The sequence below is a fragment of the Juglans regia genome, chromosome 6 (genome assembly GCF_001411555.2).
Source record: "Juglans regia cultivar Chandler chromosome 6, Walnut 2.0, whole genome shotgun sequence".
Taxonomy (NCBI): domain Eukaryota; kingdom Viridiplantae; phylum Streptophyta; class Magnoliopsida; order Fagales; family Juglandaceae; genus Juglans; species Juglans regia.
The window spans coordinates 33,728,728-33,855,066 of NC_049906.1; the positions used below are offsets into that span (position 1 = coordinate 33,728,728).

Here is a 126,339-nt window from a genome sequence, read left to right on the forward strand (position 1 = left end):
AGTATTAAAAATCTATCACAATCTAAATATGCATAATGACCCATAATCTAATTAATTAGGCTTTGCCTCTTAAAAAATATCATATAAATCTTGATCCCTTCAAAATATTTATCATTATATCCTGTTAAATAGATGGACTTTTTAAAATTATCAAGCTCTAATTACTTAGTAGTTTATAAACACACATGAAGTTAATAACATGTCATTAAAATTACTTTTATAATTATTATTCATAATCATATTAGATCTAGTGGTTAAATAGGAGGACCAATTAACTTCGTTTGGTTACTAAACCTCTCTCAACTCATTATTACAACTTTTTCAAATCCCAACACAAAATATAATAAACAATTCAACTTTTTTAAATCTCAAAATAATAATATTATTAAAAAATAATATTCTAACAATATTTTATCATCTCAACTCAACTCAATTCAATTCAGTTTAACGTCCAAACGCAACCTAAATATATATAATCAGGGCTTATCAAAAGAAAAAATATATTTTCTTCTCAAACATCATTCCAATACAAAATATTTTTTGATTTCAAATCTTAAAATTTTCGTCTAATTAGTATCAAATAATTACAACTTTTTCAAACTCATAAATAAAATATAAAAAATAATAAAACTTTTTCAAACTTTTAAAACAAAAATTATATTCAAACAACTTTTTAATTTTATAATATTTTTACTCAATTTTTTCTCACATTTTTGAAAGTCCAATCAAATATCTTAATTTAAACTATTTTCCTATTTTTCATAAATATTCTAAGGAGATATTTGAATACTAAGAGTATCTCAGATAATCAATAAATAGTTTATAAATAGTAATAAAATATTTATTAATAGTAATGAAATAATTTAAAAATATTTAAAAATTGTTATGTTTCCAAACAAAATATAAATAGTTAAGTGTCCAAAAGGGGGCATACCACTTCCCGCCCTAAGTTTTTAATGTTTTTAAACTATTAATAAATTAAATAGATAATGGTGAAATACGGTTAATATAATGATCATTTTAAAAGTTTAAACAGTAAAAATATTTTATCTTATCTTATTATTTTTTTTAAATTTTTTTATAAAATATAATAAATAATTTAATTTTTTAAAATTTTAAAATAATAATAATATTTTCCCATCTTCTGAATGACCAGAGAGTCAGAGACGTGGAGAGCATCCAATCCAACTTTAAGTTGCGATTTAGATAATGAGTCGAGATGACATGTTCAGAAGAATGCCTATTGGGTCCCATGCTTTTTATTGCTTCTTTTTCTACCGACTGCACTTTTCTAATTTACAAACGAGAAACGCTTCAGAACGGTCAGGCTGCTAATAGGGGAAGAGCAGCCATCTATTCAGACATCAACACGTAGAAAAAAATACAGTAAGCTCCATAGATTTCACCACACAGAATCACAATAGGCAAGATGTTGCACCACCAGTCACCGTCGCTTTGCACCGCCGTCCAAGATTAAGACGTTGCCCTCCTCTAGTCGCTGAATGCAGAAAATATGAAGAAAAATCGAAGCAAGCAAACTCCAACGATTTTCTGTGGTGGCGTCGATCATCTGCGACTCCACCTCCAATACGACTTCACTGCTCCCTGGCTCGAATCCATTTTCTCCCAATTCGTAAAGAAAAACTTAACTTTCCCGAATCACTGAACACCAGACCGGTATAATTCAAAGGCAGTAGAAAGGATTAATCAAGCCCATATTTTGTACAAAATTACTGAGAAAAACCCCAAAGCTTATCGGTCAATGGACCCAAACATGCAAGATTGATCGAATGTGAGAGAGCCCCGAATATGCACCGGTTTGATAAATTCCCTCTCTCTCTCTCACATTTTCTTCTTTTTCTTTCGATTTCAATTTCAATTCGATTTACAAATGTAATGCAATTTTGGACTTTTTTGTTAAGCTAATTGATTTTTCTGACCCAAATGAAAAAATTATTTACCCCAAATATGATAGAGCTCAAAATATTATTTTCAAAAAGACCATGCACATAACTAATTAACCAAATAAACAAATCTTAAAAAAATACACAAACAATTGTAAATACAACCACCAAATTAAAAAGTCCAACTCAAAAGTATATTTAAAAAAAGTTAAAAGAATAACTAATTACCAACTACCTAACTTAAAAAAAATTACAATTACATATTATATATATAATGTACTTTTATACTTATACCCTATTATATATATAAATATATAACTTAATATATAAAGATAAATAATCTGTTAATAACTTAATATTAATATTTAACAAGAAGTTTATATCAAGAAAGCATAAACAATAAGATTTAAATTTCATGTTATATTAATTATATAACATGTGTAATATATATAACAAAAAATAAAGAAATTATAATAAATAAAATAAAAAAGATTATATATATATATATATATATCAATTCAATTCGGTCCAATTCGATTTTCAAATCTTAAAACCGACCAAATCGATATTAAACCAGCCTGAACCAATTCGGTTCGATTTTTCTATTTTTTCTTACACGCCAACCAGCCTCTTAGAGAAATCTGCCTCATCAATTTTACCTCTAAAATTACAGATGAGGATTCTCAATAATTCCAGACATAACACCAAGAATATTTCTTATTCTGCTGAGCATTTATAAAATACAACAAGATGATAAACTGCAAAGCGTGGAATAGATAAAGATCAAAACCAGATTTGGGCAAGAAATTACTTACTCCAAAAAGGAAATAATAATAAGAGCAAAAAATAAATTTAGAGTTCATTTCTACTTTGGCACTTGCACAGCTTGGAGATGTACTGTTCTTTCCGTATGTTTACATGTATACAAACACTGGAGACTGGAGAGAACAAAAAAAAAACCATTACCACAAATGCAAGACTCCAGTTATATGTATCATGAACAGAATAAATTAACTTGGTAGACTTACACAATTTTCAGTTCCCAGCAGTTTCTAATGGCGTGACTCTAGTTTTCTCTTTTTAGCAGCTAGGCAAGATCTCAGCTATGCACAAATCAACATAATGTTTAGGCAAGGATAAACACAGGAGAGACGTTATCTGCTACATAAACAGAATAAAAAAATGCATACGTATCATTGTGTTTGTGTACACTACAGTTGGGAAAAAAAAAAATTATAAGCATGAACCAAAAAATGTGATTAAATCCACAGAATATATGCACTCATGCACTGTCACATACATAACATCAAAGTGGGGTCGTAAGGGAGGCTTGATTAGTGATTGGTTTCATTTATTTGAGGAAATTGAAGGATAAGCAGAGAACTTTCTTAATCAGCCATCTCCAAATTTTAAGAACTACCCTTTTTGTGCATTTAACCTTCACAAAACACATCTCAGAGTTGGACCAGACAAAAGCACGCATCCTGATGATTATATACGTATACATAATATTAATAATTCAAAGGAAAAATTATTGAAAGTAAATGCAAGAGATATCCAGACTACCCTCATGCATAACATTCCATTAGAAGGAAAATTAGGACCAACAAAACTGGGATTTCATACCTTCTCAATATACTTCAAATGCAGTAGAACCTGTTCTGTTTCTACCTCCTGGTAAGGAAAAATGGCTTTATCAAAATTTAATTAAAGGCCATATGTCGATACAGAGAGAGAGAGAGACTTTTCAATTAAAGAAATTTTATTTGCAGTCCCTAAATGGGGACTGCATGTGCAAGCTCTTTTGATAAAGATATTATTGTAATTTTAAAAAAAGTTTAAAGACAAAATTAACTAGACTTGCAATACAGCCCTCAAATGGGGACTGTATTTTAATTATATAAAGAAAAAATCTGTATAAGCTCTCTAGAACAACAAAGAACAGTATCCTAGCCTACCGAACGCATTGCTCAAATTATAAAGCAACATAAAACATTCAGCAATCGTTTAAGCTAAAATAGAAACAAACCAATGCTGGAAACCAAAGTAACTTGCAATTGGTTGTTTCAGTTACAAGCAAGTTTCAAGACCTTCTACGACTGCTACATTACCATGCAAAATGACACTAGGCAAGTATAATGGTCTGAATCACAAGAAACTCATTCAGGAGAGTTTTTGGTGATGAGCTAGAATACAAGACATGTTATACCTGCGGAACTGCACAGTCGGAATGGCTTGGGTCCCAACGAACAGCGCACGAACAATCCCAGTCAGTAGTTTGGACTTCAGAAAGTGGAGCCCTGTAACATAATATCTCGCTAAAAGTTTCTCTAACGTAAACTAGAGTACAAAATGCAGGCAGAGACTATTTAGCAGATCGTGTACAAGTACAACAAGGAAGATAAAGATCATGCACATGCCAGATTACATGAGATGAAAAGGCATCATGCATGTAAGAGAAAAATATATGCAGTAGACAAGACATAAATAAGGAGCAATAATGCGTGTGAAGTTTGTCTTAGGATAAGAAATAACATTGCCCACAACAACACCATATACCGTGTCTTATATGTTCCATAGGGACCTTAATTACTTCATGTTCTACTGTTCTGGGTCTAACTTTGTCAATCTCTTTGGTTTGTTTTTTTTTTTTTCTTTTTTTTTTTAAATTTTGCAAAGACAAATCTCTAGAACATCAATTCCTTTGATTATAATTGGTCCACTGAACATTAATGGTGCGCCCATAGACGAGTTGCTCTACCCCTATAGCCCTTGTGCCTTGCAAAGCTTTTTTTCACCACATTTTGAGATTGAATAAAATTTCATTTACTTATAAAAAAGTATATATAAGCTATTCTTAGGTATCATGATTTGTTATTCCCATCTCTCGAGACAAGACTATACATTCCCCAAAACCAAGAATAGCTATTTGCAATTTTGCATGAATATGCACAGCCAAAAGATATAATAACTATTCCAAATCTTAGATGTTGTATTCCCCATACCAAAAAATTAATTAGCAAAGACGCAAAAAGAATAGATTGTATGTGTGCTTTTACCTGCGCCACTTTCCGCATATAGTCCCTTTAGCGCATTCCCGTGAGTCATCAAATAGGACTTCACGACATTGAAGCCAATTACTCATAGATTTCGGCTCGGGAAACTTGACAGAAAGGCTCACCTAACAAAGATAATTTGAAAATTGAGGAGAATGACTCAAATTTTTTAAAAATGCTTCTTGTAAAAAGAGTTTTACAATTTTTGCCTGTTCTCTAGAATTTTTTTTTTCAAAAAGATAATTAATTTTATAGTAAAGTTAGAATACTCAAGTACAGAAAGTTTTTCCTAAGAGTTACATTCTAAAAAAATAAAAAATTCAAAAAATACAAAGAGGAGGAGGAGAAGAAGAAGAAATGACAGTGCCTTAGATACATCTGATTGACTGATTGTTCAGTAACCTCAAGAACAGACTACAGTGAGGTGAGTTTAGTACCATTGGGCAGGAGGCTATTCCTTTTGCTTCTGATTAAGCACATGAGCAACAGAGTAGCATTATAAGCTATATTGCTCTTATGATGACTGAACTTCCCCCTCCCTTTCCAACAGACATGCAACTCAACTTTTATGATCTACAGATGTGGATATGATGCACATCCCCTTATGTCATATCCATACCAGATATGTATTTAACAGCCAATTAAAGTATCTGTGCTTTCTGGGAAGCAACACACTCTAGTCCCAATCCTGGATTTCATACACAATCTTAAGTTCTAGTATTGAACTCCCCCCTCATTCCCCCGCTCTACCAAAATACGAAAGAGAAATTATAGATTTACTACTTTTACTACTATGTAATAAAATTTTAAATTTTATTTTGACTTTTATTTTTGATTTGATGTTTAAATTTAATAAAAAAATATTATTATATTTAAAATTGTCTATAAATTGTGAATAGGTTGTGAGCCTATCACTGCTCAATACAAAAGCACAAAAGCAACGCTGGACACAGCCAAGATACAATTTAGGAGGAGGAAAAAAAAAAACTCCAACCAATGTCCTCATACCACACATGAACCTAGCAATCAACACTAGGTTCCCCCAATTATAGAAGATAGCAGTAAAAGTCTACAAATTAAAAACAAAACAACATATATTGGCAAGTTTTCAAGACCTAAACATTTTTCAAAAAATCAGCTAATTTGAAAACTCTATTTCATAACAAAGAAAAAGAAAACTCTACTTCATAGGTTAAGGCAGAGCTTGCTTACAACATTGTCAATAGTTTCTGATATAGTTTCTGATGGATCCATTTCAGAAGGTTCGCCAATGCAATTGAAATCACTGCACAAAAAGTATCTAAGTTAAAATAAGAATACTGATAGGACACAAGTAAATAAAGCATACGTAATGTGAACATCAACAAGGCATATGTATAACAAATCCTAAATGGACAAGAAAGAACACCTGTAGACATGCACACACACACAAAGGGTAATCAGTAATCAATAACACTGTGAAGCCCCACCAGCACATTATGGAATATAGAACAATATTCTATAATACTTATAATCTAAAAACTAAAAAGTTACAGTACTAGCTGCAATTCCGAAATAACGAATGAAGTCATAAAATAAAATAGATGCAGTTGATGATAATCCTCGTAAAAACGTAACTGCAAAAATTATTATCACCTTCTTACTCCTGAAACGATCAAGCAAAGCAAAAGCAAAAATAAAAACAGTATACAAAGGACAATAGATAATTACTCAGCTCGTATAGATCTGAATAAACATAAAAATTGGAAATAAAATTTCAAAAATCAAACACAAATATCAACAGTAAGAATTTAACGATGAGCAGTAAGGGTAATAATATGACGTACTTGGTTTCATCCGACCAGTTAGGAACTTTTGCCTGAAAAGCTTCGCCAATTCGAACTTTAGATCTATGAAGCTCTGGGTATTTCAACATGAACGCTATCGGACCCAATCGAAATCTCGATGCACCCTCATTGCAGTTCGCTTTTGAACAAGAATAGCAAAACCACTCATCAATTGGCAACATCTTCATCTCAGGTTTGCAGCAACATATATGGAATGCTTCTTCACAACGATCACAAATTAACATATTCAATACATTATCTGAACGACCACACTGCTTGCAAGACTGAGTATAGCCACTATCACCACCAATTCCAAGAATTTCTGTGGAAGCACAACTTCTTTTAGGGCAAACACTTTCCAGCAATCCATGACTCCTTAGTGTAGAGATGCATAGATCATTGAGAAATGACTCTTCATTTGTAACCGTCGAACCCTGATTATAATCATTAAGGCAATCTGTAATGTTATTAACCTCATTAGTTTTGATAACAAAACCAATCCGAATATCCAGTTCCCATAAAGGAGTCAGGTATAAGAAGCTTACCAAAGCTAACAGACTTGGAGTCAAGATTCACATCTGGTTTGTTAGTGAATTTAATTTCTGAAGAAGGATGCTTGCAAAAATTTTCAAAATGGAGAACTGAAGCATTGGCAGCATGAAACTCTCCAGCCAAATTCTCTGCTGAGACGATAGGAGTTCCAGTTCCATCACCAATTGCATCCTCATCTTGAGTGCCTGAAGGACGATTCTTATCTTCAAATACAGGTATTTTATCAACTTCCGCCTTGAGAGGAAAAATTACTACAGAACTTTTCAGGAGCTTCCTTTGCTTGCAAATGAAATTTGACACAGGCACTGTGTTCACAGTCAACAGCTCCGAACCACCCTGAGAGAAATTATTACTATTTATACAACATTGCCTAGTTTCAGCATTCACCCACTCAAATGTTAAGTCTCGTTTCCCATGATTAGTGTTAAAAGATAAAGCTGCTTCAATTGAACTTGGGACAGAGCTCTGCAATAACATTTCCACACTTGTAGTCACGCAATGCTTTTTTATCTCTCTTTTTAGTGTTTTGAGATTAAAACACTATTTCGCCAATCATTCACCTTGTCTGACAAAGAAACCACAATAAGAGAAATTACATAGAACATCATTAGAACCCAGCCTTCTACTTTGATAGGGAAATCCTTGACCAATGGTAAGCAGCTAAAAGAGGATAAGATAAAACAAAAACCGAAAAGGAAAGGCACAGAAACGCACCCACGTAGTTACACAAAAACAAAGAAACAAAAGAGGGTTCAAAATTAAGCATATTGAATCAATGGAATTGATAAACATAGGGTTAATTGTAAGATCATTACACAAGTTTTCTCGTTTTTGTAATTTGAAGCCTCAATTTTTAAATTTTGCAAAATTGATATCTAAACTTCAAAAAACTAGCAATTAGATACCCCGTTAACTAAAGGCAGATACCTAAACTTCAAGAAACTCGCAATATGCCATGTGTCATAATCTTCCCAGTAGTTTTCAACCGAAAGTTGACCGAAGTATCTAATTATGAGTTTCTTGAAGTTGAGGTATCATTTTTGCAAAAATTGAAGATTGATGCCACGAATTGTAAAACGTGAAACTCATGTACTGATTTTGCAATTAACCCATAAACAAATCTAGCGACAGGAACGGGCCAATGTTCAGAAGAAAAGTTTGAAATTTTGCTCTTCTAAAGTGAAATTATACTCTGTTCAGCTGAGTTCGATTGGCCAGCCTTTTGGTTTAAAAACCGAGAAGGTATGATTGTACTTGCTTCTGGTTCATAAGTTTATCTGTTCAAATTATGATGAGGCTCTTTTTCTTTCCATGTGTGTAAAAGATGTGATTTCAAGTGGGTAAAGTACATCTTTTACAGTAGAGGTTGATAAATCAAACTCAATATAAACCACGAATGGGTAAAGTGCAGCTACCCTCGGAGATGTATGCATGCATGTGCATCAGAAGAATACAATATTGTCTTCAGATAAATATTTATTAACAAAATCTTCTCATGCTTTGGTCAATTTTAATTTTAAGATATTGTCTTCAATTTATAACTTGCTAGAAGTGTTGTGTGAAAGAAATAATGAGCCCTACGGGGTGTAAAAACAAAACTATCACATTAGCTGATTACTGAACTGTCAAGGTTCTCTAATTTCTACTGCTTAATTCTGCGATCCCAAGTTCTTATGGATTTCAATATCTCTAGACATCATAATATCTTTTGATTAAAGCTTCAGATTCAATATGATTTTTGCCGTGCCTCACACTACCCACTCATCAAATATTGGATTGAACTCTTTCCTGTAACGCAATTTCCCCTAAAACACGATTTCCGCCCCGCAAGCATACGTGTTTGTACTTTGTAGACTGGACAATAGTTCTTCGGTTTATTTCTCAAAATCAAACACTGAATTTTGCTGCCGAGAAAGCAAGAAAAAAAAGACTGAATCATGAAATATCACACCTCTTTCAGCAACTTACTAACACAACATAAATTTATCAGCCATGTCCAGATATAAATCAAACTAAGTATACATAATATTCGCATAAAGAGAACAAAAAATAACGAGCGACAATAAACACTTTCAGATAGCGAAAAAAACTAACGTTAAAAACCCAGAGATCAGGACTGAGACGAACCGGAAGTAATTGAAGTGTCTGGAAGACTGGAACTATGCGTGGCTCTCGGATAAATCTCTTCGTCTTGTGCTCTTTTGTGCGTGTGGAAGTGGGGAAGAGGGGGATTTTGGGCGGTTACGCTTTGCGCCTTTTGAACAAGGTGTGCTTTTCAAATAAAGCGGCCAAAACTTTGAAAAATTTGAAAAAAGTGAGCGAAGTTTTGAAATAAGAAATGAATGGCGCCCTCTGTTTTCTTTTGGACCAGCGAATGTTGCACCTTCCAACAGTATGAAATGAAATGCCAATTATTTAATATTTTATCGAATAATCCAAATTATATAAAAAGTATTATTAAATATAATTTTGGAGTGCATAAAATATCGTGTAATTTTTTTAAAAAATAGTAAAATTTATGATTAAAAAATTATTTTTTTATATATGTCTAGTATTTATTTACAATCTTAAAAGCGAAAAAATTAATTCTCGTTTAGTTAAATAGATGAGATGAAATAAGATAAAAATTATTTGAATTAAGATATTTTATGAATTTTTGGAAAATGAGAGAGAATGTTGAATAAAAATATTATAAAGTTAAAATATTTTTTTTTTAGATTTGAAAAGATTGGATTATTTTTTATGTTTTATTTAAAAGTTTAAAAAAGTTATAATGATTAGATAATGATTGGATGAAAAATTTAAAATTTAAAAATATTTGTCTTTAAATGGTATTTAAATATTAAAATGAGATAATATGGAATGAATTGAGACCATCTATTAAACCAAACGAAGCCTAGTGTGTGCAAATCTAGAATAATTATTATTTTTTTAAAAGTTGAGTCCACAATTAAAAGATATTTTTTTATATAAATTTTATATTTATCTATTTATTAAAATAGAATACACAGACTTACATACTCTGAAATTATATTAAACATTACTTATCATGACATAAGGCTTAATTCTCCAATTGAAGAAATTTCAAATAATACCTTTAGAATTTGTGAATTATTAAGTTCTTTCTTTTATTTATCATCTCGTGCCATCGCAACAAAAAGAATGAGTTATTTTTCCATCTTGCAAATCACACAGATATGTACAGTTTCCTTTTAAAAAAAATTATATTTTCAAATTAGTACGTAAAATGCACTGTTAAATTTTATAAATTAAATATTACCATTTAAATTATATGAATGGTGTATTCTACACACGATTTGAGTTTCAATCTCTACAACAATATTTTAAAAACATATTTTAAAAAGTTTAGAAATTAAAATTTATAATTTATTTTACAATTATACAATACAACCATATTATCTTAGATAAATTTTATTTACAGTCTTTATTTGAAGGCTGTATGTACAGATCATTTATTAAATGAGAAAAAATATCATTTTAAAATAAATATTTTTATAATTTTAAAAAATTTTAAAGATAAAATTATCTAAATTTATATTACAATCTCTATTTAAAGATTGTACATATAATTACTTATTATCTTAATAGAAAAATCTTGATTTTGTCAAGACTACTCTCTATTTATGTTAAAAAATAGTACTTTATGGTTCCAGCTAACAGCCAAAGTACATAGATTACTGGCAAAACCGACGGTTTCCTAATTATTTTTTAATTAGCAAGTGTGGGAGAATCTTTTCCAATGGACTCCAAATGTTTTGTATTTTCCAATGGACAAAATATACTATGGATATAAAATATATTTCATAGATATTTGAAATATACAAAACAAATAATTCATTTAACTTATCAATGAAACCTAATCATAAATAATATTTATAGTTATAGAATATATAAACATCGTGCATTCCTTTTTAAAAAATGGGTAAATATAAGATTTATATGAAAAATAATAATTTTTTAATAGTAAACTCCACATTTAAAAAAAAAAAGTGTACAATACTTGTTGAAAAAAATTATGCGGATACAATAATCTGAAAAAATAAATGTCCCCACTCGAAAGAGTTTGTTATTGGATTACAAGCAATTTCAATTCAATTGATTTTTGAATCATCTCACCCTATCAAAGTGTTGATTCAGTCCATATGCAACCACCCAAGTGTTGTGACTATTTGGCTCACCTGCAAGGCTTGACCAGCCCAAGTATTGTGTCTTTCCAAGTCTAACACTTTACTTATTCCACAAAATAAATCAAAGTGCACTTGTAGAGTTTTGAACTCCTACCCTTTTATTGGAAACAACACATCATTACCATTGAACCAATACATCTCTTTGAGGTATTGGTCCACAAAAATAAATAATAACTCACATTTAATAATATTTAATATCACACTTTATAATAAATATAACAATCTCTCACTTAAATTGTGATATTAGATTTTCAATCAAATACTGATATCCTCATATATGCAATAATGTATCTCTCGACTTAAACTTTCAATTAGCGTAAATATCTCAAATTCTTAACAAACTCAATGTGGCTTAGGCTTAAACTAAGATTCTATACGTTAAGAACGGAAATACCTCACACATGATTTCATCCAATTTTAGCAAGAGAACTCGCCAATTATTTGCACTAATTCACATACTCCATCCTGACATTCATGAACATTTATAAAAGTAAACTTTAAACTTTTGCTATAAGTTGTCATCACCTTTTGTATTCATATAGGTGAAATTCTTTTTCTGTCTCTATTAGTTCAGACACTTATATAATTATTGAATTTCATTAAGAGTACAATACTCATTCTATATTTAGCGTAACAGTCAGCACTGACCATCTTGGAAGGATTTCTCATATTAAATTAAATTTCAGTACTATCTCAACCACATAACTGTAACTTATTATTACTCATTAACCTTAAACTTATTAATAGCTTAAGGTTGAGTTCCTATTACAGGTAGGACCGAGACTTAGACCGGTCCGGTCCGGTCCATATTTTAGAGGACCGAAATCATTCGGTCCGGTCCACGGTCCACAGTTTTTTCGGACCGGACCGGACCGAATGAAAAATTAAAAAAAAAAAATATTTTTTATATATATTTTATATATAATAATTGTACAATTAACAATATAAATTTTTAAATATATTATTAATACTTGTTAATATTTTATAAATTAACAATATTTTATATATATCTTCATTTAACCTATCACTATTAACAATATAAAATTTTAAATATACTATTAACACTTGTTAATATTCTATGAATTAATAAATATATAATATCAATTAGTTAATTATATAGTAATTATATAAATTAATAATATAATTTTCATCTAATTTATTATCATTGACCATATAAAATATTTTTTTATTGAGTTTGTTACATAATCCACATTAATAAGTCACTTAATTTAATTTAGTATTTTAAATAAATTTTTTTATTAATTATTTAAAAAAATAAAAAAAAAAGAGGGCGGACCGACTGGACCACCGGTCCGGTCCGGTCCCTTTGGGTGTTCAGTCCGGTCCGGTCCGGAAAAATAATGGACCGAAAATTTTCGGTCCATCTCCGGACCGGACCGAACCGGCCCGTTTGCAGCCCTAATTACAGGTGACTTTTTTAAAAGATATGTTGCAAGTTGGCTCGGACATCCACGATTATCAAAGAAATGTTTCAAACTCATTCTACTATATGTACTACTGACCAAGTCTCTCGATAGTCACTTTGTGAAAAGATCCATCAAGTTTTTCCCTGACCGCACACATACAAAAGTGATAACAATATTACTTAATAGTTGTTTGACATATTCATGACTCAAACTAATATGCATAGATTTTCCATTATAGACTTTATTATAAGCCCTAAACATAGTAGATTCACTATCACAACGCAAAGAAATGGTTGACATCGGTTGTGGCCACAACATCTTGTTAAATAACAAATTCCTCAATTATTATGCCTCCTTGCTTACTACCATCAAGGCTGCAAATTCTGATTCTAGTGTAGAATGTGAAATACACATCTGCTTCTTAGAATCCCATGAAACAACTAAATTATCAAGTGTGAAAACTCAATCAGACGTAACCTTACTATTACTTGCACTAGTAATCCAACAAGCATCACAATGTCTTTCTAGTACAACGAAAATAAGTATAATATAGTCCTAAATAACTAGTTATTTTAAGATACCCAATGACTCTACCAATTGTTTTTCAATGCTCCGTACTAGGATTACTCATATATCTAAAAATTTTATATACTATAAGGAAATATCTGGTCTAGTGCAATGCATTTTATACATTAAACTACCAATTGCATTAACATATTCTAACTGAGCAGCCGCTCTACTAGTATTCTTAGTTTATTTAAACGAAGAGTTATATGGAGTATCTACTTCTTTAATTCATAAATATTGAAATTTAAGAAGCATTTTCTTAATGTAATGATATTGACATAAAGAATAACCCCACTATGCTTTTTTACTTTGACACTTAAAATAGTGTCAACTTCATTAAGATCATTCATTTTGAACTTTGAAGATAAATACTTCTTAGTTTTAGATATTACTTGCATATTTGTTCCAAAAATAAGCAAGTCATCCACATAAAAACATATTACAAGACAATAACAATCCATTAATTTAGAATAAATATATTTATTAGCATTATTGTGCCTAAATCTATGAGATAAAATTACTGAATCAAATTTTTCATGCCATTATTTTGGTACTTGTTGTTTTAATCCATACAATGACTTCATTAATTTGTATACTTTCTTTTCTTGCTCATGTATAACAAATCATTTTAGTTGTTTCATGTACACCTATTTATCTAGTTCACTGTTTAGGAAACAATTTTAATATCCATTTGGTATACAAATAAGTTATATATTGAAGCTAATGTCATAAGCACTCTAACGGATGCAAATCTAGCCACTAGGGCATACGTATCAAAATAGTCTATGCCCATTTTTTGTTTAAAACCTTTGGCTATTAATCTAACCTTAAAAATTTGAATAGATCCATTCGTATTGTATTTTCTTTTAAATACTCATTTACAACCAATATGTTTTGATCAAGGAGGCAAGTCTACTAAAACTCCAATATTGTTTGACAATATTGAGTCAATTTAATCATTTATCGTCTATTTCCAAAATGTAACATTTCTATAAGTCATAGTTTGTTTTTAAATATTTTTGGATCTTCTTCTATATTTAATAGAATGAGTATCTTATTTAAAACATCATCTCTATTTTCTTCCAAAAGGAAAATAATAGCCTGAGATGACATAAAATCTAGATCTAACATTTTCTATTTTCTAACTCTTTGACTTCTCTTCGGTCCAGTCAATGTGTGAGGAATTATACAATTCATTTTCCGATTCAAATCAGATTATGGTGTTTGAGTAGGATTTAATATTGCTTTAGAGTCATTATAGAATTTATCTTCAATAAACTCCACATCATTTGATTCTACCATAACATTAGAATCCAAATTCAAAAGTCTATATATTTTTTAATTCTCAGCATATCCTACAAAAACACTATTGATTGTCCTTTAACCTAATTTTTTTGTTTTTGAGTCTGGAACTCTATAAAAGTCATATTTGGTTTATTACGTTTCCACAATTCATATGGTGAAATTTTAGATTTCATATAAGGTATTCTATTATACAAATAATATGCCATGAGTAATGCTTATTCCCACGATTTAAAATACAATTTTGCATTTAAATCATAGCATTTACATATCAACTAGTGTCCTATTTTTTCTTTCTACTAAACCGTTTTGTTGTGGGTTATAGGGTACACTAGTTTGATGTATCATGTCATTATCCTCGTAGTACAAATAAAATTTAGTAGGAAAATATTTATCACCTTTGTTACTATGAAGTATATTAATTTTATTTTCGTTTTGATTTTCAACAACAAACTTATATGATTTGAAGATATTGAATGTTTCATCCTTACTTTTCATTAAGTATACATATGTATATCTTGAGAAATCATCAATAGAAGTAATAGAATATCTATTGCCTCATCTAGTTAAAATAACATTTAGTTCACAAATATCATATGCACAAGTTCTAATAATTATATATTTCTGGAAAATGTTTATTTGTCATTTTTGTTGTAATACAAATTTCACATTTAGCATAATGTCTATAATTATATGAAATTAAACTATATTTAAACATAAACTTTAAAGATTTAAAATTCGAATATGCTAAACGATTATGCCACAAAATAAAAGACTTAACAGTATAAGCATAATCATAACTTATTTTATTAATACTTAGTTTATATATATCATCACAAAAGTACAATTTTCCAACAAGCACTCCTCTTTTGAAAAGAATTATATTCTCATACTCGATTGCGATTTTGACATCCTTCTTACAAAACAAATTTGTAGATACAAGATTTTTTATTTATTTATAGGACATGAAGAACATTAACAAGAATAAATTTATTCCCAGGAGTGAACTGAAGTTCCACAGTACATTTTCTCACAACTTTTGCAAAGTTGTAATTTTCTATTAGTACTACATGTCAATTTGCTGCATCTTCATAATTTTTTAAATTTGCATATTTGATTGCAAATATGAATGGTGGAGCCTGAATCATATCACCAATCAAAAGACTCGGTTGTTGTAGTCATATTTAACTCTATAATCATGCCAATGTGCATTTCAAATACTATGTCCACAATTTTTGAAATCTCATTTTCAATTAGATTTGTACTATTGGGATTGCCACTTTCTTTCTTGTATTTCTTATTGTACCTCATTCGCGCTTAAAGTGGCAATTCTTTTCGCAATTATAACAATTATTTATTTTCTTGAACTTGTCACTGTTATTGGAAAAATCATTATATTTTCTGTTGTTTTCTCCAAAATTATCTTGAAACTTATTTTTCACATCAACATAATTCACTTTCGAGCCATTTTGAGAAAATAATTTCTTATCATGAATTCGAGTTTCCTTTTCAATTCGTAAATATTTTTGAATTTGCTTTTATAGTGAAATAGTCTGATGTGTGCATAAGTTTCTTTCTATAATTGTTTCAACTTGAAGGAATTTATGCAATAATAGCCCCAACCTGCAAAGATTCAGAAATTTCAACATTAAGATCTCGAAATTTATTCACCAAAACTTGCAATTCATGAACTTGATCCATCAATACTTGAATTCCAATGCCTCATAAATTTCTTATTTGATTGACATAAACAAGTCATAGAGACGATTAGAATGTGTATTTAGAATGTGTCCTCTACATACCACTTTAGCTTCTTCGCGCTTCTTGCATTCCGCCTTGATTTGATCATTATCGTCAGATTTGGTTTTTGGAAGTACATGCAAATTCGAATCCAAAACATATGAAATCTTGAATATCATAAGAATGAACATCAACTTGTCTTTTAGCGAATAAAATACGTTCCATCAAACCTATTTAGTTTGACAAAGTCTTGATTCATCATTTTGAAAGTCGTCATATCAAATTCTGATTCTATTGCGATTATCACATTCAAAATGTTGAATAAAATTGTGCGAATACAGTAATCTGAAGAAATAAATGTGACTTTGAAGCGTGTAGAACACTACCTTTAAGGTGATAATTGCCTTTACTCGAAATAGTTTACTACCGGATTACAAGCAACTCACATCTAGGATACAACAAAGTCACCAACTGTAGATAAGAATTTTAAAGATTTTCATTCAGAGTTTATTTATAAAATTGTGTAAATAACTGAAAATATAAGAGAATTGAATGTTAAAATTCTTGGGTCTCATCTTTTATTTATGAGGAATGAAATGGCATCATGTATTATTGGTTTAAAGGTCATGATATTTTACTTAAAAACCAAGGGATATGCCTAACCTAGTGGTTAGGTACGACATTGGTTCGAGTCTCGAAAGTGTATTTCAATCAAATTGATTTTTGAAGCATTGCACTTTATCAAAGTGTCTTTTCAGCCCATGTGTAACAACTTAAGTGTCGTGGCTGTTTGACCCACATGCAGGGCTTGGCTAACCCATTGACCCAAGCATTGTGTCTTTTCAAGTCTAACATTTCACTTATTCCACAAAATAAATCAAAGTACACTTGTGGAGTTTCAAACTCCTATCATTTCATCTCATAAGAGCATTAGCATTTGTTTCATCAAATTCATCTTTAAAATTTAATGAAAAGTACATATTTTTCATAAATTTAAATCTTTCTTATCCATAACTTTACATTAGATTAGCCATTAGATTTATCAAAATAATAATATAATATTATTTTTTAATAATAATATTTTTAATTTTTTTTTTATATTTTACAATTACACTAACCATATATATATTAATATGGCTAGAAAATAAAACCACCATGCAATAGTGTTAGTAAAAAAGGTACTAAAAAAAAAATGAAAGAATTACATTACACAAATTATAGGAAATGTAAAAAATATATTTTATAATAAAATAATAGAAATAGAAAATGAATAGTAGATCTTTAAATATAGAGATGAAGATGAAGGTACTGTAACTCAAAACTTGAGCTTTGATAATATACTGAATCTAATGCCAGTATTTTAACTCTCAAATCATCAAATTTTAATGAATTTTTTTTTTTAACAAGATCAATGCTAATGTTCTAATACCATGTCATCGTAATGCGTGCGATGAAAATCAAACGAACGCGTGGCATTTAAGATTTTCCTATTTTTTTTCTCTTCTATTTTTTGGAAGCATCTGCTCAGCGTGCGATGAAACTCGCAATGGTGGGAGAGCTTGCTCAGGAGAACCGAAAAGGGAGGAAATTCAAAACTGTAATCGAAATCTCGATGCGACCAATGTATGGGGATTTTTGGGAGCCTGAGAGAGCATCAATTACGAGACGAACAGTACCCTAATGAATAGCCCTAATTGAGGTAGAGTTGGGTGCGATTTGACATTCTTCGCGCCACACATTCAAAACTCAAAAATTTCCCTCACCCACCACTGTTTCCCCTTAAAACGCACAACTCCATAAAGAAATATATACTCTATTTTGATCGGAAAAACACTCTGTTCATTTTCTTCCTTTATTGTTTGCTGGGTCTGTGATGGCACGCGGAAGAAAGCCTGTGAGAAGGGAGTTGGAGGAAGAATATGATGCCGAGGGTAAAGGGAGAGTTGATGCAGTTGAGCCTGTGAAGGAGGAGGAGAAGAAGCGTGGTAAGATTGAAGAGATTAGGGAGAAGGGAGAGGAGGATGCTGGGGTTTCGGGGGAGGAGATCGAGAAAGGCGGTGATTCTGTCAATGGAGGTGGGTTTTCTATGGAAAGTAGGCAGAAAACTCGTCGGGTGAGAAATGTGAGTTATGCTGAAGTTTTGAGCGAAGAGGATAGTGACGTTTTAGTTAAGAAGCATCGGAGGATAAGGAAGTTATCTGCTAGAGGAAATTGTGGTGTTAAGAAGACTATGAAAGTTGGGGAAAAAAATGGGTTGGTATCAGAGCAACAAATTGTTGACGTTGCTAAGGAGAGGATACTGGAAAGTCCAGTGAAGAAGTGTGGTAGAAAGAAAAGGAATTTATCTACCGGAGCAAATAGTCGTGTTCAGAAGAATGAGAAAGTTGGGGAAAACAATGGCAGTACAGAGGAAGGAATTGCTCAGGATGCAAATAAGGAGATGATTCTGGGAAGGACTCAAAATAAGCGTGGGAGGAAAAGGAGGAATTTATCGTCTGAGAAAGGTGGTGGAGAAAGTTGTGGTGCTCAGTAGAAGGAGAAAGTTGAGCACGGCTTCGATCCAGAGCAAGGAATTGTTGGCGATGCAGATAAGGAGGGGATACCAGAAAGGCCAAAGAAGAAGCGTGGCAGAGTTGGAGTTGCGCAGAGGGATACGAAATGCGCTGTTATGGAAAACGAGGAGAACGATGGGGCAAAGAGGAAATATTCTTCTGGAAGGACCTCTAGGACAGGTTATTCATTGAGGGCTACAAACGTTCCAAACCGAGAGATTGCTAAAATAAATAAACATGATCCAAAGGTGATAATCTATTTCCCTTCTCTTTGCTTTGTTGTGTATTTCTTTTGGTTAGTTTCGTGGATTGTGTTTGACTGAGTTTGTATTCAACAGTGGATTGAAGAGGAGTCCTTAATGTGCCATCAATGTCAGAGGAATGATAAAGGCCGGGTTGTTCGGTGCACAAGTTGTAAGAGAAAACGATATTGTATCCCTTGCCTGGATAGATGGTAAAAGTTTTTTGTTTTTTGTTTTCTAGTTTGTCGATTATGTATTCAATTTAACGGACCAGGTCTAAGTTGAAACTCTCGTCTTTCTTTTAATGATTCTCATCTCTTATTCCATGGGTCAATTCTAGCTTGTTAATTAGGTATGGAGCTTTTGTGATCGAACTATTTCACAATCCGTGTGGTTAACTTATGTTGGATTTTGCTATTGAAATTGAAGTTTTGGATTATTCCTCATTAGAAAATAATTTGGCTTCAATCTCAAAATTAGCCATTCCATTGTAAATCACATATTTTCATTGGACATGGAACATACAAAGGATGCATTGGGAAGCTTCAAAATGTTGGGTATCTGTTAAATCTCTTATTCTTTTTAACAGGTGTCACTTCTAAACTTGTGTAATTTTAAGTTCTATGGTTTGAAACCTGGGGATATGAGGCTTGATAATAAGATCTAAGGAAATTCATAGAGTATTACAAGCTGGAAATTAATATATTTTGAATCCAAATACAAGCTCCTGCTTGTTTACTGCCCTTGTTTAATTACTATATTTGTTTGTGTTCTTTAGGTATCCAAATATGGACAAGAATGCTGTTGCCAAGGCTTGTCCAGTATGCCGTGAAAATTGCAATTGCAAAGCATGCTTACGTTTGGACGTACCTGTTAAAGTTAGTTTTTCCTTTCCTCACGTCTCATGAGATGGTGGTATTTTATGTTGACTTCCTTTTTTTGGTTATGAATTGAAAGTTTGACAGATTATATATGCCTTGGTGCAGAATTTGAAGAACCAAGAATTAATTGTGAGTGAAGATGAGAAATTTGAGCACTGTAAGTACTCCCTACAAATACTCGTTCCAATTTTGAAACGGCTTAATGAAGAACAGATGATTGAGAAGGAAATGGAGGCTAAAAGACAAGGTATTTTTTTTCAATTCTTGTCACATAAGTTTAGAAACACATCTATCATGCTATTTATTTATTTATTTATTTTTGTTTGGACTGAAAGATGTGTCATAAATGTAGAAATTGCTAGTTTTACTGGCAAAACAAATTTTTTTGGCTTGCATCCTTGCTGGATGCTAAAAGCTACCCCTTCCTTGACATGGTGATGGGTCAATCTTAATTTTGATTATTCTTTGCAGTTGCTTGTTAACACTCGTGATTTCTAATAGGATAGTGATAGGCATTACTTCCTACCACCCTTTCACTACTCCCTTTATTTTTTTTTTTGTTATTTTCTTTTACTTAACGGTTAAGTAAGTGACTATTAGTAAAGTTATATATTTTTTTAATTTTTTCTTAATGATTAAGGATGTTAAAAAAATACTTAAAAGAAAATAATAAAAAAAATGAAAATTTCAAATACAATATGGAGTAGTAAATTGGTGGTAGGAGGTAGTAAGCCTATCATTATCCTTTTTCTAATATATGGCTTCAATTTGATCCTTTGGTTTGGCCGATAAAAAGAAAGTAATCTTCTGATCTGATTATGGATTTGGTAGGTTTATCACTTCCACAGTTAGAGATAAAAAAAAGCAGATTGCCCTATTGATGAGCGTATGTACTGGTAAGTTCTTTTCTGGCAATGCTTTCTGTTTGTAATTGTTCCATAGTTTTATGAAGGTCTTGACGTTACCTATTATTTTGCAGCAACAATTGCAAAACTTCCATATATGATTTTCACAAAAGCTGTCCTAGATGTTTTTTTGATCTTTGCCTCATCTGTTGCCAAGAGATCCGTGATGGAAATATGCTGGGAGGTGAGAAAGAAGTGATTGTGCAGTATATTAACCGTGGGCTTGACTATTTGCATGGTGGAGAGGGAAAAACAGTGGAATTACTTTCTGAGAGTAGGCTGCCGGATCATATAAAGTCAAAATTTGAGTGGAAAGCAAAAGAAGATGGCAGCATCCCGTGCCCCCCAGAAGACATGGGTGGTTGTGGTCATGGCACTCTAGAATTGAGATGTATGTTCTCTGAAAATCCCATTGCAGAGTTGGTGAAAAATGCAGAAGAAATAGTGGAACTTACAAACTTATGGATGTGGCTGCAACTCCTTTACAACTGTGTTTGTGTTTCAATTCTGTGGGTGAAATTGACTTGAGCAATGATAGGCTGTGGAAAGTGGCTTCTTGAGAAGATTCTGATGACAACTATTTGTATTGCCCAAGGGCCCAAGATATACATGGGGATTTGAAGCATTTCCAGTGGCATTGGAGCAGAGCCGAACCTGTGATTGTGAGCAATGTGCTTGAATCTGCATCTGGTTTAAGTTGGGAACCTGATGTCATGTGGCGTGTAGTCTGTCAAATGAAACATGCTAAGCATGGTAGGGAGTTGGAAGTAAAGGCTATTGATTGCTTGGATTGGTGTGAGGTTAGTCCATTATGATCTTTTTAATAAAATCTTATTTTTGGGTGTTGAATTGCTCATTGTCATTGTAATGTTGCCTGTGCCTAAATTAATGCTCTTTATCTGTAAAGTCTTGAAACTGAATATTTGTTTTTTTGAAAATTTCAAACCAAATTTACTACGAGGGAGATTCTTGTTTCTGAAGATAGCAACTAATTTTGCAATTACAACTTGTCTATAGCTTTACTGTGTCATTTATAAACCCCACTTAGAATTAGCAGCTGGATATACTGCATCCTAAAATGGACTTTATGGGGAAGATCTTGATGACTGCTTTCTGGTACTTTCAATCTCTAATTGAATTTTCAAGTCCAATTTCTGGTGGTTCCTTGTTCACTCAGGTAATTGTTATTACCAAATTTTATTATTATTATTATTATTCATAGTTTCTTTAAACTTTTCCCTTCTTATATTTAGGAGGTTTTTGGTTTATTTGTTAATACTTCCTCATTTGTCTGCGTCAATTTAATATGATATGTAGAAATTGTTTCTTCCTGGAATTTTGCTTTATTGTACTAATTTGTGTGATGAATTGCAGAGCGATGTCAATATCCACCAGTTCTTTACTGGGTATAGGGTTGGTCGTTCTGATTGGCTTTGGTGGCCCCAAATACTTAAACTGAAAGATTGGCCTCCATCTAATTTATTTGAGGAACGATTGCCATGCCATGGTGCTAAGTTTCTCTGTCGCTTACCCTTTAAGGAATATACACACCCTCGTAAGGGCCTTTTAAATATCACAGCCAACTTGCCTGAGAAATCTCTGAAGCCGGATATGGGCCCGAAGACTTATATTGCTTATGGATTTCCTCAGGAGCTTGGTTGTGGGGACTCTGTCACTAAGCTTCATTGCGACATGTCTGATGCGATATGTTTGATATTTTTGGAACTTCTACCATTTAGTTTATTTTGTTTGGGGGTTGCATGGAACTGTCTTTTTTCTTCTTAATCTAGGTTAAAGGAAATCTATGTTAAGGGCCATTTGATTTTTGTAAGTTTTGGGTATTTTCTGAACACTGAATGGATGTCAGTTACTGACCATTCCAGGCTCTAGTTGACTAAATTCCCAGCCGTGATTTTCTTGCAATCTCTTGAATCAATCATGTTATATATTTCAATCTAGAGTTGGTTTTTAAGTTAGACACTTACATCTTGGCTTGATACTTTTTATGTCGGGAACCTCTCTAAGGCAAGGCCCTTCAGACCCACCCCTGCAGAGTACACCCCGGTTCCGTGCACCGCGCGCTTGGAAGTTTCCCTAGACAGAATTGGTTAATCGCTGGCTTTTTACCAGGGGGTGTTTGCACCCATGAGGTGTTGGATCTTGGACCTTGAAGGGAGTGATACCCCAAGACCAGAGCCTTTACCACTTGGGCCAACCTCTTGGGATTATCTTGGCTTGATATAATGGGCATCTGCTACTTGGAGTTCAAACCTAGTTTTGAATAAAATAGGTGGCTTTGATTTGTGTTTCTCCAATTGTCAGAGTAGCTACAATGCCCACATCTTCTTAGCAACACTGATGCAATATTCAAGTATTTAGGGTTTAGACTAAGCTTTTAGGCTTTAATCTACTTGGTGGCATAAATTTATCGTAATCTTTTTAACCCACTCGGTCACTGCCTTCCTTCTGCATCACATTGTATAAAATATCGGTGCATTTGTTATCTTTTTTAAGCTGCTCATTTGATTTAGAAATTCATGCTGACATATCAATAGAAGGGGAAACAGGAGGCATAGGTGCTGTTTTGCTTTAAACATGCGATTGACTAGATGTAATTAAAGTGCATGGAAAGCAAGGCAGATAGTATTTTGATGATATTCTTTGATAACATGTTTCTCTCCGTAGAGAAACCCCTCTGCTCTTTTCTAGAAAGTTTAAATTACTTGTATAAAAATTTGTCATTCTGTGTGATTGCTTTTGCATATTTTGGTTTAGCATTTTCTTGAAAAAGTTATTTTGTTGCCCATATGAGGGATAGAAATAAAAGATCGATATGAATTTTTTGGTTTTATTTTCTTATTTCATTTACTCTTAATACATTTTTTCAGGTAAATGTTTTGACACACACCTACAAAGTGCAATTTAAATCTGAGACTCTAAAGGCTGTAGAGAAGTTGAAAAGGAAGCACTTTGAGCAAGGCCAAAGGAAATCTTTGGGGATTTTCAGCCTATGGATGAAAAAGTTGAGAGTAACATTTCTGGTAGTTTGTCTTGTCCAGTTACTGCTAATGATAAAGAATTTAGTGGTGTACTTGGGAATGAAGACAAAGAGTTAACCATTAAAGAACCAGCTGATCCTATTATTCAACTTGCTGGTGATTCAAGTATGAATCGGACAGAATTTTCACGTGGACCAGAGATGGGAAAGACTGAAGAGGCCATCTTGGATCAAATTTACAATGCTGGGAATGGTCTTACAATTTCTGGAAATGATGTGGACAGGTTAGAGCATTCTCATTGGATTAGCTAAAAGCTAAATCCAATGAGAATTTAGCTATTAGGTCATAAAATCCCTCACATTGAATTAGCTATATTCCAAATATTTGGAATATAGCTACAGTAAAGTCTAAACTAATTTCTAAATTTGGAACACACTATTCATTCATCAAATCCATTTTATATTATTTCTTTCTCTCTCCTTTTAATATCAATTATTTCTCTCTCCATTTTAAATGACAATTGAAAAAATATAATTAGAATACAATTACTAATTAATATATAATATTATGAATAGTAAAATATGATAAAATAAAATAAATTTATAATTAAAAAAATTAAAAAATTTTCAAAATTATTAATTACTCATTACTATATAATGAATAAATAGATAATCTAATTTGGAGATTTGATGTGAATAGTCAAAGTTAAATTCATCTTATATTATTTTATTGTCATATAATGAAAAAATAGCTATTCCAATATAGAAACTTATGTGAATGTAATAGCTAAATGCTAAATTCATCTTGCATTCATCAAAAATATACTTTAATTTAGCTAATCCAATGAGAATGCTCTTAGAAGCTTCTGATGGTGGTGCCCTTGGGGACATTTTCCGGAGACAAGATGTCCCGAAACTGCAGGAATATCTTAAGAAGCATTTCAGGGAATTCAGGCACACCCATTGTTGTCCTGTGCCACTGGTAATTTGGCTTTGAATTTTTTTTTTTTATAAGGGCCGTAAATGTTATATCTTTATCCTAATTTTTCTTATCATTTTTATGTATAATTATTATCGTTATACATTCTTTAAATATTGGGAGAGCTAAATTATTATAAATAGTACCTTTGTATGGTCTATCATTGTGATGTTGCTTGGGTGCATTAATGAAAAGGAACTTATGTTACCTTGTTGCTTGTAATAGTTGAAATAATCCTACCAAATGGATTTACTGTAAGCTGTAAGCACGTGGCAAAGTTGTGTTAGGATATAAGAATTGGTGGTTTGAATACACACGGTTATTATTGTAAATGATGAGAAATGATATTACTTTTCAAAGTGTCTATCATTTAGTTTTTTGTAGAGAAAAATCTTGAATCTGTTAAAATTCCCATTGATTTGTATCAAGGAGAACTAATAAAAAACTGATTAACGAATTGGGATATGGGTCTGACCAACTCCGCAATAAATAAGTCCTTGAATAGAAATATTGCATCAAAGGCCTGGGCATGATAACTTGTGTGATTGCTTGTCTTTCAGTTAGTAAACTTAGTTATTCATTGGCAATAATTTGCATATATACATATGCATGCACAAAGAGACAAATGTACATTTCATGTGTATATATATGTATATATCTATGCACCCATATAAAATTGACACATATTGGTTCTACAGGTTGTTCACCCTATACATGATCAGACCTTTTATTTGACTGTGGATCACAAAAGAAAGCTCAAGGAGGAATATGGTCAGTTTGTTAGATCTTTGTGGAATTATTTGCACTGAACACTGCAATCATTTTTTGTTTTTTCATAATTTAGTCTAATTCTTGATAATAATTTTATTAGTTTATGTTATCATATAGGAATTGAACCATGGACATTTGTCCAAAATCTTGGAGATGCTGTCTTTATTCCTGCTGGCTGTCCTCATCAAGTAAGAAACTTAGAGGTAAAGTGAATTTCTCTTAAAGGATTTTTTCCCTCATGTTTTGGTTTATAAAGAATTAGATATAAATTTAAGTACCTATCGATTACTTTTACTAATTCATAATTATTTTGCTACATTTACCTCAAAATAAACCTTTGATCTCACTCACCTTGTAAGCTGACTACCAAAAAGGTGTTCGTTTAAATAAGATTTTGGAAGCACATCATTTGGGAGGGAAACAATAAGGAATATTCCTCCAATACTTATAAAAAAAACAAATATGAAATATTCCTCCAATATATGGTTGACATGTTTATTAAGTTGTATGCCTCAGGTTCTCAAATTTAAAGCTAGGAATTACTTCCTCAAATTAATATTTTCATGCTTATATGCCTCTCGTAGACTACAAAACTAATGATGTTTAATAGTTGATTATTTGCATGCGTATAAGCATAACATCATGTCCATTTGTACACCTAACATGTGCTTTTTGAAACCCATGTAGCGTAAGCATTGAATTGAAAGCGTTGTTACATGGGGTTTTGGATTTCGACTGCCGCATTTGTCTAGTGACATGTAGGGTGGTTGACACTTTTCTTTTTAATTTGAGTTTTTTGTTCAATTTTAGATTATGACTTGGTGTTTACCTAATAAATTAAAATTTTGTCCTGTGCAGCAGTTGTAAATTGACAAATAATTTTTATGCACTGAACCACTAACTGGATTAAAGACGTAGCTGATTAACCCTTGTCAGACTTAGCTTAACTGAAGTTTAGCGTAGTCATTAATTCATCCATTCATTAATAATATAAATTGAACATGTCATTCAAAAAAGACTTCCCAGATCATTTCCATTTCTTTAAACTGGAAAAATCCAAGGGGTTCAAAGGTATTTCAAGTTTGACATGTTGAAATATGAGGATTGTAGACAAAATTAGACATTAGTGGACCTCTGATCACTTCCAAGATACTCCAAATTTCATACTAGCCTGCATGTTTAAGGCACTGTAAAATGACTTACAATGGAATGAACATGTTTTTGGCAACGTGGTGCAAGAGAAGTGCTCTCTCTTGGAGGAATTGCAGGGCTGGAGGGTGATGAGGAGGCAAGAGTTCTACATTCATGACTCATTCCCAAAAAGCCTGAGGCAATGGATATGAAGGACTATTGCCCTATTAGTCTTGTGAATGGAGTGTTGAACTGATTGGGTATGGTGATGTTGAAGCTTGAAAACGCCTTTGTCAAAGTTAGATTCTAGACCCAATATTAATTGCTAATGAATGCTTGCATGATAGATTCAAGTCTAAAGAACTTCGTTTAATTTGCAAGTTGGACATGGAGAAAGCTTATGACCATATCAATTGGAATTTCTTGTTCTATTTGCTTGAGTTGGCTTTGGGGAGAAATGGCTTTCTTGGCAATGTATTGTATTTGTACACTTTGCTTTTCTATCTTCCTAAATGGATCCCTTGGTTTTTTTCAACAACTCTTGTGGCTTGAAATAGGGGGATTTGCGTTTCCCACTATTATTCATTATTGTCATGGAAACTTTCGACAAGATGATTTGAGGCCTGGTGGATTGTGGCTTTCTCTCAGGCTTCTCAGTGAGAAATGTCAATTCTCTTAAGATCTCCCATCTCTTATTTACTGATGATACTCTCATCTTTTACAAGGCAAACCAAAGTCAAATTCAATCTTTGAGGCCACTTCCTTTTATTTCGATTTGGACTTTGGTTTGAAAGTGAATTTATCTAGTCTAAAACAGTCCCAGTGGGAAATGTTCCTAATGTGGTGAGCTTGGCCAGTTTTTTGGGATGCAAGGTATCTTTATAACCTATGAAGTACCTTGGGCTACCTCTGGGTGCTTCTTTCAAGACTACAAGTGTTTGGGATGTTGTGATAAAAACAGTGGTGTAGATTGGTTGTCTGGAAGAGGTTATACCTGTCCAAAAGGGGTAGGCTTACTCTAATCAAAAGCATTCTCTCAAACTTGCCCACATACTTCTTGTCCTTGTTTCCATTTCCTTTAAAGGTTGCCAACCATATTGGGAAGCTTCAATAAGGTGTCTTTTGGTTAACGGTATGTGTGCTAATTTATTGGGGTCGTGTTTGGGCAGTCACAACTTGGTCATGTTCAACCAAGCTCTCTTTGGAAAGTGGTTGTGGCAATACCACCATGGGATGCTTTATCGAAGGTTGTTATAGACTTGAAGTTTGATGAAGAATGGGGTGGGTTGTGGAAGCACATAAGAAGAGGACGGTTAGCCTACTCTAGAAACACTCGTATTGAATTTGGTGATGGCGTTCAAATCAAATTTTGGCATTAAATATGGTGTGGTGACCAGTTAAATTTCCAGCATTAATTTATATCGCATGGGAGAAGGAAGTCTCAATAGCTAAGTTCTTGGAAGTCTGAAGAGGATGTCCTCAATGGAATGCTAATTTTATCAAAGTAGCACAAGATTGAGTATTGGATGGTGTCACTGCATTTGTACTCTATTGTATTCCACAAGAGTGATGATTGGAACTATTGACAAGATAACATGAAGCGCCTCCAAGAAAGGTAGATTCACTTCTAGTCTTTTTATAAGTCCTAAATAGGCAAGGCACAAATGTCTTTTGGTAGAGGAATATATGGAAGTCCTAAGCTCCCTTGAAAGCAAGTTTTTTTTTTTATGTGGAATATCTTCTTAGGAAAGATCCTTACTATAGACAACTTAAGGAAGCGACAGATCATGGATTGGTGTTGCATGTGCAAGAAAAACGGTGAATCAGTGGATTGTATGCTTCTACATTGTGAGGTGACCAAGACTTTGTGGGATGATTTTTTCAAGACTTGGAATATCAAAGGTCATGTCTAGAAGGTTGTTGGATTTCCTCGCATGTTGGTGGGCCTTCATGGCAACTCACAAGTGGTAACAACATCAAAGATGGCTCCTAGATGCTTGTGTTGGTGTATTCGGAGGAAGAGAAATTATAGAAGCTTTGAAGTTCGCCATTGCACAATGGATGTTAAAATCTTTCTTTTTTAAATCCTTCCTCTTGTGGGTGGTGGCAATAGATTTTAATGGGCTTAGTGTCCATGATTTTCTTATTTTGGCTGTAATTCCTAGCTAGGAATCTAGGTATTTCACTTGTACACGTCCTGTATAGGAAATAAAAATTCTTGATTTATTATTTCCTATAAAAAAATGTAATGGTAATTTTGGAATAAATATGTGCATCTAACCAGTACATAGAGATAAATAACATGCCAATTAAAGCCCAATGAATAAATCCATCTTGAAAATTCATGTTGAAGCACTAAAGTGTTGGCCTGATCTTGTATAGGTGTTTGTTTATGCTTTAGATGGAAAATTAATTAATTATGAAAGGGGATCTTACCCTAGTATGCATGACATATTCAAGAGATAGCAATCAAAAGCAAAGCATGATAGAATATCCCAAATTTTAGAAATAGAAAAAGCAACAGCACTGTAGGCTCTTAACGGTATGGTGTATCAAGAACAGAGTGGATTTGTTCATTAAATTTCTGATTAGAGCTTAAAAAATAGTGTGTAATGAATATATGATTTTTAGCTCAAACATAAATTTCTCATTCTTCAAAACTACATTAGTTTTTTTTTTTCCTTTCTATAGATGCCATAATTTGCACAATGTGATCATCTTCCACAAAGGTGCACACTGATGGTTGGCAAATTGCCCTTTCCAACATGTTAGCAGCTACACCACTCACCAAGGCATTACCCAACCAACCTCAAAGAGTTCATAGATCATGCAAAAGAAGGAGATCCAATGGTTCTCTACTTTTTCTACACATGCAACAAATAATAACTAAAATGTCCTGTTTCGTCACATGTCCACGATAAGATTCTCCCCCACGCTGCTGTACATGGGAAGAAAACCACTTTCGGTGGAGCCTTTGGAACATATGCTATCATTTTTCGGCTCCTATGATGTTAGCAAGTGTGTCTCTTCTCTCTATATCGTTTTCTCAATTGTTTCTTCTAAAGCTCGGTTTGGATTGAGAAGGACTGTCAACCCATATATATCATTATTACAACTTTCACAAATTTTCACATAATATAAAAAATAATTCAAAATTTTCAAATCTTAAAACAATAGTAATATTAAAAAACAATATTCTAATAATATTATATTCAATTTTCAACTTTAATTTCAACTCATCTCATCTCAACTCATTGTCCAAACTTAACCTAAGTTGTAAACAACTAGGTTTATTGTTTAAAGCTGGATGCTCTGTTTTTTAATTAGAATTTGCAAATAACTTATAAAAAAGAAAAAGTATACTACCGTTTACTTATCAAAAAAAAGAAAAAATTGCAATTCTTACCAGAAACTTACCGAAATCATAAGATTTTCCGTCTTTTGCGCTTGACCCTGTTACGTAATTGGTTAAATCTTTGGAGACAAATGGCAGCAATTATTGTCACGTATTTCTAGAACACTATAATTTTTCCAAATAATGGTAATAAACTTGATAAAACAAGGATAGCAGAAATTACAATTGTGGGGTATTATGTCTTCACTATGTAGCAAATTAATTTATTGAAAGTAGACTAGAAAAAAGGCTATGATGGAAGAAATTATATAGTTTATGCTGTGAATTGTGCCTTCTTTATGAAGTGTACCATTCTTTCTTTTTAAGTTGTATGAGTCTGCCAATGGATGCACATTATAATGGATTTGTTTACTATTCTTGTTCTTTTTGTGATATATGAAACTGGTTTCTATTGATGGATATGTTTCCAAATCTAAAAATTTATGATTTTGAATTTAACCATTTTACTTTTCTGTTTAGTCATGCATAAAGGTTGCACTAGACTTTGTCTCACATGAAAATGTTGCCGAGTGCATCCGTTTGACAGAGGAATTTCGTACATTACCCCATAACCATCGGGCTAAGGAGGACAAGTTGGAGGTATGTAATTGCATTTATCTTTATGATGTAATTGCATTTTAAACCCTAGAGGTTGGCTCAAGTGGTAAACACCTTGGGTTTGGAGGTATGCTCTCTCGAAGTTAAGGTTTAAATCCCACTAGGTGCAAATAATTTCTAGGGGTCATCGGACTGGGAGATTTTTCCTTTGAATTACTTGAGGTGCACTTGCGGGAAATTTCTTGCCAAAAGCTTGTGCACCCCCAAGATAAGTTGGGATGTTGTTCCTAGACACTCGGGGCCAATAAAAAAGAGAGAAAATATTTACATACCATTTGTAGTAGTAGTGACCTGTCTCATGTTTTGCTTTGTGCAATGCGTCAAATGACAAAGCTTTTCGTTTGTAGTGATATATATTATCAGAATGCCCAATCTTGTAGTTCTTATTTTATGGTCTTCTGACTTTTCTATAGCTGTAACAGTATAACTCGCCAATTGCTGGTGAATGTGAGCATTCTTTGTAGTGGTATCTTGGTGAAGCATGTTACATATTATTCTGATAATTAGAACTGCATTATCTTTGTTGCTGTCACAATTTTCCCATCCCATTACCTCGTCCCCACTTCCCTCATTGTGGTCAAACTTTGGATGGATTGCACTGGAAAACATCATTTTTTGCTCCAAGAAATCACTGCTGTTGATTCTACCTGCACAATTTACAGAAAAACACTTGAGTCCTCAGTGCAAGGTGTACCTATCTTATTGCTGTGAACTAGTGCTTGATAAATTGTAGCAGAATTGTAGCATTCCCATTAAGGGCAGATTTGGAGGGTGAGATGTGAATTTTGTGTTTTGTTTTAGTATTATTATTGTATTGGAATTTGAAAAAATTGAAATATTTATTATATTTTATATGAGGATTTGAAAAATGTGTAATGATGAGATGAGATGAGAATTTTGTGTCTCATCCCACCCCCCAAACCTGCCCTAAGATGCCTGTTCTGATAGATTTTGATTTGGTTCTGCGTTAACTTCAATTTAATGTGATGAGCAAGCACTGAGATTATTATTTTTTAAGTTACCAAAACAAAATCATGGTGCGTGCTCAGTAGCATAGTTGGGTTTGCGAAAAAACTTTGTGATATGCATATGATAATTGCATGATGTTAAATGGTTTTAAAAGCTGGCGTACACATCTTGTTTGTAAGGTTTTTGATTGTTGCTCTGCTTGAAACAGGTGAAGAAAATGGCTGTTCATGCTCTTAGCCAGATTGTCGAAAGTTTGGAGCAGAAATCGAGGTTAGTCATTTTTTGTATATTTATGTAAGTTTTGTTTGTGTGCCTACTACTGGTTATGCTTCAACCTGTAGGCATTTGTTTTAACTAAGTCTTACTCTTTATGCTTCAACCTGTAGGCATTTGTTTTAATTAAGTCTTAATGTCTGAGGACAAGGAGCGGTAATGAACATCACCCATAATAGAGAGCCCTAATGAACATCGCCCAAGAGGGGGAAATTAAAAACCTATCCAATAAACACCAAGCCCTATTGGGACAAAACATGCCTCTTAAAAGCAAAGCAAGTAACTATCCCGACCCCTTGTTTCCCACAAGACTAATACTCCACACGCAGAAAACCCCTTAAAATACAATATCAAAAGTTTAAAAAGCAAGATGGTCATATATATAGATATAAACTTATAAAAAAAAAATAGATATAAACTCAATTTATTAGGTATTATGCAATGTGACAATCAAGTACTAGACTAATTACGTAGAATTTAAACATAACAATTTATATAATTTTCTTGTGCTTTTCTAAATATATATTGTGATATTTGATAGGGATGATAAAATTAAAGTGTATGGTTAAAATAGAATCTACTGAAATGGTGATGGACAAAAAACTCAAGAATTGTAGGTGTTGAAGTTTATGCTAACATAAACAATTAAATTTCATTCCATCTATAAAGTCGACTTGGACTGTTATATTGGATTCAAAGCACACACATCACATATGATGCCATGGTAGGTAAGTGATCTTCAATATCAGGTATTGAGATGATATATATATATATATTTTTTTTTTTGTTGAAAATTACAAATGTGTGTTTTAAACTCACAAAGTGTCAAAAAAGCGTGCTTTTGGAAATGTGTTTTGTGGAAAATATTTTTTTTATAGTACAAATATTATATATATATATATATATATATATCAAAAGGAGGTTTTGTGGTAAAATATATTACTAATATATAATAATAGAGTAATGCTAGAGAGAAGCCACTATAGCAGTGTATACTTTGCACTCACTGCGTGGCTGTTTCTAGTTTATTGTTCTCAACACTCACTTGAGGAGATGTGTGGTCTACATGATGCCATATCATGTGTGCAAAATGGATGCTCTCAATAGTGATTTCTATCTATATTTATTCATAATAATATACTTCTTCTCACTAGTTTAAATTTTTGGGACAAGTGATGATTTTACATAGTATCAAAGCAAAGGTCTTGATTTCAAATTCAAACTCTTCACGTCACTCCAATGATTAAGGTCTTCAAACTCAAACTCTACGAGTTGGGCTTACTTATTGAGGGAAAGTGATCCACATGGGAGGAAGTTTTAAGATATATTATAAATATAATAATTTATCTCTTTTTATTAGTTTTAGTTTTTGGGATAAGTGGTAATTTTACATTTTGTTTAGTGAAGCACTTTGACCTTTAATGCAATTTTTTATTGGCGTTGGGTGTGTAGAACAAAGTTTCGAATAATCAAATAATCTTGGGGGTGCAAAAGCTTTCAACAAGGTGTTTCTTATCTTGGGTAAGTTAAGGGAAATTGCCTTAATCTGATTACCCTTAAAATTGTTTGCACGAGTGTTCAAACTTTTTAGGATCTGGAGGAAGTATACCACCACACTCTTACCACTTAAGCTAACTTGTATGCAGTTTGTTTAATGTCTTGTTTTCATCTATTGTCCAAGCAAAAGAATCATTCATGCCCAGCCCTCAAAAGTTATACCGAAGATGGTTTAACCATTATGATAAATGGATCATTGTCATTAAATGAATTTTAGGATGGGCAGGGAAATGTTTCTAAAGGGTTTGCAGGTAGTTTTGTGGTGAATGGACATGTCATGGTTCATTCTTTATTCTTGTGCTCACTATCATATCAAAAAAATTCTTGTACTCACTATCATATCACTAAGTATGCACTGTCTTATTGTATTTTACAACAGTTTACATTTTCTCTATTGGTGCTCAAATTTTCAGTTAGTTTGTGAACTCTCTACATCATTTCAAATAAACAAAAACAAAGTTCAAATATTGTCATGGGTAATTTTACTATGAACAACTTAACAAGTAGAATGTTTTTCTTTTTCCTTGAGGTCCTTCCTGACCCGTTTATTCTATTTACAATTGCAGATACATGCTGAAATAATTAGTTATGTTTTGAATATATGATTTTCAGGTGACTAGAGTTTCTGCCTCAGAAGATTCATAGAAGGTCTTCAGCAGTGAAGATTTTTGTATGTTGAAAATGAAGTCTTGATGCTTTGTAAATACAACTAGATCATGTATGGAACTCAAGCGTATAATATAATCTGTATTTTGGTATATATGAGTCGCATTCTTTTTGTGAAGGCCTTGTCCTATTATCTTCCACTCCCCAATTCTTTTATTTATGATCATCATAGTCTCTCTCTTGCCTATGATGACCATATGAAAATTTCATGCTATAGTATGTAAATCAAAGAATGTGATTGTTTGCAAGTTTGATTGTTTTTTAGGAGTTTGGAGTTATCACACAATGACTTGAATATCATGTATTGGAATTGATCAGGTCAAAATTGATCGGAAAATTTTTCATCGGATTCTTTATTGGATTTGGTCGGAAATCGGTTGTTCCTCTCAAATACGAGATTTTCGGTTTGGTTAGTCTAGATGTATCATAACAACAGGTTGTATTAGTTTGTGAATTTTATTTGAGAACTTTTTGTGAATCAAACGTTTTTCTTTTTGAAATGTTGTAGCCAACAAAAAGAAAACGATTTTGTAGCCTAGTCCGAGCCACCCCCACAAATTACAGATCTAAAAGATGTAATCAATTATACCAAATGATACCAATTCTTCTATCCTCTCTCTTTGTAATTATGTTTTTCCTTTGTTTAGATTCTCTCATCTTCTCTCTTGAACAAGGCCTCAAGTGATTAAATGGTGAAGGAGACGACAAGTCGTCAAACAAATAACCGGGATGATTTGGACAAGGCCAAAGCCTCTCAACTATTAAATTGATCTCCTTTGGGATTCAAGATATTCAAGGAAAAATGGCAGAAACAAGTTTTATTATCTTCTCTTCCACCCTCCATTTCTAGAATAAAAGAGAGTTTAGAGAGAACATGATAATTTGTACATAATAACGTAGTTTATTGTGATTTTCACACCGAATATGGTAATGGAAAATGATTTACTTAAAACATTTTTTACAATACTTTACACAATTATGTTTTAAATGAAGAGTACTTTTGTAAAATATCTTATAAAAATAACATTACTTTACAAAAATATCCTCATTTTATAACATTGTTGTGCAATGTGATATGTGTATATCATTACTCATCTCATCTCATTTTAACTCAATATCTGAACACAACTCAAATATAGACACTTGTTCAATTCTAAAGTTTTAAATTTAACTTTTTTATTTAATCATTATTTAATCATTACAACTTTTTTAAACTTCGAAGAAAAATACAAAAAGTAATTCAATTTGTTCAAATCTCAAAACAAAAATATTGTTAAAAAAATGATATTCTAATAATATTTCTAACTTTATAATATTTTTATTCAACTTCTTCTTTCTCATTTTCTAAAATTCTATAAAATATATTAACTCAAACTATTTTACTATTATTTATAGATGAGAAGTGCCATACGGCATCCACTGTAGTGGTGCACACAATGCACACACTACGTGGATGCCTCTCATCCAATTGTTTTTTTTTTCTTCCTTCGGCTTGTCTCTCTCACCAACGTCTCTCTCTCTCATCGTATCCGCTCTCTCTCATCTCTGCTCTCTCTCTCGTCTCGCTCTCTCTCTCATCTCCACTCTCTCTCTCTCATCTCTACTCTCGGTCTCTCTCTCTCTCGCCGTCTCGCTCTCTCTCTCATTTCCATTCTCTCTCTCTCTCATATCTGCTCTCGGTCTCTCTCTCTCTCTCTCTCTCTCTCTCGCCGTCTCGCTCTCTCTCGGCTCGCTCTCTCTCTCATTTCCACTCTCTCTCTCTCTCATATCTGCTCTCGGTCTCTCTCTCTCTCTCTCTCGTCGTCTCGCTCTCTCTCGGCGTCTCGCTCTCTCTCTCATCTCTCGTCTCGCTCTCTCTCTCATCTATGCTCTAGGTCTCTCTCTCTCGTCGTCTCGCTCTCTCTCTCATCTCTCGTCTCGCTCTCTCTCTCATCTCTACTCTCTCTCTCGCTCGCTCTCTCTCTCATCGCTCGCTCGCTCGCTCTCTCTCTCTCATCTCTCATCTGCTCTCTCTCTCTCATGTTCTCATCTCTCATCTGCGCTCTCTCTCTCTCACATCTCTCATTTGCTCTCTCTCTCTCATCTCTCATCTGTGCTCTCTCTCTCATCTGTGCTCTCTCTCTCTCGTTTTCCCTCTCAAACATGTGGTGTATATTTTGACACCTAATGTGTGCAAAATTGGCTTCTATAAACAGTGGCTTCTATATATCATTTTTCTTTATAGATATATCATCTTAAGGAGAGAAGACATAAAATTGTGATTTGACCTGTTTGGATAGTCAACTAATCTCGCTAATTATTACAACTTTTTCAAACTTCTAAATAAAATATAATAAATAATTTAACTTTTTTTAAATTTTAAAATAAAAATAATATTTTATTTAACATTCATCTCGTCTTATTTAATCTCAAATCACTATCCCAATTAGGTCTAAAAACCGACAAGAAGGCGAAAAATGGGAAGGCATCAATTCGAAAAGAGAGGTCTAGGAAAGTTGGAGACTTTTGGCTTCAATGTCTTGAAGGGAAAAGGGTCCAGAGAGGGCAGCTTCATCTTCATCTCCATGCTCAAATATAATTTATTGCTTAGAAAGACACTATTAACGCTTCTATAAAACATGACTTTAGTGAATTTCACCTTCTCGAGACCCGTAGAAATTGGTTTTAGTGTAAACCTATATAAATCTTTGTGCTCTTTATACCATAACGTATATTTATGCAATACTTCATTGTCATCGATACATGATATCTGATATTATTTGAGATTGAAAAATTTTTATTCCTTATATTATTTTAATGAGATTCTAATTCAACTATATTATTGACTAATCATTTTAAAATATAATTGTATAGTTTGGTCCCTTTTATTAGAGTGTTACAATTTATATTTACAAATAATGAATGTTCAATGCATCCATGATTTCTAAATGAAAAATTCTACTCATATGTGGTGTATGAATTTCATATTCTCGAAGCCCATAGATATTGGTGTATGAAAAATTTTACATTATACATAATTTTTTTTCTCTTATCAAATATGTGGTGTATGAATGATGAATATAATAATTCAATTAGTTTATGAAGAATAATAATAAAAAAAAAAACTCTAAATAAAAAATGTCAAAATTCTTTGTCAATATAAAAGAGGAATGATCATAAGATGATATTATTTTGTCCACGTGACCAAAAAAGTCTCAACAATACTTTTTTATTTTAAAAAATAGCGTTGCTACTCATAATTCCCCACACCACGCATTACTTAATTTTAATTTTTATTTTTTTAGTTATATTCTTCATAAATTAATTGAGTTTTTATACTTATCATTCATATACCACATATTTAGTAAGAGAAAAAAATAAAAAAAAATAAAAAAATCATGTTTAGTGTATAGTGTAGAAATGATGAGTAACATTTTTCTTAAAAAATTGCTAAAAATGATAATATGCACAATTGTTAAAATTAAAGGTGAAATTTATAAATTTTGCTGAATATTTATTATAGTTCAATTTATTGGAAATTGGGATTTCAACTTTAAGGCTACCTTTGGGTTAAATTTATTTTAATATATCTCAAATCAATTATCTATGAGATTTATTATATTTTTAGTATTTTATAAAAGAATTAAACATATCTCAACAGTAATTTTATAAATTAAAAAAATCTCAGTAAGATTCTAAAACACTATTATTTTGGATAAACTCAGATCATCGGCTCATTTATATTGAAAAATATTTTCAATCTATCTCATATCTTTATTATAATTTTCATAAATTTTTATATAAAATATAATAAATAATTTAAATTTTATAAATTTTAAAATAATAATAATATTTTAATAATATTTTATTTAATTTTTATTTCATCTCGTATCAATGATTATCCAAAACTTCTCAGCAGCCAAAGGCAGCCTAAGAAAATAATTGAGGAAATATAGAAAAGAAAAAGGTAAAGCGGAGCGGGTGGGGGACTGGCATCCTCTTCGCTCATTGGTCTCCCAGTAATTTGGTCTTTGGCCTTTAAAGCACAACGGAGTCGTCGTCTTCGTGGCTCTGCGATTCTCTCAGTGGCTTCGACCTGAAAATCTTAAACCAGAGCGCCCAACTCTACCAGATCCAACTTTCCTCTACCGGTACTTCGCTGCTCTCCTAATTTCCCTTTGTACATTTTACTTGTTGAACTGACTTCACCACTATCTTATTATTCTTTACCTTCCTCTCCTTGTGCATCGCCATTCTCCAATTTCTCTTCTCAGATACGCGAATCCACTGAATTTTTCTTCGATTATGTACATTTTACTCACTGAACTGAACATCAACACTTTCCTGTTATTTCTTACTTCGTTTTGAGTCTTGACTGCAATTTTTTGCGGCGATAACTTTTTTATTTTTATTTTTAAGATGGTTATGTGATATTTGAAATGTGCGTCTTATGTGGAAATGACGCTTAATTATTTGCTTTTGGATTTGAAAGATTTGTTGTTCTTCATGGCAGTTCTGTTGACAACAGAATTTTGGCGCCGAAATTGATTGACTGGCGGCTACGTAGTTGGTTTCCATGATTTACAAGAATTCAGGATTTTTCACTCACATGTTCTGTCGTATGACTGCGATTATATGTACAAGTTCAATTTCAAATCAAAATGCACTTTCTAGTAATTAGGTTTCAAATTTCTCTAGTGTAACTGAGTACATACTGAGAGCAGATGGATTGGTAGGTCAATATAGAAGAGAAGAGTGACCGGAAGAGAGAGTGCCAGCAACACAATTTTTATATCTTTATAAAAAAAGAAAAAAGAAATATATGAAATTACATTCCTTTTGTGGCGGAATGCTGATTGGACTCGGAAATGAAATCCGTATTACAGGACCAACCTACTTAATAATGTGAACTTAGTGCTGTATTGGTAAAGTTCTAGAACTTTTTTGTGTCGTGACTAGGAAAGTTATTGAGGGGGATCCAATACCATTTCTAGAACCGAGCACATAGCTGATAGATTGTGTTCTCTCACTTCCTGGCCTAATGCTATGCACGTGTATGTATATATGTCTGCTTGTTCTGTTTCTCTTGAGATAATCTTTAATGTTATAATTATACTTAATTTAATAACTTCACTAAATTAGTTATATCTCCCTGGGATTGTAGCTTCAACTTGAGCGGAGGGCTGCTTTACCTGGGCTGGATGGACCAGGTTAGTGAAAGTGTTTCTCAAATTTCAGTTTATTATTTTGTGAGTTATTTTGTTTTTAATTCGCGTAATAGTTATGATGTCTCTGTATGTGACAGTATGAGAAGGTTGAGAAGATTGGGGAAGGAACCTATGGTGTGGTATATAAGGCTCGTAACCGTAAGACGAATCAGACTCTAGCTTTAAAGAAGATTCGCTTGGAGCAGGAAGACGAGGGAGTACCAAGCACGGCAATACGGGAAATCTCCCTCTTGAAAGAAATGCAGCATGGGAACATTGTCAAGTATTCCTCAGATTTATGCCGTTTACTGATGTTAATTTAGGAGCATTCATATGACATAAGGATGAGAGTATTGGGAACATGAATTTTAAGTGCATTCTATCACTTGCTACCATGTGGTTTTTTCCTTGCTAATCATAATCTAGGTTTTAATTTCCCTTCTATGCCATCAAGACCACTGCCACTGCTGCTTCTCTGATTTTTAAGGGAGAAACTGCTTTAGTCATTCCTCTCAAGGCAATCTGGTTTGTTTCTTCCAGGAGAAATCCTTTACCATTTTCATGTGGTTGATTGCTTGTTAAACTGATGGACGAATGCATGTACAGTTACAAGGCTTATGTATAGGTAGACTCTTTTTTTCCTCTTCATTTTCCTTTTTGGATGTGTGCTAGAAGATAAGTATTCTAGTTTGAGAATGTTAGTTCTCATAATATTCTCTAGCTTAACAAGGACAATGGCATTAGCGTCGGTGTCTAGCAGTGTATGAATTATGATTGTTTGGCATAGCCACTTCAAGACAAAGTGAGTGCAATTTTGTTTTTCTAAAGATTATTAGAAGAGTGGGCATGCTGTATAAATTTTAACCAATGGAAATATTCATGTGTAATGCTCAGCCTCTATTATTTACCCTTTGAAGTTGGATGTTTATTTTAATTTTTGTCCATTCATAGTTGCCTGTAATTATCTATGGAGAGAAGGGTGGTTGAGTTTCTAGCAAATTGGAGGAGCCATCATGGTAACTCACAAATTGTAGCAATTCGGAAGATGATCCCAACTTGTCTTAGTGGTGCCTATGGATGGAGAAGAATGAAAGAAGCTTTGAAGATTGCGAGCGGTCGATGGACAAGCTTAGAATGTTTTTCTTTAATACTTTATTCCATTGGTCAATTGCAATAGACTTTAATGGCTTGAATATTCATGATTTCCTTGTAACCTAGTCAATTATGCATAGGTGTTGCTCTTGTATGTCCTGTGTACTTGGACAATGTCTACTTTTTACCATCAATAAAATTATTGTTTACTACTTATCAAAAAAATAAAATTATTATTTACTGATAAAAAAAAAATTGTTGATAGATTTTTGTTGACAGGTTACAGGACGTAGTGCACAGCGAGAAGCGCTTGTATCTGGTTTTTGAGTACCTTGACTTGGATTTGAAGAAGCACATGGATTCATCTCCAGAATTTGCAAATGATCTACGCCAAATAAAAGTAGGTGACTTCTGCTGTTTGGAGTTTTCACAATCCATGTGATAAGTCTCTCTTTTTCTTCTTCTTCTTCTTCTATTTTTTTTTTTTTTATACCTTCAAACATTTTGAGCAAAAAAGTTATAGTTCACTTTATAGTTACTTGATCAGCAAACCAAAGTATGTCATGTTCGGGGCAGGCCATTTCTTGGTGTAGTGCCTTGTGGCGTTAATGATGTGGTTAGGGTGATGGTAGACAAAGATGCTAATGTTTGTTTTTCTAAATGCTTCTGAACAATTTTCTTTTTCATCTTTACTAAATTCTATTTATTGTAGGCCATGAGTTTGCAAGCCTAGTATATGTGTTATTTATTACATTTGTTTCACTCTCTTTACCTGTTGAGCATATTTAGAGTTCTTTCTAACTGAATCTAATATGATGTGCATATTTTGCTTCTAATTTTTTTTTTTTACTTCTAGTTAATTTTTCTAGCATTTTTAGTGTGATGTATTAAATTTCTTTCTGCTTCAGCTTGATTCTTATTATTAAATTCGGTGACAATGATGTAATGAGACCATATCCTATGGAAATTCTCAATTTGTGACATTTCCCATTTCTGCAGATGTTTCTTCATCAAATTCTCCGTGGCATTGCTTACTGTCATTCCCATAGAGTTCTTCATCGAGATCTGAAACCCCAGAATTTGCTAATAGATCGCCGCAGCAATTCGCTAAAGCTTGCAGACTTTGGGCTGGCCAGAGCATTTGGTATTCCTGTCAGGACATTTACACATGAGGTATAATTATGCTCTGGGTTCAACTTTACTTATCTTCTTCTGTTTTTCTAGTAAAGTGTATCCTGATGTTGAATGTAGCAATTTATCAAAATTTTCTTTGTTCGTGGCCAAAATTTGACCACTATGATTACATTACATGCGCCTCATATGAAAAAATAATAATAAAAATGTAAAGCAAATGGTCTTTAGATCAAATGGCATCTCCTTCCCCATTAAGTTGTAAATGGTGACATCAACGGTTGAATCCCATAGGATTGTGAGTTTTTTTTAACATATCCAAAAGAAAAAGATCAAACACAATGTGAAGAAAAGATGTGCATTTTCGTGCTGAGAGTGATCTGTTTTCTGTCGTCTTTCAGTTTATGAGTTTTTTCCTCTCTCTTCACAAGCCCCTTTGAAAAATGAAGCCTGAAATGGTGGTCGATTTGCTACCTTTTTTTTTGAAGTCATTAATCGGTAATTGCTTTAGGAAAACTATATGAGGCATCTGTTGAAACTAATCAATAAAAATCTGTTATTCATGATTTGTCCCTTTTTTTTTAATGAGCAATTATTCTTGATTTTTCAAATTGTCAGCGGTGAGTCCCTTGATCGACAGTAGAATCTTTGGAAAATATATGGTGGAAAAACGATCTTAAATTTAATTTGTTGTTGGATTTTATCAATTTAGAGTCAAAATGATATTGGGAATCTGGTTGTGTATCATACGTTCTTAGAATTCTTTGTTGTCCCTTGCGGCGTGAAATTTTCAAACAGTCAATTATTTCTGTACCTGGTTGATGATTTTTGGTGGCTCTTTTTAGGTGGTGACTCTCTGGTATAGAGCTCCAGAAATATTGCTTGGATCCCGCCATTACTCTACCCCTGTTGATGTGTGGTCAGTCGGTTGTATATTTGCTGAGATGGTTAATCAACGGGCATTATTTCCTGGGGACTCTGAGATTGATGAGCTGTTCAAGATTTTCAGGTGAATAGCTTCCCAGCCACATTTTTTAACTATTAATTTTCCTGGAGAATTTAGTTGCAGCCATATCTTTGGCAGATGATTCTAGAATGTGCCATGAGTGAATACCTATAAAACAATGTGCTATGAGTGAATAATTTGGTTTGCATCTAAAAAGATTATTCCTAGTCTGAAATAGATGAATGTGTGCTCATATAAATTTTCATTAGGTACGTATGAGAAGAAGGATGAAATTTTCATTGGGATTATTGTAGTCTTGAACTCAGTGTACTTTTGAATCTCTTTTATACATATGAACTTTTTTATTTTTCCTGATTTTACCGGATCAAATAATATGGTTTTCACATTCTGTGGCATTCTGCTAAATGTTGGTTTTGTTCATCTAAATAATATTGGAAACTAAGCCAGTTGAATTTTTTCTAGAAATAAAATTTCCCAACATTTCAAAAGTATATGACATGCTTCTATCGTTTAAGTTTAAAGTTTTATATGGGGGAAAAAACTTGAAAGATTCCTCTCGATGTGGCTTTTGAAGAAACCAAATATCATAAATAGATGCCAAGGGACTGGTTGGATGACCTTGAATAAATAATATAAGAAATGAAATAGTGCCCCCCCCCCAAAAAAAAAAAAAAACGCAGCACATACAAACACATCCGAGTCAGGCAAAAAACCAATGTGAAAAGAAGTAAAAGTAGTTGGCTTTGTCCAGTTGTTCTGTCACTGTGTTCATTCTTATATATTGTTTGTGGAAGAAGTATTTTCACATTGATAGGAATCACTCATTTTGTGGATTTAGAGAAAGTGAAGCTTGATTTTATTCTCTGTTAGTTAACATATCAAACGGTTGCAAAGGGTCATTACATGACTTCTCTTCCAAATAAGCTAGTAAAGTATTTTATTCATATATGTTTGTTCTTATATGAAGAGTCTTGGGTACTCCAAAAGATGATACATGGCCTGGAGTGACTTCTTTGCCTGATTATAAATCTGCTTTTCCCAAATGGCCTCCTAAGGTAACTATAACTTTATCTGACATGCTATGTTCCATAAATTTCCGTTACCACGACTGATTAAAAAAAAAAATCAATTACAAATTCTGGAGTGCACACTTCCTTGGCAATTTAAAAGGTGCCTGTTTAAACTTTACGGTGCAGGATCTGGCTACTGTGGTTCCAAGTCTTGATTCAACTGGAGTTGATCTTCTTTCTGTAAGTACATTTGACACACACACATTTAGTTTCTATTTGGTCACTTAAGTTTACTTTTATCAACTACCTGCAAACACTCCTATGCTTTTATTCGCCCGGATCATTTCCGGTTTTTTCGGAAAAAGAAATCTTAGTTATACTATGCGAGCATGGAAATGAATGAAAACCCCAGTCAGCTAGAGGACCTTTTCTTACCCTATTCACTAGGCAATTACAAATGGATCAAATGGTATGCACTACTGCTTAATCATTTCGGTATCGTGTTCCAGAAAATGCTCTGCTTGGATCCCAGCAGAAGAATTACGGCCAGGAGCGCTCTCGAGCATGAATACTTCAGAGATCTCTGAATTATACCCCCGTGATGAATCTCTGTAACTATCCTCAGTGGCAGAGAAGTGTCTATAGTAATGTGTAGCAAATGCGTAGCTTTTGATTGTGTGAGAAAGGTGTGCTGCTTTTGATGCAATTTATCTGTTTTTTTTTTTTTTTTCCTTTTTCAATTTCTTCGGATTGAGTTTAGATTACTCTGATTTGGTTTTTGACACGGATATTGGAATCAACTATACTATGCTCATTTTTTATTCTCCTCTTCATGCCCTATTCCTAAAGATGTTACGGGCAGTTTGTTACCCCCATACGCTTGTACTTGAAACAGACTATATATCTCCGATAAAGGATCTATTTTCATGTGAAATTAAAAAATTGGATTTACCTTGTATTTCCTATATGTATACTGGCTCATCCTCTCTTCCCTTTTCCTAAATCGACTGGAAGTCACACACCAGATTTCTGTGATTATAAGTTCATTCCATGCCGGGATAGACCGGAATAGGATTATGTTATATACATTCTAGAAGCGGTTTTGTTGGAGGAACAGGAAAGTGGATCAAGAAGTTTTCAAACGCAAGGGTCATAAGTGGGAAAGACAAAAACATTGAATGTTGAACTTGTTATATTGAATGTTGTATTTTTTGAACATTGAATGTTGTTTCGTCTCTTTTCTAAGTTTCCTTAACTTGAGATCTTTATTAAAAAAAAAAAAAACCATTTATCTATATAAATAAGTAATTTAGACATTTATAAAGAATTGCAAATAATAGCAAAACTTCTAGACACATTAAAAAAAAAAAAAAAAATCAAGGTGGCTAAATTTTTGCAAAAAATCCATCACTTTGTGCCTATATTTATGGAAAGAAACACTACTAATGAGATAAACGATTTAAGATAAAACTTCCATTTTTGGAGGAAGACATTAGGCTTCGTTTGTTTTTGTAGGTGAGGTGAGATGAATTGAGATTAAAGTTAAAAAGTTAAATAAAATATTATTAGAATATATTTTTTTAATATTATTTTTTTTTTAAAATTTAAAAAAGTTGAATTGTTTATTTTATTTTGTATATAAATTTGAAAAAATTGTAATGATCAGATTATATGAGTTGAGAGAAATTGTAAAAACAAACGAGTCTAAATCATAGGAACATTTTAGATTTTAGATAGAAATATTAGTTCTCTTAGACATTTTTAATTATCTTGTTTTTTATTTTTATTTTTAAAATTTTAATTTGGAAACAAAAATCGAAATTTTCCTCGCTTTTGCGTTAGAAAACAAAAGAGAAAAAAAATTAATTAAAGATGGAATAGTCGAAGTCAAAATGGTGGTGCGGCCTGCGGCGAATGAACAAGTACAACGTAGAGCCCTAATTTTATATACGCAATTTGTCACCAATATATATTTATTTATATATTTATTTTTGGAATTTAGAATGGGATTGTGCAATACGGCATTATCATCCAACAATCATTTATTTTAATATTATTTAATGGGATAAACTAAAGGAATATATATAAATATATATTTATTACCAATAATGTACATTTGTCAAAAATAAAATTCTTTAGGGTTATCTGTCATTCCTTAATTATTGTTTTCAAATATGATAAATAGGATCCTAACACATCAATATCTACCATTTTTAAATTCAAATATTTATTATCTTATTTTTTCATTTTTTTATTATTTATAAATAACTTATAATTCATGAACATCTATTTAGTACAATTAATATACTTAATAAATATAGTATCCACCCTCATCATCCTTCTATTTATTGCTACTTATTATTATTATATATCCTTAAACATAATATGTGAAGGAGTCAAAGTTTATTAATTAGAATATAAATCCTCTTTATTTTCCTAATTTCATTAGATAATTTAATTTATCAAAATAGATATATTATGTAATTTTTATAATATTTAATATATTTTTTAAAGTAATACTAGAAAAAATCTTATTTTTTTAGAAAAAAAAAATTATTATTAAAATTAATTTTCATTATATAAATAATAAATCTCATATCTATTTATTTTTTAAAAAAGAGTACGCGAATTATATGGAAATATAATTTCTTAATATTTAGTTTTTTTTAGATTAAATGAGATAAATTAAGATAAAAATTAAAAATTGAATAAAATATTATTAAAATTTATTTTTATTTTAAAATTTAAAAAAATTAAATTATTTATTTTATTTTATATAAAAATTTAAAAATATTATAATAATTATATAAAATAAAATGGATTGAGATAAAAACAAATTATTTCTGCTGAGCAACGTCTGGGACGAGATTTATGACGGGAAAAGGACAGGAAACCACTCTCATTAAAAATGGAAGGTTGAAGGAAAGAGAGTGCTGACCGCTGAGCAAGCGGGCGTTCCATGTTTGGTATGGGGGGCGTGGTAATCCCGCCAGCGCTGAGCGGAGATTTCGTAGAGTTCCAAGCATGGGGCTAATGAGGCGAAGCCAAACATGTAGTACCACTACCAATAGATATGCTTTTCCTCTGTCTTTATTCGCAACTAAGTGACTGACTTTTCAAAGTCTCGCAACTCTTTTTCTTCTTTTTGTTTTGTTTTTGCTTTTTCTTTTATCTGCAGTCAGCGTCGCTCCTCTGTTCTGACTAGTTCAAACCACTTTACACTCTCTGAAGATATTCTCATAGCCAAATACCAGCATGGTTATCTCAAGTTTCTTCCTTTTTTTCAGTTGCTTTTTGTGAGGGGGCACTGTCTCAGTTGGCGGCAGGGTGCGTTGTCGATTCGGTTTGCAACTCACTCAACTCGGTACTCAGCTTCAACAGGTGTGTAAAATTTGCAACTTTTTCTTTTGGTTTACGAGTTTGTATCGTTCGTTTGTTTTTTTTTTTTGAGTTAGCCATCCCACAAGTCATTCCCCATTCTTCCTTGGAACTTTTTGTTGGTTTGTTTCTTTTCTGGACGCAGAGTTACAGAATATGCTTTTCTGGGTATACATGGACGTGGATATACGATTCCATGAGAATCTAAATATATGGTGGCGCTCATTGGTTACTGTTTCCAATGGAAACTTGGTGGATAGTTTAACTATGAGAAAGTCTCGTTGTAGAATTGTGAGAGGATCTTGATAAGTGGAAAAAAAGACATGCATGTAGATTTTCAGGTGACACCAAATGCATATAACGGTTAGATAAATGGAGGAGCACTAGTAATACACGGTTCTGGAGGATGGGGTCATGAATTCGGGGTTCACGGCCGTTCACTTACCTGGGGCGGGTGTGATGCGCCCTTCCTTTACGAGGTTCCACGACATAAAAAAATGGGGGTGCTGTCAATACAAGCCTAAGCAGTCTGCACAGTGGATGATCACCATATGTTGGATAATAACACTCAAGACTCAAGAAAGCTTCCCTTTAGGGAAGCTACAAAATATAAGGAATTTAATGTGGGACACTAGTTTTTGTTAAATAGTTTTTCCTTCAATCCAATGTGCTTTTTGGTATTTTATGTTGGGCAATTCACGCTCCGGTCTGATTATGTATTAAGAATGGTCTCAATCTTATTCTTTCTGCCAAAGAGACGATAAGAAATGAATGATTTGATCCTTCAGGACTAATGGATAGAGTGACTATCTAAATTATCTAAATCTATTGTTATATCATAGTAAGGAGTGACTATGTAACTATCTAACTCTGTAATTACATAAAAGTATATTGTCCCAAGCTTGATTGCAATCATTGCTTCCCATATCTACGTAGAAATTGAACTACCTGAAGTCCTACGCTTTTTTGTTCCTTTTAGAGGTGATGATTATGGCCAACTATCCTGCTGGTGTTTTCCTAGGCTTGATTGCCCACATTTCTGCTTATCCAAGGCTTGAGGTAGGCTTTTATGGTTTCCTCCTGATGGTACTACTGAATAGACTCTAGCTAAAGGATTCTAGTTCCATCACTTAATACTATTGTACTACTCTTGTTTTCTCAATTGGGCCTGGGTTTACTTTTATTTTTTTAGAAAAAAAGAATTAGGCCTATGTTAGGCGATGCTGGAAGAGGTTATGGGAACATTTTTTATCTCCTGATTGCAGAGTTAAGAACAACTGCTTGAAGTCAAATTGTACTCTATAGGTTTGCTGATAATCACAATCATGTTTGAAACATAGTTTGTTGGGAAATACATTGTTTGTACCCTCAACCTAGCAGATGTTTTACATTTTACACCCAAAACTACAAAAATTGACACATTGTACCCTCAAACTGCAAAAAAGTTGCAATATGCATTCTTTCTTAAGATCTGACCGTCAAGATTGTGTCATATGGAGTAAGCCTATGGAAATTTATCAGAAAGGAGTGGAACACTTTCGAAAAACATATTAGGTTTGGAGTGGGTGATGGAGCCAAACTCCGATTTTGGTTCAATGCTTGGAATGGGGAAAGCCCTCTTTCCATTGTCTTTCCTGTCGCATTTAACATGGTTGGAAATCAGCAAGTGGCAGTTTCATATTTGCTGTGTTGTGCCAATGGGACGGTAACTTGGAATGTCACTTTTACTAGAAATGCTCAGGATTATGAATTTGATGAGATGACAGCCTTTTATAGGTACTTGTATTCAGCAAAGGTAGGAGGAAATGAGGGTGACCGTATGTTGTGGATTCACACGGGGAGAAAAAAGTTTACTGTTAAATCCTTTTACAAGGCTTTGACAGTACAACAACCCACTTTCTTCCCATGGAAGAGTATTTGGAAGGCATTAGCTCCGTCTAAAGTTGTTTTTTTTACTTGGACAGTTGCGCTTGGAAAGATTTTGACGGTTGATAATTTAAGGAAGCGGGGTATAGTGGTCATGGAGTGGTGCTACATGTGCAAAAAGAATGGAGAATCGATAAATCACTTGCTTTTACATTGTGAAGTGGCGGGGGAATTATGGGCTGGTATCCTTGATAGAGCCGGACTGAGTTGGGTAATGCCTAAGAGTGTGGTGAAATTACTAGCGTGCTGGAACAGGAGGCATATCGGTGCACAATTGGCAGTAGTGTGGCGTATGATACCTTTGTGCTTAATGTGGTGTCTATAGTCGGAAATGAATGATAGGTGTTTTAACAACAAGGAGCATGTAGTAGGGGAAATTTGGAATTTTTTTATATTCTCTCTTTTACAGTGGTTTTCTGCTAATGTATTGAAGGGTGTGAATGTCTATGAGTTTCTATCTTCTTTTCAGTTCACTAAAATGTAATTAGGTGTCTCACTTTGTATACTTCATGTGTACTTGGGCATTGCCTAGTTTCATTCTATTCAATAAAGCTACTTATTTACTTATAAAAAAAATGAAGATTGTGTCATGTGTTAGTTTTTAGTAGTTTGAGAGTGCAATGCATCATATTTGGCAGTTCTAGGTGCAAAGTGTAAAATGCCTGATATTTGAGGGTTACACCGTGTATTTTCCCCTAATTTATCTTGTACTAGTGAATCATTTATTTTGTACTCTGTAAGTCCAATGAAAAACTCTTCTTTATTTAAATTGTAAGCATAACAGAATGAAATATGTTTTTACGGTTAACTAATTTTTTTTTTCCAAAATGTGGTTTTATTGCATCAATATCTCAAAGTTTTACTAACAACCAGGGTTTTAAATTTTGAGAATATTAGAGATATTAGATGGGTTAGAAAATATGATATTTTGCTGATATTTGGGAGAAGGTTTTAAAACATTTGGTATATATCAGGTTTTTTATATCAATATTTTTTATAGTTTTGTCTATATTTGTTTGAAAGTTGGCCAATATATATGCTACGTATCTCAATGATATTTTTTTTATTGGTAAACAAGATTTTATTGATCCTAAGAATAGGAAAGTGCCCAAGTACATGTGACACATGCAAGAGTGTCGCCTATGCTTAATGTTCTAGTGAAAGAAATTCATGAATGCTCATGCCATTAGAATCGACCAATGTAACAAAGTGTTAAAAAAGAAATTTCTAAGCTCGTCCATTGATTTCCAAATACTCTTCCATGGAAATGGACTTGCATCATTCATGGATTGCTAGAAGGAGCTGTTGTTGAACTTCCCTTTCTTAGAGGGGTGTGAAGAAATCTTATTTTCTGCTACCTCCATACAAAGAGTAATACTAGGTACAAGCCCAAAATATACAAACCCTGCGTAGGCCCTTTGTAAGAAGGTGGGTCCCACTAAAAAAGAAATTTTTTTTTTTTTTTAATACTTTTTAAAGATAGGGTCCATTTTTTTACAAGGCGACTGTCATTGGGTGACTCTAAAGAATGTAACACTCCATTGGGGAGTGCCATTGGATAAATCTAAGATGTCCGCAATCAAGGCTTCCTTTATTCTTGCTATCCCATAGAATTCTGGATAAGCTTCCTTGAGTGCCCTCTTGCCATACCATATGTCATGCCAAAATTTAATTCTGGACCTATCACCCACCTCAAAGTGGGTATAGCTAAGGTATTTATCCCATCCTCTTCTTATGTGCTTCCAAAACCCCAGCCCACGTGTCCCACTCTCCTCGTTTGAGCCATCCTTGCCATGCTCTACCATACTTTGAATCTATGATGGTTCTCCACAAGGCCCCCGTTCTAGTGGGTATCTCCATAACCATTTTCCCAACAAAGCCTTGTTAAAAATCTGCAAATTTCGGATACTCAGATCTCTTTCTGAAATTGGAGAACATGCTATGGCCCATTTTACCACGTGAAATTTAAACTCATCATTTGCCCCCATGTAAGAAATCCCATTGAAGTTTCTCCATGCGATAAGCCACCTTGGTGGGATGCAGAAATAATGATAGGAAGTAGGTCGATATGTTGGAGAGGGTACTTTTAACAAGTGTGACCCTGTCACCTTTGGATAAGTGCATCCTCTTCTAACTATAAAATTGGGGAAATAATGATATTTTAAGATATCGTACTTGTTTATCATGATCGTTACTGAAATATTTTAAAGTATTGAGATATATTTTCAATATTTCAAACTATGATTGTTACTGACATTTGAGCTTTGGATATTTGTCATGTTTCTCCATCTGCTTCCATTGTTTAAAGTTTTCAAGGTTTTATATAAAATTTTCACTTTCAAATACTTATCAGTACTAGCATGTTCATATATGCGTTATGGATATTTAATTCATATTCTTTTGCAGGTCTACTTAATAAAATATGGCTAGTTTTGAAAAAGATGATGTACCTATGCTTTCAGACACAAATGGGCATTCATTGGATGATAATGCCGATTCTCAATTGCGGAGATATAGGACAAGAAGTGCATCAATTTCAATTCCTATGAACTCAGTGGAGTCTTATGAAAGTGAAACTAATCTTGTGGGCCATACGGGTCCACTAAGGAGCGAAAGAAGAACTCCATTCATACAGATGAGTGGCCCATTGTATGTTAGCCGCAAACCTGAAACCCTTTTTTTGCCAAATCAAGGTGTAACAAGACACAAAACAGCAGAACCTTTGGCTGGAATGTTTCCTCCCTTAGAAGGAAAGGATCAAGATGATTGGCAGCTTGATAACTATGCTGGAAAAAATGAACATTTACTGAGGTCTGGGCAGTTGGGAATGTGCAACGATCCTTATTGCACAACTTGCCCAACACATCACAATTTCTCAGCAGCTCAACGAAAGAATACAAAGGCATCATTGGTATTTGATCCTAAGGTGTTTTTCTTTCTTAACCTAAAGGGTGTTCTTTTTCTTTCCTAGGTGATTACTGCAATATTTCCACATGCCTGCATCATATCTAAAATTTACTGTTGATAGCCACCTTGTTGCTTAGATTTCAAGTTTGATGTGCGTCTGTAACATAATATCATTTCCTCCTCAAAAACTTGCATATAAAAAGCTAGGATCTATAATGGAATTCATTTGTATAATTATTAATTATTTAATTAGTTACCTCCCTTGTCAGAAACTTCCCCTTTCTTGTTAGGGATAGGATGCTACATGTGGTTTCATACTAAAGTGCTAAGATTCATGAACTCCATCAATTCAAAGCAAAACCTATTTCATTGATAATACGATACCATTGCACTCTTCAACAGAAAAGTATGCTATACTATTGTGCTATAAACACTTATTAATGAACATCTTCTTGGTAAAAACTCCAAGTAGATACTCCATAGCCTGTAGAACGATCCTTGACAGTATTCGGATAGTTAAAAAATAATAAAAAAATTTGGATATTCTGTAAATAAATGTATCATACCTTAAATTAAGGGTGTAAGGAGTTCGGTCCAGACCTGAAAAATCGACCGGACCAAAGTTGAGACCGGTCGGTCTTGGTCCCACAAATTGTGGACCGAAAAAATTCAGTTTGGTCCCGGGGTCTATAAATTTTGGACTGGACCGAACTCCTATATATATTTTAACAATATTTTTAATAATTTAATTTATTATTTTTATATAATAATTATTTAAGTTAATGATGTAATTTGCATCTAATTTATTATCATTGACCATATAAAATATAAAATAATATATGTTATCAATTAATAATAAATCATAAATCATGTGATAATTTATGTCATTATATGTAAATAGTTAATACATAATACATTCATACATACTCTACTATTTACACTTAATTAAAATAATTAGGTAATTTTTTTTAAATACCTAAGTTGCAAGCAAGCATGAATAATCTATGTACAATGAAATTATTTGATATTCATTAACCATATATAAAATGTATGACATTATTAATAATTATGCATACTAAAGAGTAAAGTCTAAGTTAATAAGTAGTCACTATCAACATCATAAATATAATTATAGTAAAATATTTTTTAATGAGTTATTTACATAATCCACATTAATAATTCACTTAATTTTAATTTAGTAATTTAAATAAATTTTTTATTAATTTATTTGAAAAAAAAAAGATGAAAAAATATCAAATTAATTGGGCCGGACCGACTGGACCAGTCCAATCCCTATGGATGTTTGGTCCGGGAAAAATGATGGACCCATCACCCCCCCGGACCGGACTGGACCGGACCAATTTACACCCCAACCTTAAATAGTCACAAACATATGTCATCTTTGAAAACATGTTGAAGAAACCCCTTGAATGCATATCATCAAAACATGATTTTCATTTAATCTCTTGGGTGGCCCACCTTCAGTTACTCCCCATGTGAGGGCTTATAATCGCAAGGATTATGACTGCCTTCTCGTGGACATGCAAGGTCATGCCTAAGACATTGATATCACTCAATAAACTCTGGTGCACTTGAGTGAGCCAATCCCATGAATTATACAGGATGGCTGACCAACCTTTAGTTCTGGTACCTTGCACCATTTAATATGGAAAAAAAATTGAAAAAAACATTTCATTCATTCCTATGTAATCTTTCTTTCATTTCAATTTTTTCCCTGTATTAACGTTATATTCACATCACAAATGTAGAAGAAGTATGCAACAAAAACATTTTGAATAAACTTGAGAACATAATACGTCATATAAGGTAGGTAAAAAGGGGCTTGTGAAGAAGGGCTAACAATTTATAGCATATAAATAACTTGAAATATCTTTTATAAAGCCATATCATTGAAAAGTCGAAACAACGGGGGTATGATCATATTTGCGTACTCTGCTTTTAAAGTTCAAGAACTCAACAACCTTCACTTAATAACCTAACAATAATATTCACACACTATCAACCTCCAATTAATGAATCCAACAATGTTTTCTTACTTTTCTCACGTGTATGATGCAATGTAAGTTTGTCTTATGCTATGCTTTGTGTGCAAATCTGACTTCATTCGAACTTAGCCTTTCGATAGTCTCTAGAACATGGTTTTACGTCACTAATTCCAGTTTTGAAGCTTTTGAAACTCCATCTGTTTGCAGCCTTTAAACAAAGTTGTGTCGGGTGGATGATTTAAGTGGTAAATTCATCTTCTTTTCTTCTGGTTTTGAGGTCCCTTTTAATGCTTTGTGCAGCAGGCTCTGAATTTATTTTCCTAGGTTTTTGGTGCACTTATAGGTCCTTAAGCATATCTGTTCTTCAACTAAAAAGATAGTCTGTGAGGCCTTAATCATGTTTCTGTAGTATAAATGTGCTGAAAAACCAGCAATGTATCAGCAAAGGTTACTACACTGTAATTTCTACAAGTATCCTAGGATTTCTGAATTTGAACATTGGAAAAACAACTATATGATGGCTTAGGCTGTGGTCACTAGGTTGCAAAATTGTACCTAAAAAAACCCTAAGAGAGCCAACTTTCTCGGTGACTCCATTGCTCCTGAAAGTTTGCAGTGCATATTAAGTGAAACATAATAAGATGCTTATCCATGGCTTATGCTACTGCCTGATGTTACTTTATCAGCAAATCATGCAACCTAGGTCCAAAACATGTTGATAATGCAAAACTCTATCCTAGAAATATTAGTAATATGCATACAGATGATAAAATCTTTGTTTTCTACCAATTCCATCTTTTTTTCATATTACTCTTAAGTGCACACCCCACTTCAAATATATTTAAACACTACTACATTATAAATTCAATCTTGTCAAGACCGTGTTGTTTTAAGGAGAAATTAGCCTATTCCTATTCCTAGGTGATTACTTAGAAAGCTAGATAGCACTCTTAAATCATCTTTCTTCATCTTTTTTCTACTAAAAACCTTAACTCAACATCAATACAATTAAGCTATAGAGTATGAGTGAGACAAGGTCCTTACCTATAGGAAGTTTTGATCAAAACCCTAGGAAAGAACCACGAGTGGCCAAATATTGATTCCTTGAAGCAATCACACTGATTTGTGGGAAAGATTGAGTCTTGCCCTGGTGTTGATACTGAAACCTTTCAAGAAAGATGAAAGAATCCATTAGTAGGTTGTTTAAGAACTATACTGGAATCTTGAATGCATATATTGCTTCATTGTATTGGCAATCGCAGCTCTAGTCTAGTCTCTCTTGGAAGGACCATATTACTTTTTGTACAACAATCTAGTGGAGTGCTTGTCTTTACTTGTTATTTCTCCTTCTTTTTTCTACCAAATTCAAAACTCTGGTAATTTCTCCTCCGACCAGAACAAAAGATCCAATAGACAATTTTGTACTACAATGATGTGGGAACCAAATCGGCTTCATTTCTGTAAAGAACTGTATTGGACTTTACTTTTGGTGCGGGAGTCTTTTTTCTCTCTATCTCATTAGCCTTGAATTTTTCTTTGTTAGGATGGACCATACCCCATGTCTCAACCTAGGGGGAAAAAGAAGGAAAAAAGGAAAAAAAAAATAAAAGATTTTCATATTCAAATGCATGAAAAATTAATTGTGGTGGTGGCCATCAATGTGTTACAAATGGCCTGTTATTTAAGTGATGCTCTCCTAAATCTAATCCTATTTGGTAATATTCTCTTTGGAAATTATTTCATTTTTCTGATGTTTGGTAATATTCTCTCTCTCTCTCTCTCTCTCTCTCTCTCTTTTTTTTTTTTTTTTTTTTTTTTTTCTGACAAATAAAAAGAGTGATATAATTTTTTTGCATTTTTTGCTTTGCTCTGGGTTGAAAGCAAAAGGAATTTTCTGTAGATTGCTATGCTATGATAAGGACCAAATGGAAGCCCAAGTCACATATGGTCTTATACTTCAAAAGGGTTTGTCAATGTTTCAATTGGAGTCCCTTAGAATCACTATAAACCACAAAAGCTTCTCATTCTCAAGTAATATAGATCCCATTTATCACCTCTTATACTATATCCAGAGTATTACAGTTGTTTATAAACAAATAGATAATTATACGAGGCTAGGATTAATGGTATCAGTAATAGTATTGGTGGAATGGAAATAATATCTGTGATCATGTTGACAGGTCTAGTGATCACATTGGTGCTGTTGCAGTGGACAAATGGGAATGGTAGAGTTGGTGGTAATTTTGTTTATGAAACAAGCAGTAGTAATTGCTAGAAGAGCAGGAGGTGGTGGTTATAGTCCTTTGTAATCAAGTTTCTGTAGGTTTCAATGGGGGTTGGGTTGTCGTTTATTATCAATTGGGGTTGTGCAGATTTCGGCGGAGTGGGTGGTCATACTGTTACTGCCTAGTAGTGTAGCTGTCAGAGGTGCAGGTGTTAGGTGTCACGTGGTCTTTGTAGTTGCTATCCAAACACTTGTTATCTATCTTTCTATGAAAAGTTTTCTTGTGGTTGCACAACTTCATTGTATTGTACCATTACTTCCCTATGACTTCGTCCTGTTCTGTTGTTGATTGCATGCGTTATATAGAATAATGACAAATACTTCTTTTTGTAAGTATGTTATACAAATACTTCATATCTTATGCATTTTGATTGTTTGCAGTTCCATAATGCTCTCTATGGGGATGCTAAAGGTTGGGCTAGGAGATTTCTTTCTTTTCTCCAACAATATATTCCTGGTGTCATGAACCCTCATACTAAAGTCGTGCAACATTGGAACAAATTTTTTGTCATTTCCTGTTTGGTGGCAATTTTTGTGGACCCATTATTTTTCTTCTTGCTGTCCACACTTAAGGTATGGTTCTCATCTTTTTTCGTTGTTTGAAACATCATATTTAAGCATAAAATTAGGGTCATTGCAAAGTTATTAATCCTGATGGGTTGTGCACTTGCTAAGGCTGTTATCATATGTTGTCTCAAAGTATATAATTTGGATCAAACAAGGTTTATAATGGATACTTATTTGTTTCAGTGTTTTGGGATTAATCTAAATTATTATTAAGTACAATTATAGATTCCATATGATATTTTTAGAATTAAACAATTGGTAATATGCTTTGCACCCAATCCTTTTGAATCTTTTCTCATTTTCTCTTTTAAGGAAAGATAAAAGGACTTATTTTGATGAATTATTTACTAAAGTCCAATTAGGGAATTGAGGGAGAAATTGGTAACTCCTCCTAGGATAAAAATTAGGATAGATTCATATGTTGTATACTATGGTTTAACGAATCCCAAATTGGTCCCTAGGGTCAAATTTAAAAAAAACCATTCCTGTCGTACGAAGCATTTTCCAAAGTGATCCATTCCTCCAATCACTATTAATTTATTAACTGAAAATGCTAACGTGGCAGACTGTCAGATGGTTTGTAAAGGGTGACCACCCAAGTAACCCCACAGGTCAGACAGTCTGCTCCCTTTGCGCTGGCTGTGACCACCCCTGTCAGCTAGCATCCCAAAAGGGCTAGTAGGTTTGGCCAATCCCGTCCTCCTTCTCCAACCAGCCCCTTGTGGTAATTGGCAACACCATAAAAAAGGAGTTTTGATAATTTGAGTTTTTAATGTTCTGTTTTATTTTTTTAGGTTTTAATGTTAAGTATTTTTATAATGATTGTGTTGTTTTGTTTTAAGTTTTATAAAAAAAATTATTTTTATTTTTTTTTCGTAATATTAGTTGATTAAGCCTTTTGTTTAGTAATTAATTTTCAAATTTAGTTGATTTTTAAATTTATTTATTTTATTTATTTAGAAGTTTTATTTCCAATTTGTTTTTAATTTTTTCGACATGGCATGTTGACTAGCCATTTTTATGCTTACTGTACTTTAAGCATGTCTTCGCTGGGTTAGTCTTGACGCTGCAAATAAGTGTCATGTTAGTATTTTCATCAATAAATTAATATGATTAGACGGAGGTTTACCTTGAAATGCAGTGCATAGCATGGGGATGAGTTTTTGAGAATTTATACCATGGACAAATTTGAGTTCGACAATACCCCAAGGACCAATGGAGGAACTTACCCTGGAATATTTAGATCAATTAAAAGAATTTAAAAAATTCAATGTAAGTGATACATTAAACAGGATGAAAATAGGAAAAGCTGAATGACTTGGTGGAAGTTCAGATGGCATGTAGGCTTAAACAAGTTGAGCTGATATAAGCTTATAGGTTAAATAAGGCCTTGAGCTTGCATGAAGCTCAAGTTGAGCTTTTGTATATGAACTCAAGCACAAAGTGCTGTAAGCTTGCTGATCTCTCATGCTATTCAATGAGCCTGAAAAATTTTAAGTGGTCTATTAGAAAAAACAAAAAGGTACAAATAAAAAGGACCTGTTATATATATGAAGGGTAACACCGACTCACACTACACAAAGGCCCAGAAGGGGGACTGCAATATTTGGAGGTCCATGCCTTGGACATTGAAAATGGTATCTAGGCTCTAATAGCTGTTCAACTCCCTCCACCTCTCTCACATGCTTGATGTGGGGCTAGCAGTGATCAATTAAGAATTTTTTTTTTTATAAGTTCAATTAAGAAAATTAAAGGAGAGGGAGGCATCATTTACAGCAAACGAACTCACCCACCTCTCCAGTATTTTTGATACTAGGTGAGTGACTCTTCCATGAGAGTAGGGGCTGATCTATGGGTGGTAGAGCAGGGAAAAATCACTCCAAAATCATTTGGGGACATGCATGTGAAATATGAGAGTGCTAGTCACTTCCAACTACACAATTTTGTTGGGGTGTATGAATGCTAAGAGGCTTGATGAATATTCCTCCATCATATAGATAGGTGGAAAAAGGAATAAATAATAGAACATAAAATGTGAGTGTTATGTCCAAATTGATTTTGACTTTTATACTGAAAATTTGAAAGATAAGAGGAGCAAAGTTCACATCGTGTAATCATAAATAATTAAAATATCATATGTGAATGATCGTCTAATTTGAGTTTTAAGGCTAGTCTTTTTTGGATAAATTTACCTTTGGAAAGTGATATGAGATACCACAAGAAGGTTTGTTTCAAAACTTTAGAAGGATTAGTAATCTTGCTGATAAGTTAAGACCTTCAAATGACCTGTGGTGAACACCTTATCATGTGAAAACAGATGACCTCAAGAGAACCCGCTTCTACATTTGTAGGTATATCTTTATTGCTACCATCCTGCAGACATCAGGAAAAGGCAGTGGTCCTCAATCTTATTATTTTTTATTATGAATAAGAAAATGTATTGAGACAAGTAACAGGGCAAAGCCAAGTATACAGGAAGTATACAAAAATCGAACCTATTACAAGTCAGGAACTAGAAAAAGAAACAAGAAAATTGTAGACACTAGTTCCATTAAATACAATAGCCGAAGCCCACTGACATAAGGAATTAGAGAAAAAACATCTAAGTTCATCCACCGAGCGTTCCTTATCTTCAAAGCATCGACCATTCCTCTCAACCCAAATACACTACATAAGGCATGAATGAATCATATTTCAAACAACAACTATTTGCACATTACCCCTTAAACCTCTCCAGCATGCAAAAAGGTCCACCACCCTTCTAGGCATCACCCAAGCCATACCACACCTAGTGAACACTCCATACCATAACAACCTAGTCACTTCACAATGTAATAATAGATGATTTGCCAATTCACCAGATTTCTTGCGTAAGAAATTCCAGTCCAGAACAATTAATTCACGCTTCTTGAGATTATCCAAAGTCAAAATCTTCTCTAAAGAAGCAGACCAGCCAAAGAACGCAACCTTTGAAGGCACCTTACTCTTCCAAATACTCTTCCTAGGAAAAGAATGAACCCCATTTGGCCTAGACAGCGTCTTATGCCAAGAACGAACGGAAAACTTCTTGTTACTAGTATGACCATCTCCCTCAAATCCCTCCCAAGCTGAGTAGCATACAATAAACCGAACAATTAACCCCTCGGGGTTGGCTCTGTCAATTTTGTGAGAATGGCTGAATCAATCTGGCCTTTGAGTGATCTGTATATTATATATCAACTTTACAAGATAAACTATACATGCAGAAAATAATCTACGAATGATTCTAGCAGTCTAGCCCTATATGGAAACTATACTCTGTCAATATGCTAACTGTACAAGCCTAAGTAAATTAAGGAAAGTTGAAATGAGGAAAGAAGAATAAAAGAAGGAAAACGTAAATTAAGGAAAGCTTTGCTGTCCATTGACAGCCCCCCTCAAATTGATGCACGTTGATTAACAAGCATCAATTTGCTACTTAAGAAGCAATGTCGATGGCGAGTGAAAGCTTTGGTGAAGATATCAGCAATTTGTAGTTCAGTGGAAATATGTGGAAGAGTGATAACATGAGCTTCAAATGCTTCACGGATAGAGTGACAGTCGACTTCAATATGCTTCCTGCGCTCATGATAGACAGGATTGGCCGTGATCTGAATAACACTCTTATTATCAGCATGTAGAGTTGTAGGATCTGTCTCAGAAAAATCTAGCTCAACAAGCAAACCTCGAAGCCAAATAATTTCGGAACAAGCAAGAGACATCGGTCAGTACTCAGATTCTGTAGATGACTTAGAGACTTTGTTTTGCTTCTTACTCTTCCAAGAGATCAATGCATCACCTAAGAACACACACCAACCAGTAATGGAGCGACGTGTATCTGCACAACCAGCGTCACTATAAGCAGTAAGACGATGAGAATTACTTGCAGGAAAGAATAAGCCAAGGGCAGAAGTGCCTTGAACATAGCGTATGATCCTACGAACAATAGCCAAATGGAGATGACGAGGAGTCTGAAGAAACTGACTGACTTGCTATACTGCAAATGAAATGTCTGGTCTAGTAATGGCGAGATAGACAAGGCTACCCACCAACTTCTGATATAAACTAGGATCAGCAAGTAAGTCACCCTCCTCCTTGCGAAGCCTTGACATTCAATTCCATGAGAGTATCAACAGAGGTGGCCTTCTGCAGACCAGCTGTAGCCACCAGGTCACTAGCATACTTCTGTTGGTTGAGGGAAATACCAGATGGACTACGATGCACCTCAAGACCAAGAAAATATGTGAGAGATCCAAGATCTTTCATATAAAAGGACTCTGAGAGATGAGTCTTGAGTTGGCTAAGTAAAGCATAATCGGAACTAGTGATCACAATATCATCAACATAAACCAAAAGAACAACAATACTCATGTCTGATTTCCGAAGAAACAAGGAAGTGTCATATTTGCTCTGCTGGAAGGAAAATTGTAATAAAGTAGTTCAAAATTTATCAAACCAGGCCCTCGGAATTTGTTTGAGACTATAAAGGGAGCAACGAAGCTTGCACACGTGCGAAGTCGCGGAAGAAAACAATCCTGGAGGGGGCTTCATATAAATACACTCTTTAAGATCCCCATGAAGAAAAACATTTTTGACATCCATCTGATGTAATGGCCAATTATTTGAAGCAGCAAGAGCGATGATAGTACGAACAATAGTCATCTTAGCCACAGGTGCAAATGTCTCTTCATAATTGACACCATATTCTTGATTATTCCCAAGTGTAACAACCCTAGCTTTGTAACGATCAAAACTTCCATCAGATCGAACCTTGACTGAGTAAACCCATTTGCAACCTAGAGGAACAATGGTGGGAGGACAAGGCTCAATGTCCCATGTGTGATTGGCCTTTAGAGCGGCAATTTCTTCCTGCATAGCTTGTAGCCAACAGTCATGCTTGACAGCGTGTGAGTAGCATGTGGAGGAATATCAAATTTGGACAATGTAGCAGTAAGAGCTGAAATAAAATAGCCAGAACTGGAAGAAGAAAACCCATACCTATCTGGAGGTATAGACACTCGAGGTGAGAGACGTACCAAAGCCTCTGTAGGTGCTGCAACTGACTGATTCTGGAGTGTGGTAGAATCAGATATCGGATGAGCCACCAGAAGAGATTGTGGGCGGGAGCGTCTCGTATACACAATACCTAGTTTAAAGCGAGAGCTGACTTGATGAAGATCCAAGAACTGCTGCTCAAAGGACGGGAGAACCACAGTAGAAGGAGAAGGCACAAAGGACATAGGAAAGAAATGTTGATTTTCAAAGAAAATTTATATCACTCATGAGGAGGTAAATGAACAAAACATACACAACCAAAGGTACGGAGATCATCGTATAGGTTGTTTAGAAAACAAGCGAAAATAGGGAGACTCCATGTATAAGACTTGGGAAGGTAAACGATTAATCAAGTGAGTAGTAGTTTTTAGAGCTTCGACCCAGAATATGGATGGGATAGAAGATTCTAACAAGAGAGTACGTTCCATATCTAGGAGATGACAATTTTTGCGTTCGGCTACTCCATTCTGTTGTGGAGTAGCGGGACATGATCGTTGATGAATAATACCTTTAGAAGTCATGAATGTCCGAAACTCAGTAGACAAATATTCACCACCAGAATTTGTGTAATGTCTTAATAGAAGTAGAAAATTGATTGTCAACATATGCTAAAAATTCAGTGAAAGTACGAAAAACGTCAGATTTAGAGCGAATAAAATAGACCCAAGTAAATCTGGTATGATCATCAATGAAAGTCACATAATATTTAAAATTTTCATGTGAACTAACCTGGGATGATCCCCAAACATCACTATGGATAAGATCAAACTAGCGAGAAGCTCTACTAGCATGCAAAGGAAAGGGAAGAGTTTCGCTTTTACCACGTTTGCAAGAATCACACTCGAGATAAAGAAGAATGTTTTTTATTACCAAGAAAACCAGAGTGCAATACATGAGATAAGATTTGAGTATTGGGGTGGCCTAAAGAACGATGCAACACTATACTAAGATCTGGAACATTATTACAAGCAAAAAACTTAATAGAAGAAATTGGAGAAAGTGCTGGAACAGGCAAAAGTAGTGGAAACCCCACTTTAGGTCCCTTCGCGATCAGCTCCCTCGTTACCTGGTCCTGCACAACACAACCATCACCAGAAAAATTAACAGCACTCTCCGTACACATGCACTTTTTCTCTTTCTCGGTCTGGTTCTTGAATCATTTTGCATCACCAATGTTGTGTATTGATTGATGATGGTTAAGATGGGTTGTTTTATAGAACTAGTTATTGAGTTTAAGTGCTTCACTATAGCAATATGTGGAGGTGGTGGTCTGAGAGTTACTGAGAGAAGTTGGAAGACAGAGAACTCAGTGTTGCTGGGCTTTTCCTCTATTCAGTGGCTTGGGAAGGTGTTAGAGGAGAGCTTAAGCAGGAAAAAGGAGGTATACTCAGCAACACGCGATGGTTATTGTAGTTTTATCGCTCAACGTTGTGCAAATAGGAAAGGAAGATACGTTGAAATCTTAGAGTATAGTCAGGGGGGAGAAGGAATATGCTATGTATTCCAGAAGGTGAGAAAGGATGGGGATGGAGGAAGATGAGGGAGGCTTTGGTAGAGCAAGGGAAAGAAGACACTAAGGTAGGTGGTCTGCATGGAGGAGCCAAACCGAGTGATGGAAGAGGGAAACTGAAACTCCATGAGCGGTCGTATAAGGAGGTCCTTGCGACGTCGATACCGAGAGCTGCGAAGGAGAAGGTGGCTGGTGCAAAGGTTTTGGACAGAGGTAAGGGGCGTTGGCAACGTGACGGTACGATGAACCATTCCCATGGCAGGGCCTCTGTCGCGTGTCAGTCATGGGAAATGCAAAGGAAGTTGTTGGAAATGCAGGGGCAGCTGCGTGCATTGCAGAAGGATATGGCTACAATTGTAGCATTTGTCGGTTCATTAAAGGAAAGAGAAGGAGCAGACAAGTTAAAGGATGGTGGGCTGAGTTTAACACGTAAAAAGGCTCAACCGAAAAGCAAAAACAACAAAGGATGGAATGTATGGCGTCGGGCTAAGTCACAAGATCCTTTTGGGGCTGGGCCGTCTCAAGTTAGGGCCCATGGTTTCGGGCTTCATCCTAGGGCCCATTCAGGAGGGTCGCACCCCAGGACCCAATTAGACGGGTCTGGATCCGAGCCAATAGAACTCGCGAACCCGAGTTCTAGTCCGATACACTCCACTAAGCTTCACGGCCTCGGGTTCGTGCCGAACAGCATACCAACAGCGTCGATGGAGGTTGCGGGGATACAGACGGCGCCGATGGAGGTAGTGGGGGTCGCCGGTGAGGTCTCGCCTGAGTTCTGCGCACAACAACCCTTGTTAGGCGTAGAAGCTAGGATTCCTTCGTCTCTAGAGAACCAGAGCTCGCCGATGAGGGATGCCGGGGTGTCTCTGATCCCGGCGGCAGGGTCGGTGAGACCAGTAGAGGAGCTCGAGTTGGCTGAGGTTGAAGATGACTCGGATGACTTCATGCATTATGTGGAAGATGAACTTTTCATCCCCTGTGGTTTGGAGGATTTTTCAATGGGAAGTGAATTTCAGAACCAGAATAATAAGATGGGGAATCCTACCCCATTAAATTATTATTTTCCAGATCAAGCCCCAGATTGGGTTATACATAAAACTAAAGAAATTCAACATGTTGTGGGAATTGAGTGTGTTGGGTATGAGGAGCAGTTTATAGCCTTGTTAACTGCTATGGAAGCTGGCCACCACCAAGAAAAGAGGGGGAACACAAAGAAAAGTCGGGAATTAAAAAGATTGATGTGGTCGATGAACTCGGAAGCAAGTTCCAGCAGGAATAAGGCAAAAGGGAAGGGGCTGAATGTTCTCCAATTTAGCCCAAGATTTTATCTTGGAATGTCCGGGGTCTAAATGAGGTAGAGAAGCGTCTTCGGATTCGACGTCTACTCCGTGAGTGGAAAGCGGACATTGTATGTTTACAGGAGACAAAGCTGAAGTAGTAGGGGGATTATTCGGAGTTTATGGAGTAATATTTATATGGATTGGGTATATTTGGCCTCTTCAGGGGCTTTGGGAGGAGTTGTGGTAATGTGGGATAGACGGGTAGTAGAGAAAGTAGAGGAGTACATAGGGAGATATATGGTAGCTTGTTCTTTTAAATGTGTATCAGATGATTTCTTGTGGGCATTTGCAGGTGTGTATGGGCCTAACTTAGATGTCAATAGAAGTATATTGTGGGATGAACTTGCAGGGGTACAAAGTTGGTGGGACCTCCCTTGGTGTATTGGGGGAGATTTCAATGTGGTGCGCTTCCAGAGTAAAAGTCTGGGAAGTAGAAGATTGAGACAAGCAAGCCTGGAGTTCTCAGAGTTTATCTTTGATTTGAACTTGATAGATCTTTACCATTAGCAGGGGGTCCAGCTACTTGGTCAAATAATTAGACTTAGTCTCGCTTGGATCGTTTTCTGATTTCTCCTGAGTTTGAAAGCCATTTTCCGGATGTATGGCAAAAGCGTTTGAGTCGTATATCTTTGAAACATTGGCCTATTCTACTGGATTGTGGAGGTGTTCGTAACAGCAGAAGGTATTTTAAGTTTGAAAATATGTGGTTGAAGTTAGAAGGTTTTGTGGAAAGGGTTAAAATATGGTGGACTTCGTATCAATTTGAAGGTACATCCAGTTTCATTTTTGCAAACAAACTGAAAGCCTTAAAAAGGGATCTAAAGGAGTGGAATAAACAAGCTTTTGGAAAGGTGGGGGAGAACAAAAATTCCAAATTGATGGAAATTCAGTATTTAGAAAGGCTACAAGAAGGGAGGTCACTTAATGAGGAGGAACAAGCACAAAAATTTTTGTTGGTTGTTGATCTTGAGAGGTTAATCTTACAGGAAGAAATCTCATGGTGCCAAAAATCAAGAGCTCTTTGGTTGAAGGAAGGGGATCGGAGTACGAAGTTTTTCCATAGAATTGCAAACTCACATAGAAGAAATAATAACATTGAAGTGCTGAGAATTGAAGGGGTTGAGAATAGAGAAGAAGAGGTTATCCAAGACCATGTGGTTATTTTCTTTAAAAAGCTTCTCACGGAGGAGGTAGGTTAGAGGCCTACTTTAGATGGTTTGGCTTTTGACATTATTGAACCAGGGGATGTTACCAGATTGGAGAGGGCTTTTGAAGAGGAAGAGGTATTTGAAGTGGTAAGAAAGATGGCAACAGATAAGGCTCCCGGACCCGATGGTTTCTCTATGGGTTTTTTCCAAGTGTGTTGGGAGGTGATTAAACCGGATCTTTTGAAGGTATTTCAAGAGTTCTTCTTGTTAGGAAAATTTGAGAAAAGTCTTAACACTACTTTTCTAGCACTAATCCCTAAAAAGGTAGGGGCCATTGAGATTATAGATTTTCGGCCTATTAGTTTAGTGAATGGTGCTTATAAGATCATTGCAAAAGTGCTTGCAAATCGATTAAGTGGGATATTGGGGAAGATTGTTACTAAACCACATAATACTTTTGTTAAGGGTAGACAGATCCTTGATGCGGCTCTAATTGCTAATGAATGCTTCGACAATAGATTGAAGATGGGCAAATCAAGGATTATGTGCAAATTAGATATGGAAAAGGCGTACGATCATGTTAATTGGGATTTCCTTCTTTATTTACTGGGTAGGTGTGGGTTTGGAGAGGTGGAGGTCATGGATCAGATGGTGTATTTCTGCAGTACAGTTCTCGGTGTTGATTAATGGTAGCCCAGAGGGTTTCTTCCCAAGCTCTCGTGGCTTGAGACAAGGGGATCCGTTATCTCTTTTACTTTTTGTCATTGTTATGGAGGCATTGAGTAGGATGATCTCAGCCTTAGTGACTAATGGTTCCATCAGTGGTTTCCAGATTTGATCACCGAGTAGGGGTAATACAACTGTTTCTCATTTGTTGTTTGCAGATGATACGCTTATCATGTGTGAGGCTGATCACGCTCAGTTGAGGGCTGTGAAGGCACTGCTGCTGTGTTTTGAAGCAGTATCTGGCTTGAAAGTGAATTATGATAAATCTGAGTTGGTACCGATTGGAGAAGTTCAAGATATAAGGGATCTTACTGGCATTCTGGGGTGTAAAATTGCATCTCTACCTATGACTTATCTGGGATTGCCATTGGGTATAGCACCGAAGTCTCGTATGATATGGGATACAGTGATTGAAAAAGTAGAGAGGAGATTAGCAGGGTGGAAGAGAATGTATTTGTAGCGGGTCGACTTGAGAAGTTACAGAGAGACTTTCTGTGGGGGGGCTTGGGAGATGAGTTTAAATTCCACTTAGTTAAGTGGGAGATGGTATGTCGGCCTATCTCCAATGGCGGTTTGGGTGTCAGAAATTTGAGAGTTTTTAATCGGGCTTTACTTGGCAAATGGTTGTGGAGATATACTAAGGAACCAGAGGCCTTATGGAAGACTGTGATCGAAAACAAATATGGAGATCAAGGGGTGGTGTACCAGAGAAGTTAGAGGAACAGCGGGTAAGGGGTTATGGAAACTCATTAGAAGAGGATGAGAGGTTTTCCATCGATACACTAGATTGCACTTGGGGGCAGGTGTCAAGATCAGATTTTGGAATGATGCATGGTGTAGTACCAGTGTTCTACTAGATCTGTTTCCGTCTCTTTTCTTGATTGCAAGCAACAAAGATGCCACAGTGGCGGAGGTTATGGAAGTCTCAGTCTCAGGTAGAAACATTCACTGGAACATCAATTTCAACCGAGCGGCACAGGATTGAGAGATGTAAAGTTTTGTAGAATTTTATAGTCTCTCATATTCTGTTCGACCAAACATTCAGCAGAAAGATGAGTTGTGGTGGCATCCTGCATGGAAATGGGTGTTCTCTGCTCGCTCTTTCTATAAGGTTCTCACACAAGTTTCAGAGATACAGTTTCCTTGGAGAAAGCTTTGGCGTCATAAGACTCCTCCCAAAGCCTCTTTCTTTGTGTGGACAGCGTCTTTGGGTAAGATCCTCACTACGGATAATCTAAGAAAGAGGAGAATAATTATTGCAGATTGGTGTTATATGTGTAAAAGCGGGGGTGAGTCGGTAAATCATCTACTTTTACACTGTGAGATAGCCAAGACTATCTGGGACGAGATGTTTAAAAGGATGGATATGGCGTGGGTTATGCCGGAAACAGTTTTGGATGTATTGGCATGCTGGAATTCTATCCGTGGGGTGAGACAAATTAAAGCAGTGTGGAAGATGATTCCTATCTGTATTATGTGGTGTTTATGGTAGGAACGAAATGAAAGGACTTTTGAAGACAGAGAGATCTGTGGAGGAGCTAAAATTGTTATTTTTTAGAACTCTTTGTACTTGGGCCATTGCTGTAGACTTAAATGGCATGGACCTTCATGAATTCTTAATTTCCAACATGCCTACATAAATAGGGCATTTTCTCTGTATCTTGTTACTTTGGTGATTTAATAAAGTCTTATTTTACTTATAAAAAAAAAAAATTAACAGCACAATTGTTATCAACTAATTAACCAACAAAAATAAGATTCGCAGAAAGCTGAGGAGCCATAAACACATTAGTAAACTTAGAGGAGGCATCTTCGACAGTAGCTATTGGCAAAGGACTGCCATTGATAGTCTGAATGGCAGAATGACCAGCATTGGGTCGAACCTGACACAGAGCAGTGAGATTATTAGTCATGTGATTAGAGGCCCCAAGTCCGCGTACTAGAGTTTAGTAGAATTGTTACCTTGGAACCCCATTGCCAATAATGCGGAAATTAGCATCTGTTGCACCATTTTGGGTGTGCAGTAATTCGCTGCAGGAGGTGCAGGAACAGAGGAAGCACTTGAAGAAGAGTCATGTGCTGCAAAAGTCGCTGCTGGAGGGGCAATAACAGAAGTCTGAAACGCTTGAGCCTGACGATTCTGGGGGCGAATACGACATTCTTTTATAATGTGACCCTTCTTCTTGCAATAAGAGCAATATTTCTTAGGACAATTGGTAGCAATATGCCCATATTCCTTACAGCAGAAACAATGCAAGGTTTTAGAAGTCATAGGTGGTCCTCGTACATGGGCAGCATAAGCCATAGTTGTCGTCCCTGAACTGCCATGAGATTGTTCCAGAATAGCTTGAGTACTAAAACGTTGTTCTTCGCGAAGTAACTCACCAAAACAAATATCAAGAGAGGGAACATGAGATATGTTCAGTAGAGAGGAGTGAACAAATTCATATTCCGGGTGTAGTTTCATAAGAAACTGATCACGCCGGCTAGTCTTGTGAAGATTTTGAATAGTCGAAAGAGCGGCAACAGGAACATCCGTTGTAACCAAATCAGTATATTCATGCCAAAGAGTAAAAAATGGCAAAGAGTAGTAGTCTTGGATGGAAAGACTACCATGTTGAAACATGGCAATCGCATGTTCTAACTGAAAGCGATGAGCATCATTATTTTGATGATAAACCTTCTTCAAGTAATTTCACATGGATTGAGCGGAGCGATGAGCCCTCAAGTTGGTGACAATATGTGGCTCCACCGAATAAAAAAGCCAAGACATGATTCGTGCATCAAGTACAGCCTATGAAGGAGAAGCCCCCAAATCCTTGGATTTGTTAGTATTGGATGTTTGTGTGACATCTGTGCCATCAATATGACCCCAAAGATTTCAATTGAAATGCCCAAGTAGAGTAATTTGTGCCTGTAAACTTGACACACACAGGTGTAGAGTCCATCACAAATAAATGAATCCAAAATAGCAACGGAAATCAACAGAGACAAAAAAAAAAAAAAAATTAAAATGAGAGTTTCGGAAGGCACGAACCACAATTCAACAAGATGCTGCTGCGACAACATAAAAAATGCCCGAGAAAACCAGGAACCGAAATTCACACTAGAAGGGTGCTGCGATAATCATGATCACAAAGAAACGCCGAAACTCATACCAGAATGGTGCTATGAGAGTCACTATAGCACAGAAGTGCCGAAAACCAGCCCAGACTAGAGCCAAAAGTCCGAGAGGTTGAGAGAGTCACGTCGGGTTCACCAAAAAACAACCCAGAGTGAGCTGAAAAAGAGAAACCCACAAAGCCGAGAGAAAAAGTTTTTGAAAAGGGACATAAATTAGTAACCTGCTCTTGATACCATGTCAATTTTGTGAGAATGGCCGAATCAATCTAGCCTTTGAGTGATCTGTATATTATATATCGACTATACAAGATAACTATACATGGAAAGAAAATAATCTACGAATGATTCTAGTAGTCTAGCCCTATATGGAAACTATATTCTGTCAATATGCCAACTGTACAAGCCTAAGTAAATTAAGGAAAGTTGAAATGAAGAAAGAAGAATAGAAGCAGGAAAGTGTAAATTAAGGAAAGCTTTGCTGTCCATTGACAAGCTCAAGTGGTAAAGGCCTTGAGCTTAGGGGTATGCTCCCCCTAGGTCTAAGGTTCAAATCCCCTTGGGTGCAAACATTTTCTAGGGGCCATCGAACTGAGGGATTTTCCCCTTGAATTACCCAAGGGGCACTTTCGAGAAACTCCTTGCCAAATGCCGAGAGCTTGTGCACCCCTGAGATTAGTCGGGATGTTGTTCCTGACACCCGATGCCAATAAAAAAAAAACCCAACAATTCAGAAACAGCCCCCATTTTCCAATCATTCACAACTCTAGAAAGTAGAACATTCCAACGAGAATAGCCACTAGAACAATCCAAAAACTCAGCCACGGAAGCATCCGGATTCTGTGCAATACGAAAAAGATCTGGGAAAATAGCACAAAGAGCCCTACCACCACACCATGTTTCATGCCAAAAACGAATTTTGGAGCCATCCCCAACCACAAAAATGACGTGTTTTACAAAAGCATCCCAAACTCTCCTAATATCTTTCCTCACCCCTACACCATAAGTACCTCTTACCTCCTTAGAACTCCACGCCCCAAGCACTCCCATATTTAGAGTCAATCACAGCTCTCCACAAAGAATCACACTCCTGATGAGACCTCCACAACCACTTTCCTAGTAATGCTTTATTAAAGATACTCAATTTCCAACCCCAACCCACAACACAACAACAAAGGAGTACATATCTTATCCCAACTAACCAAATGCAACTTAGCTTCCTCCCCTATACCTCCCCACAAAAAGTCTTGAAATAACTTCTCTAACTTATTTGCCACACCAATTGGAATGGGAAATAAAGATAGAAAATATGTAGGAAGGTTAGACAACATACTTTTGATAAGGGCGACTTTTCCCCCTTTTGACAAATACAATTACTTCCACCCCGCCAACCTTCTCTCTACCTTGATCCTTATTTTTAAGCAGTTGCATTTTTTCTTAAGCTGTTAGTATAAAATTTTTATTTTGCAATGAGTAATTTTGAATTTCAAGAAGCTCCTGATTTGTCATTACTAAAATAGTGGAATGCATGGAACTGAGTTGTAATGATAAGTTCTTTTAATTTCTTTCACTTAATGTACAATTTTATCAAAACATGTGATAAAGCCTGAGGAGTGTTTAGTGATCATCATTGTTGGATCCACTTATTCACATTTACCGTGCATTTGTGGTTTTTATTTGGAATTTTATTCGATGTTTAGGCTGTACAATAGCTCTTGATGGGTTATTGTCACAATGTTGTCTATATAGTTGCAAGCTTTTATCAATTATCTGGGTTCATTTCTTTGCCTTTTCTGGTACAAGAAACACAGAGAAAAAAGGACAAAGAGTGGGAAGGAAAAAAAAATCGACTCAATAGAAAATTATCTTTCGACTTTGAATCTATACCAATGTTTTGAATACTGTACCGGATGTTGTACCGGTCAAGGCACTGGAACGAAATATTTCGGTACCGGTACCGTTTCGGGATAACATTTCGGAATAATCGATATATAAATAAATTATATATAAAAATTATATTTCAAAATAATAGTCTATATATAAATAAATTATATATAAATACATATATATAAAAATTATAAATAGTTTAGTCTGAATTGAGGGTTAAAAAATAAACTTGTAGTTTGAAAAAACGAAAAGGTACGGAACGAAATTCAAAACCTTGATCTATACACCATATCTATCTCCTTTATTCAAACTACACAATTCTTGGCTAATAATATTTGTTCACATCTGTGTCTTCTGTGACCATATTCCCAACTTCTTATAGCTTCTTATAGCCCTGTTTTACATTTGAATTAGATAACATTCTTGTGGTTTACTACAATACAAAATCACTTGCTTTTCTCCACTCCATGAACACAGGATGAAAAGTGTATAGTTATTGACTGGCCCATGACCACAACAATGGTGGTTTTCAGAAGTTTGACTGATCTCATATACTTATTCCACATTCTTCTTCAGGTAATTGGTACTTTCCATTTGCAGAAGCTGCATTTGTTCTGTTTTTTTTTTTTCTTTAAGTTCATTTGCCTGCTATATGGACCATATGTTGAAGCTCACGTAAAATTTCATATCATGTGGAGTAATTCTCGCTAATAAATTAAATGAATCAGTTATAAAATTTTTGAGTGCCTTCTGAGACATTATTACTTTAATTTGGAGTATTTAGACAGCCTTTGTTAACGTATGTTTCACGTATGTTAACAAAGTTCAGCTTTGGCCATTAAATCAGGAAGATCGAGGCCTTTAAATCAACAGCTTTGGCCCATGAAAGCAAAGTTCTAACAAAAAATAATCTCAGCTCCTCTAATGTGCGCTCCCCCTCCTAGATAGGTGCTACCTCTTGTATACCATCTTGTGTACTTGGGCTGTGCCTATTCTTATTAATACAATCGTTTAATTAAAAAAAAAAAAATGTTATCAGGTGGCAGTGGTAAGCAATAGCAATGGCTTGTGGAATCACACCAACTTTACTGGTAGTGTGATGAGTCCGCTGGAATATGGAGTGGTGGTGGTGGCTGCCAGTAGTTCAGATTTATCAACTATTAAAACCATGACCCTCCTCCATGCCTACACTTGCTGCTTCCCTGGGTGTCTCAACTCTGCAGCTGTTTTTAACTTTTTATAGATGGAATTCCTGCCCCTAAATAGAAAAACCTGTGGCAGAGGCAGTGGAAAAAAGAAGTTTATAATGTAGACAGAAAAAGTCAGTTTCCTTCAGTGAGACTGAAAAGCCCCTTCATACATCCTGATTTCTAAGCAAAAGTAAGATTGCATAGGCATTTGGGTGATAAACACAGACAGCTAGACCTAAGTTTCCAAATCCACAAGTCCTGCTAGGCTTAGGCATATTGGATTATGGCCTTTCACTAATTGTCAAGACATTAAACAAATCCTGTTTCTAGCGCTAATTATAGTCGGTATCTAACTTGAGACCTTTTGATTGATTGGTCCAAGCTTTGGGTCTAGGCAAGCTATTGTGTTGACCAAAGTTTTACATGTTTTCCATTGCTTCATTATGTGCATCAATATCTTTACATAATATGTGTGTGTGTGTGTGTGTGCATGTGTGTGTATAAATGGGCAACTTTCCATTGATCAGCTGAAATTATGTCTCAACCACATTTAAAGATGCGCTTTATTTATAAGTGGTACCCTAAAGGAAACATTTAAGTTTTTATTATTTTTTCTGGATTGTGTTCATGATGGTTGCTTGCTTCCCGTTATGTTCTATGCATTGTATCATCCTTAAAAGAGAACACTCTTTCCCGGTCTATGATGGTTTTTTTCTTCTGTTCTTTTTCATTGGAAAGTCACACATTCACCTGTTGGGTTTTGAGGCCAAGACCTTGCATTCCATCCCCTTTTTTCAAGACATGGGGCTGTCATTTTAACTAGAACTCGCGGACTTTCTGAGTTCGAGATATCATAACAGCAGAGGACCAAAGTCTATGCAAAGCATGAATTTCTCTATTTTACAATGTAGAGAAATGTAAGTGCCGGACATCAAACACATTTTATTCCTACAAGTCTGCGCTTCTTGAGAGAAATTGTTTGGTGTGAGCTATTTGAGGCTTGCATGTAGGAGTTGTTGCTAAATGGATAGATTTTTTCATATTATTAAGACATTCGGGATGTGCATGGATGAAGGCACTAGCTTATGTTGTTGGCGATGTGTTTGACTGGAAGCAAAGATGACACCCTACAACCAAGAATACAAGCAATCATCCAATATTATCTGCCACCACACCAGTAGGGACTAATTCTGATCTAGCGAAGATGATTCGAGTTCCTCACCAGTAGGCACTGTTTGTTTTCATGCTAGGGGAATTAAGAAGAGTGGGGCAGGTTGCGCTTAGTTTGGAGAAATTGGAGGAAGTAAGAAGAGTGATAGAATTAAGAAGAGGACAGATTGAATTGGGGAAAGTAAGGTTGGGGAAATTTTGAACTGGGATAGTGCCTAGTTTGTGTATCTTCAGGCCATATTTGTTTGCCATATATGCAAAATATATGTTTATTTTTATAAATACTCTCAGTTCAGTTCGGGTTACAAGTGAGTTTGAATAGTAAAACCAGATAACCTATCAAACCATTTTGTAAATTCGAAATTGAACTGACCCATTGTTGTCATTACAGGGTCATTATGGGTCGGTGGTTTGTTGAGTGGCCCTAAATGCATAAATACCTTGAGCCCATTATAATGTTTTATTTTATTTTACACCATCAAATTTCTCACTTGCAACTCATGATCAAAAGGATAGTGGATAAAAAAGGTTTCAAAATCATTATTATTGTCTTTTCATTCTAATCCCTTTACAATGATACGATTTTACATTCATATTCACTTTAAAGCAAGCAACAAGAATAATGGGTTATACATGTTTCTCATTTGATATCTCTGCCGTAGATGTTCATCTTATATCAAATATCATATGCACCCACACATATTTATTTAAATTCATGACATGCTTGTGAATTCCTCGTTTCAACATTTAAGTAATTTTTTAATAAGAACTTTGCTTATGACATCCAATGTCTCCAGTCATTATGCCATTTTACTTGTATTAGCTTTGGTTGGAGCCTTCTATTCTTGACCAATTTGTCTAATTTTCTTTTGTGCAGTTTAGGTTGGCTTATGTGGCCCCTGAGTCAAGAGTAGTTGGTGCTGGAGAGTTAGTTGACCATCCAAAAAAAATTGCTCTCCATTATATTCGTGGATTCTTTTTCATTGACTTATTTGTCGTATTACCTCTTCCTCAAGTAAGAGGACTCGCTCTCTTCCCCTTATCAACTTTGTATTCATCACCGTCTACTCATATATCACAGCCACATGCTGTTTAGGATTTTCTTGTTGAAGATTCATATTTCTTTATCTGGACATTGTTGTGGATGTGTCTGTTGTTAACATGTGTCTGTTGTTAACGTGTGACTAGTCATATTAAGGCAAACCTTCTGTCTTTGAGATGCCATGTTTTGCTATTATTTAATATACATGGATTTTGTTCATGATATATTGATATTATCTTTTCTGACACTTCATTAAAAAGTTTCGATTTGAAGAACTTATCTTTTGAGAGTGCACTTTTGGTCATTTTTGGGGTAAAAGGTTTTATGGATCTTTAGGGGCTTTGAAAGATGGGTCTCGTTGAGAGAAGTTGGATGAATTGGGTAAGAGTAAGGCAACATTAAGGATAAAATTGGGCTGAAGCAGTAATACTGTTTTTTGACGAGATACCTCAATATCCTTATGTAACCATCCAATATGGGTATCCATCCAAGCATTTTAAGTTTTTAACTCTCTCACTAGATAAGTGAAGCAATGCCTGTGTCTTTTGCTAGCTTAAAGAGGCCACTTTATTGTAGTATAGTCTCAAAACTGAACTGAGCTCTTTCATTCTTTACATGAAGTTACAAACTCCCTAGTAAGGATGGTCCATGATAGGCTCCCTAAGCCCTACTATAGACCCCAGAAGGCACACATTGCATCCTGGCACTGATCCTGGGTGTGTAGTGGACATTGACCTCTCAATTATCGTAGAGTTTAGGCCATAAAGTGGAGTTTTGATTGAGTGTGGTGAATTGTGAACCCCTTAAATATTATATTGTGTTATGCCATGATTGACCCCAAAATATTTAGAAATTTGGTTTTAGTGATTAATGACACGGTGGAACAGGTCCAAACAAAACCTCAAGAACAGAAGGTTAAACAAAGTTATTTTTCTGCATTTTTATTTTCTATTGCAGGTCCAAACTTTCTGACGATGAATTTCCCCAATGACACTGACAAACTTATCCAAGGATGCTAGATATTAAGAGCTACATTTTTATTTTCTTTGGTGTGGTGAAAGGCAGAAGCGATCAATCTTGTTTCTTTTATTTTTTTTGTGTGCCAGGATGTATTTGTGTAGGTGGCTGAGCATTTGTAATTTACTTGTTTCTTGAAAGGGAAATAATGCATTATTGATTGTTGACTGATGTGTATTTGAAGCAACAGATGCATGCATATGCATCCTCAACTCATTTTATTGCATAAATTGTTTATAAAATGGTTACCTGTATTGATCAATCTGTTTATATACCAAGTAATCTGATAGTACATGCTTCATTTAAATGATAAGGGTATCAATCTTTGTCATAAATTTCAGTTTTTTTCTGGTGCAGATCATAATACTGTTAGTTCTACCAAAATCGTTGGGGTCATCAGGAGCAAATTATGCTAAGAATCTTTTACGGGCAGCTGTTCTTGTTCAATACATTCCCAGGTTGTACAGGTTTCTACCTCTACTTGCTGGGCAGTCTCCAAGTGGCTTGGTATTTGAGTCAGCGTGGGCAAATTTCGTTATAAATCTTCTCACTTTCATGTTGTCTGGCCATGTTGTTGGGTCATGCTGGTACCTCTTTGGGTTGCAGGTGGGTGGAGTTGTCATATCATCTAAAGATGCTTGTTGAGCTTTCTTCTTCTTTTAGGCAATTTTTTTTCTTGCTTTGAACTTTACAACTTGTATTTGCATCTCTACTTCGTATTTGAAGCGTTCATCATAGCAAAATATATTCCTATCCAATTCACCTCTCACAAAATTTCAAGCACAATGCAACACCCAACTTAATGATTTATAGAAGGAATATTAAGTTACCCTTTGAATGAACAGCCAAATAAATAATATAAAAAGAAAGAAACTAAACATTGCATCTCTCATGTTCTCAATTTAGTTCATAATGTTATATATTGTAGTTGAGATGGTGGTAAAGTATTTAATTGAAAAGGTAAAATAAAACAGAAAAAAAGCCTGCTTCATTTAAAATAAGGGACTTCAATTCTTGAAAAATCAGGCCACAAAGAATGAAATATTTTTTTTGAAGTAAATGATCTTTTCAGAAGTCATAATGTTATCTGTCGATGTGATGCTTCAAACGTGGGAGGGTTCAGTATGCAATTATTTCTTCTTGTTTCTACTTGGCCAATTAGTGTGTTTACTACATGGATGAATGTATTTGTTTAATGGTTTTCTAATTTTTTCCTTTTACCCCCTCTTTCTTATCTAGAGGGTTAATCAATGTCTTCGAGATGCCTGCCAAAACTCTACAGTTCCACCAAAATGCATGAGATTCATTGACTGTGGGCATGGGAATGAATTTGGAGATTTTGTTTCCGATCCAGCATGGGCTAGCTGGACAAAGAATGAGAATGCTAGTGGTTGTTTTACTACAGATGCGTTTTCTTATGGAATATATGGGCAAGCTGTCAATCTTACTACGGAACAAAGCATCATAACCAGATATATATTTTCATTATTTTGGGGATTCCAGGTATTGTTTTATCGGTCTCTCTCTCTCTCTTTTTTTCCTGTCAGAAATTAGTTTTACACAGGGTTTCTTGTGCGGTTGAGAGGGTTAGAAAAATAGATTGCAAGTGTTATCATGCTGCTTGTGGACTTTGCTTTTCTCATGTTCAACTCATCTTTTTGTGTTTTGGAGGCTTGTCCTAATATCTGAGTGAATATTACGGAAACTTTGATAGTATATATTTATTTTAAGTATAGGGTTCTGTCAACCAGCATATTAGACAGTCAAAATCATTCTGAGAATGTATAATTTCCTCATAAAATCTCATCATGTGATCTCTGATTATCACAGATTGCTCTTTACAACTTCTCTTCATTTTACCCTTATCTGTGTCCCCATCTTCTATAAAAATATCATTTGAAAACCAAAGTTCTTGGGATGTTTTCTCTTTAAGCATCTGTGATTATTCTCTTCAATATACTCGCTGCCTTGAAACCCTACATTGAGAGAAATATGAATATATCTGTGAACTTGGTATCATTGTTGGCCAACCTGTTAATAACTTGAGATTTGGAACTTTTAGCTTCTGACACTTACATGGTGTCTTCCACCTGATCTCTTCTTTGGCATTGAACTGAAGCTCGATGGAACGCAAACATGATATGTTGGATAATGGCAAGAGGAAACTCTTGGGTCCAACTTCTATTTTTTTTTCAAGATAATTCTGAGGGCCTGCACCATGTGTAGCAATGGTGGAAAAATAAACATATCAATTTGTTTAAAATGCTCTATATGCACTTGACACTACAAAGTTCTTTACTCTAGCTTTTTGAAACTTTGGAATTATATGTGGAAATTTAAGGCCTTGTCCCCTCATTGTCACGTTTGTTAACAAATGTCCTTCGACGATTCGTCATTTGATTATATTGTTTCTTTTCATAGATGATTAGCCTATACATCCTATTCTTAGAGTTTATCCCTCTGTTCCATGCCTCATGTTTGTTAGCTTGACAGACTCAATTTGTGCTGATATTGATCAAAGAATGTGGTACAGGGAGTTGAAGTACATGCTTGAAATTTATATATTCATCAAATTTTTTTATTGCTGTATGAATCAAGTATCTTTCAGGTCACATTAATGTCGGAAGAGGATTTTTTTTTTTTGATAAGTAATAAGAAGTTCTATTAAAGCAAGTAAATAAGCATAGCCCAAGTACACAGGGAGTATACAAGCGGAAACATAAAGACAAGCTTAAACGAAACATGGTTGAGAAAATCCCCCAACCATTCCGAATATATTTCCACAAACCCACACCATTCGCATTTCTTACTTCGTTAGAACACCAACTCCCCCATGCTCTCCCGTATTTAGCATCAATAGTATTTCTCCATAACGCATCCCTTTCTAAATGATACCTGCAAAGCCATTTCCCAAGGAGAGCTTTGTTAAAAAGCCTCAAGTATCAACAATTTTTTTCCTGTACACTTGCTCTCCTTACACTCAAAACTCCGATGATGAAAAGTGTTCTTTTTTCTTTCTGGTGATGTTTTGGTGCATGCCACGGCGAGTTATTGATTGAGTTTAGAGTAGCAATGGGTCATTCGAAACTTGTAGTTATTGAGTCTAAGGCGTTTGAGGTTTTAAGGGATGGTAGATGTGCTTATAACTGAGAGAGGCTGGAAAGTGAAGAAAGAGATAAGCTTGGGGTTAGGTACGGCACGATGGTTCACTAGAGCACTGGAGGATTGTTTGAAGGCTAGGAGAAAGGAGTTTTATTCTGCTCATCGGGAAGGAGGCTGGGGTTACATTGCGCAACGATGTTCTAACTCCCGGGGTTGTTATATGGCGTTGGTGGAGTATGGTGGAGGTGGGCATCGGAGCTTCATCTTTATTCCAGAGGATACAGATGGCAGGGGCTGGAGGAAGCTGGCAGAGGTATTGAGGGAGGTTGGAAGAGGTCCTGATCTTCCGTCACCGCCACTGACGACGCTAGCTCTGCAGCAACCTCTTGCTAGGTCGTATCGGGAGGCTCTTCAACAACCTAGAGAAAGTGTCAGGGTGGGAGCTAACTCTGACACTTGGCCTGCTTGAGAGGAGTTGTAGGTCTGCTAAGGAAAGGTAGAGCCGCCGTTTCTGTAGGTGTATAGAGCCTTGAGGGAGATGACAGGGGTGTTGTCGGTCTGAATATGAAAATGGAGGATCGCGTGTTGCTGGAGTTGAAGAGCCAACTAGACGTTATGTAGGATAAAGTTAATTGGCTTATAAGGCGGCATAGGAGAAAAAAGGGGTGGGCTTGGGCTTGGGCTTGGGCTGTGGATTGAGTGAAGAAATCATAAGGGGAGCTTTAGGTGGTCACGCACCGATGGGCCAGTCTAGCGGGCCTCTGAATGTGAAGGTGCCTGCACCCGTGGGCAGTATAAGTGTTGAAGGGCTGAAGGGGAAGAATAAACTGAATGGGCCAGGTTTGTGCAAAAGCCTGAGAAGGGCATGGAAAGAAACGGTTTGACGGATCCTCGATATCCTGAATCCTGAAATATCGAACTTGCCGGAAAGATCCTTTTTGGAGCCGAATCTTGGGCTGCGTGCTCCTGATTTGGTACAGAAAAATTCAGTGGTCCCTAGAGACATAGTTGGTGGTCCGGTGGTGGCTGTTCAGGCGTCAGAAGTTGAAGAGGGGGAAATTATGGAGAATAACGTAGGAGGTGAAGAACTATACGGAGTATATGGAGCTGCCAGTATGTAGGATGGTCATACTTAACTTTGAAAGGGGCTTTGGGTGGAGTTTTGGTTATGTGGGATAAAAGGGTGGTGGAGAACATTGATGAATTTGTGGGAGAATATTCGGTGGGGTGTTCTTATAAAAATTCTGAAGATGGTTTTGTATGGGCCTTTGCTAGGGTTTATGGCCCTAATTTGGATTGCAAGCAACAGTTGCTTTGGGATGAGCTTGCAGGCTTATGTACTTGGTGGGAGGTTCCATGGTGTATTGGTGGAGATTTTAATGTGACAAGATTTTCCAGCAAAAGATCGGGGGAGGGGCAACAAAACCAAGCTATGCTAGAATTCTCGGATCTCATATTCGAGCTGGAACTCATGGACTTACCTCTCATGGGAGGTGAATATACTTGGTCTCATAACCAAGCCTGGTCAAGACTGAACAAATTCCTCATATCTCCTTCTTGGGAGATGCAATTTCTAGATTTATGTCAGAAAAGACTTCCTTGGTTATGCTCTGACCACTTTCCCATAATGTTAGATTGTGGAGGAATTCTAGGGGGTAGAAGGCCTTTCAAATTTGAGAATATGTGGTTAAAAACGGAGGGGTTTGTGGAATTGGTTAGGCAATGGTGGAACTCATATCAATTACAGGGCACTCAGAGCAAGGTATTGACTAGAAAATTGAAAGCTTTGAAGATGGATTTGAAGACATGGAATGAACAAGTATTTGGTAATGTAGCATTATAGAAGAAGAATCTCCTCCAAGAATTACAAAGCTTGGAGGGTGTAGAAGGTGAGAACGATCGCAAAGGTCAAGTAGTCTCAGAGTTAGAAAGGTTGATTCTAATGGAAAAGATTTTGTAGAGGCAAAAATCAATGGCATTGTGGCGTAGGGAGGGGGACAAATGTATCAAGTTGCAAACTCACATAGGAGGTTTAATGCCATAGAGTCCATGACCATAGATGGCGGTTTATCTTCAGATCAAGCAATAATAAAAGATCATGTTGCTGGACATTTCAAACAATTGTTGTCGGAACCTTATGCATGGAGGCCTACAGTAGATGGTCTAGCTTTTGAGGTCATTGATCAAAATAGTATGGCTTGGTTGGAGAGACCATTTGAAGAGGAAGATGTATGACTAGTAATCAAAAAAATGAATAAAGATAAAGCTCCGAGCCTGGATGGTTTTAGTATGGCATTTTTTCAGACTTTTTGGGAGGTGGTGAGAGAGGATGTCATGCAGGTTTTTCAGGAATTTTTCTCTTTGGAAAATTTGAGAAAAGTTTAAATGCTACTTTTATTGCACTTGTCCCTAAAAAGGTTGGTGCAATAGAGGTGCAAAATTTTAGGCCTATTAGTCTTGTGGGCAGCATGTACAAGATACTCTCCAAAGTACTTGCCAATAGGATGAGTATAGTCATGGATAAGATTATTTCTAAGTCTCAAAATGCCTTTGTGGGAGGTAGACAAATATTGGATTCGGTTCTTATAGCTGATGAGTGTTTAGACAACAGGCTTAAGTCGGGAGTACTGGGTATTTTATGTAAACTGGACATGGAGAAGGCCTATGATCACGTCAACTGGAATTTTCTTATCTATTTGTTGCGTCGATGTGGATTTGGGGAAAGATGGGGGGGGGGTGAGGCATTGTGTATCAACGGCTTGCTTCTCGGTTTTGGTAAATGGTGATCGTGTGGGTTTCTTTAATAGTTCGTGGGGGCTAAAACAAGGCGATCCACAATCACCCCTTTTATTTGTCCTTGTGATGGAGGCTCCAAGTAGAATGGTGTCAGCTGCTGTAGAGGGTGGTTTTTTTTCAGAATTTTCAGCGGGGGCTATCCTCCGCCATTATTTTTCACCTCTTGTTTGCAGATGATACGTTACTGTTTTGTGAGGATAATGCAGGACATATTCAATCTTTGAAGGCTATCTTACTTTGTTTTGAAGCGGTATCCGAGCTAAAGATAAATTTTGCTAAAATGGAGATGGTTGCGATGGGTGATGTAAGAAATATTAGGGGGCTGGCCAACATATTAGGATGTGTGGTCTCTTCATTGCCGTTTAAGTACCTTGCTCTCCCATCTGGAGCATCTTTTAAAGCTAAGACAATTTGGGAGGAGGTGTTAGAGAAATTAGAGTGTAGGCTGGCCGGGTGGAAAATGCTTTACTTATCGAAAGGGGGGCGGACCACACTTATTAAGAGTACTCTATCCAACCTTCCCACATATTTCTTGTCTCTATTTCCCCTTCTAGCGAGCATTGTATCTAGGATTGAGAAACTCCAACGTGATTTTCTGTGGAGTGGACTAGGTGATGAGTTTAAATTTCATCTAGTTGGATGGGATAAAGTGTGTACTCCTATGAGAGATGGTGGTTTGGGGGTCCATAATGTGAGGGCTTTTAACAAGGCTCTATTAGGGAAATGGTTGTGACGTTATAATCACGAGAGGGAATCCTTATGGAAAGGGGTGATTGATGCAAAGTATGAGAGTACATGGGGGGTTGTGTTCTAATGAGGGTAGGGGGGCATATGGTGTGGGGTTATGGAAGTATATATGGAAAGGTTGGGGGGCTTTTTCTAGTAATACTAGGCTGTGTTTGGGGGATGGCAGTAGAATCGGCTTTTGGCTTGATGTGTGGGTGGGAGATACGGCTATTAAGGTTGTTTATCCCAATATTTTCAGAATTGCACGAGAAAAAGAAGTTATGGTGGCTGACTTGAGGGCTATTAGTCATGATTCACAGGAGTGGAACATCAACCTAACTAGGGAGGCACATGATTGGGAAGTGAGTGCTTTGGTGGATTTTTTTAACCTGCTGTATAACACCACTTATGTTGTTACAGCTGAAAAGACGAGATGGAATGGAGACCTTTTAGGAAAAGGAAATTTTTGGTATGCTCTTTCTATGACACACTTACAGTTCAACCTAGGCCCAATTTTCCTTGGAAGAACATATGGAGGAGTAAAACATCTCCCAAGGCCGCGTTCTTTGTTTGGATAGTAGCTTTAGGGAAGATTCTAACCATTGATAATCTAAGAAGGCGCGGACTTATAATTACGGACTGGTGCTGTATATGCAGAAATAGTGGTGAAACGGTGGACCATTTACTCTTACATTGTGACTTTGCTCGGGACATATGGAATTATTTCTTCAGCAATATGAGATTAGCATGGGTAATGCCGAGAAGAGTGGTTGAACTACTAGTTAGCTGGAGAGGGACACCACAAATTGCAGTTGTGTGGAAGATGGCTCCCATTTGTATTCTTTGGTCTATTTGGAGCAAAAGAAATGATAGACATTTTGAGGATCATGAACTTTCCTCAGAGGAGTTTAGAAGTTTTTTCTGGAAGACATTATTTATGTGGGCCATTATTTTAGAATCATGAATTGTGTTCACTGTGGCTCTTTGTGATAATATGGTAAATTGCTAGTGATCCTCATGTAGGATGGTCATATCCACAAGAAAGTGTAAAGTACTCTTCTTGAACACGGGAGCTGTAATCATCATTATATTGGAAGCCTATGCTGCTAAAAGGTACTCATGTTATTGACCTCAAAATCCCTGAGGTTCTTTGGGATTATATATGTTGTGCCTTGGACTAGTATAGAACATAATGTCTCATATAAATGGCCACTCCTATATAGGTATAGAACTCTAAATAAACCCAAAAGTTCATGGGAGTGCTTTGATAATTGATTTATATATATTCCTCCCAAGTGAGACCACACATTACCCTGCATATGCGTTCTCTCTTGAAGGCGTAAGCCAATTGAGTAGTTGTGCATTATTGATGCTGGAACAGAAGCTCAAAGTCAACTACATTAGGGTCTTGTGACAGAGTGTCTTCCAGTGTCCCACAGCATTGGAAAAGTAATGATATTTTATTGACTTCGTAATAATTACATAATCAAATTTTGTGCGTTGTGAAATAAGTTTGTGATTCGTATGTGATTCAATCATTTTTGTTCTGAATTTCATAGTTAATTATACCCCTAGCTGAATTTTCATTTCTGCATATGATTCTGTGAAGCAAATTAGTACGCTGGCTGGAAATCAAACTCCTAGCTACTTTGTTTGGGAAGTCCTTTTTACCATGGCCATCATTGGACTGGGCCTCTTACTCTTTGCTCTCCTCATTGGAAATATGCAAAACTTTCTTCAGGCTCTTGGACGGAGGTACAATTTTTTCCTATGGTTTTTTTTTTGTTTTTCCCCTTAATTTTTTGTTCATGCAAAGCCACTTGACAAGTTGTAGTTATAGTGTGTGTTCAATGTTGATTGATATAATTACTATTTTTCTTCAAATCCTCTTTTGACAAATACTCCATTAAAGGCAAGTGAAAAGGAAACGTGCCATTGCCTGTTGTGAGAGGCAATAACCTTTGGGGTGGGGTGTTGGATGGGAGAACAGAGAGAAGGAGAGAGGAAAGTTAAGAAGATTGAACCAAGTTGTTCTACCCTTTTTCTTTGGTAGATCAATGGAGCTTGAATAGAGAAACTTATTTCTATGGGAGCTTCTTTGCCATATGGATCAGAGAATTATCGAGGACATGAATTTTTAAAATTCCAGAAACCACATGATTATATAGCCTGAGGGAACATATCTCTTACCTATATGCACTTGACTAAAGAGGATACTGGGGAGTTCACTCGAATACTTCAGAATAGTTGTTTGCTATTTCTGTACTTAACATTTCATTTTCTCTTTTAAATTGTTACTCCCCTTCCTGCTAAGGTTAGGAATGTTACTTGACTACTTTCCATAAGACCAGGTAATTGGAATTTTATAAATATTATAAACCTCAAAAGAATAAATGTAAAAATCCAACGCATCTGATCTTAAGGAAAAACCATAAATATCAAACAAGTTTAAACAAAATGCAAAAGCCCATGCTGAAAACTCTTGTTCAATCCTTCACTGAGTCAATGTTGCCTCTACTAACTCTAGTCTGCTGACTCGTCCTTACCATTTACCTGTGACATTTTAAAACATAAAACAGAAATGAATCAAATACTTAGTAAGTAGCATGTCATATTGTAAAAATCTCATTAAGTAGGTTTTCATTTAAAAGAATCATTGAAACACATTTAACATCCGATGCACATCATCGAGAAAAAACATTTCTCTATAACCTCTTATAACAACAAACACATTAACCCTTGTGTCTTGATTGTGCACCAGTTCCATGTCTTGTGGCTACCAGGGGAACCACCTCTCATATTGTATGTAAAACATCTTGGTGGACCACAACTTCTGAATGGCTTGCTCATCCACCCTTCTATCTTTGGTAACATCATATCCTCTATGGTCAAATACTAAAACCCATCATGCATTCATTCATCATACTTTCTTTCTTTTCTTTCTTTCCTTTTTCATAAATTTCATGACATGAACCTTTTATAGCTTTTCAAATCATAAGCATACGTGTAGCTTTTGTGACATAAACATATTTTGCACATCCATCACATTAAAGCATTTGCAAAATGTAACTTTCATAACATATCATACCACGTGCATAAAAAGGGTCTTACAAGAAAAGGCTAACAATTTAGCATATAACTTGGAAACTCAGTTTAGAAAATGTAACATTTTAGCTTGAACATCAAGGGCATGATCATACTACTTACCTTGCTTTCCTAAGATGCAAGGTGTCAACATTTCCTTAGCAACTTTAAGAAACACATCCATGTTCATTATTACTCTTCCTTGCATACACATTTCCAACGTTTGAGCTTTTCTACTCATGCTTGTACTCTTGGGATAGATCTTGATCGCAATTATGTTTTCTTGATAAAAACAACTCTTTTTCATGGATGATCTGACAATCACACATATGATTGATACTAAGTGTTGTTATGTGCATGCTGTCAAACCAGCAGTGTATAAGTAGAGTTTGACTTACTACAACTCCTAGGTCACTCCAAAAGTAATGCATCTTGGTCATTGAGAAGGTAACCCACTGGAGACAAGGCCATGTTTGGGAAGTGAGATGAGTTGAGAACATCTCATCTCATCTCAAAACTTCTTATAATTTCCTTCCCAAATATCACTCAAACACAAAACACTTTTCAATTTCAAATCTTCAACTTTTTCATCTAATTATTACCTAATTATTACAACTTTCCCAAACTTCCAAACAAAATGCAAAAACCAATACAACTTTTTTCAAATTTCAAAACAAAAATAGTTTTAAAAATTATATTAAAATAATTTTTAACTTTATAATATTTTTATTCAACTTTTTCTCTCTCCTTACCCAAAACCCAATAAAAATCTTAACTCAGACCATTTCACTACTATTCACAAACTATTTCACTACTATTCACAGAATTCTCATCTCCTTTCACTTTCCAAACATGCCCTTAAGCCATGGCCTTTGAAGGCTTATTAGGACTCTTTTTTAAGGCCTAACACCAGCCTTTGCCATTGCTATGCTGCAAACATTTTGTAGTGGCTGAGACCTAATTCATTGAACTCTAACATGCACATTGGGCTTTCTTTCACAAGATACTCATAATTAGCAACATGTGCGTATTCTTTTGAACTGGTTTTTAGATCGCAGCTTGGAAGGAAACAGTTTTGCTAACTATGGACATGTATAAAAATTCAATCGAATATAACATTCTAACATGTACCCTATAATCATAATGAAGCACGTATACATCTGATATAAGCCTCAACCAAGTCCTTACCTAGGATTTTTGGCTGTTTACTAAGGGATGAGTGAAAAAGCAGTATCTGTCCACTCAGTTTTGTGCACAAGAACTGCTTTTTGTTCCTCCTTGTGGCTGGTTTAGGTTCCCCAAGTCACAGAAACATCAAGGAAGCCTCAATGTTATTACAAGAAGACCTTTTGAATCTTGTACAATCTTGAAGAAAACTTGCAGCCTTTCGGGATCTCTTCTAGCATTCGGTTTTGAGTTGTTTGGCTGTTTAGAGGATAGAAAAAATGGTTCAATCCATGTTTGAATTAAGAAAATAATTTACTTTTTAAATAATTGAAGACACGGTTGAATCCGGCATGGAAAGCATAGTTCTCTCTTGTTTTTATCCTGAAAAGGGGCCTCAACAGCTATTATTACTCTTTCGGTAGCCCTTTTATTGTGGATAAAAAGGGTAGGAGGGGGCAACTAGAGGTGGCTTCTCTACCTGGGAGTGACTATAGCAACACCCTATCCGCTGGGTGCCAGACAGGACGGTCTAGATGACAGAAAGCTGCAGGCATTCCCTTAAGTCAAGTTTGTACCAAAGCCTAGACCTCAGTCCCACTAGGGAATTCAATGAATCCTTAGGCAGCTAATGCTAATAGTCTAAGGTGAATCCATTTTGGATTCAAACTTAGAACCTAGTACATGTCAAACCATTTGGGAGTAACCCAATGGCCATAGAGACACCACCCTTGGTGGTATTCTTTTGGTAACCCTAAATACCTTTTAAAGTTCCCCCATTTTTCTAACGCAGAATCATTTTATTACTAAAATTAACTAATAAGTCACAAGGAACTTTTTGACACTAATATCAAAATATGCTTCTACAAATACAACCCCTAGATTTAAAGGAAGAAAAACTCTATATACAGGAGAGTTTGCACAGGTATGCGCACGAACAAAATGCGGGAGTCTACGTGGAACTAATACGGTGCGTTTTCGATTTTTCTCCTTCCTAGTTTCTGAAACCCATCTCATGCTCCTCCTCCATCTCCCTCCTCCGTCTTCTTCTTCGTCATGGCTGGCATTGGAGGGTGCGTCGGTGATACCGGCTGGAGAGATTGATCCTTTGTTGAAGGACTTGAATGAGAAAAAATAGATCTTCCGTCAGTGATACCATCTTGAGATTCTGGGTTTTTTTTCAAATACTACGTTTGTGGAGTCATGATTTAGATTTGTAGTTATTTTTTTTTTATCTGAGTTATTTTCGTGGGTATGTTTTCGTAGGAAGCAGAGGCAAAATCTAAGAACATGAAGGAAGAAATTGTTTAAATATTTGGATTTGGTTTATATTTGGGCACAAATTCTAAAATCCTTATTTGGGTTGAAAGAAACTCAATAGTGTGAAAGTTTTTGAGTATATTCTTCCCACACAGTAATGAGAAAATTCGCACTCAAGCAAACCTGGGTGTGTGGGGCAGGGGAATGGGGTTTTTTGGTTCAGATTTTTGTGTGTAAAAGTAGAACAATTAAATGAGGGATCTTGGCTGGTTGTGTGGTGGGGGGGCCATTTGAAAATGCTAGATGCTTTGCGCAGGAGATGGATTACAACGATGAGAACTGCAGATGGATTACAGAGATGGAGAACTGCAGTTTCGAAGGTTCACGAGTCGAAAATTGTTTGAAGTATCTGTGTGTGCAGAGTTTTCTTTTTTTTTCATCTTTATTTACTTTTTCCTTCTTTTATTTAGTTTTTTTATCTTTTTAATACATGCTGATATGGCATCCCTGCGCAGCTCTCCTGCACAAAGTCTCCTGTACGTAGCGGGACTGTTAAAGGAAACCAGTTTCCTAAAATAGAAACCCTATAATTTTGTGTGACACAAACAGCAGATTATGTGAATGATGTTAAGATTGAATGGGTTTGAAGATAAATATACTAAAGAAGTTCCTAACCCTAATCAACCAAGTTTAAAACTTTACTTAGGTTTAGATATGCAATTATTTCTACTTATAAAAAACAGATATGCAATTATTTCTATAGTGAAAATCATCTCTTCTTTTAGAGGAAGGTTCTTGTTTCAGGGTTTTTTTTTACAGTTATCATCTCTGTATTCTTGCACCTAATAATTATCTCTTTTGACTTTTGATTGTTCCAATCTGCTACCTTACGATGTTCAAGTACTGAACTACCACATCAAACATTACATGCACTCAGTTCTGCTCAACTCCCCATTACTTGAATTCTCCAGTTTCCTCCCTTGCTTTTTTTATTTTTTACCTCAAAATCTCACTCCCATTCAAAGTCCTTTGCAATCTATCAAAATGATGATTTGTGGATGATTAATTACAGTTGGAAGCCATAAAGTCTCTTGAGCTTTTTGCTTGAGACCCATCCATTAAATGCAGAAGTACCACATTTATATTCCTTCTTTATATTTTCTTCTCCTTTAGAAGTTTTTAGTTCAGAATTTGGGCTTGATCACCTGTAAGAGGTGGCTACTTTTTTAAAGAAAAACAATCCCACTAATTCTCAGTAAGATTGTAGTTACGAATATTGCTAGAGTTTAATTTGTATCATCTAGTTTGATCATTTTTATGGCCGTTCTTTCTTCTTCTTGGGTCCACTTGGTCAAAACTCGTGTATCTATGCCTTGACAAATACCACTATATAAAGGCCACCTTAGGACGTAAGCTTATGCTTATCTGTTCATTCGGTTTGATTTGTAATTTGTTTCCCTTCTTTTGACTCACACATTCCTCACCTTTTCTGTTTCCTTCTGGTTTTGAAAGTAATTAGTTTTTGTAAATTCATTAACAAAATGGTGTTAGAAACATTTTTTTACATATTTCTTAGTGTCAATTGTTGGCGTGTCCATCTCCTTAACATCAAGTTTAAAATGTTGCAATTAATTAAAGCACATGTTTCTTTGCTCAGTTACTCAAAACAGGACAGCATTCTTCTGTGTGTTTTTAGTTCCAAAGTTGAGTTACACATAATACATGAATAATAGCTACCAATCTTATTTTGGATGTGACTTGTATTGTCCCTTACCCAACAGAATTTGAAAAACAAAACATGACATTTGCATTTCAAATTTATTATGTACCACCAAAGTTTTGGTCTTCTTTGACCAGTTGCCTTTTCTTTTTCTCTTTTGGTGGTTATCCCTTAGGAGGTTGGAAATGTCTCTAAGACGTCGTGATGTGGAGCAGTGGATGAGCCATCGACGCTTGCCAGAAGAACTACGAAGGTATGCCATTCTCATAACTACATAAAATGTCTCTAAGACGTCGTGATGTAGAAATGTGAAACATTTGAATGCATATGACTTGGAATGATTCTTTTGCCAGAAAAATCCCGGTAATCTTCATGTTTGGTACCTTTAGTTTTACCTTCCAAAAGTTTATGGAAAATGCTACTTAGCCCCCTCAATGTTACCGCTCAAAGTTACCGCTATAATATTTTATTTATTTTTTATTTTTTTATTTTACTTAGTGATTAAGGAAGTGATTATTAGTGGAGTTGTATATATTTTTTTTAATTTTTTCTTAATTGTTAAGGATGTTAAAAAAATATTTACCAAAAAATGAAAAAAAAAAAACAAACTACACATTTGTGCTAGCAGTATGCACAGTGGTAAGTGCTGGGTGGCCTGCTAGCACCACCCAAAGTTTATATGATAGGTCATGAACAGTGATTAGGTCAACATAACTGCATAACTATATAAATAATTCAATAAATGATACCTCCTTGTAAAAAGCACTCTTAACAGTTTTCGAATCCAATTTTAAAATCTCACATTCTAAGGCCTCGTTTGTTTTGGGAAAACATCTCATCTCATCTCATCTAATCATTACAACTTTCCCAACTTCCAATACAAAATAAAATAAACAATTCAACTTTTTCAAATCCCAAAACAAAAATAATATTAAAAAATATACTCTAACAATATTTTATTCAACTTTTTAACTTTAATCTCATCTCAAGATGACCAAGGACGAAGTCTGTTTAATCACTACTTTTAATTGGTTCTACTCTACTCTTTTTTACTTTCCACTCTTCTCTTGTCTCTTAATGTTTTTTGTCACTTCTCTCTCTCAGCTTTTATATTTTCTTTCCCCTCCATCCATGCTCTCTCTATTCTATCTAGAGAGAACCAATGGTACTCTATAAATAACTTGCAAGAGGCTAGTATGTCATAAAGATTCTTCTCTTATTTTAATGTTTATGGTTCGGAAGTGTTGTAGAAGAGGATTATTCTACTATTCCTACTTCCCACTCATAATTATTCAAAGATTTGATAAATAAGCAGATGTGTATACCCTTATGATATATATACATTACTACATTAGATTATGTGAAAAAGAAACTCTATTATCAAAAGATTATCTAGTAAAAAATTGTCAGCCCACTAGCAGTGTGAGATATTGCTCCATACTCAATTTTTGCCTTAGACTATGCTACCGCTGTTTGTTTTGTACTCTTTCATGTTACTAAATCACATCCTAAGTAGGTATTGTATCTTGTACATCTCCTATCTGAAAGAGAGCCTGCCAGTCAACCTCAGTAAGACCTTCCACTCTGAGGTCCCTAATCGGCAGGAACAAAAATCCAAGACAAAGAATTTACTTAAATATCAAATAATATTATTATAAGGTGGAATCCTAGCAGCTTCCAAAGATGGACTTTGTTCACTAACTGCATATGAGATATTCAGTCAAGCAATGGTAACACAGTTTAGCTTCCAAACTATTCGAGAAGATTTAGGTTTTCAAATAGTTTTCTCTTATCTATCAAGGCGGATCCATAGGAATGTCACTGGATCAAGCACCTTATAAACTAGTTTTGAGACCTAATAATTTTTTTCTTAGATAAGCAAACACTTTTCTTAGACCTAACAACTTCTATACTGGCCTAAGTCCTGGTATGAAACCAGTGCTGTAAAATCCGTTTTCTCCTAGCATTACCTCCAGTCATTTTTAATTATCACAATCTCATCATCATATTCTACAAGAAGAATTCAGCCTTCATCATTATGTAAGTGGAATAATGAATGGTCTATCATTGCAACTACTAAACTCTAATACTGCTGATAAAAACTTCCTGAACCATGCTCTGGGTCATTGTCTTGGGCTATAAAAAGTCTTAGTTAACTTGCATGTATCCTGCTTCCCCAGGCCCCAGAGCAACAAACCTATGTGGTTGCTCCATGTGGTCTTCCTCATTAAACTGCCTTGTAGGAATAACAACTTTATATAAATATTGATGCATAACAGGGAGAGGAGCCTTCTAAGTTCCAGTGGCGGATTCAAGCTCCCTCCCCCCCCAACCCCCACCCCCAAAAAAAAACTTCTGACGAAAGGTTCAATTGAAATTCAATTGTCAAAACTTGCAGTGAGAGAACTCAGAGAAAGTTACTTAAAAAAAATGTCCAGCTACCTTTTTAAAGAGAACCATACAACTAGATGAAAGATGAAAGTAGGAATATAAAAAGAAAAGAGTAAAGAAACAACTATTAAATTGGTGGGACCCAAAAAACCTTAAAGGAATCATTTTCGAGTAGGACTTCAAAGTCTGAGAGAGCCTCGTAACATATTTTCTTTCTTGCCAAACCATCTCATTTTGATTTTGTTTTTTCTCAACTTTCACTTATGCCCTATCAAATCCCTCTCTATCTACCTATTTTTTTAAAAAATTCCAACCACTAGTATAAACAATAAAAAGCACATGAAGAAAAGTTGTTTCTTTTCCATAATTATTTTGTGTTTTTTTTTTTTGCATATATAATAAAAATACAAAAAAAGTTTAGATAAACTTATTTTTAAATTGTGTTTCTTTTCTACTTCTTTTTAGATGTAAGATAATATCAATTTATGAATAATATTGTTTGAATCTTTACTAGTTATTGTATAACTATGTTTTGATATGATGGTACTACTCTGTTAATTCGACCCCCATGATGAAAGTGTGTAAAAGGAATGGGTCATTTCTTCCCACGTTCTCTCTGTCTATTGTATGTAATACATCACCATAAACCATAAAAGATTAGAATTGCAAATTGGGTTAAGAAAATACACCTACTATTTTTTATATTTCTTTGCTAAACAAGCTAGACGTGGGAAAAGAAATAACAAAGAGAAATTGAAGTGGAATGGTCATCATTTGTGACAAGTGCAACTCCTGCCTTGCACCTTCCGTTTCATCTTCCTATGTTTTGAGTTCAGGATAATTGAAGAAACATATTTGCTTGATATTTCTTTCAACTAAAATAACCCAACTCAGCAAAAAAGAACACGTAGCTACCAATTTAAAATCTTTGTGCCGTGCTTTTGAAGTTGTCCTTACACGCTTTTTCCAGCCAATTAACATTTGCTAAGCTTAGCACTTTCACTGAAAATGAATGATAAACGATAAATTGTGAATGAGAATGAGGACTTGAGCTCTGTATTTGTGAAAGGCAGCTCACCATCTAGAATGTGACTGTTGGTGGTAGGGATAAACCGTGGATAAAAAAAATCTCAAAATGCTTTGAAATCAAACATCACCAAAGTTGTTTAGGTGTTGTCATCAACAATGCAACAACATCTATGTTCTATTAGATTTCTTGTTTTGAGAAAGTCAATTCACACTTTTTTTTTTTAATGTCGGGGAACCTCTCCAAGGCAGGGCCCTTCGGACCCATTCTTGTAAAGTAAATCCGGTCCCGTGCACCGTACCCTTGGAAGTTTCCCTACACGGAATTGGTTAAATTGCTGGCTTTTCACCGGTGTGGCCCCAAAGGATTGTTTGCACCCTTGAGGTGTTAAACCTTGGACCTTGAAGGGAGTGATATCACCCAAGAAAGTCTTTCCACACCTAGGAGTAGGGTTGTGCTTTTAATTTAAGCTAATATTAACTTGGCAAACAAATTGAGATTTTTTATACTTGAGGATTTATAATGAGAAAGGAATGATGATGATAAATCTTTTATCTGTGCTTAGGGTTGAGATATCGAAGGCACCTAATGAAATTATCAGTTGTAAGCTATATATGTATATAACAAAAGAAAGAAGCCAATGAGTTCTGCCCCAATGGCTCTTCCTTCCCTAATAAGAATAAGATAGAAAATGAGGTCCTGCTGAGCTTGTTGGCTTCTTAATTTCTTCATCTATATGTACACATCTTACATCTCTTAAGCCACACATGTGCTTTCTCTTGTAGGATTTATTGACAATCTGACCCATATAATTGGCTTTTCATGCAGGCAAGTACGACAAGCTGAAAGATATAATTGGGCAGCCACCAGAGGAGTAAATGAAGAAATTCTTTTGGAGAATTTGCCGGAGGACCTTCGGAGAGATATAAGACGACATCTCTTCAAATTTGTGAAGAAGGTAGGTATCAGAATATTGGAGCTTTGTAGCATGGTTGGTTCCTTGAATAAATTTGCATGTTGATTGATTACACTTTAGTTAAAACTTAGTTCATATCCTTCAGACTTAAAAGACTTAATAAGTTCATTTGGCTTTGCAATATGAGCCAATGAGATCCACTGGAAAATTGTATAAAAACTGTGGTATACCAAAATGCACCCTGAAGTAATGAAAATCACTGATATCCTAGTCCTTGACGTTAGATCTATTCATAAGCATGTCGTCAGGATTAAAAAATGTACTGCAGGTTCGGATTTTTTCCATGATGGATGATCCTGTCTTAGATGCCATTTGCGAGAGGTTAAGACAAAATATTTACATTAAAGGAAGCAAAATTTTGTACGAAGGTGGTTTGGTTGAGAAGATGGTATTCATCGTACGTGGAAAAACAGAGAGCATAGGATATGACGGGATTGTAGTTCCCTTATGTGAAGGGGATGTTTGTGGTGAGGAGCTTCTCACATGGTGTCTCGAGCAGTCTTCGGTAAATAAAGGTATGAATTTAATCAATAACCACCTCTCCATATGTTCAAGGGCCTAGAGAACTTGCTAGCTAGAATTTTTGCTTCACTATAAGTGCCTCCATTTGATAGATACCAGCATATTTATTCCTACGGTTGCCATTGTAGATGGGAAAAAAATAAGGATTCCTGGACAGAGATTGCATAGCAACAGGATGGTAAGGTGCTTAACAAATGTGGAAGCATTTTCACTCAAAGCTGCTGACCTTGAGGAAGTCACCAGTCTTTTTGCAAGATTCTTGCGGAATCAACATGTTCAAGGAGCCATAAGGTTATTTCTATGTTAACCCATATCTGAATGCTTGATGCAGAAGAATCTTGTGATAAATACACCTGTTTGGGTGCATATGTTGTCTTAAGATACTAGTTAATTTCATGGGATATCTATATTTCACATCCCTAAACTATCATAAATGTTTTTAAATTTACGCCCAAAAGCACACCTGTATTCTTTAGGATTTTAATAAAGTCCATATATCTAGACTTATACCATAATTACAATTTTAGAACAAAATCTTACAAAACAATTGAATGTTTCTTAGAAACCTAAAAGTTTGACCCTAAAAATCTTCTAAAATCCAAAAAATATATTTTTCTTAGAAAAAATAAAGAGAAAGTAGAACTCATAATATGTAATGTTTTTGGTGCATGTATGTCAAAATTACTACACATGGGTCTTGAAATTTGATTTTATTTTCATGCTATATTGAGTATAGGTCTCACACCACTTACATCTAGTCTTTTTAATGCCTTAAAAATCACATTAGGATCCCTTAGACAGCCTGGTTGTGGACCTGAAAGGGTAGGCATTAAAGTCTTATGTCAACACGCAATCATGTTGTTTAGGCCATATCTATGTTGTCTAAGAGAATAAATCAATCCAATATGTTTCCCTTGATGCTGGCGGCAAGCATAGTAATTCAAACCTAACTTTTTATTCCCTTGATCACGATTCAGATGGGTATTGTTGTATTTCTCACAATAACACCACTAACATGGCAGGCAGAATATCAGAGCTGAAGAGACTCCAAATTTCTGTTCTGCTGCTGTTTTCATTTTTAGCATTGATATATTAGATATCTGCATGAAAGCAATTGCAAACGAAAGCCTTGTTTGTTGGGGTTTTTCCAGGGGTGTCCATTTTCTAAAACAGAAGCTACCTGCATATAATTTGTTAACCAAAGGGTGCTTAACAATGTGATGTAGGATAGAAGTGAGACAAGAGGTAGAACAGAATATTAAGAAAATAGAGAAGAGAAATGAACGAGAGAGGAGGGAGGGAGAAGAAGAAAGCAATCGGGACTGGAGGGGGGCGGCTAGCGCATCAGTTTTGTATTCAAAATCAACTAACTCCAAAATTCCTTCAAATGTCTTTAAGTAGTAGGGCAACACAAACCCTAAATGAAATAACTAACACATTAATAAAATGACAAAAATAGAAAATGTCTGTAAATAGTAGGGCAATACAACCCTAAATAAAATAGACAAAACATTAATAAAATAACTAAAACATTAATAGGAGGAGATGTCCTCATCAGAATGTCACCAACTTTGTGTAGTAATTTAGGTTTCTTAGGTGGCTTCTAAGAAGCAACCACTAACCGTGTTGCTTCTCAAGCCCTCCTAGACTAAGCCTAAATAAATTACATTGTTTCAGCTCGCATCATGATATATTAGAAACCGCATCTTTTACTTTTGTTTAAGGTGAATTAGATAACACATTCTAATTGTAAAAGCAAGTGATTTTTCCTAGTCATGTTGACAAGAAAGAGTATTTTAGTTTCTTGCAAACACCTCTCACCGAGCATTGTGATATTTGCTTCTCTGTAGGTATGAATCACCCTACTGGAGATCCCTTGCTGCCACTCGCATTCAGGTGGCGTGGAGATACAGGAAGAAATGTCTAAGTCGTGCAAATACTGCGCGTTAATCATATGTCAAGATAGTAGATCTAGACTATGGTATGTTTTGCACTGCACATTTGGGTAGCTCCATGTCGATCATGCACACCATATGAAGCTACAAGTTCGAATTTTTGTTATGGAGTAGTCTTGTAACCGGATGCCCAAACGCCTGGTAGTTGTAATGGGGCTTGGAAAATATGTACTCCACTCCTTAAGGTACTTCCATATACATCAATGAGATATATAGTACCATAGTTCTCAAAGTCTTTCTTTTCTATGTTCTTAATCATATTACAAATTGTAGATTCTTTCTCCAACCGAATATATGTGCCAATTTCATGTTTCATAACAAAGGCTCTCAAAATTGCAAGTGTTGAACGAAAGGTTTTGGTTGAGGGGGATGTTGAAAAGAATAAACTCATCGGGATTTACTATGTATCAGTTACTATTCACTCTCATACCCCACACCTATAGCTTTTTTATAGGGTGTGTGAATGTTTTTCATAGGATATGAGGGTATGTGATCGATGGAGATCATGATGGGTACATGCAATCCAAGCATGCTTAATATATTATGATAAGAGAGATCATGAGGCGCAGTACCCTTCCAGTCACCCTACTATTCTCAGACCAAAATCACTTAAAAACTGATGATCTCTTCTTGAAAACAGATTGATAATTCTTCCCCATGCATGCATGCAGATCCTTCTTAATTAATGTCATGCATGACGCCATCTAATTCATACTTATATAGAATAATTAGATTTCTGCTAACTCCCATAGAATTTATTGAAAAAAAAAATCAGCATGGTTTGTGCATGCTTCTCTATTAATTACATCCCCCCAGTTGAAAAACAACTCTATATTATGGGGAAATCATCTGCTCAATTCAATAAAAAACAAAAGACTGATCAAATTAAGAACTACTTGATCTGCTCATGGATTTACTGCACCAACCCAGCACCCATGGTTTCTCAAACGGATGCAAAAGTACTAAATATATATAATTAAACCCTAGCCAGCCAAAGAACACGTACGGCTAGCCTTAGCATATGACCTTAAGCTAGCTAGCTAGCTTTATTACTGAAGACTGCATATTTTACAAATTGATATATGTGGCAATTCATATGTCGACATTTCCCACAACATGATTAGACACTCATGATCAAGTACTGACATGGACAGACAGACAGTCCACGCATGCATGCATGCATGATGATCAGATGTCGTGTAAAAGAAATAAAAATACCTAAACACTAAAAAACCTAAACAAAAACCATGGTTTTGTTTATAACTTAGGAATTACATGATGACATCTTGTACGTATACATTAATGAATTATCGATCGGAGTCAATTTAATTAAGTAGGATTCCATGCATGCATGGTTATTATTATTATTATTATTTATTTACATTAATTAGACGTTTCGAAGACAATAATAATATATATATATATATATATATATATATATATGTTCGTTATGCATGCATGGTTGGAATTAAACATGCATATGACAGATCGATCACAAATAACTACATCCCTTTAAAAATTTATTATGGTGTAATTAATCTTTTGAAGATCATATCGAACGTATAACTATATACCTAAAGAATATGTACCATATATAGATCAATGATCTGGCCTTAATAATTTGTTCAAATCCATGTATTTGAATAATAATAATAATAATAATAATGTCAAGCATATATATCATTAATCTGATTACAAGATCGTGTGTATATATAAGATAACATAATTAATGTTAAGTGATCTTGACTCATCATCCCCAATATTAACATTATTTGTCCATGTTGTCATGAGATTCGTTTTTAATCTTTGATTCTCTCTCCTTAATTCCTTGCAATTTTAATATCTATTAAATGCTACTTTGATGATCAATTTAAGTACTGCTGCAAATGACATGAATTCAGCGTTAATCATTTTCAGCCAGTACTAACACTTTAATTCCATGCATGCTTATATTTAGGATTCAGATCCCTAGTTAAAGTTATAATTAATGTTCCCTAGTTAATTCCGTTGCAAAAAGTGCCTAAAATCGCCGCATTTGTGTTTTTTCATCTTTTTTGTAGTCGCTGCACATCAGATGCCATTGTTTGTTCACTTCTATGCTAAAGCAATGAAACTCTAAAAACGTCGCAACAAGTACTTATTATCCGTATTTTTTTCCCCCGCAATTATCCAAAATGGCGCCGTAAATGGACATCCCAAATTCCACTAACTATCGTTGGGAAAACTTTATTGCAGCCTTCAAATGTTATATAATGGATTATATAATATTTATTGAGCAATTAATGTTATTTTAGAAATCCACTTAAATAGATGCTATAAATGTTATAAACCCCATTTCATATATTTATTTTTAACCGGCCGGCCCATTGAAATCCTCAAGAACTTTTAATCTTTAAGGGATGTGAATCCTTATATTATTCGATCTATTTTGTGTATTTGATTATATATAATATACATTCAACTAATTAATGATTTAGTGAGCTGGAAAATCACTTTATATATTTCTAAAATATATATTTTTTAAGACCATTAATATATATACCATGAGCTTTTAGATCAGTATCATTGTTATATATAAAATACATATCATCTCTTTAATTTATCGTTGCCAACTTCATAATTATTGCTATATTTATCATCTTTAATTACTGGCCAATACCATCACATGATGAATAATCAATAATTTAATTAATATGGTTGTCGCAGCTGTATATATATATATATATATATATATATATATACCACCTGCATGCATCATCTTAAGTACAATATATAAACTAGTGATTCCATAATATTATTATATATATATATATCATCATCACTCCATGCATCAAACAGTACTAATTACCATGCATATATTCGCCTAATTAAAAGCCAAAAGTATAGTACCATCGAATATCTGATCATGCACTATATATATATATATGATGCATTAATGATCATTAACAATCATATATAGATACCAAATCCTATCACACACACACACACATATATTATATATATATATATATATCATGTTTTTGAAAACTTCGATTCACCTGATCATTAGGTGCCCGCCAGGCCAGCTCAAACCCTAGCTAATGATCAATTATTACTCACCGATCGTCTCATGAACTTTAATTAATAGCGTAAAACTGTAATTAACTGATCAATTACATCAGGCTTAATTACGCACGTACGTCTACGTACACACATTGCAGCTAGGGTTTGCATGCATGCATACAGCAAATAGGATTAATATGATTAAGATAGTACTGGGGTATTTTTAAATATTCTATGAATATTAGTGAAAAAATAATAATAATAAAATATTAAATTATAATAAATAATAAATAATAAATAATAAATAATAAATAATAAATAATAATAAAATTATAAATTATAATAAGGTATTCTAGAATAACCGAGTACCCAAACAAAGTCTTAAGACTGACTTAACTAATTCATATTACCCCGAGGTTAAGCAAGCTGCTAGCTGCTAGATAGCTAGGCGCGCGCACGGCCGGCCTCACAAAATTAATTACTTAGCTTAAAGGCTAGCTAGCTTTATTACAAAGATGAGATCAAGGAAGGCATGCATGCAGCTGGCGGCCTCGCAATACGTACGTACGTGTAGTAGTGGGGACTTGCAATATTGAATAATTAATACACTAATTGACCTTCAAACCTTTTCATAATTCATTCATCAACTGAAATACACAGCATGATGATCAGGAGAAACTTAAAGCTGCTAGCAGAACATGCTTGCTGCAAAGAAAACTTCTCATCATCATGACAACAGCCTGCATGCAGCATTTGATGAACTCTGGAGTCTGGTGATGATCTGTAGCTAGCTAGCTGAATTGTTTCAAAATTCCCATTAATGTTAAAACAATGTCAGTTTTCAAAGCTTTATAATTACTATATAGCTAGCTAAGATCTCATGCATGTCTCCACACCAGACGGCCTTACATTTCTTTTTTATAAATTATGGGAAGTGAAATGAGTACTTATCCTGGCTAGTTTTGCTTTCGATCTGTTTTTTTTTTTCACAATATCATGATCTGTTAATTAATTTATACAAACATATTAATCCTCAAGCTAGCTAGATATATATATATATAGCTATATATTTATTTCTGCTACGTACGTACATACTGATCCTATATATATATATATATATATATATATACACATTTTCCGGATCATGAATGGGAACCATATTCCAACCTAACAAGAAATGCTCAATAATATTACTGCAGATCAGCACTACTGATCAGTAATAATACCGATACCAACAGCAGCAACAACAACAACAAATAATTAATAATAATAGCAATAATGAAGAGAAAGATATAAGTAACTTTGTGTGTGTATATTATATATAGTACATGCATGATACCATGCTAGTACTCATGAAACACGTGAACGCGTACACTCAAAAAATTTAATTCCTGGCCTGCTCGCTCTTGGAATATTAATTAATCAATCAATATATATTCATAATATTCCTAACCAATATTATATATATATATATATATATATCTATAGGTTCACCTGGGTGTTGGGAAGTAATTATATTGCATGCAACCTCACAAATATTTAATATTTTGTGTACTTAGGTAGAGAAAGGGCAGTGTGCGCGTATGGCAGATAGATCATTAAAAACCAGGTCAACTGCCGATCGATATATAAATACATGTGTGTGTATATATATTATATATATATATATATATATGGCGTTTGATAAGAAACTACTCATATTTATAGAGGGGACGTTGCTTCTCCTAATTAATTTAAAAGCTGGAGCATCGATCAATTAAGTTCAACTCCCGCGCGCAGGACGTACAGTATAATTTAAGCAGTGAACCTGATCTTGTTATAAAAGCACACGTACGGCGACCTGCCTCGGCTGCAGCTAGCATGCAGGCAGTATAGTACTGCATATGTATATATGAAGTTAGGTTGACATGGCTGGCCATGGCCGCTAGCCCACTCTAGCTATGGCATTAATATTAACTCGGCTAGTTTGGTTGTGTATATATATTGGGTGATGTTACAGTTTCCGCTAGGCTCCCGTTGGGTGTAGTATTATTTTATATATATTTTATTTAAATAATTTTTTTATATAAATTTTTTAATATTTTAAAAAAATAAAATAAATTTAAAACATCATTAAGGAAATATTTTTTTAATCAAAAAGTAAAAAAATATATATTAAAAATATTTTCTTAATCACGAAATAAAATAAAAAATTATAAAAATATTTTTTTTATAATTTTTTATTTTACTTCATGATTTAGAAAATATTTTTTAATAATATTATGATTTTTTTTTAAATATATATTTAAAATAGTCATGCTATAGCCCCCGCTGGGAGCTCCTGTTGGACTTAGTATGTACTTTTTTATGTGTATTTTTTTAATTTATTTTTTATATAAATTTTTTTTACATTTTTAAATATTTTTAAAAAATAAAATAAATTTAAAATATCATTAAAAAATACTTTCTTAATCAGAAAGTAAAAAATAAAATCATTAAAAAATATTTCTTTAATCACGAAGTAGAATAAATATTATTTTTTATTCTATTTCGTGATTAAGAAAATATTTTTTAATAATATTATAATTTTTATTTTATTTTTTAAAAATATTTAAAATTATTAAAACTATCTATATAAAACAAAAAAACAAAAAAAAAAAAAACATATAAAAAAATGTTAGAGTCCAGGGGGGTATCTAGCATTTTTCTTATATATATTTATTGGAGATGGATCGAATTGGGTGGAAAAACTAGGTACTACGTACGTACACATGCAAGGAGCTAGACAGCTAGCTAGCTGGATCTTTTTAATTTCTGCATGCTTGATCGATCTCTAGATGTTTTGGATGTTGATTAATTAGGATCTTATATATATGATGTGAACAATTAGTGATGAATAAATTAATGAAAGTAGAAGTTTTCCTAAAAGTAGTACTTTGACTACTCAATGTTAAAATATAAAATAAATAATAAAATTTATATTTTTTCGTCAATTTAAATTTTTAGAACAAGTAATAATTTCACATGATATCAGAGCAGAGATTCTAAGTCTGAATCTTGACTTTACACTCTACTTTATTTCGTTAAATATTTTACGTGTTGAGTCACCCATTGAGGAAGAGTCTGACTCACACGTGAAGGCAAGTGTTAAGACATTAAATAAATAATAAAATCTACATATTTTCATCAATTTAAGCTTTTGAGATAAATGATGATTTCACAATTAATTGATATATATTATGATCATGATTTTCATGATTAAATCAGCTTCACACTTTTGAATTATTCAGTTTGAGCGATGCGATGCATATACAATATTAGACACAAAATTAGTTGATAACGTGTACAATAATTAATAGCTTTTATAGGAAAGAGAAAAGATAGATATATAGAAAGAGAATATATGATGATCAGCACAATGTATCATGTAGATATCATTCAACGACCCTCAGCTTGCTAGCTTGTAATTAAGATCAACACAATTTTTCTAAATCCACATCACAATTTATGTTGAAAATCTTCTTTACCAAATCATTTAATTTATATTGGTCATGGACGTTCGATCATCATAAGACGTCACGCGTCGATTTTTCTATAAGCTTATATGCAAGTAATTAACAATGTTAATACTAATGCAGTCGAGGTATAATCTGTTTAAGGTATCTTATATCATATATAGAAAGTACTTATAAGTTGCTATCATGATTTGCTTAATTATTTGTTAATAATTTTACATCACATGATTATAAGAGAATAATGATAGAGATCAGACGATAGTTAAAGGAAAATGAATAATGTTTTCTATTTCTAATTAATGAGGATTTTGCTATACAATTAATCGCACTTCGATAATTTTAGAAAGTGGAGCAATTTAAATCAATCATGATTTGATAGTTTTTTCATGATTTGGTTTCACAATTAACTAGAAATTAACATCAATGTGTTTTAAAAAGTTGATTTTTGTGTAAGATTTTAAATGAAAGTAGCATTAATTTAAGGAAAATACTTTAGCTACAAAGAGATTACACAAAAATAAACTCACAAACTGACGTGGTTTGTTGTGATACGTCAAATTATAAAGTTATTTTTATTGTAAAGTAGATCTAACAGATCCCGTGAAACCACATCAATTTGTGTATTTACTTTTGTATAATCTCTTTATATTTATAGCAGTTCTCTTAATTTAATGTTGGTGCAAATGGTGATATATATATATATATATATACCAATTACTAGCTCATGCAGGGATATTAATTATTATTCGATTGCTTCTGCATATATATTTTAAATAGAAAATATTATATATCTTTCATGATAATATAGATATATATGGTGTCTTTAAGCATACGATCCATTTAATACATGAGCTAGCTATACCAACAATTTTCTGCTTAGCATTAAAGCGTACGCGCGTTGCATTTGCATAATTCAATAACCATGACTAACTGCATTAAGATCTCAAGCTATCAACTTTAAATGAATCGAACCATTTTCTTTGGCCATTATGTCGATCGACACGTACCTCGATCGCTTGTTCTCTAAGAAATTAGGTTCGATACTTAATTAATTACTTAAGCTCATGTGAACGAAGTAACAAAAATCAGCATGATTTGTTGATTCATGGTTACGTATTTACGACGAAAATGATCAATTACTACGATAATGAGTCCATTTTTATAACAAATAGTCGTTTTTGTTATAAATACCTGATTACGAATAAGAGTTTTTCTTATAATATTGTATATATAGATATATATGCTGCATATATGTTTCTACAGAATGGAGAAGCTAGCCCTGAAGATATATATATATATATATATATATATGCATATCATGAAAAATACTTTAAAATAATTTGTAGGTTTATTTTTATAGAATGATCTTTGTGACTCATGTATACATATAGGGATCAGTACACACTCACACGTTTTAAGCAAAACAAAGATCAACTACTAATTAATTAGAAGACAATATTAATATATAAGAAATAGCATAGATATCTTAAATGTAAAGGACAAATTAATTAGACATATACACCCATATTATATAAGCTGATTCATCGATCTCGTAATTACTAGATGATCATGACATGAATACTGCTTAAAAGTTTTCGGAAAACATGCACCAATCTTGATGGATATATAATCAGTACTACTGCTTGCTTGTTTAAATGCTGAAGCAGCTAGCTAGCGATCGAAGCTATATATATATATATATATATATATATATAGAAAGAGATGTTGAATTAAGAAATAGCATAGGGAGCAGCATTAAAACGAATGTTCCAAAGCTGTAGGTTCATCAACGAACAACTACTTTAAAAACAAGAAGAAGAAGGAAAACAAAAGACAAAACCATCTAGAACGGCATGATGTCATTATAATTGGACAGGCATGCATAGCTTAGCTTAGGCTTATAATTATTGTCTTATTAAACTTTGAATATTGAAACCTGATTAGAATGAATAGTCTAAGTGGCCTGGTTCGGTCTATATTATGTTATATATTGCCTCGATCATACATATATATATATATATATATGTATTATATATATATATATATAGATCCTTCATCGATCAAGAGTACTCAAACTCAATAATTAAAACTAATCACAATTCTTGGTACACTACAAAAAAGGGTAGTTATGGGACGCCGGCAATTTGACAATAAACGCTGGTAATGGTGCTACCGGCATTTGTTTACCGACGCAACTCAAGCGCCGGCACATAAGGATCGGGAATATTATTTTCCGTCGCTTATGTAAATACTACCATCCCATTTTTGGTTACCGGTATTTTGTTTATTATGTTGCCTACGTTTTCAAATGCTGGCAATTGACCAGTTTCTCCCCAACATTTTTTTTCACTGTCTACAAGTGTCGTTAATATTTGTTGCACCCGATGTTTTATGGACTCATATGTTGCTGGCGCTTACAAATGTCGGTAACTATTTTTTATTTTACTGACATCTACAAACGCCGATAAATTATTTTATTTAACCTTGTGGAAATTACCTTTTTATTTATTTTTAATTTGACAATATTTGCCATTTACAAACTTGGGATTTGCAGTAAAAACAAAACTTTAACTCGTACGCACTGTAGAAGGATATGTTTAATGAAGTAGTACTGGAGATACGAGAAATGTACGTCTTTAGCTTAGCATGCACATGAGTTACAATTTTTTTTAAAAAAATAATCTTTTAATACTAATTTTGAACTGTCGATTGTTGGATGATATATTTGAATTAGAATAAAAAAAATTATTTTTCTTAATACTACTTGTGCCATATAAAGTTGTGTATGAGTAATAACCCATGTATATATATTATATAATATATATATGTATATTATATAATATATATATATATATATATAGGTTTTGTTATATATCAATCATTATTCACCTACACATCCCATAGTTGACAGTTTTTTTTTTTTATAGAATGTGAGGTGTGAGGTAGTGAATAGTGACTGATGAGAAAAATTATTCTATATATATGAGAACTACTATAGACACAAAGCGATTATACAAAAGTAAACACACAAACCGATGTGATTTCTGGGATTCGTTAGATCTACTTTATAATAAAAATAACTTTATAATCTGATGTATCACAACAAACCACGTCAGTTTGTGAGTTTATTTTTGTGTAATCTTTTTGTGGCTAAAGTATTTTCCTATTTTATATATATATATATAGTTTTTTAAAAATTTTGTATCTTGAAAGACGTTTAGAACAATTTTTGGTATTCTATATACAATGTACAGCATATTATACAATAGGAAAAAAAAGATATTTAATTAATTTAATACTAATTCGATCCCTAATAAATGAATTTCTAGATCTAAAATATTAATGTTGCATCATAGGTTATGGCAATCTAGATGAAACGTTAATTAGATTGGATTTATATATATATTACCGTCCATGTTTAAGGTAACTTAGTAATAGGAATCTTAAACTCCCAATCATTATATATAATTTCCATATATACTAAATGATCCATTATTATTAAGTGAACAGAAATGAATTGGAAAAAAGAAATTATATACACATGATCATGATCATGATCATGATCATCTAAATTAAAATGATCAATGCTATAAAAGAATCTAAAGCATCTAATTTCATTATAATTCTTAGAATTTCAGCAACTCAATGATCGATATATTAGATTTAATTATATGAAATCTATATCATGATCGTTCTTAGCCATTTTAATTAACATTCAATGTATGTATGTATGTATGTATATGGCATCTGATCATTATACCAATATATATGCAGCAAAAATCGAAGTCTTAATGGTGTGTTACAACTATGAATTGAACTTATACAAACAAACCATGTAATATCATGTGAAGAGCATTACTCTATTTCATTTTGATATTTGTTACTTATCGTTACACTTAATGACATGACATATTTAGAGCGTGTATAGTTTATATGCCTGACAGAAGAAGTTACTTGAAAGAGTAATATTATATATAATCGTAGAATGAATAAATATTATATAAATTTTTAAAAGAATAGTAAAATTTATTATTAAAAAAATTAATTTTTTTTATATAAATTTAATATTTATTTATTTTTTATTAAAAAAATTATATAATATTTATACACTCACTCACGATTATAAATATAATTATATATATATATACACGTACTACTAGATCATAACCTTTTTTTCTAGGAGGATTTTCTGTTACATCAGCAGTGATCCCACGGTGGCAGGCAAATCAGACGGCGGAGGATTGTCCTTGGAAGAATGGGGCTCAAGCTGATTTGATTGCATTGATTATGAAATCCCACCTTTTTATTGCTAAAGACGAACCACCCAATATCCCATTCCTCGATCGTAAGATGACTTTGCCTCGTTTCGTTTCGTATATATGCGAGAAGAATTGGATTAAAATTAAAAATTAAATAAAATATTATTAAAATATTTTTTTTAATATTATTTTATTTTAAATTTGAAAAAGTTTTAATTATTTATTTTTATATAAAAATTTTAAAAAATTATAATAATAAAATGAGATAAAATAAATTGAATTGTAAAAATAAACGAGACCTTAACTATTTCAATAAGTATCAAAATTTATCTAGTATCATATTTTTGTCTTTTATTTATCTCATTCAAAGTTTAATTTCACGTCGAATTCTTATTTATTTTACTAAAATTTTTATAATAATAAATTTTTTTTTTTCGGTTCTTCATGTACTGTTATTTTTATCTAATAAAAAAAACGTATTTTGCATATATATATCTACTAGTTATATATTATTTTTTAAGCAAATAAAATATATTTTATATTAATTATGATAATTTATATTTTAATTATGATAAGATATTTAGGTTAATTTCGTATTTTAATTTTTAAGTACATCATGTTCTCGTCACATTTGGCTATATATATATATATATATATATATATATATATATATTCATGAAAACAATTTATCAAATACTGGATTGACAAAGTCTTTTTCTAAACATGCATGCAAGAACTTGAGAGCCTATATATTTTGGTTTGAATTTGAAAGCTTACAAAGTAATTTTAAAGAAAATGATATATTTAGAAACTTTATAAAAATGTTTTTATAAGCACTTCAAAAAAATATGAAAGTCTAAAATTTTTAAAAAACATGCACTATCTTTTTTTATAAACTGCCGTAACCAACTTTAAAAACTCTTTAGGCGTATATTTATCAAACAGTAAATAACTTTTTAATAGTAGAATTAAATTTTAATAAAAATCTACAATACCAAACAGGCACTAAGTACTAGAGATCGATGGCATTGATGATTGCAATTTCAACAAATGCGAGCATGCAATTATATTTTATAAGAAAAAGTAGTAGGATCGATGCAGCTCTTCCATTAATTAAGGGAGCATATAAGTTATTTAAGAATAAACAATTATATAGCGTATGATCATCAATGTCTTATATATAATTCATTCAAGATCATGATTGCACGAAATTTGATTCAAACATTCAATTAATTTAAAGGATTTATGGGTCTTTTTTTGTTTGGTCCAATAAACTAATGGATTGATCACTAAATGAAGCTGCTAGCTAGCACATTTAAAAATGGTTAATGCATGCAAGCAAAACCTCCTTCAAATCATTGAGAAGTAGTAATTATTAAAAAGAAGAAGCTAGTTGCTGCAATTAGTAAATTGCATGAAGTCAAGGGCAGGCAATGGGTTTGCTACTTATAATTAATGTTCTTAATAAATAAATTGATTCACTAAATGAAGTACATTTAAAAATGGGTGCCAACCCTTTTTCATGATCAATTAGTCATTGGGAAGAAGAAAAGGTAAGAACTTGCTTAATTGTGCATGATGATCATGATGATCATGATCTAGCTATATATAATTTAGTTCTCAATGATTTGAAGGTGTAGTAGTACTACTTAAGCTAGCTCATCAAAGGTTGCCGTGTTTTGGTAATAATTAATGTTTTTATTTCATGCATGGAAATAAATATGCTATCTGTGCCCTATTGACCACAGGTTCTTGATCTTTTAATTACTTTGATGATCCAAACCCTTTTGCTCTTAATTTTATTCCAATATTATTTTTGTACCAGTACATTTAACTGATGATCATGATCATGAATTCAAGTGAAGAACCAAATCAAAGCTAGTGATCAATGATCATCATGAAAAGGTGGAGAGAGTCCAGAACTTTGTGCAAATATTTCTAGAACAAATTAATTAATAAAACTTTGTTATGAAATTTAGACACAGAAATTAAAAAATAAATAATTGAAATAACCTTTTTTCCAATTCTACAACTTTTAACAATTCAAAGATAGCCATTGAGCTGATGATATTTATATATATATATATACTCACTTTTATTTCTTGTCATTTAATTCCTTTTATAGTAAAACATGATGAACAAGTTACTCGAAAACTTATTCTATCCAAAAATCTTACAAAAAATAAATCTATAAATTGATATATTTTAATATTATATATATATATATTAAATTTTAATTTTTTTTTGTTATAAATAAGTCTCAGTACTTATAATTACGTGCATGAAACTATACTAATTTATAAATTTAAATTTATAAAATATTTTTTTTATAGAGTTAACATATATATGCTAGATAAGATGCATGCATGCATGCTCAATTACGTAGAAGCGCATAGCCATATTTATAAGGAAAATGCTAGTTGCCTCGTTGGGAGCCCCCGTTGGGCTCTAGCACTTTTTTATATGTATTTTTTTTAGTTTTTTTTATATAGATATTTTTAATAATTTTGAATATTTTAAAAAAATAAAAAAAAAATTATAATATTATTAAAAAAAAAACTTTCTTAATCACGAAGTAGAATAAAAAATAATATTTATTCTACTTCGTGATTAAGGAAGTATTTTTTAATGATTTGTTTTTTACTTTCTGATTAAGTAAGTGTTTTTTAATGATATTTTAAATTTATTTTATTTTTAAAAAATATTTAAGTGTAAAAAAATATATATAAAAAATAAATTAAAAAAATACACATAAAAAAGTACATCCTAAGTCCAGCGAGGGTTGTAGCATGGCCATTTTAATTATTTTTTTTTAAAAAAAATCATAATATTATTATAAAATACTTTCTTCATTTTACTTCGTGATTAAAAAAGTATTTTTTAATATATTTTTTTTTATTTTCTGATTAAAAAAGTATTTTCTTAATGATATTTTAAATTTATTTTATTTTTTTAAAATATTTATATAATAAATTATTTAAACAAAATACATGTATAACACTACACTCCAACGGAAGCCCCAACGGGGGCTGTAGCTTCACCCTATTTATAATATTGCAGACGTACTGGCAGCAGCAACAGTACTAACTACTATTTATATATATATCTAACAATGAACGACCACCATCGATATATATAAATAGACTTCCCACCAAACAATATTATATTAATGTTCAGAGTGTATGAGAATTGTATGAATGTTGTGCATAAAAGCCTGATCTCACCTACTGCTCGATCGATCTTTTAAGTTATTTCAATTCATTTTACACCATTTTTCACTGATCTACTACTGCTACTGTTGCTGCTCATGTCTTCTGGTTTTATAAGCAGACCATCCAACAGCACTTAATATACTTAGACAGATAGACATATAATAGATATATATATATATATATATATAGAGAGAGAGAGAGAGAGAGAGAGAGAGAGAGAGAGAGAGAGAGAGAGAATATGAATACATGTTTGCTAAACTAGGTACAAGCATTACATAGGATGGATCTAGGGCATGAGGAGACAGGATCTCCAAAGGTTTAGGTAGGTTTGGGGGGTGAGATGAGAATTTTGTGTTTTATTTTAAAGTTTAAAATATTAAATTTTAATATTATTATTGTTTTGAGATTTGAAAAATGTGTATTGGGATTTGAAAAGGTTGAATTGTTTATTATATTTTGTATGAGGATTTGAAAAAGTTGTAATGATGAGATGAGATAAGATGAGAATTTTGTGTTTTGGTTTTGGCCCCAAACCTGCCCTAAGGGTTCTCAAACATCACTCAAACACAAAATACATTTTAATTTCAAATTTTTAATATTTTCATCTAATTATTATTCAAACACAAAAATTAATACACTTTTTATAAACTTCAAAATAAAAATAATATTCAAATATCATATTCAAACAACTTTTTAAACTTTATCTATTCACTTTCATAAATTCCAATATAATACTTATTTTAAAATATATTTTTATTCAAAATTTTCTTTCTAATTTTTCAAAATCTAATAAATCATTTTCACTCAAATCGTTTCACTAAATATTTACGAAATCCTGAGATACTCTAAGTATTCAAACACACGCTTAATATTCTTTAGATGATCTTGACAAGCATGTTCTTTGTAGTATTCTTTTTCGATATAAAAATCTCATTTGATTATTAATAGAAAGTCTCACAAATTTTAAAGAGATTGTTAACTTTTCAAAGTCAACCGATCAAATATATGTTAGATTTTATCATAAAATAATCATCAAAATTCATAAAGCTTTGAAAAATTAAAAAATTAATTATTACTTAAAAATTAGAAATTCTAAAGATATCCATATACATGAGTAAAAAAGGAAGTCACGATTTTAAAGTATCCAATCACAAGTAATTAATAGTATCTCCTTCTAAATTGTCATTGCGTCTTCAATTATTTGAACAAGCTTGAAGGAAAAGGATGATTTGGAGACCAAATCTAATTTCGATAGGGACCAAAAATATAAATATGTACCTAGAAATATACAAATAAGATGTGTGACATAGATCTAATTATTATTTTTATATTACAATAGAGTAATGTTAGATCATAAAATCTTAGGATGTGTAATCTCTCACGCTCTTTTTAAAAGAAAGTAGAGTCCACTAATTTAAAAATAATTCTTTTTATGTAGGTCTCAGATTTTATTACTTTTTTTTCAAAGGAAATGTGCGGGATTTGAAAACTCTAAAATTGTAAATATAATTTTTTATTATAATATAAAGTATTAAATCATATTTACTTTAATTAAAAACTATACAATGTACAAACATTATATTAAAAATAATAAGACGTGGGGACCTAATTCCCCTCTCTCTCTCTCTCACCCCCACGTGTGTGAATAAATAACGAGGAATAAAGGATACCCAAAAGCTTATGAGCCCCACCAAAGTTCAAGCCGACTTGAACCATAACAATAATAATAATTAACTATTTCTTTCTTCTTTTTGTTAGTCTTAATTTTATAATGCACATTTTCATGCTATTGTTTTTTTATTCACTATGATTAAAGGAGTATTAATTTTTCCTTTTCATTTTACAAACTTATCCAAAGGGTTTTTTTTTCTTTTTCTTATCAATTAATATTCTAGCTGTCAGATATGTGACAACGAGTAATGTTAGATACAATATTAAAATATGCATGTCCAGCACACTCTTTCCGAAAAAAATAGAATCTCTCGTAATAATGTTTAACCTCTTTCTTTCTTCTTTTTGTTAGTCTAAATTTTATAAGGAACCTTTTCATGCTATTATTTTTTTTTATACACTATGATTAAAGGTGTATTTTTCCTTTTCATTTTACAAACTTATCCAAAGGGTTTTTTTTTTTTTTTTCTCCTTTGTCTTTTCATAATCTTTCAAGTCTTATATATGTGCAATCGAGTAATGCTATATATAATATGTGCAAGTCTCATATATGTACTTATTTTGAAAAAAAAAAGTAAAATCTATCGTAAAAATAATTTTTTTTTACATGAATTTCATACTTTTCATATTTTTTTTAAAAAAGAGTGCGCAAATACAAATCATTTTTCATGTGCAATCTCCTTATATCATGTACATAAAAATCATGTCCAACTTTGGAATAAAAAATGAGTGACACTGTAAAATTGACAATTATTAGATTTTAACAAAAATTGAAAGCCACTATTTTTTAATAAATTAAAAATAATATATATATAAATATGGGTTTTGATAATTTTAAATATGAATTTTCCAAAATAACTTTAAAAAAGAATACAAAATGTATTTATCTCAATCAAATATCTAATAAGACTTGACTTTGTGATCTCAGAGGACTTTCGGAAAGAATCTTGTGCGGTACAATAAACTTAGATCATCTTTAGGTCATTCTGATGAGGGTGTTGGATATGTCTCGCAGGCACAAGATATGGCCCCCCTCTCTTGAAATTGTACAGCCTAAAGTTTTTGACTTTTGGGCACCAAAAGAGCACTCTAAAGCAAAAACAAAAAAGGATGCTTTTGTCATTACACGATCGGAATCTCGCCGGGCATGTCCACCAACGGACGTCGCCGGGAACTCGTCCTCATAAATGCTCCATTACTGCACACCTGGCCGTGTGACTCTATATACCGATACTTACTAATAGTAGAGAGAGAGGGGTCCCCAATAGGGTAGAGCGAGAATTTAAAAGGCAGACTCCGTGTTTTCAGAGGCAATGCTTTAAAAATCCATCAGTTACAGTTTACATAGGTGGGCAGGCAGGCAGACATAGTTGAAGAAGTGTGGCTGAGCTGGGTGAGCGTTGGGAGGTGGGGGTGGAAGTGAGGCTGGCTGCTCTGCTCTGGTCCTCTTCATGACTCTCTTTCTACTTAATTATGACCCCAAGATTTCATCTCAGTCTCTCACTGCCACTCCCAAATCATGCCGATATATAATCCTTTGATGCTATTCTTTTCGGCCGTTTCTCTTATCATCATCGTATGAGAGAGAGAGAGAGGGTGGGAGAGAGAGAACGGGTTCATTGGGGTTTTTTTAACTTCCCCAAACGATATGCTTATTCTGTGTCCACCAAACTCGTATTTCCTTAAAACACTGCCCAAAATTCTAGTCTTTCTTTGTTTGTTTGCTGTCATGTTTGTATGAAGGTAATGCTTTGTAGAGGGGCTGTTGGTGATTCACTTGCGCAGCATCTTGGCAAATACTGTGGGAGAACTGCGAGGGTGTTGAGGTTTTTGTGGTAGAGAGAGAGAGAGAGCGGGGCTAGGGAAGAATATGGAGTACGGCGGTGGAGACGGCGGAGACCACCACGATGCCTTCTTCGATCCTCAGAGGAGGAAGAAGCGCTACCATCGTCACACTGCTCATCAGATTCAGAAACTCGAAGCGTAAGCCCATATAATTTTTCTCTATGCATGATGCTTTATAAAACCTTGTTGTTTTGAATGATGATGGATTTTCTGAGTTGGTTTCTATGTTTTCATTCCTTTCGTGGGCATAAAGAATGTTCAAGGAGTGCCCTCACCCAGATGAGAAGCAGAGGTTGCAGTTAAGTCGGGAGCTAGGCTTGGCTCCTCGCCAGATCAAGTTTTGGTTCCAGAACCGGAGGACCCAGATGAAGGTAATATTGCTCATTTTCTCGATCGCATGCCTTGATCTTTTCCTTTTTCTTGAAGATTTTTTTATGTATTCTGATGTCGTTCAGGCCCAACACGAAAGAGCTGATAACTGTTCGCTACGAGCAGAGAATGACAAGATCCGTTGCGAGAACATTGCAATTCGAGAGGCTCTCAGAAATGTCATATGCCCATCTTGCGGGGGTCCCCCAGTTAACGAAGATTCCTACTTCGACGAACAAAAACTCCGAATGGAGAATTCACAGTTGAAAGAAGAGGTTATTTACTGCTTCAACTCTAATACTTTCTCGGTGTTTTTTTTTCGTACTTTAATCTGTATCTGACTTTTCGTTGGGCTCATTTAGTTGGTGTCTTTTTGTTTGGCTTGTTTTGCAGCTTGATAGAATATCTAGCATTGCGGCTAAGTACATTGGGAGGCCAATTTCTCAACTCCCTCCAGTGCAGCCTATTAATATATCTTCACTGGACTTGTCAATGGGAAGTTTTGGAGGCCAAGGGATTGGTGGTCCTTCCCTTGATCTTGATCTTCTTCCTGGAAGTTCATCAGTTGTGCCAAGTTTGCCTTTCCAGCCATGCCTTTCGGACATGGACAAGTCCCTCATGACAGATATTGCTGCTCGTGCCATGGAAGAGTTGCTAAGGCTTGTGCAGACCAACGAACCCTTGTGGATGAAGTCCGCTACTGATGGGAGGGATGCTCTTGATTTTGAAAGCTATGAAAGGATTTTTCCAAGGGCCAATTCTAACTTGAAAAACCCCCATTTGAGAATTGAGGCATCTAGGGATTCAGGAGTTGTGATCATGAATGGTTTATCATTGGTTGATATGTTCATGGACTCGGTAATTTCCCTTCATCCTTAAAAAACTGCTTGTTGGAATTGCCAATGTCTTGAAGTTGTAACCATCTCTAAGCGATTGCTGGTTTTGGGATTGCAGAACAAGTGGGTGGAGCTATTTCCCACAATTGTCTTAGTGGCAAAAACACTTGAAGTGATATCATCTGGAATGTTGGGCAGTCATAGTGGCTCTTTGCAACTGGTAACAAGCATCATCTCTCTCTCTCTCTCTCTGACTTCAATACTCTTATGCTATTTAAGAATTTCTCACATTAAAGTTTTAATTGCAGATGTATGAAGAATTGCAGGTGCTTTCATCATTAGTACCTACTCGAGAATTCTATTTCCTCCGCTATTGTCAGCAAATTGAGCAAGGCTTGTGGGCAATTGTAGACGTTTCTTATGATTTCCCCCGTGGTAACCAATTTGCTTCTGAGTCTCGCTGCCACCGGCTTCCCTCAGGATGCTTGATTCAAGACATGCCTAATGGCTACTCCAAGGTCTTCTTCAAATTTATAATCAAATGTGTTAGTCATTGGTTATACATTTCAATTCCCACCACTATTAAGCACTCGACTAATTTTCACTCACCCACGATAAGCATTGGGATAGTTTTTACTCAGTCTTCGTGGAAAATGCCAAAACAGGTTACTTGGGTGGAGCATGTGGAAATTGAAGACAAAAACCCCACTCATCGGCTTTATAGAGATCTTATTCACAGTGGGTTGGCATTTGGAGCTGAAAGATGGCTTGCTATTCTTTGCAGGATGTGTGAAAGATTTGCTTGTCTTATGGTGACGAGTTCTTCTACTACCCGGGATCTTGGAGGAGGTAGTCTCAATTAAATTTCTAATGATTCTTAATCTTCTTACCTTTTTCTTTTTCGATAAGCATAAAACTTCTTTTTGCAGTGATTCCATCACCTGATGGCAAGAGAAGCATGATGAAACTTGCCCAAAGAATGGTCAACAATTTCTGTGCAAGCATAAGCACATCAAACGGCCACCGGTGGACCACCCTTTCCGGGATGAATGAAGTTGGAGTTCGAGTGACTGTCCATAAGAGCACAGATCCAGGCCAACCCAATGGCGTGGTTCTTAGTGCGGCTACTACAATTTGGCTTCCAATTTCCCCACAAAATGTCTTCAATTTCTTCAAGGATGAAAGAACCCGAGGGCAGGTGTATATATAAACGCTGGAAATCTGTTAATCAATTAAGTTAGAAAACGTTTATATTGGAATTTCATTTATTCTAACCGTTCCATTGCTTTCATTCTATATCTTATTTTAGTGGGATGTTCTCTCCAATGGCAATGGCGTGCAAGAGGTTGCCCATATAGCAAACGGATCACATCCCGGGAACTGCATATCTGTGCTCCGAGTAAGTTTATGGACAGATTTCATTGAAAGTTCAATCTTTTCTTTGTGGGTGTATTAATGGTATGAAATTCCTGGAACAGGCTTTCAATACAAGCCAGAACAATATGCTGATACTTCAAGAGAGTTGCGTAGACTCTTCAGGTGCACTTGTGGTGTATTGCCCCGTTGATCTTCCGGCTATAAACATCGCAATGAGCGGCGAAGATCCTTCATACATTCCTCTGCTACCTTCAGGGTTCACCATTTCGCCCGACGGTCGTCCAGATCACATGCAGGGAGGAGATGTTGCATCAACGAGCTCTAGCACGCACGGGAGCATGGCTAGGTTGGGCAGTGGTTCTCTAATCACAGTGGCATTTCAAATACTAGTGAGCAGCCTGCCTTCTGCTAAACTGAATTTGGAGTCGGTGACGACTGTTAATAACCTTATTGGCTCCACCGTCCAGCAAATAAAGGCTGCCTTGAATTGTCCTAGTTCTTGATGAATGATCTGCTGCATCTGCTACACACACCCTTTTTTTTCAAATTTTTGTTTGGCTCTACCATCCTTAATTATACTGATCAGAAGAGGTTCAGAGTCTCTTTGTGCTGGGGGGGTTACATTCAATGCTGGAGAAGTATTATGGGTTAGTTGGGACTTTGAATGCACTCTCATCAAGAGCTGGAGCTGCTGATTATTTACTCCTGCTGATGCTACTGCTGATGCTGCTTTTCTGGCTGCCAAGGTTCATTACATTTTAACACAAACTACAATTTTCAGTTTTTTGGGCAGGGCTTATTCTGTTTGTTTTTTTTTTTTATATTTGCCTTTTGGAAGAGTAGAAGTCTTAAAAAAGAGGAAGTCAAGAACGCACCATACTTTTTTGTATTTCCTGCTGGTTTCTCTCATACTTTTTACCTCTCCACTTGCCTCCCTTCATTTTAAACTTCACATGAACACTGCAAGAAGAAAAAAAAAAGTATGGTTCGGGTATTGACTTCTGTTCATGGACTTCTTTTAATCCTATAAGATGAATTATTATTGTCTTTGATCGAGATCTCTCTCTCTCTCTCTTTCTCTCTGTACTTTTCTTCATAAATGGGTACTGAGTATTTTGTCTTCTGGGAAAGAGGACTGCTGGAGCTTGAAAGCAATGAAAAAAGTTAAAAAGGGGTCAGACATTGATGGGGTTTAGATTGCCACATCAATAGTGATCCATAACAAAAAAATAAAATAAAAGCTTCACATCAGTAGTGGGCTCCATGCTCTTTTCTAAGCCTGAAAAGTACTCCATATTGAACTTTAAAAGATCCTATTTTTATGCAATTTCCTTGACATTTTGTATGAAAATGCATTCTTTTTCCTTAACTTAACATGCCCACAACTGGCTACTTAAATGGGTATTCTAATAATAGTGTGTACAAATCAAGAGGAAGAAGAATACAAAAAAGGTTTATATCACTATCAATTCTGGACAAGATAAGACAGATGGAACCCAAAATTGGAGATGAAAGTGATTTTTTGGGAAGTTATGGGTTGCAGTATTTGCTGATCATAGGAAACTTATAATGGAGTTAAGAAATTGTTCATTTTGGTAACTCTTTTTCTATATATATAATGCCTTTACATTTAAATTTAGAAAAAAAAAAGGAAAGAAACTAGAAATAAGCTCTTTAAATGTGTCAGTTGTGGCATTCATATCTTCTTTAAGGTTTTTTTATCCTTAAAATTGGTGAGAAAATATAAAATAATTTTATATACGATAGTGAAGTTTGTAAATATTGTGTAATTATTTTAAAAAATATTATTTATTAAAAAATTAATTTTTTTTATATATTTTTTATATTTTATTTTATTTTATTAAATAATTAAAGGATAATTGTAGAAGTTATAATTATAAATATCTTTTATCGAAAAGATATTATAGCTGAATGAATTTGTGGATTGAATCTTGGATTAGGTTTGTGTAATAGAAGAAGCAGGTCAATCAATCTATAACAGAGATAGATGTGACCCATTTTATCAGCCAAAATAGAAGTGATAGCCGCAAACTGTCTCTAGCAATCCTCTCAACCTTTTTAAATGCATTTAAACGTGATGCGACTTTTGAATGTCCATAATTAAATCATTTCTAGAAAATATCCTCATTTAAACTTGATTCTAAGATTTTTAACTGTAGAAAAATGATATCGACAGGGTTAGAGATTAGAGTATATATATGATGAAAAATTCTACTTCCATTCACCACCATTTTATATTTTACGTCTTATAAAAAAAAAATTACCATTACATCTTATAAAAAATATATGTACACTTTATGAAAAAATTATAAGTGTGAGATATGAGATTAAATAGTAATTGATACATAATATGGCTGTACAGAAACCGACAACACCAGCCGCCATCGATGTGAACCAACCGGCCGTGTCAGGAACCGGCCGGAACCGTGGAGAACCGGTTGGCGTGCGGTGGAAATTTCAAGAAACCGACGTTTAACGGTTCGGTCTCGATTTGAAGCTGGACCGGACCGCTAAATCGACCGATATAATAAAATCTTTTTTTTATTTATTTATAATATACCCTTATCAAAACGGCGCCGTTTCACTTAAGTTTAAGTTGAACGGTGCCGTTTTAGTTAATAAGTACTATAACAGATACTGGAAACGACGCCGTTTGGCATTAAACCAAACGTCGTCGTTTTATTAAGGACGTAATAAAAAAATAATAAGTCTGAAACGACGCCATTTCACTTAAACTTAAGTGAAACAGCGTCGTTTCGTTAAGAGTATTCTTCTTCCCAGATTGTCTTCTTCCCAAACTCTCCTCTCTCTCTCTCTCTCTCTCTCTCTCTCTCTCTCCCTCTCTCTCCCTCTCTCCTATGCATCTCTCCCTCTCTCATAATTTTCTCAGTAGAACTGCCAAAGAACCGACGCCAACTGAGAACCGGGAGAGAACCGCCTCGATCGGTGTCCTCCTCGCCATCGACCGGTTACGGTCGGCGCCTCGCCCATTTTTCCAGACGTCGGTCGGCGTTGGTTTTGCCCAAAAACCACGCCGACGACATCGGTTTTCACCCCTAATGCATAATATTTTTCATCTAAATTTTGTGCATTCTATCTAAGAAAATATTAAATATATTTAAGAAAAATTTATTTATTCACGTGCCAGTTATTAATATGTTGAGAATTATTAAATTTGAAATTCAAAATTTGAATTAAAAAAATTAACAAAATGAGTCTTGTAAGTAATAGTTTAAGTACATGTAGCACTACTCTTCTATTTATAAAAAGTAGATAAATTTAGGTTTAACATAAAAAAAATATATATATTTTTTTAATACTGGACCTCATTTTTTAAAAAATGAGTGTATAAGACTTGCACATCCTAAAACTGTATCGAGCATTATTATGTATTTTTTATAAGATTGTGTTATTTTTATAAGTTTTTATAAAAACACTTCTCATTAAAAGCATAATTGTATAAAATATTGTAAAAATAAGTATATGTTTGTTGATTCATTTTTAGCTTTTTGAAAGGAATGGAGGGTTCTAGAATTTTTTTTATTTTATTTACATGACTTGATTTTTATAATTATTAAATTAAGTGATTTGATCTTTATAATTAAAAATATTTATATTATCTCATCTTCATATAATTTTTATATAAATAAAAAATTATATTTTGTATTCAATTAGGGTTTGTTGATAATAAAGATGTAGCCTTCAAAATTTCATTCTCTCAAATTTCTTATTGAAGAAAATTATACAAGTCTCGAAGATTTGGATAAATGAAGGATACATTTGCTTGAAAATAGTTTATTTATTTATTCTTCTTTACAGTTATTAAACATGATAAATGCCCAAAATGATCAATATATTTTATATGAACCATTTATACTACATAGATATTATATATTTTCAAGGAAAATCAAGATAATTTTATTCTCTAGATAATAGGATTTTAATATGTATTGAACTCTACAATTAATGAAGATTATATTTCCCAAGACCAAGGGTTGGCCCAAGGGTGAAGGCTTTGGCTTGGGATATCACTCCCTTCAATATCTAAGATTCAACACTTCATGAGTGCAAACAATCTTTTGGAGCCATATGTCCTGGTGAAAAGTTAACAATTTAACTAGTTTCGTGTAGAGAAACTTACGAGAGTGCAGTGTACGGGATTGAAGATTAATCTGCAGGGATGAGTTTGAAGGACTTTGTCTTGGAGAAGTTCCGACATTAAAAAAAAAATAAAATTATTATATCTGCTAAAATAAAATATGATAAGCAGATGGGAAGACATTGGAATATGTGTGCTATTATGGACATCACTAAGGATGCCTTTTGAAAAGAAAATTTAAATTTAAATTAGGCCCAATTGAAATAAAGTGAAAGCTCTCAAAGCCCATGACCATCATCCGAAACACTAGGCTACATCCTCGCAATATCAGTTCGGCTGCCCAGAAAGCCTAGCCATAAACTTTGACAAAAGGGCCAACATTCTTAAGTGTAAATGAAAATACAAAAATTTAATCTACAGTATTTTTTTATATATTATTAATATGATTAGCTATATCAATTTTTTAATATAAAATAATTACTTTGATCAATCACATTAATAAAATGTATAAGAAGGAAGCAAAAATGATTGTATGTAACTGATAAAAATAGTAGCAGTTCGAATCCGACCCGGTTAAATTCAATGACTAAATAAACCGCTTGTGAACACAGAATTAGGCCCGACTATTTATATAAAGAGTTTTGCTACAGCTATCGAAGAAGTAGCCCGAATCACTTCACCGAATGGTTCATTTCATTTTTTTATTTTTGTTTTCTTTTTTTTTTCATGTATTTTTTTAATCATTATAAATATTTTTAAAAAAAAAAAATTACAACATCATTAAAAAAAATATTTTTTTAATCACTAAGTAAAAAAAAAAAAAAAATCATTCGGGACACTTTTTGAGTTCCAAATTCGGCTGGGAAAGCATTTATGTTATATAAATTCACATAAAGCTTGCTAGTCTCGATTATTGTTCGTCAACAAATTTCTATAAAACTCAAATTGACTTGTTTGCTCATTCCTATATTTTATGATAAATATATACATACATAAACATCAATGGATTATATATGTATATGGTTTAATATGTTACAAAACAAAACACTTATATGTACAGATGTCATATCTACTCTATTATAATAAGTGGCTATCTAATTGTGAATAATAACTTTTCTTGTTTTTCCCTTAAGTTATGTTTTACCAAAAGGCCATTCAAATCCTTGACTATTTGACATGTAGCTCCCTTGTAGAATTTAATGAAGGATCTTATTTTACCAAAAGGTCCTTAAGACACTTGACCATTTGACATGTAATTCTTTTGTAGAATTTAATGAATGATCATATTTTACCAAAAGGTCCTTAATAATCCTGTGGTTAGATACTTTGCTGAAATTTAGATCTTTTTTTAATTTAGATTTTTTATTTTTCTTTAATCTTGTAATCTTGTATTTTTTTTTCCAGACAAATAAGCTATTGACTTTTTCATATTTTTATTTAAATCATTATGTCAGGTATACCCCGAGACTAACGCACTCGTGACCGTTTCCTAATATATATATATATATATATATATAAAAGCATTAATACCAGCACAAGTAAACATGCTATTTATATAGTTTTTTGTTTCTTAAAATGAAAATAAAAAATCGATAAAAAAAACACTCATTGAGTTTTGAGTTCAGTATAGTATAATTGAGGAGAGCTCTGACATTTAAAAAAAATGAGTAGAAGTTTGAGTCGAGCTCGAGCTTAATTTTAATATAATGAATCTGAGTTCAAGTAACCAAAACTTGCAAGAATTTGAATTTATTACATCCCTAACTGCCTTAAATTCTATCAAGATATTCCATAACTTGACCATAAAAAATTTAAAAATTATAAAAGTCACCCTTTTGTTGGTCACTCTCCTAAACCTCTTTGATTTTATTCAGTCCATCTCTGTGTAATTTGTCTTGTCCAACCTGATGAAAGGAGAATTATCTTTATTTATGAGTTGGGTGATCAGTTTGGGAGGTGCAGGTGTATGTGTTGTGGCTGAGTGCATGGCTTTTGAGTTTTTAGTTCAATCCAACTGGTGAAAAAAAGCCTCCCCAAACACAGTATTAAACAAAGTTTTGAATAGCATATTGAAAGTCGTACTGGTCAAGACACTCAAACGAAATATTTCGATATTGATATTGTTTCGAGATAGTCGATATATGAATAAATTATATATATAACTATATATATATAAATTATAAATAATATAATCTGAATTAAGGATCAAAAAATAAATTTGTAATTTAAAAAAATAAAAAAAAAATTAAAGATCGAAATATTGACCAGCACAGACCAATACAAATTAAAATATAGGTCAATATTTGAACCGATATAAAATATATATAATACCTATATCAAACTAGTGGCCAATACTAGTTTGGCCGGTATGATACGATATTTAAAACAGTGATACTAGTGCAGGGGTATTGGGGCTGGCATTTTTTAATGGTTTTTTATATTTGGAATTGACATCCACGATTAATGAGGGCTCCACAGTCATATGTATACCTACCTGGCTTATCTCGTATGTATGGACGAGATAAGGATCACGCTTCCGCATCTTGCCACTTCATTTTTATTCCTTAATTTCCCTACCTTTATTTTTCACATTAAAAATAAAAAATAATTTAAAGAGAAATAATATTTATAGTAAAGAATGTAAGTGCCGCCGCTCATTCTTTAAAAAAAAATTGAATAAATATTTCATTTTTATAAAAAAAAAAAATTAATTTTTTAATAATAAATCTCACTATTTTTTAAAAAGAGTGTGCAATACTTGTATAATCTATGACTGTATCTAACATTACTCATGAATGAATTCCATTTTCCTAAAATAAATAAATCTTGAAGAGTATCTAACTCTTTCATAAATATTAAATGATTTTTATTGAATTTTTTAATTAACTTTACAATATTAAATCACATCAGTTTATAAATTTATTTTTATAGAATCTTTTTATGTTTAAAATATTTCTATATAATGTGTGTGTATGTCTATATAATATGTGGTATTAAATTATTAGAAATTATTTATTATATTTTACTTGTAAAACTATCATATAATTCCAGATCAAGAGATATTGTTGAGAGGACAATGATAAATAAAATTTTCTATATGTTTATATCCCATTGATTTTTCATATTTAAAATCATTTGAAAGAAAAAAGAAAGCAATTCTACAGTCTACTATATATGGTGAAGAATATTACTCGATCAGATTCAACTTTGTCAGTTGACAAATTTGAAAGGTGCATGCATACTTCCAATTTCATTTGAACTCATTATTAAAATGTTGACTCTATCATATTCCTTTATCATGCACTAAAATTCTGTTTCCAAAAATAAAAATACAAAAAAATATTTACTTTCTATAATCATGAGGATTAACTCGCTAACCATGATTTTACAAGAAAAGATAAATACATTTTTCGAATGGAAAAAACTACTCTTTCTGCTAGTAGCTCGCGTTGGGTTTTTATTTTTTAACTTAATAATTAAGTAAGTATTTTTTAATAATATTGTGAATTTTATTTTTTATATATATAATTAAAGGGAGTAATGATTTGTATTTGTTCCAAATATACAAGTTTCATGGAGACGGTTTGTAAAAAGGGTAACAATATCCTTGTACCTCTTTTACTACTGCTTTACTATCCAGTTAGTTTTTTTTTTCTCATTTTGCTATTTGAATCTAGATTAAAAATTTCAGATTATGGCATTTTTGCATAATCTAGAATAAAGTAAATTCAATCAAACAACTTAATCATGTAAATTAATTTAAAATAAACTCAATTCTATAAAAATCGACTCAAATAGTAAAATAAGGTTAAGTTTTATAAAATTGAATTTATTTTTAATTATATTATATGATTATGTTAGCTGATTGAATTTATTTTATTCTAAATTATGTAAGAATGTTATGTTTGAGATTCTTAATCCAAATTCAAAGATCAAAAGAAAAAAGAAAACTGGATAGTAAAATAATAGTAAATGAGAGGTGTAAGTATATCATTATTCTTGTAAAATACCGGACCTCATTATTAAAAAGAGTAAAAAAAAGAAAAATTGGGATCTGCTTTTTACGAAAAGCCTGAACAAGACTTGTATACATAAGATTTATAGGTAGGATTACTCGATTTAAGGGTAGGATATCTTAGACTCTATTCGAATGTTAAGAATGTATCAAATTATTTATAAATAGCAGTAAAATAATTTGTAAATAGTAATAAATTATTTATAAATAATAAAAAAATATTTATAAAAAATAATAAAATAGTTTGAAAACAATTATATTTCTAAATAGAGCCCTTCATTTTTATATTCAAGATATAGATTCTAACTTTTCCTTGCAAGAATGAGCATATTCCTAGAGAATCTATGCTCAAAATAATTTAAAAACTGACTACAGAAAAAGAACAAAAAAAGGAAAATAAAATAAAATAAATAAATAAACATAGTCTTGGCGTTTACGGTAAAATCAGGATTAGAAAAAGGGCAGTTGAGGTGTCAAAAAGCGCAAGGAAAATCTGGTGGGGACCAGCTGATATCGCACACACAGCGGACAACTGTGTTTGCCAGCCGTCTTTGTCTCCCCATTTCCTTTCCTAAGGGAAATGCTTTAGGTCTCAAAGTGTGTCCCGAATGTTTGTTTATTTTTTTTTATTGAATAATTAAAAAAATAATTTTTAATAATATTATGATTTTTTTATTTTTTTTAAAAATATTTATGATGATTAAAAAAATACATAAAATACATAAAAAAAAAACAAAAAAAATAAAATGTCTATTCGGGACACAAAATGGGTCCCGAATTCGGGACCCATAGCAGTGCCCTTTTCCTAAATCTTTAGTGGCTGTAGATAATAGATATTTCTTCTCCATTTCCTTTTTTTTCTCACAATATATATATATATATAAATTCAGGTGAAAAATAAATAAATAAAAATAATAATTCATTAGTATATATTCTTTAAAATATTATCATAAAACCATAAGTAAAAAATAAAAAAAAAATTTATAAAGAATTGTGAAGGAGCCAATCCAATTCAAGTAAATATAAAATATAAAGAGTAATGTTTTATAATGTGTTATTAAATAATTAAAAATGATTTATTATATTTTAATTAAAAATTTATTATTTAATGACACAACTTATAAAAAAATGACGAGAAAAGAGATATTATTAATAGATTTTTTCAAATATAAATGTAATCG

At 33.8% G+C, this 126,339-nt stretch overlaps 4 protein-coding genes and 1 pseudogene across 7 annotated transcripts; 4 read left to right on the forward strand and 1 right to left on the reverse strand.

Annotated features, from left to right (window-relative positions):
• Positions 1-1,232: 1,232 nt before the first annotated feature.
• On the reverse strand, positions 1,233-9,603 carry LOC109012087. Of its 4 annotated transcripts, none has more exons than XM_035690615.1 (9): positions 9,466-9,603; positions 7,332-7,903; positions 6,787-7,243; positions 6,173-6,245; positions 4,964-5,085; positions 4,114-4,204; positions 3,531-3,578; positions 2,933-3,007; positions 1,233-1,662 (listed from the first exon to the last, which is right to left on the reverse strand). In XM_035690615.1, exons 2-8 carry the CDS (start codon positions 7,813-7,815, stop codon positions 2,957-2,959), a joined length of 1,326 nt encoding a protein of 441 aa, XP_035546508.1. In that variant the 5' UTR covers positions 7,816-7,903; positions 9,466-9,603; the 3' UTR covers positions 1,233-1,662; positions 2,933-2,956. The 4 variants fall into 4 exon arrangements, with proteins under 4 accessions (XP_035546508.1, XP_035546510.1, XP_018849107.2 ...); XM_018993562.2 differs by lacking the exon at positions 1,233-1,662 and adding an exon at positions 2,474-2,835 and having other exon boundaries at positions 9,466-9,602; XM_035690614.1 differs by lacking the exon at positions 1,233-1,662 and adding an exon at positions 2,474-2,842 and having other exon boundaries at positions 9,466-9,602.
• An 8,852-nt stretch (positions 9,604-18,455) lies between these two features.
• On the forward strand, positions 18,456-32,421 carry LOC109012100 (annotated as a pseudogene).
• Positions 32,422-38,459: 6,038 nt separating this feature from the next.
• On the forward strand, positions 38,460-44,723 carry LOC109012086 (cell division control protein 2 homolog). The gene is made up of 9 exons (XM_018993561.2): positions 38,460-38,648; positions 39,662-39,707; positions 39,803-39,987; positions 41,076-41,196; positions 41,796-41,969; positions 42,773-42,936; positions 43,862-43,949; positions 44,091-44,144; positions 44,414-44,723. Exons 2-9 carry the CDS (start codon positions 39,699-39,701, stop codon positions 44,489-44,491), a joined length of 873 nt encoding a protein of 290 aa, XP_018849106.1. The 5' UTR covers positions 38,460-38,648; positions 39,662-39,698; the 3' UTR covers positions 44,492-44,723.
• Positions 44,724-46,830: 2,107 nt separating this feature from the next.
• LOC109012085 (probable cyclic nucleotide-gated ion channel 20, chloroplastic) lies at positions 46,831-97,323 on the forward strand. The gene is made up of 14 exons (XM_018993559.2): positions 46,831-46,956; positions 47,192-47,285; positions 51,615-52,134; positions 56,787-56,978; positions 72,254-72,352; positions 75,014-75,151; positions 76,553-76,801; positions 77,435-77,698; positions 84,429-84,574; positions 90,223-90,300; positions 94,294-94,423; positions 94,710-94,956; positions 95,092-95,254; positions 96,814-97,323. The coding sequence occupies exons 3-14, from the start codon at positions 51,631-51,633 to the stop codon at positions 96,911-96,913; spliced, it is 2,310 nt and encodes a 769-aa protein (XP_018849104.1). The 5' UTR covers positions 46,831-46,956; positions 47,192-47,285; positions 51,615-51,630; the 3' UTR covers positions 96,914-97,323.
• Positions 97,324-113,696: 16,373 nt separating this feature from the next.
• LOC109012082 (homeobox-leucine zipper protein HDG11-like) lies at positions 113,697-118,079 on the forward strand. Its single transcript, XM_018993545.2, has 10 exons — positions 113,697-114,579; positions 114,695-114,812; positions 114,897-115,085; positions 115,204-115,668; positions 115,765-115,866; positions 115,955-116,164; positions 116,312-116,495; positions 116,576-116,844; positions 116,956-117,045; positions 117,125-118,079. Exons 1-10 carry the CDS (start codon positions 114,467-114,469, stop codon positions 117,524-117,526), a joined length of 2,142 nt encoding a protein of 713 aa, XP_018849090.1. The 5' UTR covers positions 113,697-114,466; the 3' UTR covers positions 117,527-118,079.
• The last annotated feature ends 8,260 nt before the right edge of the window (positions 118,080-126,339 follow it).

Bases quoted from the DNA above. Each gene is read 5' to 3' on its own strand.
- LOC109012087 (XM_035690615.1), bottom strand. From the start codon at position 7,815: ATGTTATTGCAGAGCTCTGTCCCAAGTTCAATTGAAGCAGCTTTATCT. The intron at 6,246-6,786 runs GTACGTCATATT...CTTTTTGTGCAG, and splicing joins AACTGGTCGGATGAAACCAA to TGATTTCAATTGCATTGGCG. The intron at 5,086-6,172 runs GTAAGCAAGCTC...TATCTTTGTTAG, and splicing joins CAGAAACTATTGACAATGTT to GTGAGCCTTTCTGTCAAGTT.
- LOC109012086 (XM_018993561.2), top strand. The intron at 41,197-41,795 runs GTAGGTGACTTC...CCATTTCTGCAG, and splicing joins ATGATCTACGCCAAATAAAA to ATGTTTCTTCATCAAATTCT. The intron at 41,970-42,772 runs GTATAATTATGC...GGCTCTTTTTAG, and splicing joins TCAGGACATTTACACATGAG to GTGGTGACTCTCTGGTATAG.
- LOC109012085 (XM_018993559.2), top strand. From the start codon at position 51,631: ATGGCTAGTTTTGAAAAAGATGATGTACCTATGCTTTCAGACACAAAT. The intron at 94,424-94,709 runs GTAGGTATCAGA...AATGTACTGCAG, and splicing joins TCTTCAAATTTGTGAAGAAG to GTTCGGATTTTTTCCATGAT. The intron at 95,255-96,813 runs GTTATTTCTATG...GCTTCTCTGTAG, and splicing joins CATGTTCAAGGAGCCATAAG to GTATGAATCACCCTACTGGA.
- LOC109012082 (XM_018993545.2), top strand. From the start codon at position 114,467: ATGGAGTACGGCGGTGGAGACGGCGGAGACCACCACGATGCCTTCTTC. The intron at 115,086-115,203 runs GTTATTTACTGC...CTTGTTTTGCAG, and splicing joins ATTCACAGTTGAAAGAAGAG to CTTGATAGAATATCTAGCAT. The intron at 116,496-116,575 runs GTAGTCTCAATT...TTCTTTTTGCAG, and splicing joins TACCCGGGATCTTGGAGGAG to TGATTCCATCACCTGATGGC.